A 144,179-nucleotide genomic window follows, 5' to 3' on the forward strand; every position below is an offset into this window, starting at 1 on the left:
ATAGCCATTAGCATAGCCGTTTGATTCAGAAATAGATTTGGGAGTTGTTTTTAGAAGACTGCTGAAGCTCAGTTTTGTAGCACTCCATGCTCTTCTTGCTCTACATTGAGCCTGGTTAGCAATTTGTCTAGATTGTCTCTGTATTTCTGACCTCATGAATTACTAAAGAGCTCTTTTCCCTGACACTTGTTTCCAAAGCAGTCCAAGAAAGTATTATTAGCTGAATTTCCATATGGCTGTTGCTAAATTATTGGTTTCTTTGGCTAAGGCATGTGATTTTGTTGGCTCATGTTTTTCATTAGACCAACACTTCTTGCCCTCTTCCTTGAGAGCTGATGTCACAACTATGCAGAGTATGTTCTGAAGGGGTTGAATAGTTGTCAGTGTCAAAACTGAAGGTTGATCCACAGTAATACATGATAATATTTCAGAAGGGGGAATTATCCAGCATTTTCATCGCTAATCTTCAGCACAGATGCAGCTGTCCATTATTGAACAGATGGCAAGATCTATAATTCAAGTGTTCTGTGCAATTTTCTTCAGGATGCCTGTACAGGAGGTGAAGGTGCCATGAGTTGTGAGTGAAACAAGATAAAATAAATCCAGTTCCCCTGGACAAGATGGTCTGAAGATTATCTTTTTACTTAACCTTATGCATTGAAATAATTAATTTATCTATGTCAAGCCTGCAGATTGAGTTGGTGAAGCCAGCAGCTTCCGAGGAGGTCACTAAACCTGTTTTCTATGAGGTGAGTTGGGTAAAGACAACCAGCCCTGTGCTAAGCCAGCAGCAATGAAGAGCTTGGTCTTGGCTACAGAATAGACCCACGAGGCTGAAGAAATACATGAAGTGCCCAAGCCAATTTTTACAAGCAGTGCTGCACAGAAAATGCTGATTTGCTAAAAAGGGAGAACTACATGGGTCTGAGATGCCTGGATGTGTGCAATGGATCCTTTTGATTGATGATCATCCACTGATGATCAGACTTAATTCCTGCTCTGAATCAGGTGTGCCATTACTCTGAAGTAATAATCATCTTCTTTGCGGTAGCTATTATAATTCATATAAATAACTGCATATTATGGAATAAAGCTCTGAAGACAGAAATTAGGAAAAAAAAAAGACCATGCCATGTAGGAAAAATGTTTATAGTCCTGGCTCTGAACAGGGCAGAGCAGCTGCTTTGTTTATCAAGGGGAAATCTACCTACTGCTTTCTCAGGACGCAGAACAAACTTACATTTTTCATAAACTGATTTTTAACCCCCAACCAGTGAGACCAGTGTGCTGCTGATACTTGAAGAGTACCAACTGCTGCCTGATAGAGCTTTAAAATTTTGCAAAAGGCAGGCAGGACTTCTTCAGTCCTACAGAGAGCAGCCTTACATTCAAAAACTTAGACTAATCTATTAGAGAAGTGCTGTTGTGTCTGTTTCTCCTAGGGTAAAAGTCATGAGCAGCTATGCAGGAGCTCTTGATTTTTTTAAATAACACTTTGTTTTTTCTAAACACACCCTTTTTCTTCCTGTCTCTCCTTATTCATGACTGGATGTCCATCTGCAGAGAGTGGATGAGCTTGGTGTGGAAGTTTAAACTTCTGACTGCAGCTCCTGGCTTGGCTTTTCTTTGTCTTGCTTCTCCTTCACTTTACAAGTGCCCCAGGGCTGCCGTGTCCCCTGCTGTGTGCTGGTGTGTGCCTCCAGCAGTGGTCCCTCACTGCCCACCAAGGACCCTGGCTGGTGCGCTGTGCCAGGCACCTGAGCTGCATCCCCCCCGGCCAAATGCCTTCCCTCAGGAATGACAGGTCCAAAGTGTTCAGAGTCCAGCTGCCAACAGCTGTGTGTGCTTGTAGTTGGTGTTTGTAACCCCATGGGGTGAACACCATCTCTTCCTTTGTGCTTAAAAGGGGCTCCTGGACCAGATCAGCAGTGTCCAACCCCTTTGGACCATCCCACAATAGGATTCACAGGGCTGGATTCCCTACTGCCTATTGCAGTGGGGTGAGAGTTGGCTGGCTTCTTGCAAACCCAAGGTGGGACCATAGCCTGATAGATTACCTTAAGTAATTTGTAATTTATCTTAAGAGAGGTGTCTCCCCTGGTTATGCTTTGCTTTTTTGTGGGCTAACAGTCAGCTAGTATTTTGTGGGAGGAGGGAAGGAGAGAGAGGGAAAGAAATGATGCTTAGTGCAAGGATCTAATTAGGAAAAAAAACCAAGATTTTTTAATGCTCCTAATAGATTTCCTTTTGCTTGAGTAGAGAACAGCTTAGGTATTTCTTAAAATATTTAGATGATAAGTGTAGTTCAATTAAACACTATGTAGTCTGCTGAAGCTTTACCATGATGGAAAAAATCTCCCCTTCTGAGATCAATTAGTCTGTACTGAGATCAATTAGCAGCACTGGCGAGATGATTGAAGAGAAGGAGCCTGACACTGGGGTCTTCCCAGCCTTCCTCTAGGCTCTTAGCAGGAAAGGAAGAGTAGAAATAGGAGGTACAATGCAACTGAGGAGACCCGCCGGAATTTATTGCTGTTGCTGCTGAGTTCTGTGCCAGGGCTGTTGGACCAGCACTGCTTTTGCAGATCTTTCCACTCCATTTCCTCTGTCCCTGCTGTCAAACCCATGACTTGCTCTCTGTTGGTATTCCAGCACGTAACAGCTCTGTGGGAAGGGTTTTTCTCCACGACAGACCTGTGCTGTGTCTGTCAGCTGAGGCTCCTGCCTGTGTCTCACTTCTCACCTCCCCTTCCCACTCATAGGGCCTTTACCGTGCTGGACAGGAAGAGATGGAAAGCAAATGTGTCCCAAACTGCTCCTGAGCATCTCAGGGTCCTGTGGCCTCAGAAAGATCTGTGCAGACACCCATGGTTGGAAGGGACAGCTGGTCACTGGGCAGCTGTGGCTGCTGGGGTGTTTAATAACCAGCAGAGAGGGCTCAAAGATGTGTAGTGTCTCTGTAAGAAGAAATAGTGTCTGCTAAAGGTGTGCACTGAAAACAGAGGCTTTCAGAGCTGCAGAGCTTATGTAGCCATTATTTTTGGAAAGATTGCAAGGATTCTGACAACATCAGTCCTTAAATTTTGTTGTGCACAGAGCAAAGTGTTAGAAGGGGGTTATATGCATGGGGAAAATGCAGCAAGCTTATTTTTAATTCTGTGGGCCCTTTTTAATTGTTGTATTTCCATTTCTGAAATAAATATTTACAATCATAATCACTACAAAGTTTTAATTTTTCTGGAGCAGGGAATTGGGTGGCATCTCAGGAAAAGGGTAATTATTCTTGAAAGAGGAGATGTCATTCTGAAATAGGGTCATTTTTAAGCTGGGTGTCCCCATGGGGTGTTACACTGCTATACCTGAGCGGCTGGTCACTCTACGGGAGCATAGCTTGCCGCTTCCTCTGTCCTCACGTCTTCTTACAGGTTTCAAACACTTACATTTTGCTTTCTCATATTTTATGGTCCCTTAGGTTTAAAAGTGGAGCTAAATTAATAGCAAGCTTCAAACTGCCAATCCAACTTTACATGCCAATGAAAGCAAAAATGACAGAAAATGTTCAAGTGCTTCAAAGTAGTCATCAGATGAGCTTACCTGTCAAGGGTGTTTTTAATCTCAATTTTTATATGTCTGGTAAAAACTGTAGCTATCCTCCAGTGTCACACTTGGCTTAGGAAAAAAAAAAAAAGAGAAGATTTTGCAGAAACAAGCTCTTACCTCCAAACTAGCTTGGACTTTTGCAGATAAACATATAGAAATGTACTGTATGGGACACCTCTTCCTGCCTCCAATCCTGTGTTCCTCAGCAAATGTCTGCCCCAGGGAACTCTGCAGAGGTTGGATGCCCTGCAATTTTCTAACTATGCAAAGCTGCTCCGTGGAGGCCCACCTCTATGCAGAGACTGGCCCAGCTCAGCTGATTTCAACCTGATTTAAGGGATCATTAAGAATGAGGCTTCAGCTTCTGGGCTCACCTGGTTGTGAGTCAAAGCAATCGAGAGCCTGAAGTAGAAAACATCCATAGTTTGGAGGCAATGGCTTCATGGACAGCTTGGCCACTGGGGACTTTTGGGGTTGAGATGTGCGGGGGTTAAGATGTAGCATGTTTGTGTTCCTTCAGTTTTTAAAGCTTTTTCTCTTAAAAAAATGTTTAAAAGAGAAGGGAGCAAATGGTGTATGACACTGAATTAATACTGGATATCCCATTCCACTCGGGAATATTTCCTGGGGATCTTGGCTTTTTGTAGCAGCTCCAGTGAGCCAGTTTGATGATTTCACTTCTCTGACCCCCAACACGTGCATACAGCAGGGATGGAAAGGTGTTTCCTCTTGGGTTTTATTGAATTCCCAGAGGAATTTGTGTATCCCCATTCTAAGTATGGTTTAAATATATTTTTTAAATGTTCACTGTGAGGATATCTATTATCTCTTTGCCATGATCCTGTAACCAGATACCTAATGGTCCCCTGGCTTCAAAACTCTGTCCCAGGAAAGTGTTTTCTTGAATTATCTGGGACTATAAAGCAATTACAGCTTTAGCACATTTTACCTTGACACAATAGTCAAAATTTTCATTTGGGTAATGTGGAATTTTTACCTGTCCTGATGTGGATGACTGGAACTGGTGTTTTATACTGGGGATGTATTAGATTATTTACTGACTTATTGCTCTGCAGAAAAACGAAAATGTCCCCACAGTGGATTTACTTTTTCATGCAGTGGGTAGGGGGAAGCTGTGGTAGTCTCTTTGGAAATATATGCTTAGGAGCCACTATGGAAAATGATCCAAGAATTAATTCCTTGCACTGGGTCATTGAAAAGGCTGTGGAAATGGATGCTTATTATTTTGGGGAGGAAAGATGTCATCACAAAATGTATTTGAATTTCTTTGTCTTGGTCTTTCTAGAAAAGCACTGCAAATGTGGAGGGCTGAGTGGGAAGCAGTGACATCTTTCACAGTCCTCTTTGCTCCCTGCTATGCTCAGAGGTAAAGAACAACAGGTTAAACTGGGCACAGTAGCTCGACTTCTGACATTAGCAGTGCTGCCAGCTCCTGCTGCCCTTTGCAAATTGTTTCTCTGCCTCTTTTTTGTCAGAGAGGTGCGAATGCAGCATCACTGGCCTTGCTGAAGGCTGTGAGGATTTACTGCCATCATCTTTGCAGAAAGTCTCACAGAGGAGATGGGTGCTGTAAGAGCATTTCTGGTGCTGCAAGTGCAGCAGAGGGAGCCTGGTTGAGCTGGTTCTGTGCTTGCTGTCCTGGGGATGCTTCAGCACAGCTGGTCCACAGCTGTGCTGAGCTCCCTTCTGCCAGGGTTAAGCTGCAAGAAAGCCACTAGCTTAATTTGGGCTAGGTCTTTGCTGGGGAAATCACAGGTTCAGTTTCTTTCCACCAGAGGACTGTGGCAAGGCTGGGCTGGAGGTCTTAGCAGCATGCCTGAGCACCCTGACCTATTTAATAATAATAATTTAATACACTTAACACAGAGCTCATCAGGACAAGCTGGAGTTAGAACTTAATTTAGCAACTTTTGTAAAGGATAATAAAAAAATATTTTTACAAATATAGTAACTGCAGAAGGAAAGATAAGACCAACCTTTGTTCTCTACTGGATGCAGGAGGGAACTTAGTAACTGCAGATGAGGAGAAGGCAGAAGTGCTTAACTCCTTCTTTGCCTCAGTCTTTGGTGAGAAGATGACTTGTCCTCAGGACAATGGTCCTCCTGGGTTGGTAGATGGTGCCAGGGAGCAGAACTGCTGAGCTGCTTGGATGTTCATAAATCTGTGGGGCCAGATGGGGTCCATGCCAGGGTGATGAGGGAGCTGGCAGATGAGCTTGCAAAGCTGCTCTCCATCATTTACCATCAGTCCTGGCTCACTGGTGAGGTTCCGGATGACTGGAGGCTGGCCAATGTGACACCCATTCACATAAAGGGTGGGAAGGAGGATCCTGGTAATTCTAGGCCAGTTAGCCTCGCCTCAGTACCCAGTAAGGTAATGGAGCAGTTTACCTTGAGTGTCATCATGCAGCACCTACAGGATGGCCAGGGTATCAGGCCCAGCCAGCACAGGTTTAGGAGGGCTAGGTCATGTTTGCCCAACCTGGTCTCCTTTTATGACCAGGTGACCTGCCTGGTGGATGCAGGAAGGGCTGTGGATGTTGTCTATTTGGACTGCAGCAAGGCCTTTGACTCTGTCTCCCACAGCACACTCCAGGAAAAGCTGGCAGCCCACAGCTTGGACAGGAGCACTCTGTGCTGTGTTAGGAACTGGCTGCATGGCCAGGCCCAGAGAGTGGTGGGGAATGGTGCTGCATCCAGCTGGGGACAGTCACTGGTGTCCTCAGGGGTCTGTGCTGCAGCCTGTTTTGTTCAATATTTTTACTGATGACACGGATGAGGGTATTGAGTCTTTCATTAGTAAATTTGCAGACAACGCTAAGCTGGAAGCGTGTGTTGCTCTGTTGGAAGGTAGGATGGCTCTGCAGAGAGACCTGGAATGGTTGGATGGATGGATAGAGTCAAACAAGATGAAGTTTAATAAGCCCAAGTGCTGAGTCCTGCACTTTGACCACAATAACCCCCTGCAGCACTATAGGCTGGGCACAGTGTGGCTGGACAGTGCCCAGGCAGAAAGGGTACTGGTGACAGCAGCTGGTCATGAGCCAGCAGAGTGCCCAGGTGGCCAAGAAGGCCAATGGCATACTGGCCTGTGTCAGGAATGGTGTGTCCAGCAGGAGCAGGGAGGTCATTCTTCCCCTGAACTTGGCACTGGTGAGGCCACACCTCGAGTGCTGTGTCCAGTTCTGGCCCCTCAGTTTAGGAAGGACATTGAAATGCTTGAGCACGTCCAGAGGAGGCAACAAGGATGGTGAGGGGCTTGGAGCACAAACCCTGTGAGGAACAGCTGAGGGAGCTGGGGTTGTTTAGCCTGGAGAAAAGGAGACTCAGAGGTGACCTTATCACTCTACAACTTCCTGAAAGGTGGTTGTTGTCAGGTGAGAGTTGGTCTCTAAACTGACAGAACGAGAGGACACAGTCTTAAGCTGCACCAAGGGAAATATAGGTTGGATATTAGGAAAAAGTGTTTTACAGAGAGTGATAAAATACTAGAATGGTCTGCCCAGGGAGGTGGTGGAGTTGCCATCTCTAGATGTGTTTAAAAAGAGACTGGATGTGGCAGTTGATGCCATGGTTTAGTTGAGGTATTAGGGCATGGGTTGGACTTGATGATCCTGAAGGTGTCTTCCAGCCTAGTGATTCTGTTAGGAACAGCCAGCCTGTGACTGCGGTGATCTTGCATCTTGTTCCACTGCTCTTGCCTTGCCTGACTGATCAGTCATCTGTTATACCACTGTGGATGCAACAAGCAAGCACGGCCCTTTGCAGGTGCTTTCTCCTTTTTCCTCCCTGAACTGCAGTGCACTGTAATGTATCCCTACACACCCCAGACATGATTGTGGAAGGGAATGCAGAAGTCTTGGTGCTCGAGCTATCGTTCATTACCCTAATTTTCCTGCATCTCTGTCATGTTAACGGTGAGCTACAGTGCCATAAAAGAAAAGAACCAAATAGTTAGTTGGCTTTGGATATTTAGAAATTGGAGGAGTTTGTAAATGTCTGTCCCTGGGATGTCCCCACTTCCAGACATACAAAGCAGGAAGCATGCTCTGGAATTTCATAGCACCGCCTGTAGCTGTCTGTGCCCAGCCCTGATCTAGATGCTAACATTTTTATAGGTAACGAGTACAGTCACCAGGATCCCAGCAGGCTTTTTATCTCCTTCTCCAAACACATCTGAATTCCCATGTAATTATGAAGCCATCATGCTAATTAGAGCCATGGGAAAAGGTTGTCCCTATCTGCGAACAGTTCATTCGCATTGCTGAGGCACAGGTCAGGCTTGGGAAGAATTGATTTCACTGTATATCGTCATGTTAGCAGTTCTAGGCTTCGTTATTATAACAGCACAGACACTCTCTGTTAACTCATTGTACTGGTGTGTCTGTCACTCATGGGCTTGGGGCTTCTCAGGCTGCATTAGGCTGATTGTAATGGGTGATGTGGGGAGCAGGCTCAGGACAGGGAGTGCAGTTTTGAGGGAAGGAAAGAATGCTTAAATCAAATGAAAATGGATGAAGGCCTTCTGTGCTTTGGGATTCTTATTAATATTTAGAAATAGAGCTCCTAGCTCCAGAAGTTACAGAATAATGCTGGGTATCAAGTAATTTTGCTGCAGGCTTGTCTTTGCTCTAAGTGGAACAGAAGACAATGAGTGTGACTGCATCATGCCTTTTTATTTTTAAATAAAAATAGGCCACCAGTGACTTTGCTATAAGCAATATATACCTTCTTACTAATAATTAAAGAAAAAATTATTCACCCATGAGGGTGGCATTTTTAAGGAGTTATAACAAGGTCAGAGAGGTCTTCCAGCTGCAAATGTGATGTTTGCATGGTACCTGCAGAACAGCTCTTTGCAATTATAGAATTGATGGAGACCTTTTCCCCTCAGCTTACACCTTCCCTGGGTTACTGCCAGAGCTCTTGCCTGGGCTGGAGTCAGCAGGAGGTCAGTTGTGGGTCAATGGGGAGAGATGAGTCAGGAGGAGTTCAAGCTTTGCCCTGCCTCTGTGCTGGGCTGTGTCTAAAAAGCACCAAGCCTCAAAGGAATGAATTTGCTGTAGATTTGCAGACATGACTGAACTTTTAACTTAATTGCCCAGAAAACTGCTGGAAGGTTGTTCTGCATCCTGCACGGCAGACACAACCTTGTCTTTGGTGTGAAGAGCTCCCATGTAATGCTGCCTACAGAAACCTAGGAGTCTAATGGATAGTTCAGGAAGATTGGTAGGGAAGCTGTGTGTGTATCTGTGCAGTGTGTGCATACACTGCCATATATGTGTTCCTTTTTTCTATGCCCTCTTTCCCCTCTCTGATGTGTCCCCCTGCCAAGTGCCTGAGGAGGAAATGCTCTCAGGTGAGTCTGTGTGTGAAATGCAGAAAAGCCTCCTACCTTACCACCCTGCCAGAGACCCTCCCAAGGGATTCACATTCACAAACATGTCTGTTTGTCTGATGCTGTGAAAAGAGAGATATCAAGTATATGAATTCACAGCAAAAAAAAAAAAATCATCTTTTTCTCACTTGATAAGCTGATTAAAACTCCTACACTGAAATGCTGAAGAACAAATAAAAAAGAAGTGTTAATGAAAAGGCTGGAGCTAATTAAAATCTAAATCTTGGAACACTGTGAAAAAGTACAACTTTCTGTTCTAGGTTCTGCCTCATTTCAAGGCAGATGATTCTCATGAAGTGACTAAAATTGGCCAAAGTGATCATTGTTCCATGTGCTACCAGACATGCAGCATTTACATGTCCAGCCAGCATGAACCTCTCTAGCCTGAAAAGTTCTAAAATATTAAAAACCCCCTTTTTGTTAAGGGATTTTTATCTTTGACTGTAGAATGGGCAACAAGTAGGTTTTTTAAAACACAAAGATGAGAATCAAGCATAGTTACGTGGCTACAGGAGGAAACACCAAATTTTTTTATATGTGACACACTTTTTTTTTTTTATAGGTGGCATCAATTATGCTGCAAGACAACATTCTGAAATTTTCAGCAATAAAAATGGTTAATTGTATTGCAAATGGCAATGACTATAAAACACCAATTCACAGTCCAGATTCTTCTTTTCTTAACTTCAAAGAATACAAATTAGTTTAAGAAAAGGAAAACTGACTTTTGAAGGTATCCTTTTTTCCCCCCTACATTCCCCAGAGCTTTCTCTCACAAATTCTTTAAATATTTTGCACAGTCACTTAAAATTATTATTATAACAATTTATTATGGTTCAGCAGCAAAATGCACAAGTGGGCATTTTACTGAGTGGGACTGTAATGGCATGAAACATGTGACTGTGCTTGGAAGAAACAAGTGAAAATTTGCAAATATGTCTGTGTGATATTCCTAAAATGGCAGGTCAGGGAGACAGCCACTGAGCTTTTGAATGAATTTGGTTGAACATACTCCGGAAGGTAGCAAGGAGATTATCAAAACTGAGCTGGGGTTGTCCAGGATGAAGAGCTGTGTGAATGCTCAAAGCATGAAGCTGATCTGAAAAGCTTGTCTGAATGTAGGACTGAGGCTACACTGATGAATAGAATTATTTCATTGTATTTTGGAAGTTTACCATAGTGTCTGCAGACTTCAGCTGAGCTTCCTGGCATTTTTCTGTAATATTTACTTTTTTACCTTAATTTTTTAACTTCCTGATTTTGTGAACCAGCTGCCTTGCACTCAACTTGATATTTTCATCAGACTGTCCTGCTGGGACAACTAATGGGAAGTAAAACTTAACACAAATATATGCGAAGCACAGTCATACTATAACAATTTATATCTTTAAAACCTATTAGACTGTTGTAAACAGGGGGTTAGTTTGGCTTGTATGTTTATTTTATGCACAGGAACATTAACTGATATTAGTTGTTTTAGCAGCTCTGGATGGAGTTGCACTTCTGAGAATATAATGCAGAAAGGATTGGAGGGTTTAGTATCTGTCTGCTAAAAGAGTTTTATTTAAGTGACTGTCTTCCCTGGCATTTAATCCCTGCCTAACACCTGCTGCCCTGATGCTGGTGCTGTAGTTCTCTACAAAATATTCAAGATTTGTACAGGGTGCTGGGATTTCTGTAAATGGATTTTAGTTATCTGTTCTGAAGAGGTTGAAAAGTCACTGAATTAGGCACTGGAAGAGCTGTTTTTAGTTTTACAGATCATTTGAGCGTGACACTCACTTTTCCAAAAAGGAAGGTACCTGAGAAGAAAAGTAATAGAATAATGCAGGTTTTATAGTTTGAACAAAGAACATTTAAAATTTATACAGTTTATACAGTTGCAAATAATATTTTTAATTTAGACGCAAACTTTTCAGTCTTTAGGAAGTCACTGATTTGAAATTGCAAGCTGTGCTTTCTTATGTGTTTAAAGCTGATACTCGGTGCTGAAAAGCTAGAAATATGTGAACCTGAGTTGCAATCGATGGTCTGTTGGTGACAGTGACACTTTCAAATTTACTGCCACTGAGTGCTGAGGAGAGAAAGGCCATTTTCAGTACGGAGGTTTTCTGCATATATACATTTAACTACGTGTATGTCATGTCTGGAGTGGTGATGTTGGAACAGAAATCCATCATGATGGTTCTGTTAAAGCTGCTCACCGTGTGAGCTGAGCCGTGGCAGTGCTGTGCTCTGTCACTGAGAGCTCAGCCCTGGGAAACTGGAACTAGAACATCCCCACACTGGGCTGTCAGGCTGATGTAGGATGTTTCAAGCTGTGGTCAGAAAGGAAAGCACTCAGCTTTCCAGATTTCAAGTGCCATCAGCAGTGAGATGTAGGGGATGGAGGGTGTCTGGCAGGATGAGAGAAGGCAGCCAGGAGGCTTTCCTGCTAGGATGGGGATCTTCCTCTTCCCCAGTACAGGCAGGGACTGAGACTGCTCCTCTGTAAGATATAATGTCCTGGTTTGGGTATTCTTCTCAGGGGGATGCCACGTGCTATTTTCTGGCTCTTCGAGCTCAGCTCAGCCTCCACCTGCCACAAACAGCAGCAAATCTTCAGTGAGCCTGGGCTGCTGCCTGCCTTGGGCAAAACCAAGGGGAAATCAACTTCTCTGGTGGCTTTTGGAGCAAAACACACAAATATTTTATTGGCCAAGATGTTTGTGGTCTCTTGCTAGTCTTGTGTTTGATGCCCTTTGGGGTTTTTTAGGGTCCTCAGGGGACAAAGAGCAGTGGACGGGACAGCATCATGGTCTGATCTATGTTTTAACTGTGATTTCTCTCTGCAAAGCTCCCTACCTTGGAATATATGACTGAAAATATTTTAGGAAAAATTCAGTAGGCAGTTTGTGCTTAGGAGTATCAGAAGTTTCATTTCAGTGTGCTGTGAGCCCTGGGAAACAAAAATCACTTGAAGGTCTTCCTGTGATCATATTTTATTTACTCTGAAATTCTGAAAGGTAGAATTTCACTTCTGCAGCCTGTCATATCAGCCTCTGAAGACTGGAATAGTTTTTGCAATTTCCTGGCCAGCTGTTGAGGAAGAGACCCAGCAGCTACCCCCTACATATCTTCTGTTGTGCTGCATACCTCTCACGGGTGTCCTCCACAGGCCTGGCTTTTGGCAGCTCTTCCTTGGGATGAGCACAGACTGTAGGACAAAAAAAAAAAAAATTGTCAGTGTTCTGCTGCTCAAACTTATCTTTTTTTAGATTTCACACTCACTTGATTAAAAAATTTGCAAACCAATCTGCATTTCTGTGCAAGGAATAGGATGGCAGAAAGATTCATGCCTGCATCAAGCTCTAATTTGTTTTTATCACTGGCTTCAAAGAATACAGATAAGTGGTATTTTCTAGAGAAATTGAGTTGATCTTTTCCTGCATCAGGTATAAACCAAAAGTAAACAGAAAATTGATGAAGAATTTTTATCAAAAAAAGAAAAAAAATACTATACTAATACTACACTAATACAATATAAATACACTACAGTAATATAATAAAAATATTACACTAATATCAAAGTATGTATTTACAGAGAGATGTTATGATTTATGATCATTCTGAAAGAATCATTGTAGTTTTTAAAACTTCAGGCTGAAGGGTCACCCCAGTTCTTTCCTTTTGCAAACAACCCAGTTAAAACTGCTGACTTAAAACTCAGTTAAACTGCAGTTTAACTGAGACACTGTTAAAATTACTTTATTTCACTAATAGTGTGCCTGTTGAAAGAAATTCAAATGAAACAGACTTCTTTTGCTGAACTATTTGTAGATTTAATCCAAATGTATACTATTGTGAGGTATTTTCCCTATGTTTAAATTTGGGGGAAAAAACCCCACTCCAAAACCATGCTAAAACAGTTGTTTGATTCAGTTCCAAACTGACCAAGGTTATATTCTCCACCAGCAGGACCAAACTGCTCCTCTCCTTTTGGTCAATGACACAGCAGGAGACAGCTGTGAGGCTGCCATGTGTACCCTGTGGATGGCAAAGTGCTGCAGTGGGGCTGTAACTGAGCCAATAGTTTAATCTGTTAATCTGTTGGAGAGATGTAAAGGACAAAGAGGTGTTAACTCTGTTTAATGCCTCAGTTTTCTTGACTTGCTGAGCAGCAGTGCTGTGTGGCTGATATCTGAAACAACAGTACTTCAGAATAAGAAGTGAAGAGCTGGATAAAAAATAGGACAGAAGTGATGTCCTAATTACAGTGGTCCCCACCAGCCTCTTATGACTGACTCATCAGCTTCACCATCACATCAGTGCTATGGATGGCATTGTGGTGATCAAAAGTTCCTTTTGTTCAGAGGAAAAGAGATCTGTATCATTAAGATGGAGTGAAGTGAAAATCTTGTTTATTTCCTAATTGTGCCAAATACAAGATTGCTGAAACATTCCAAAGCCAGTATGGTTACCACAATAGTGAGTTCACCAGGAGCAACCCACCTAATCTGATCTGTGACAGGAAAAGTGGTGAAGTGTCTGAAGTGTCTTGGCTTTCAATGCACCAGATTAGTTCTGAAAATGCCACACAAATCCCTGCATCGTGTAGTTTCAAATACAGCTGGTTTTGTGTACTTTGGAATGGCTCTTTGGCAGAGAGTATTTCTAAACAGACTTACAAAATGCATAATGTCCCACCTTTCTGGCAAATATGTGGTTAAATTGGATGTTTTTGGGAATGTGCCCTGTACTGCTGTTGTTGACACTAAGGATTTGTCATTGCAAGTTAGAGGACAAAATGATGGAGTGGTTTGAATTCATAGGATCACAAAGTGATTTGAGTTTGTTATAAATGATAAGAAGCCAATTCAAAATAACAGAATTTATTTAGCAAATTAAAAAAAAAAATTAAAAAGCCACAATAAAATTAAACAAATAAAAAGCCACATCGATCGAATGCTGGGTGGGCAGAGTGACAGTAACAATGGTACCATCCAATATCAGCCACACACCACTGGGTCTTGGCGTACAGTTTTTGTACAGTTTATTTGTCCTGAGGCTAAGTCCATTGAAAGTCCAAATATTCATGTATCTCTTTATTTCCAAGCGAGGTCTTGAAAGGGGTTCCCGTAAGTATGAAAAGACGATTCAGGAGTCTTCCCGGATCTTGTCTTTGGGGTGCTGATTTGATCATCCTCTAGATCCCCCACTAAGATTGATATCAGATGTCGAGCAGCTGTGAAGTGGAGGCCCATCCTTGATGAATGGGCCGTCTCCAGTCTGGCCATGTCATTTCTGTTGCAAATGTTGTGGTTTCACAGCTTACACCACAGGTCTCGAAATCTCAGAGATGCCCTGGACTAGCTTTTTAATAGACCAAATCTTTGATACATGAATTTATCCATTACATTTACTACAGGTTGAAAGGGACCTTAAAGAGTATCTGCTCCCAGATTTCTGCCACAGGCTGGGACACTATCCACATATCTGTCCCTAGTGCTGGTTGAAGTAGTTTTATCCCACTGTCAGCCAAAATGAGAATTTTATTTGTGTCGTATACTTGAATTAGGATAAAACTCCCCACAAATATTGTTGAATTTGCTGCTGCAGTCGTTGCAGTATAACCAGGCAGATAACAGAAATACAAGGTCTGGCTTCAGCTCCTCTGACCTGTATCTATAGGGACCTTTGTAGTCTTGAGTTATTCGGGCATCTCCTGCCAAGATTCAAGCCTGAACTTGTCTTATAAATCTGCTGGAGCCTTTAGAACCACAAGAGACCAGGTAATAGAGGCTGAAGAAAATCTGGAAAGAGAACTCGGCAGGCAATGGACCAAGGTTTCCCAAGCCAAGGGTTTGCTTTATGGGAACAGCCTGTAGCCTTAAATACATCTGCAGAATTGTGCTGGTGAAGGGGGACTAGAACTGTGCAGTGGGAAAGCTCCAGCAACCTGGGAGCTGCTGTTAGAGTAAGTAAAGGTGGTTTTATCGTTCTTACAGGCAAACTGCTTTTGAGGGTAGCTGACTTGAAAATAAAACAGGAAGCACTGGCACCACCCCTCCAAGTCTCACATTTGCAGTGTGCTCTGCGGCCATCGCGCCTTGTGCGCTGCCCTGCGGAACCTAGCGCCTGAGGGATGGGCTTGGCATCCAGCGTAATAAGTGATCAGCCAAATTTCATCAATATGCCATTTTATTAAGAAATATTGCGAAATAGAAATTCAAAAAAGCCACAAGCAATGGACAGCATTGAGCCCAGGACCGATGCTGGGTGAAGCCTGGAATCAGCTGCGTGCTGTATCCTCCCCTGTTCACAAAGTCTGCTTTCGCAGGGCTGGCTTATATACAGTTTTTCCGGCCAGAAGGAAGGTTGCCTCATCCTTTTGTCCACTCAGTCGTTGTTCCATGTTCATATTTCTTTTCTCTCCATCTGCTGGTCTGATGAATAGCTTTCCAGACAGGGCTGGATTTACGGAACCAGTAATGGGATGCACACCCAGGCCAATGTAGATAAGATTTTTGTCAGGTGTTGATCACTGAGTCGTTGGCAATCCCATCTTCAGAGTGAAACCCATCTCCTGGTGGAGACACCCTTCTTTCTATTGCAAATGCACTGCTTCCCCTGTTCCAGGCAGAGGCTTGCAGTTTCACAATTTATTTTTATTTGGTGGCTTTAAAATTATTTGATACCATATATTTCTATAAAACACGAAGTAATTCACCAACACTTATAGCACCTGAGATCTCTTTATTTTTTGTTTTGGTCTGTTTGGAGAACATGTTTGTCTGCTGGCTTGGAGTCAGTGCAGCCGAGGGCAGGGAACCTGTGGCTGGAGCAGCTGCAGTTGTACCGAGGTTGCACTGGCCCAAGGAACCCCTCACTGCTGCCACATCATAGAGGACATTCTTTGTATAATGCAGAAGAACAAGGTCAGGAGAGACCAAGACTCACATTTCACATTTACTGTGAGGCACTGGAAAACATTATCCAGAGAAGCTGTGTCTGCCCCATCCCTGGAAGTGTTCAAGGCCAGGCTGGATGGGGCTTTGAGCAAGCTCTTCCAGTGAAAGGTATCACTATCAATGGCAGGGGAGCTGAAACTAGATGATCTCTGAGTTCCGTTCTAACCCAAACAATTCATTGACTAGTAACTGGCTTTATCCAGCCTCTGATAAGTGGATATTTGGCTCCTGAATATATATATGAACAGCTACAGATATGACATTATTTGCAACATGTGGTCAGAGCTCTGTGTGTTCCTGATGCTGCAGCTGAGTTGCTGCAGCTGTGGTGGAAATGGACCTCTGAAAAATGGGATGAGACAGCTTTTGAGGGAAAGGGAGGGAACAGGAGGGCTTTGGGCTCTGCTTGCCAAGGGTTCTTTACTCAGAAAGAGAGAAATTAACTGACTAAGGATTTTGGTTATCCTTTACAAAAAAGCATCAAGCTTTTTTCCCTCCAATTCTGTTCTGCATTTGGGTGAAAACATAATGGCAGTTAGATGAGCTTTGTTAAATCTTTCATAAACCATACTAGCTGTGGAGAAGGCTGAAGAGTTAAAATAAAGTCTAGCATTTTCCCTGCAGACTTTCTTGCAGAGAGTCCTACAGATACTGAGGTCTGAGTGAGGACTCCTAAATGCAGTTGCTCATTTTTGCACTCAGAAATTCCTGCAAGTGGCTCTTTTCAGAGAAATCTCACAGATCCTGAATTTTCCTCTATTCCATCTGCAGTCATTTCATCCAAAACAGTTCCACCCGAAGTTCATTTTTGTTAAATTTTCTCCACCTTTAAAAAAATGTGGATTTTGTTTGTGTGTGTGTGTGTGTGTAGATGTAACAGCATTTTTAGGTGCACAACCATCATGAAGGATCACGAAGTAATTTTAAAAGGAATCACACAACAAGAAGAACAGGCTTTTGGGTGAAGCTATAAATTTCTTAAATATTCCCATTTCTTGGGTATAAGTGGTTTGATAAACTACCCCTAGATATAAAACCCTGTATGAGAGCAATCTGGGTCTGTATTTTACAGAGATTTTACAAAAAAGCAAAGGCTGTATGTGCTGAAATGCAGGTGTAAATTATATGACAGGTGACGCACAGCTGCATTTCCAATTTTCTGGGTTTCACAGTGCTGCTTGGATTTGTTTTGTAGTAGTTAAATTTTAATACATCTGAAAATTCTCTTATCTTCGAATTATATTAATATCTAAATTCATATTGAGAAGTGTGGCTTATCAGCCTACACAGTACCTTTCACAAAACTGAATTAAATGTCTTAAAAAAATATTTAATTTGCATTTATCAAGATGAATGACTAAAGAGCTTATCTCTTCTCTCTCTGCTTTTTCTTATTATGTTCCTAGATGCTTATTTTATCTGGTGTTCAGGTCCTCAGTAACGGATTTTTTATTTTTGAAATAGAGCAATCTCTTTTTGCAGGCAAACAAATGTTTTTCCAATTGAGAAAGATAAGTATTTGGCTTTTGTGCCTTACTCACCAGAGTTGGTGCTGTGAGGAGGTTGGGCTGTTTTTGTGTTGATGCTGGCAGTGTTGCTATGTTCAGTAACTGGGCATTTCTGCTGTGACTTATAGCAGTTCAGAATATCAAATATTATCCCTAACTTCATTTCCTCTGTATAACTGTCACAAAGTGATGCAGCTTTTTGTGTGCCTCCTTGTTTAACCAGAACTATAATTTTTGCAGCATGTGTTTGGTGTGGGGAGACAATTTAATGGAGACATATTTCCTCCCATTACAAATCAACCCTCCCAATAAACAATGAGTCAAATCACAGAGAACTTAGGGAGATGCTTCATCTCTCATATAATTTTCTCTTTGCTAGGTCATGGGTGATTTGAGGCAGTAGCTACATTTTCCTGTCTCTGTTAGTGGAGCTCAGTGGAATGTTGGCTTGAACATCTCATAGAGTGATATAAAATGAACACAGAAGTGGTTTGTAAAAGAAGCATAATATAGTTTTACCTTTGCCTTTCATTTTTACTGTATTTTTAGTATAGTACGAGGCAGTGATCTTAATGAAGATGCCAAACTTGCACCGTGAAATCACTTCATCCTGCAGTCAGACTGTGGACTTGGTATTTGGAGAGGGATGGAACAGTGTATCCATATTCAAGCTCCTTTTAGTGCTTGGTTTAGGTTTAAAACTCTTAATTTAAGTCCTGGGACCAAAAAGTTCTTGTACATTCTTTGAACTCTCAGTGGGGAGAAGATGCTGCCACAAAGAGAACTTGGACCCGCATTTCAGCCAGCTCTGTTCAGGCAATTGAAAATCACTAACTGAGAGAACAAAATCATGCAGGATGTGAATGAACAGGAGTCTGGTAATTACAATTACCCCTATTAAGGCTCAGGGTTCCTTGGGGCAGATTTTGGGTAATGCAAAGCAAAGGGGAAGTCTTTGCCTCACCCTGGTCCACTGTCCATGGATCACAGCCTGGGTTCTCTGGGGCTCAATCTGTACCCACCTCCTGTTTTCTTGAGCTCATTTTTTTCCAGTCAGTTGTTTTGTCGATCAGTTTTGTGTTTGAGTGATACAAAAGTGATATGGAAAGCAAAGTCAATGAAGAGAAGACCATGCCTTAGGGTCTATTTATATGGCAGTGCACTTACTGAAGCAGTCCCTGTTTGCTCAGGTTTTTAAGCTTTTTTGGGGGCAGGAACTATTCTTCCGCATAGGTTTGAACTGGTGTTAAGAGAGCGGCACCCAAATTTTGAGTGGGATCTTTAAGGATTTGTCACTCGTGCTAAAACTGAGACACTCTCAAGCACTTAGCAGTTGCTGAGGCTGTTCAGGGAGATGTAAAATGCATGTGTTTGGCCAACAGCATCTTTCTGAGAAAGAGTTTTGTGTGAACAAGGAAAAAGGTATGAAATATAAACACAGAACCAGGAGGTACCCACGAGGGGCAAGGCTGGTGAGATCCACAATGGTGACTCTTCTGGGTGATGTTTGCCGGCCTCGCTGTCTCCTCTGTGCCTGATAAGGCAAGTGGTCTCTCAGAGTCAGAGAAACCCCCATCCTGGCTTTGCATATTCCATTCTGAATTTGCACCTGAAATCCTGACTGTGTAAATACATGTTGGACAAAAGAAAAATTCTCATAACAGTGGCACTGAAACAATAAGATATTTCTTCAAATTTATGTCCTTGTTCAATATTGACTCGCCTGTGTCACAACACACTGTGTACAGGGCTGTTGACACACCAACCAACTTGGCAGAGTTCCATGTTATAACCCAATTTTATATTTCTACCTGGCCTACCATTTGATACCTACTGTGCCTGAATATTTACAATAATTGTGTCACATTCTCTGATATCTTAGGACTGATTTGCATGACATGTGGGAACATTAAAAACTGCAGACCATCTGGAATGGAGTCCCCCAGCATACAAGATTTGGAGTTATTCCTTGTTTTCTCAGCCTGTAGGTGGTTTTGGTGGTTTGACCATGTGGATGAGTTTTGCTTTGCAGCCAAATCATACTAGAGGTGGAGAGGAGTATTTAAGAGACGGCTGAGATTCTCAGGTGATATTATTCCAACAGCTCAGGCTATTTTAAAAAAACCCCAAATACAATAAAAATGCAAAAGGAGACTACAATACTTTTTTTGACATTGAATGAGAAAATAATTACAAAATCAAGATAAGCCCAGTCATGTAAATACTTGTCAAAATGTGTAGCATTGATCCTGTCCATGTAATAACCTTGTGCCCTACCAGCTAAAAACCCACTTCCAACTTGTTTTTATATCAGAAAATGTTACATTTGTTCTTCATTTTTTTAACTGAATTAAGCTAGTATTGACTGAGTGGTTTTCAAGAGCGGATGAGAGCTGAACACCATCTGGGGTTCCCAAATCAAGGCCAGGTTATCAGATATTCAGAAGTGCCAGTGTGGCTAACTATGAAGGTGTTTGCCATGCCCCAAGGTAACACAATCACTTGGAAAGCTTGTTTGGAGAGATGCTCAAAAAGCAAAGTCAGTGTTTCCTGGCCCAGGACAGTCAGTACCTGGGCAGAGCTCTTCATGGTGGAGCCTTTGCCTCCTTACAAAATCAGATGAGGGGGAGAGTGGCACCGCATATTGATAAGTGAGGCCACATATAAGAAGTCTTAATCAGCAGTATTGGGAAATATTTTGGGGGCTCTGAATTACAGTGTTTGGGAACGTAGTATCTGTACTGGAGGCTTCTCTTCAGACAGACCCCCTGCTGTATTTTGGTTTCTGGAGCTGGTCTGCAGGGATTCAGGAGGAGAGACTGCTACCTATTGCTGCTGTGGTCTCTTGTTTAGGACCTGCATGCAGCTTTCAAGCAGAGCCATATGAAGACATCACTATTCTGGTCTCACCCTGGTTTGAGACATCACAGAAGAAAATTAAATAAGGAGATAATGTGAAAACTGCTTTACAAATTATACTAGTATTTTGAAGGCAAAGCAAAGCAGATGAAATACATGGAGCAATTCCAAATCCATTAGCAGTGGATATGCTTAGAAACCCCATGCCTGTTATAGAAATTTGTGAGCAGGTGTCCATAAATTGATAAAAATGCATTCTCTAAGCAATGCTCACAAAGCTGAGACTGGAACAGTAAAGGGGAAGTTATGCAAGGTGTTGGCAATAAGTATTCTCCAGAGCTATACACAAAGAGAAAAAAATACAAAGCTGGTAAAATCAGAATTAATGGCAATCTAACTTTACAAGGAGAAATGAATGTCTCATGAGTGCCTATAGAACAAATTGAATCTGCTTAATGCAGAAACTGGGAAATAAAAAAAAGTGGGATATAGTCAGAGGCTTGGTCTGAATCACACCCGAGTGAAAAGCATTTCAAAGGTATGGCTGTCTTTGCCTTATCAAGCCTGTGCTATTAAATAAGGTTTAAAAATAAAGAAGCATGTAATGTTATAGATGCAGTAAGCACCTGGTCTCGCAGAAGGGGGGAACATATACAAATAATTCTATGGACAATGGTAGCTTTAAAGCAACTTGCTTGTAGAAAAGTAGGTTCAGGATCAACAGAGGACAGTAACATGATAAATTTTGGAAAGAGGAATGGAAGATTACTGTGGGTAATGCTGTGTGAGGTTTTAAAACACAGAACACATCCTTATGCATATGACCAAGCCATGAAGCTTGGAAGCTTGCCTAGAGGTGGGATTTGAATTATGGACACAACTGGCAAAATTCTATATAACATTGTTTCTGTTGAAATGAAAAAAAACAAACCCAAAAGAGACGTCGGCTGACATATGGGCATGAAAATGTCACCTGCAGGATTTCAGATTTAATTTAAATGAATAAGCTTGTTGTGGATTAAATAAACCAACAGAGTGTATTTCTATGAAATACTAAGAAGTGCACACATCAAAAAAATTTTCTTTGCCTTTTCTAATGCAACCTAGCTGAGGAAGGAAGCAAAAAACTTTACCATGTTTTTAATTACAGTTGTGAACACAACTGTTTGAAAGGTTTATACAGAATTGTTTCCCAGAGGGAACTCAAAACTTCTATTACTGAGCTTCAGGGGAAGATGTAAGTGTATAAAGGAGGAGAATTTAATTTGATTCACTTGGGTGAAATAAATTCCAGTCTCTTCATACTATATTTAAAAGTGAGAAAGAGATGCATACAAAGCAGAGATGTCTCTTTGTATGTTACTTTCAATAAGAAGTGCTCATTTAAAGGATTGGGGAATCCAGGTACATTTGATCTTATTATGTAAGACTTAGTGAAGGACATGGCGGAAGCTTTGCCAGTGGAGCAAATGGATAAGGTGTCAGTGATCACACTGCAGGACAGGTCAGTTTAGTGTGTATTTGTGTGACATCCTTTTTACTTGAAAGCAGAATTAAACATTGCAGAGTTCTTGGGAAGTGCCAGCTGATATGATGTGGGGACCTTGTTGGTAGTACAGCTAGGGTGGCCTGATGTTTTGAGCTTGAGTGGGATATTGAACAGGAGCTACTCCCTTTTTGGTGTTAGTTATTAGCTACGTCTTCTATGCCATTGAGTGTAATTTCAGTACCACATGACTGGGAAGGACTTTCGGGTCCTTTATTCTACTCTCTTTGCTGGGCCATGGCTGCAAATGTTAAGTCTGAATCTGACAGGAGAACTCAAGGGGTTCCCTTGCTGCATGAGCTCTCTAGAATGTGTTAGGTCAGCTAAGTCTCAAAATGTTTCTTTACTTCCACTGACCAAGAGGTTCTAGGTGACTATTTCACACATGAACATTTAGTCTGCAGACATGCGGAGTTAGGAGAAATGAATCTCACCTCTGTCATCCACATCAGGTGGATTATGCCCTAGAAAACTGAGTGACTTCCTGCACAACTCCCTTCTGAGAGGAAAGAGGAGAGGAAACAGCAGAAGTAAGAAATTTGACAGCATGTTCAAGCTCCTCCTTTTATGTTAGAGTTGGATTGTGTCTGACTGTCTTTGCTTTGCAGCTTTTTGATTAGGTTAGTGGGTAAGAGGGGAAATGGATTGTTTTAAGATGGGATAAGCTGATGAATGAAGTAAAACAGAAGAGAGCCTCCTCCCAAATCAGCTGCTACAGACTAAAAAAACAAAACATCTCTGGAGGGAGTTTGGCCCCCTTTTCAGGTTTTCTCAGGAGTGTGCCCTGCCTCCATTTCCCAGCAGATGTTTCTCTTGCTGCTGTCTCTGTTAACTAATTCAGAGAAAAGCAGGAAAGGCTTGGATCTCCAGGAGACCTCATGCCTGAGCAACTTCCACCACAAGATGTTCTAGGAGAGGATGTCACAGGCTTATGCTTTGCCCAGGCTGTGTTGGCCAGGGATGAGCTGCAGCCTCCCTGGTATGCTCCAGGCTTCACACCAGCTTTGGTTAGGCAGCATAAAACTTTATCTGTGTGCCTTGGGGAGTTCCTGTTCTGAAAGCAGAGAGAAAGGGGCCATCAAACTTTTATGGCAGGTTGCAGTTAATTTACATGAGAAGTCTTCTTTCATTTCAGAGCATGGAAAGTGTTTTTATAGTAGCTGTGCATGATGTCTATTCCAATTCTTCTGCATCAATAGCCATCTTTTCAGGACTGAATTTATTCATGAAAACTCAGCAAATTTTTCCAATAAGCATGGACTACTAGAGAAGCCAAAGATGATGATCTATTAATTGTGAATTAAAAAAAAAGTTCTTTAAAAACCGACTGTACTTGAGTACCTTGTACTCTGTGCTCTGAATGGAGTTCCTTTACCCTTAATTTCTTCTGGTATCCCAGTGTTACATGGTCATGTCCAAGTAGCAGCAGCTGAATGGCTTCATCAGTTCCACACTGTAGTGATGTGTCTTATGCAAAACACTTCTTAAGTGACAAATTGTGAACAAGTGTTTCCTGCTCAAGTTTGCCATTCCACTAATGATTTTAGAGGCCCTAATGTATCCCACTCATTTGCCTTTTTCAAGCATCAGTGTCCAAGCTGTAACTTGTCTGGAAGACATCCCATGCCCTTGGTGATCTCAGTCACTCTCCTCTGTCCCTTGACAGGTTCTTTTGGGAAAACAGCACAGAATGTTAGACTGCAGAGTGTAAAATTAAGTATTTAGAGTGGAATAATCCTTTTTGTTACAAATGAAGAAATGATGGATGCTTTATCCACAAAAGGGACTCTTGAGCATGGCCACTGCATAAATAAAATGTCCTTGCAATTAAATCCCTGAGTGAATATTCTCAATGAGCCTCTTAATTTTTCTTTCTTTCCCCTTTCTTTCTGAAGAAACTCTGCCAGCTTTGCATCTGCCTGGGTGGAGCCCTTTTTCCTCATTGCCTGTTTTCCCATTTCTGTCCAGCAATACACTTTACCCAAACTTTAAGCTCCTCAGCATTTTAATGCACTACATTGCATTACCCAAACCCTCCCTTGCAGGTATAATGGCACTGTTCAAACTAATAATGATAACCATATAATGAGAACCAGCCACACCTTGTGGCTGCTCACAGCTAAACTCTCAACCAAATTACCTTGTCAGAGCTTCGAGATATCAGTGGGTAAACATTTATGAGTCACAGTGTTTCTGGTAGACAGCTGCCTGGGAAGTAGGAAAGTTCTCAGGCTTATGCTAATCCCTCAGCCAGGGAGGTCTCTCCAAAGACCAGTGCATTGCTGGAGATGAGTCCTGGGATTGCTGGAGATGGAGACCTGCTTTTCTCTTTTCCCCCACTACTGAAACATAGCAAAAATTTCCATGTTTAATCATTGGGTAGCTGTTGGCGGGAAAAAAAAGTAATGTGTTCTTCTTGAGTTATTCCTGTCAGTTAATTCCAACCCAAATCCCACTGTCTGAGGACAGCACGATGGAAATCCACTGTGGTTTGCCATGGTGTCTGTCAATCATTATTTCTTGTTGCAAAGACTGTGCTACAAGATACCCTGTTATTTCTAAGTTACCAGCAGGCTAAAAGCCTGGTATTGACACTCTTTTTCTCTTCTTTCCTTTCTGCAGACAACAGACATTGACTACAGTCACTGCTTTTCAGTCACAGTCATGTTTTGGAGCCTCCCATGGCATTCAGGAGGATCAGACCTCACTGGACTCCTGTGTGACCTCCTCTAAGGCACTGAAGTGTGCCTCATTTCACTTTCATTTATTTAATTTCCAAACTTAAAGAAACCAAATTAAATTACTGTCACGGTAGTTCTGAGCATGTGTCCCTACATAGACACAAATGCAGCTGAATTTGTCCATCTTAAATATTAGTCCACAGTAACTCTCCCTGTGGCTTCTGTGCTGTAGAGCCATCAGTGGTTTCCCACAGAGGCAAGAGATGGGCATCTTTCAGGGAATTAGAGAAATAAAAATACCTAGGATGAGATTAATGTCACTTAACCTCATAAAGGCCCTCTCCAGTTCATGCTGAACACTGAGGTGCAGCTCTGCTGGCCTCATCTGGACAGACACATGAGAAAGCCCCCTGGAGTGCTGAACTGAGGACAGCTAATACCTGATGGATGTCTGTCTATGTGAGTGATGAGTCTCCCACCATAAGGTAGGTCAGTATCCTAAAAATGCAGGAAACTATATCAATTCTATGAGGTAATGACCAGTGGCAGCTGTAATATCCACTGAATTTACTGTGCCCCAGAAAAACACCCAACATAATTTCTCTGCAGCATGAAAGACAAACTTTCTTGAATGTGGGAGCTGGACTGATTGAAATCATCCAGAATAGCTTTGAATGACTTTCAAAAAATTCGAGCTTCCATCTTTTGTTTTCTTTCATTCAGTTTTCAAAACTGAGTCCTGCAGCATTACCTACCAAAATCTAATGGGTCACACTCAGTCCTCCTAAAGTGCTCTATCACAAGCCAAATTGGAGTTGTATAAACACAGGCACCTTGTGCCATTAGAGAGGCCATGGAGCCCACCTACCCACAAGGGTTGATAAATATAACACAGGATCCATGACAGCTCCTTCTGGAGCAGTGAAGGGAGACCAGACAGGATGTCCTGAAGCACCACAAATGGCACTGATTGCCCCTCATGAGCTGCCCTGCTTCCTCTGCATCCTTTTTTCAGAGTCTGGGCCCTCTCCTGTTTCCAATTGCTGTCCTGATGAGCATTTAACTAAACATACCTATAACTTTCCTGAGAAAGCTGCTAGAACTACTTTGTCAGGATAAACCTTTAATTGGGTAAAGAAATGGAGAAACTCTTCACCTGATACCTTCATAGTCCACACAAGGGAACAAGTGAGTGGGGAAAAACTGCCTAATATTGTGGTTTCATCCAGATCTGAGCCACCCTGATGGCTCATCTTCCCCGCTGTCCTTTCTCCTGTTCCCAACTGCATGATGGCTCTCCCTCCTTTCCTCCTGGCTCTAGACTCTTTGGTTCCTCCTGGAAAACAGTCCTAAATTGTCCACTCCTTTCTGGTGGACAAACTGTCTCAGAAGAGTGTTGCTATTGTTGGTGTAACATATGCATCAGAAAGATGGTTGAGAGCAAAAAGGGGACTGGTAAATAGGAATAATGCCCTCATCCCTTCTCAGCAGCAAAGAGCTGTTAAATTGACTCAGATTGCCATATGAAAACCCATCAATGACAAATGTCTACACTACGGGGTATGAACATGCCCCTGTGAGTTTTCCTTAGCACTCAGAGCATCTGTGAGTAGCCAAGTGCTAAAATACACATAAAGCCCTAAAAGATCAAATAACAAAATACCAACAAATGTTGAAACAATTTACTGTTTCCCTGTATCATAATCCGTTTTTAACTAAGATAGAGAGCAGCTCCTGTTTGGAGAGACCCGAATTAACCTTCATGGTGTAAGATACTCCTCTTGCCAAGTAGTCAGGCTTTTCTTTTCATCCTCATTTACTTCTTAGTGCCACTATTTGGCAACACTTAGATATGAATTGCCAAGCTACTGCACTGAATAGCAAAATAATTGCATATGCAATGGACTTCTCAGTGAGACATGTCCCCTCTTTTTGTCCTAATTTTAATAATTAGACAGTTTCTTTATTAATTGCATGCATTTTTTTAATACATGGAAGATTTACTTTTGCAGAACTGTGGAGCACAGTGTAGAATATATATGTTTTTATATGAGACATGAAATGATGAGCTAGTTAACACTCTGTATTTGGTCAGCAGGCTGATGTTCAGCTAGTTTATCTGGTTAAGGAAGACATTGCCTAGACTATGCCTGTGCTTTGTCCCAAAGTCTACACTTGTATCACTTCAAGGACTGATGGAAATATTCTACCGGTTGTATTGCTGTGAGACTGTAAAACATCATGTGCCATATGAACAATTTTAAAATGTTATAGTATGCCTGCAAATGCCCCAGGGAAATAAGAAACTAGAATGATTCCCACACAGCAGCTGCATAAGCTGTAGTTCAGAGAAGATATATGACCAACATCTCTACAGGGAGAGGATTTTATCCTCAACCCATGCTGTAAATCCTGATATGCCTGCACACACCATACCCAGTGTCTGAATTTGGGATCAGAGGATGGGATCACAGAACCAAGCAAGGGCCCTCAGGTGGGTTCCAGTTCAACCTCCTGCTCAGAGGAGAGTGATCCATGAGCGCAGACCAGCTTGCTCTGGGCTTGGTCCAACCAAGTTTTGAAAATCTACCAGGACAGAGATTTCACAGACTCTCTGAGTAGGTTGTTCTTATGCTGGACTGTCCTCATAATTGAGAATTGCTTTTTTTATATCTGGGACATACAGGGAGCAATAACTCTGAACCCTGGGAGGACCTAAACTAAATAAAATATTTCCATGCGTATCCACTCTACCAGTCTCTCATATCTTGGCCCAACTCCCAAGATTCTGTTGGTTTTGTTGGGATATTTGTACACTGGGGAGAAAACTTGGGGCAGGTAAATCTGGAGAGAGTGTCTATGTATGCAGAGAAGGAGCAGAAGCTGTGTTAATGCAGTAAATAACTGGACCACATGAAGCCCTGTGAAAGGATATATACCTCAAAAAACCCCAGCATACCCCATTCTGGCATCACTGCACCCCGGAACATCAGGATATTTTGCCTCTGGAGCTGTTTTATGAGCCAAAACACTGGCTGAGCCATGAGCTGATCCCACCTGACTGCAGCAGCATGGTAGGAGGAGGAAAAATGTCTCTATAAAGGAGCAGTATGAGCCAAAACCACAGACTTTTGCCAGGCTTCAGTAAGCAGCTAACTGCATTTGTACACTTCAGTGCTTTGGGAAACCTTATCTACCATAACCGTCATGAATATAATGAAGTGTTTAAACAGCCTCACCCTACTGTGGCAGGTCTCTCAGTGGGTTAATCATAAACACAGGCAGAATCCCTATGGGCAGCCAAAGGAAGAACACTGGTGTGTCTGGCATGTGTGGGATGAGTTGGTGAAGGCCAGCTTGCCACCAGACAACAGGAGATGGAGGAAAAAAAAGCCCAGGTAATGTCTCTTTTCTTTTTTATTTTTTTTTTTTTTTGTTAGTGAAAATGTAAGACATCTGCAGTTAATAAAAATGAGTCTTAGGAATACTTAGAGACTAAGAATTTTAACATTATTTGTTTTGGTTTTGTTTGAAAGTCTTCAGGGGAAGATCATGAATTCTACTGAACTACAAATAGGAGAAGATTACTGTCTCAAGCAAGCATGTTTTCTTGTGTCTTTAGGTCTTTTTTTTTCCTGTCCACTGTTTTCTAGAATTATAGTGTCTTCAGGACCACTCTGGTTCACACATGGTGTGTGTTGACCCAGCAGTGCAAGTTAAGAGAACAGAAATCCCTTGGCTCATCCGAGTCCAAGACTGTGGGGTTTGAATGTATAAAAGTGGTTTCTGTGTCTGCATCAGTTGGTTTAACATAACTGGTATCTCTCCCTGTAATTTTGTGATTCTGCCCTGAAGAAGAAACAACATTGCTGTGTTACATAGGTAGATATATAGGTAGATACATACATGCATCATTTTATCCATTGAGAACATCCTTTGATTTCAATAGGCATATAAAGGCAAAATATGACACTTAAATGTTTTAATTTCCAGGTGCAGCAGGTGGAAATAATCTTACTTTCCTGAAATTGATGTGATTAATTATCTGGGGATTAGTTCTAGTTTTTGAAGTGCTTGTTTTTTATGAGGAACGTTTACTGGCTTTTTGAAAGAAAACAGAGGAATATGTGGGTGTTTGTGTCTTTGAGCATATGCATATATATTTTTATATATATATATATATCTAAGTTTAATTTTTGTTTATTGTATGTTTCTGTATTTCTGTTAACAGTAGTATTGCTTAAATAAGATATCCTGTTTGTAGCATATATTCTTGTTTCTTCCTTCTTTTGCAGTAGAGCTGAATGTGGATGTAGAAAACAAATTTTGCCTTGGTTTAGAAAAACAAACCCAGAACTTTTTCATGGATTTTGTAGCATCTCTACAGACTCAGAGATGTGGAACTGAGGCCAAAGCTTGGCCAAAGTTCTTAAAGAATTTGCCTTAGAATTATATGTAGTTAATATAAATAGTAAATAAACGGTAGTGATTAAATAAATTTAACATAGTGACAAAATCTAATCACCATAAATTCTAGTAAAACTGCACAAGGTTTTTTTGTGTGTAAAGAGAAAGTCATGTTTTCCTTAAATGGTTTGCTTCCTTCATTGAAACAATCTAAGAATATCTACCTAAAACTAAATTAGCATTAGCTGTGGTAAGATTTATATAAATTTTTCAATTTCTTCTGCTGAAATGTATTTGTTCTGCTGATATATATGTGTGTGTGTGTGTGTGTGTGTGTGATTTTGGAGTCCAAGTCATTTAATGCTCTCAGGACTGATCAGCAGACAAGGGATATCTCCATCAGAGAGGAAAGAATTTCTAGTTATTATCACATAGATATTTATTCTGTATTACTGTGGAATACCTTTAAAGTTAACAAAAGTAAGTGTTTTCTGAGAAGAGCTTGTTACAGAAGAAAGGCAAGAGGAGGTTGGGTGGGATTATTTGGATTAATTTTAGGTATTATGTTGTATCCAGTCTGCTTGATGTCCTTGAGGGAAGTATTCCTCCTGAAAACAATTCACGTAACACCACATAAGCTTTTGTGGCTAAATACTCTCTGGAGGAGCCTGTCTGTCTCCATTGGTCTTCTAGGAGGATCCTGCCTGCTAATATGCAGTGGGACCAAACCCTGGCTCCCTCTCTCAATCCCAGGAAGGGTGAACAAAGTGGAGGCCTTTATTTCAAGTTTGGAGCTTTATTCCTGTTCACTACACCTGCAGCACAAGGAAAAGCAAAGCAGTTGGACTAGGGATGAAAAGTTTTTGAAATAGTGGATTTGGAAAATTACTTCAGGGATATATTACTTTCCTCTTTGAGTCATACCTTCAGCAAGTTTGCAGAAGACACAAAGCTGCAGCTGATTCACTTGAGGAAAGGGATGTCATCCAGGCTTGAGGAGTGGGTCTATGCAAACTTTCTGAAGTTCAACAAGGCCAAGTGGAAGGTCCTGTACATGGCTTAGGGCAATCCCCAATATCAGAATTGCAGAATGAGTGGGTTGAGAGCAGCCCTGAGGAGAAAGACTTCAGGATCCTGGTTGGTGAAATATTGGACATGAGCTGCAATGTGCACTTGCAGACCAGAAAGCCAAGTATGTCCTGGCCTGCGTCAAAAGAAACATTGGCAGCAGGTGATTCTTTCCCTGTGCTGTGCTCTTGTGAGAGCCCCCTGGAGTTACCTGTCCCCACTCTTTCCAGCTCTGAGGTCTACAACATAAGAAAGACTCTTGGGAGTGTGTCCAGCAGAGGCCATGACAATGAGGGAGGCTGGAGCACCTCTCCTATGAAGAAAAACAGAGAGTTGAGATTATTTAGCCTGGAGAAGAGAAATGTCAAGGCAGACCTTATTGCAGCCTCTCAGTATATAGAGGGTACTTACAGAATAACAGAGAAAGACTTTTTACCAGGGCCTGTAGTGGCAGGACAAAGGGAAATGTTTTTAAACTGAAAGTCAGTAGGTTTAAGTTGGACATAAGGAAGAATTCTTTTGATGAAGGCAGTGAGACACTGGAGCAGGTTGTCCAGATGAGTTGTAGATGCTCCAACCTGGGAAGTGCTCAGGACTAGACTGGATAAGGCTTGGAGCAACCTGGTCTGGTGAAAGGTGTCCCTGTCTGTGGTGGGGGAGTTGGGCTTAATAATTTTCAAAGGTCCTTTTCAACCCAATCTACTGCCATGATAGAAGATTCATTATTCTTCTGTATGTTTATATACAAAGGGGCATATTAGTAATTTCTCCAGCAATATTTCTTCATATAATAATCTGTATCTTCTTTCATGTTTGCTTGCTTTTCTTCTTTATTAAATAGTCCTGGTAAAATATGAATGAAATTTGATGCAGACCTAATTCCTTACAAAAGGACCATTTTTTATATGGAGACAGGATCCTTGCCAGACTGCACAGACATGTATTTTTGACTAGCCATTTCTATCTCTGACACTAACAAGTCCTGTGGCAATTGCAGTTACTTGGCTGCTTCCAAACATCTTGAGAAATACTGCAATAGCCAAAAGAACTTGTTTCAACCAAATGTGCTTATTTTTGATGAAGTGTGAATCATACCCCCAAACAGCAAACTCCTTTGAGTTCCACCCTGTGAAGGGAGGATGCTCTCAAGGACAATCATGACACACAAATATTGAGACATAAAGATGTTTACTGTAGGCATTAGTGGTGTTCTAGACATTTTATACAGCCTTTATTTGAGCAACTTCCCTCTAGCAACAGTAAAACAAAGGAGCAATATGGATAAACAGTGTGATGTTGATGGCTGCTGTAAAAGGTGAGAGAGAAGATATTTGTCCAGAACTTTCAGACCGTCTCCTTTGAAAGATAGTTTTATCTTTTAAAGGGTGATTTTGTGGAAAATCTGGACAGGTCACACACTTTCTTTTTACAAGTTTGGATTTTCTGGTAGCAAATGGAAACTGCAGTACCAAAGGAGACCAATTTCTAGTCCAGTTTAAAGGCATTTTGCAGCATCAATGTGAAACACATATTCCTGGTTTCAGCTGGGATACAGTTAGCAGCTGGTACAGTGCTGCAAGATTAGGATTTCAGGTTGAGAATAATGATGATGTTTTAGTTGTTCTTGAGAAGTACTTACACTCAGTCAAGGACTTTTTAGCATAAATCTTGAGGTGCACAAAAAAGTTGTGAGTGGACACAACTGGGACAGCTGACCCCAGCTGACTCAAGGGATATTCCATGCCATAAGGCATCATACTGAACAATTAACTGGGGAATTGACTGCAGGTGGTGACCTGGTCCTCGGGCACTGGCTGGGCATCAGTCTGTGAGTGATGAGCAAACCGCATTGTGCATAATTCCTCTTGTTGATGTTGTTGTTGTTGTTGTTATTATTATTATTATTATTATTATTATTCCCCCTTCATTTTTGTCCTCTTAAACTTCTTTATCTCAATGAAACAGTTTTCCCTTTTTTTCTTATTCCCTCCCCCACTCCACTGAGGGTGAGTGAGTGAAAGGCTGTGTGGTGTTCAGCTGCCTGTGGGGGTTCCCCAGAACACACGTGTAGTGTGGCACGGATCAGCATTTCCAGAGGGTCACTTGGTGCTGAGTGGCAGCAGCCCTGTGTTCCACTCACAGGACCCTTAGGGGGCTCCCTGGGAATTTGGCTCAGGCAATTATTATCACACTCTATAATTAATTGTTCAAGGTATTTTTTTTCTCTCGCTTATGACTGGTTCAGGACTGGAGAATAAAGAAATTTATTTGATCTGGTAGGGTACAGGCTATCCATAGTGAAAATCAAGTGACCTTTCAATGATTGCTGTCTGGACCAGAACACAATTACTGGAGCAGCTATTCCATAAAATACTTCCTTTAAACTTGATGTCTATAGAAATTGTGAAGGCAACATCTGCTCTTCTGGCTTTCAAAAGATATGTATTTTATGATGATAATTCTCTTAAATCATACTGAAGATGAATTTGAAAGTTTTGCAGAACAGGAGGTTGTTCTGGAATATGTGACTGGTAAGCTCTAGCATTTTACAGCCCCCTGAGCCAGAAATAAGAGTCCTTTGCACTTTAGGATAAGTGAGATATTCTTCCTGTTTCAAGAAATGTCAGAATAACAAGCTGCTTGCCTCTTCATCTAGGAGCATCTTTTACATTGGTCAGTGATGGTCTTTTCACTTATTTGGACTAGAACTGAAGAAGGAAAAAAAAAGAACAGATGTACAATGGAAGAAGAGACCTAAAAAGAGAAGAGATCTAATGTTGGCAGTGTGGAATCACAGGGACATAGGAAGTGAAAAAGTGTAGTCAGTCTGTGGGCAATTCAAAAATCGTAACAGTAATCTCATACATAGGCATTTGCAAATAGAGAACTGTATTATGAGCTCAAGAATTGTCAGTAGCTTTTGGTAAAACTCTGAGAGGACAATGTACGTTCCTCATCCTCCATGTTTGCTCACCAGGACCCCTGCTACTGGATGTCTGCACTTGTCTTGGTAAGGTGAGCTACAACCTTTCTGAGGCTGGAATAAAAAAGCAGCTCTTTGCCAGGTGTAGTGACTTCTGAGCTGCTTTGTGCTCACAGATTTTTGTTTATGGAAACCAGCTTGCTTGTCTTCCTGAGCAATGTTTGAACTTCATGTCTTCTTGGTAGAGAATCTCTCAGTGTGTGTGGAATAAACTGAGATGCAGAGCACTTCCCTCAGCAAACAGTCTGGTTTTGTTCCTGTGTCAGAAGGATTTATTTGGGACTAACACTTCCCTGCCCACCAGTCAATGGTTATGTTCCAGTGTAAACAATCTACTGATAAAACAGAAGCATCTTTGCAAATATCACTGCTTAATTGACATTCACAGTATATTTTACGTCATCACTGGAAGGTGATGACTCAGCCAGCAGTCTTGGGGCTATATTGATGGGCTGTATTTTTTGGCCATGAGTCCTGATAGCTGTACTGGGCAGAAGGCAGAGTCTTGTTTCCCTATCAGAGCATGTGAGAGCTCACAGCACTGCTGTTGGCACTGACAGGGTTTGGTACAAAATAGGACAGCCATGAGTGTGTTTCATATCCATGGCCCAGGCAGCCTTCTATAACCAGGGATGCAAGGAAGAGAGAGGAATTAAACCACTATGATTTAACTCATGCCTTGATAAGAGACCTCTGACTTGGAACTGACAGCCACATCCAAAGCATACATAATATTGTGGGCCAAGTGCCCCCAGATGGGATATATGGTTCCTCTCCTTTTCTAGCTCCACAATAATTTGCTGACAAATCTTGCTAATGGACTTTGGAAAGTCAAAGACTAAATATATTGTGAGTACTGTAAAATAATAAGCCCCTTGGGGAGAGGTAGATTGCACAGCTGAGCTGCAAAGCATGGGCTGAATACTGGGATCTGGCATGGCCTGGGAAGGGTTCAACCACTGCCTGTGAGAAATGGTTCAGCAAGGAATAATTGTCTGCCTGGCTTCACAGAACAAGGCTTGGTCAGGAGCAGTTCCTGCCCCAGGCTCCTTTTAGCACTCACAGGGTACTAAGTCAGGTATCATCAGTGACTAAAGGCAGACTTCAGACCCTCCTGGCTGACCTGGCAATGAGACTGCTCTGTGACTTGACAGCTGAGAAGGTTTCTTTTGCAGACCAGCAATGCCCTAAGTCTGTCACTGATGCTTCATTACTTCGGCAGATACAGTAGTTTTTCTGGCTGCAGAAGTAGAACCAAAGGCATTAGTGGGGTTTGAGTCACTTCGTGCTGGCAGAGGCACACTGCAGCACCAACTGTACAAGCAGGGAGATGGAAGGGGAAGAAGGGGCACTGAGACCTGCCAGCAGGTCCTCCCCTGCCTGGAGCAAAGTTGGGATAAAAATTCAGGGCTCTTGAGTTCCACTCCCTCTGCCTTTTTGAATGTCTTTATTTCCCTGAAATAAAAGGTTTTATAAAGCAAGACCTGAAAGCTTGAGTTAGGAATGGTATCAGAACATTGAGGTATCCCTAGGAAGGACAGGAATTTAATATTTCACTTCCACAAGCACTTATTATACTTCCCAAATTTGAAGTATTTTCCTTTACATCAAAGCATCCATCTGTTCAATATCCAGGAAGAAATACACACACTGAAGATAATCCAAGAGCGTTGTCCCACACCAGCAACGTCTTGCAGAGGTTGGCAGGTTCTGACTCTCCATCCCTGTGTACCCACCTTGCAACCTGCTCCCCAAAGCTGTAGGAAGCATTGGAAAAATATTCCAGCTGTGGCCTTGTACAGCCACTTCCATAGCTGCACTTCTCTTGGCCCTTGGTCAGTTTTGCAGCATCACTTACAAAAGTCAAATTCTGCTCTGTATATTTGGCTCAATAAAACCTCTTTATTTATTTTCATCTGGATCATTACCCAAATACTTCTGCATTGTTTTTGAAATGTGTGTTTTTCTCTGAAAAATTAGAGAAATGCCATTTATAGGCCTACCCAGTCATTGAGAGAATCCACCAGTTTTTACCTGCTGAGTGGACAGCCTTTTTATTGTCTTTTTTAACCAAGTATCACTTTCTCTGAAAAAAGTTTTTCCAATGCTTTGAGGACTCCCTATCAGCAGATGATTTATGCTTCTTGTTCTCTGACTTGCCACAAAATGAAGGCACAACTGTTTATAGCTTCTTGCATTTGGCAGCACCACGCCCAGTTTGTTACCATCTGGAATCATTGAATGGTTTGGGTTGAAAGAGATCTTTAATGGTCATCTGCTCCCTGCCATAAGCTGGGACACCTTCAAGTAGATCTGGTTGCTCAGATGTGGTTGTCCAGTCTGTCCTTGAATGTAGAGATGGGCATCTACTGCCTGTCTCAGAGGAACAAATGGCACCAGGTCCCTTAGGGTCTCAAAGGTGATTGAGAACAGCATTCTGCACCCATTAAAGGAATCAAACACAAAACATGTGGATCACTAAGTGCCCAAGGTAGCTGGGAAGAACCATTTTGTCCTCAGATGCACCAGCCCATCTCTATAAATGTTATGGTTTTGATCAGAGCACTTTTCAAACCACTGAAGTCTGACACTCTTCCCATGAGACAGGTAAATCTTTTAAATCCATTAACTGAAGAGACCACTCAAAGCTACACAACTTTATTGATATGGCAGGAATGAGGCTGGAAATGGACTGTATCTTGACTTTCTTCTCATTCTTGGCCTTCCGTGGAGGCTGGACTTAGCCCATGTCTGGTCTACTTTTTTATGACAGGAGAGGGGCTGACTCACTTTTTAACATATTGACTATTGAAAACCTCCCCTTATGTAAGCTTTCAATTTCTTGACACTCCTAAGTTCCTAAGCATCCTTTAACTTGGTGTTTGGCACAGCCCTCACCCTTGGTTTATCAGGCAGCTCAGAGAAACACCCACTCTGTAAATACAAGGGAGTTTCTGTTCAGCCTCAGATTCATAAAATGAACATGCCAGCACTTTCTGTCCTGTTCCTGTGGCACAGAGTAATCGATCAGGCAGAGGGACTACTGTCCTTGGTGCCTGGCTGGTGGGTTGGGGCTCACAGCTGATTCAGGGTTGTTCTTGCTGGGTGAGAGTGGGAGATGCAAAGCTGAACTTTGAGCATGATGGGGAAAAAAATTATTTTAACAAATACTGCTCAAGTTGTATTTATTATGGGAGGGGAGAAAAGGGGCAAGGCTTGGAAAAGTGTTTCCCCCCAGGCAGGGATCTGTGATGTGTTATGTGATGTAATGGCAGCTGGTGAAGGCAGGGCTCCTGTGGGGCTCGCTGCTGCTGCTGCAGGAACACCAGAGCTGGAAACATCTCCTTTGTTTTCCACCAATTTTAATAGGATGCTGGTAATCTCCTGCTGATGAAGGTGTCACTTTTGACTACCACCTTCCTGAAGCCTGTTCTCCCAACCACAAGGACTGTGCCCCTCACCCAGCACTTACTGTGTGCCACAGCAACTGCACGGATTATTACGGTGACATTTCTCACTGTCTTTGATACAGTGGCAGGTAAAGACCAGGACCCCACTGTGTTTGGGCCAGGGTATGTTCACAGAAAGTCTCAGAGAGTCTCACAAAGTCTCAGAAAGTTTCTGAGAAAGGCTTGAAGAGTTTTTAGTTTCACTAGAAAAGGGTGAGAGGAGTGGAATTGTCAGTACTATGGTCATACAGGTAGGAAGCATCACATGGTCTGATTTCACTAATAGAATGTCTAGCTTCTATATGACACCCATGGCTTTTCTACTGAGTATTAATAAATGGAAAGGGTAGCTCCTGGAAGAAGACTGTCCATTGTACCGTGTGCTCTGCAAACATAGCTTGATATTAGAGTATGTATAGATACACACATGCAGTCTGCTTCTGCCCTACTTGTTGCACAGCAGTTCTGGAAACATAAACTTCAGAAAACATGGGCACCTGGAACGTGGTCCTTCACAGCAACAAGAACAGGAGATACCACCCTCAGTCTTTCCTTGCTGCTACAGCACTTAGTTATAAAACAGTCAGTGGGATTTCTTGCCAGCCTTGCCAGTCTGGAGGCACATGGACTGAGAGAAGTGTACATGTTTACATCCACTTAAAAAAGCCCTGTTGGCAGCTCAAAGCAGGCATCCCATATGGCCTGAAGGCTGATTTACACCTCTTTACACACTGAATCTTAACTGTTAAATTTCTTAAGTCTGAAAACATTTCCTATAGAAAATGAAGCAGTCAAGACAAACTAACTCTCTAGTTTCTCCTTCAACAAAGGCAGGCAGGCAGGCAAGGAAGCAAGGAAGCAAGCAAGCAAGAAAGAAAGAAAGAAAGAAAGAAAGAAAGAAAGAAAGAAAGAAAGAGAAAGAAAGAAAGAGAGAATTAGGTCAGGGCAGCTGCTGAATAGTCACCTCAGCTTTTGCCAGTCAAATGCTAATTAAGTCCTCAATGCAGAGCCACCATGTCCAGCTGAGCAAAGGGGATGTTATTGGATTGTTTCAGGGCTTATGGGAAGCTTTGGCCACTTAGAAAACAAGCTGTTTGAGACCTGGATGGTGCAGGGGGCTTGCAGCTTGACAGAGAAGCTGACAGGATGCTGGTGAACAAAACTGCTCATCCACTGGTGTTGTACTTGGGTGTCCAGGACTCTCTCTCTGTGACAGAGCTGCCGATTCTGCTTACTTGGTTGCAATTTCTAGGACAGAGTAGTGAAACCATTCTGAGCAGGTCATGAATCTTTTCTCAAATCAGCCCTGCAAGAGAGAATATATATTTTTTAAATTTTAGCAGATTGTGAGCAACCCCTCCACTAAAAGGGCTCATTGTCTGCTCCTGGTATTTAGGATTTCATCTAGGAACAGGATGCTTTTAAACCTCACTTTGGTGAAAGTGCTTTGGAATGGCTGTGCTGTTTGGGGTGTCCCAGGGGACCACACCATTCCCTGTCAGCCCAGTCTGCCTGGATTGGGTGTGCTGTTATGTGCTAATATCCATGTTCCAATTCCTTCCTTAGTGTAGCTCGTGCTTCTTAATGAGAAAGTTATTAAGCCTTTTAAGGGAAGTAGATAGGTAAAGCAACAGTAACTGCCTGTGGCATAGGCACATCATGACTCAAAACTGGAAAGACAAGGTAGATAAGAAAAACTAAGAAAAGAAATTGAAGAAGAGTATCCTCTGTAAAAGCCAGCACAAGAAATTTGGGCTAGTTGCAAAATTCAGAAAGATTAATGAAAAAAAACCACATTAATTTTCTGCTTCAGTGGAGAAAAGGGAATTTTGCATATGCTTTTTAAAGATACAGGAGTATATGAAATATCTGATTTAATTACCATTTCTCCTCTGAGCAGAGCTGTGCTCAATCACTCAAGTCAAATGAGAGTGTGATGGATGCTGGTGAAGGGCAGGGCAGCTTTTGGACAGCTAGGCTGGAATCTTCTTGAACAGAGGAAGAGCAAATAAGCCAGACCTGCAGAGGCAGCTATCTCCCTAAATTCCACTGAATGAAACAAAAGGATAGAGAAGTTTGACCCTGGTTGATTTCTTGGGTTAAGCTGCCTATTGCAATTTAATTTCTATGCATTTTTCACTTCAGCAAAATTACTGATACCTCACATGCTACAGGTACTTCATCATTGCAGGGAACTTAATTATGTATTTTGGGAGTAATGAATCCTCCTACTGGGGTTCAAATGTTTAATTTCAAAGGTGTCCTTAATGAGATGTTCATCTCACAGTAATATAGTGTCCTCTTTAAAGGCCAGCTCCCATCAGACAAGGTTAAGAACAATGTGAAAACAGCCTTTGAGAAGTAAGGAACAAAAGTTGTCTTGTGCCTCTGTAATTCATTCTCTGCAAGGACTGAACTAAATCCAAGAGGAAATGTCAAGGAAGTAGCTGTACTTACAGGACTGGAGGCAAGAGCTGTGACTAATATGAGAGTTTATTAACTAAGAATAACAGATACTAAGCCTTTGAACCGGGGAGGTTGGAGGAGTAGAAGGGGGAACCACAATCCAGAGCCTTGTACATTGAGCTGCAATAGAGGGAAGTTAGACAAGCTATGGGTGGAAAAAATATATATAAAAAAGAAATTATGTCCTTACTAAAAAAGAAGTGAGTGTAAATACAAGAATACTTTAGATAGGCCTATTTTTCTAGAGTGGTTGCTAACACTGTCTGAAATCGAAGCTTTTTCAAGGTGTCTTGGTGGGTGTAATAAGCCTCATGGCCTTTTATCTTGGAGCTGTTGTTCAAGAGCAGTGCATGACTTCCACAACAGACTGGCTCCTGCAGATCTCTACAGAGCAAGAGGAGTTAATGTTTGAACTGAGATAAGTCTTTATTCTTGTTCAGTGTTTACCAGATTGACTAACCAGGCACCACATTTGCTACCAGCAAGAAGCAAACTTGAAGGCAAATAGAACAAGAGGACACAGCCTCAAATGTGGCCAGAGGAGGTTTTTAGATTGGATATTTAAAAAAAAAATTCTTCACTGAAAGGGTTATCAAGCAATGAAACAGGCTGCCCAGGAGAGTGGCTGAGTCACCATTCCTGGAGGTATTTAAAAGATGTGTAGATGTGGCACTCAGGGACATGGTTTAGTGGTGGACTTGGCAGTCTCAGGTTAATGGTTGGATTTGATGGTCGTAGAGGTCTTTTCCAACTTAATTGGTTCTATGAGCTCAGAAAGCCTTTTCACAATGTAAAAGGTAGAGACTGACAGGAAAACAGCAGGATGGAGCCCTCAACAGCGGTACCTCAGGCCCACAGGTATGTCTAATACCTTCAGCAAATTCTTCCAAGGTTTAAATTAAATGCAGCTAAATGTATTTAAAGACTTTTTCTTGAAGGAAAAGAAAATCAACAAATCCTTTGATGCTTGCTTTAGCTGCTCCTGGGGGTACGATTATTATTTTGGTGAAATCAAGTCCATTGTGCCTTGTGCTGTCTTTAATAATTTCTAACTGCACAAAGTCATGGGAAGTCCTTAGCAGTTCAGCAGGTGAGGGGTTAAGATCCCTGTAGAGGGAGTAAAGAACTCTAAGAGGTGCAGGAACAAAAGAAAGGACCTCTCTGCATGTAACAATGGCATTATTTATTTTGTCTGCCTCTGTTAGTATTTAGTAGATCTGTCAGCCAGCTCTTGAGTGTGGACATGAGAAAAGTTGAACATGATCACTGATTTGCATCTGTTCAGGATGTGGCTTCCTTGCTGTCATGACTCATGATGCATAAGGATGCTAAATGTGTCAATAAAAAGTCATGGGATTTTTGCAGAAGGGACAAGTTTTGGAAGAAATGAGGCTGTATGTGCCAGGGTTGATGGCCAGTGTTTGCAGAGATACTACGCTGTGGTGCTGCTGTTCCTGAAGCCTTCTCAGAGTTTGGAGTTTTAGATTCATTTGTGGTGGTAGAACTGTGCACAATTCAAAAGTTCAAATTATAGGTTGCTCGGAGTGCATATCAGTATACCTGGTATTACTTCTTCTGCATCTAGGGAAATATTTTTTATTATTATTAAAATGCTGAAAAACATGGGAGCAACTATGTCAAGCCAGTTTCTGTCTCCCAAGAAGAGCCAAAGGTGGATAACTGGAAATGCAGTTTGTGAAACAAGCATGAGCAAGGCCCTCAGCAGTTTCATACACTTAGAAAGTTTATGAGCTGGATGGATATCACACCTCTGTCCACAGACTCCATAAATGTGCCTGAAATCTCTTCGAATTGTCTAACTCAACGAGCTTCTTTGCAATGTGTTATTTACGTGTCTCACTGAAGAACACTTCATTTGTTCACACCCTCATTTGTTTTAACCTGTTGCCTGATAATGTCATTGAGCACTGTGGTTTTGCGGTCTGGGGAGTGAAACTGAGACACTCCTTTTTTATCCATCTTTCCATGTCACTCATTATTTTATAGTTCACTTCCAAAGAACACTTCAGGTGTGGTTAAACAATACAGTAAAGCCAGGTGCCTCTCAAAAACATGGTGATCACATGAGACTGTGATAATTTGGAATGAACTCACCTTCCTGCTCAAGTGTGCTCCAAGAATGGATGTTTTTTCATTATCAGGCTTAATGCTGGATTAGGTATAATTTTGGCAAAAGCTTGTGCTATGTGCTTTGATAATTCAGACAAAAACATGATAATGAACCCATACCTGATTCAAATCCATGTCAGGTGACCCAGCCATGCACAGATTTGGTATTTATGATCAGGGAATGACCAGAACAGGGGAAACATCCTACGAGGTCAGATCCCTTATCCATCTGGCACTATGCTCTTCTCCTGCAGTGGCAAAAGGATGGGATATTCAGGGAAAGCACATGAGCCTGGGCACTTTCTGTGGTCCATTGTCCTTAGCATCCAGATCACTTTTATCATGAGTGTTAATGGATACATCCCCATCCCCTTTTAGTATTTTCAGTCTTGTTTCATCAAGTGAATCCTCATCGTAGTGTTGTGTGTTATGCTGAGTAAGAAGCAGTTTGGCTTTCACCCTATTTGCCAGTTTAAATTTATAAATTTTCATCCTATTCCCACTCAGTCATCTCCTCTCCAAATGAAGAGTTACAGCTGTTTCAGTCTGTCATAAACTGACTTTTCCCACTCTTTTTCTGTACCTTCTCTAACCCTGTTGCCTTATTTGAGACGTGGAGACCAAAGCTGCACACAGAATGTGAGATGTTAAACTGATTTATTCTGTGTAGTGACCTTGTGTAGGTTCCCCAGTGCTTTAGAGGTAAACTGACATTCGCTCCTTTCTTTCTGACATCCATCCTGACAACACCCAGCACGGTGTGGATGTTTTTATCTGATGCTGCACACTCAGCTGCTGATTCAGAGACCACCAGGGATGACTCCAGGACCATCTTCTAGTATTTGGTTGCCAGTTCAGCACTTCTCAGGCATGCTTCATTATTTTTACCTCCCTGCACTACCTGAAAAGACACAAGTTATCCTCTCTTTCTCAGGCTGAACAAACTCTGCCAGGACCCTCTTTTGATCACACTTGACAGTGTTTTCTCTGCATTGCTGGGTTTTACATTCCTTTTGAAATGAGAAGACAAAGCAGCAAGCTGTTGCCAAAATGCAGTAATTTAGTGGCATAAGATTCCCTGTCATATTTCTATTTAACTTCTTATGCTTTCTAAGGCTAATTTCAGGTTTTGACTGCTGCAGTGCATGAAACAGAAGTTTTACACAGAATTATCTGCAAAGACAGCAGAATTTCTCCTGAACAGCTTTTTTAGAGCCTGCTTGTGAATGCACAGAGCCAGTGCATTCTGCAGTGAATTCTGACCACTGTATTGTCAACTTGCAAATTTGTTTTCTTATCGATGAGATATTAATAGTTGAGACAAGACGTGAAGTTACAGTGTCACATAGATATGAAAAACTCCAAGATTCAGAACTGATACCTGTGGGTGTTCCACAGCTGTTTTTTCAATTGCAGCTTGTCATACAGGATTCTGTATTCACCCTCCTGAAGAGCTGAAGCTTTCCTATTGCAAATCCTTGGACCTGTCAAAACAGCAGAACCGGGGGAAATCAGGAAAAGTGAAAACAAGTTAAGGCAGCTTGTAAAAGCTCCAAGCTTTGAAAGAATCACAGCAGAAATAATGGATTTGGGGATAAAGGGAGGTTCTTTGCTGAAGCAGGATGAAGGATCTCACAGTATACTCTGAATGAAGCAAAACACTTCACTTCACTTACCCTGCACTGGGAAACAGAGTAAATTGAATGAATAAATTGGCAAAGTCTTCCCTTAACCTCTACAATCCTGAGAAAAGAAGGCATGAAATGCATACATCAGTAACTGCTCATTAAGATTTTTTTGCTTTCCATATGCCCAAGATCACAGAATTAATTTTATTCTGCCCTCCTTGATAATTAAATGTAGTGCAATAAATTTCTTCTCTGGGACTTCATTTATTACCACAAATGACATACTGTCTTAATAAAAAATGGTTCTGAATTAATCAACTGTGCTTATGTGACTGTTTTAGGTTTATTGGACTTTTCATTTTGAAGCTGCATCTTTGTATTGCAATTATATTTTATTCTTTGGAAAAAGGGATTTAAGTTATGAGATAATTTCCTTGACTAGCACATATTGTGGAAGTGATAAAATGAGCCATGAGTCATTCTTATGTTTTGGATTTTTTTTTCATTTGAAAAGAAAAGAAGAAACATTTTTATAACTTAGAAAACTATGTTCCTTTTGCTTGTGTTTATTTAATGGAAATTAAAGTTACTCATGTAGAGAATTATTCACCTAGTGCAGTATTGTTTGATCTACTGAAAGGCTCTTTTGAAAATGAACTTTCATTGAAAGAAGTGGAATTTTATGGAGCTGAATTAAAACCCACCAAGACATCTTACAAAATGCAAATAACAAAATTGAAATATAAACCCCCACCTATCAAGTTTTATGTTCATGTGTAGTAAGGCAGAAGGTTTTTTTCCTCTTTCTTCGGTTTCTATTTCCTCAGCCAAGACAATCACTGTAGCCATGGCTTACAATCTTGAGGCACTGGAGCTGAGGTGCACAAACCTTTGATCATCCCTGAACTGAATAATTTTGATGGTTCCAAAAGGTTTGCTGAGACTGCACCTTCCAGGGAGGAAGGGAGTTGGAGGGAAAAAGCAGGGCAGCTTCTCCAGTAAGGAGTTTCTGCTGCCAGGAGCATGCTGGCAGCCCACTCAGCCTGTCCATGTGAGAAGTGGATGGTCTTGGGAGATGTGCTGGAAAAAACAGGCTTTGTATTTGTCTGTCCTCTGTGTTTCCAGATCTCACTCTCTGGTTTCAGTCCTCTGTGCCCACCAGGAGTGCAGCTCTCACACCAGCACAAGGGAAGGCATCTCAAGGCCAACAAAATGGAACTTGACAAATATCTTGGTCTAATGTAGCTAAGCCCAAGTCTGGATTTTACTTGACCAAGTTCTGGAAAACTGTATGGAGAGCAGGCTCTGTGAAAGGGGCCAGAATGTCCCTCCTCAAGCTACATATGCCTGTGTTTAGATGGTTCAGTTTATTCTTCCAGCTTTGTAAGAGATGGAGGAGTGTTTTCTGCCATCCTACAGTGAGTGCCTAGAGTGAGGTAGACAATCTGCACCCTAGAAGTGCCAGAAGTTTGTCTCTGGATGGCTTGTAACCATTCCCACAGCAGGAAGCCAGTCTCCTCTTATAAGAGCTCTTCAAGCACACAGACTTCTGAAAGGATTTTTCTGGGAGAAAATACTAAGTTTAAACAATGTGGAGGAAGTCTGAGGTTCAGTATTAGCAGGGTCATTTAGAATCTCATGCTGACAGCTCTGAAGTGGATTTTTTTTTTTGGCCAACTTTCCTTTAAATTAGACTGCAAATTGCAATTATTGAATATCTAAGAAAACATTATGTGGTAAAAGAAGTGATCACAAAGCCTCTGTGATGATGGGACAGCTTGATGAAAAGAAAGAGCATGAAAGCAATTTATTGAAAGCAGGACACTGCAATAGATGAACTCTGACATGAGGAGAAGGAAATGTGTGAATCTTTTTCTAGGTATGAAAATTAATTCAGAGACCCAGTGAACCTGTGGCATGGATAACAGGAAATGAACACTTGTGTTTACAAAGATGCAAATTCAACACGGTCTGTGTATAGTCAAATGCTGTGGTTTAGTTGATGTCCCACTCTTATTTACTATTTATATCAGGGAAACCTCAGCGAATCACAGTCATAAACTAAGGTTCACACTGTACTGTGCATATACAGAAAAGAAAAAGTTCTCATAACTTCAGATTTTTTACAATCCTCATGTGAAAGGAGCTGGGACACTTGGTCCTCTTTGAACTAAGAAATGTTCTTGATTAGCTGATATGGATGATTTTTAATTGCTTCTAATCAAAGCTATTAAAACAGAAAACTTCTTGGTTGCCTGTAAGAATTCTTTCATCTGCCTTCTCTTTGGACATAAAATTGCTTTATTCTATCTCAAATTAACTTGTAAGATGCAGGAAGGAGCAAAACCTCTATTTGTGCATCATGTGGGGGTTAAATCTTCACTGATGTTTGTGAGTAATACCTCAACACTAACAACCTTCAACCTCCCCACAGGTCCATGACAGGTGAGTGAGTTTTTCTGCACCCCAAGTCTCTCCTGATTTACCCCGTTTGTGCCTTGCTGATAGCCAGGAGGTTCCTGTGGGGAACACAGCAGACGTTTCCTCACGATTTCTTTGGGATTTACCTAGAAGTGGCACAGTTTTATGCCTGGCTTAGGGATACAGATGGATATGGATAGCTTTGAGGTCATTATCAGATCTGGTGTAACTGCATAAAAAGTCCAAACTTTCTCTTGTTAAGATTTACACCATGTTGGGGAAGAAGGGGTAGAATGATTTTCAAGTTTTCAGCAGTTGATTGAATTTATGTCAAAACTGCAGTGAAAAACATTTTGTGGAAATTTGAAGAAAGTTCAATTTTTTTAATTCCTTCCATGAGAACAAACAATCTACCATAAAAATCATATCCACAGAACACTTTCAAGAGGCCAAACTGGTTATATTAAGCGACATGGATGTTACCCATGTGCACAGTATTATCATGTGCACACTGACACTGGCTGGCAAGCAGTTTACATATCAAAGTGATGGAGCCTGTTGTGAAGGATTAATTCATTCTGTTCCCTGAAGATTTATGCATTTTCTGCCATTGAACCCTATATTGCTGACATTCCTTTTGGGCTGGCCAGTAAACCTAATTTGCTTGCTTTGAATACAACTTTTAACATTAACAACTTCCCTTTACAGTTTGCTGTATCTTTTCCTCCATAGCTAGAGTTTGCAGATGATTTCAGATGTTTGAGCACTGGTCACTATCAGATTTACTCATCTTGTAGGTGCCTGCTTGTTTTGGCTAGTTGAACTGTGTGCTTCTCTGGGTAAATTTTTAGACCTACAATAATTTAGGCAAAAAAATCTCCTAATGACAGGGGGAAAGAAAACTTGCTGAATGTTTTTCACTGCATTCTTGTGGCCAAAAAAGTACCTGAAAAATGCTATTATATTAAATCCTTTGTGCTTGGCTCTCACCACTTGATTTGTCGGTGCAGGTAATAGCACAAAATTCTCAAGCAGCGTAGATTGTTTCTCCCTCTGAAACATGTGGCATATTTATTTTCTTGGAAGAACTGATGCTAAGCAGAAATGTCTCTCTAACACAGCTTGAGGAATAACCCTTGCTCAGGTTTGTTTGTTGCTTTGCTGCTGAAGGGGAGTGAGAATTACCCAAATTATGTAGTATATGTGCCACTGGTACTGGGGATGTCATGGGTGTCAGTGATGAGGGTATTTACACAGATGACTTTATCTCAATTCAGTGGAAAACTGCTTTTGTTCTGGATCCTCTAATCTGCCTTTCGTCTCTGGTCTTGTCACAGGCAGAAGGAATGAGCTACATGTGTGGCAAGTCAGTAGAGTGGAAATTTATCTTTGATTTCCTTTCTTTGCATCCTGCCATCTTGGTTTGAACAACATTTTTGGCTCTTGTCACATTATGTTTGCCTGCACATAGCTAAATTTTAAGAAGAAACTAAATTAGATGAAGTAAAAAGTCAGAGATCTCTCTTGTTTGCTGTTGAAAAAAGGAAATCCAGAACATAATGCTTGGAAATCAAAACTCCCTCTTAACAACTCCTTGAGTTAAATTCGAGTCCGGGACAGCAAAAGTTTTTTAAGATACTGCAGTGATCAATTTTCTTTACTTTTTCAGAAAAGGGCTGTTTGCTGGCATGAAGCTGAAGAAGAAGAAAAAAGGCGAGAAAGGGCTGACTATTGCAAACAAAGACGCATTGGGTAAGGCTTCATAAATCAATATTGCAACAGGGATGAGCAGGTGGTGGGAGATTATATTAGATCTGATTTCTGGTGAACTCATTTGAATTGTGTATCAAGACTTAGCATTGATAAAACAGGCAGTAAACTTCTTATCACTCCCAAATAAACAGAGAGCTAGTTCTTTTCGCATTAACTGTTTTGTGAAGTTCACATTCAGATTCTGTGACTTCATACTGCTCAATATAGTAAAGTAAACGAAAAATATCAGCCTACCTCTTACCACAGATAGAGAGTACATTTTTGAGGGGTTTTTCCTACTTTACAGGTAGATAATTTACTACAAGTATGTGATTACTCCGGAAGTTCTGCTTCTTCTAGAAACCATAAATACACAACCTGCACAGGCTGTGATGGCTGGATGGGCTGGCCTAATAAAGCTGGCAGCTTTACTCAGTAGTGTGTATGTTCCTGTTATGAGTGCACACTGGCTGAGTAGAGTTGCTGCAGCCACACAGATATGGGAAATGGCTTTGCACAGGAGGGGATCTGCTGCTGTAATCAATGCTGCTTGATACAGACATGAGAGTATCTCTAACTGGGGCACCCAGATAAATAAAATATTCAGTTCATGATGATAAATTCACTGCTCTGCTCCAAGTGAGCTTTTTTGCTAGTAGAAATCAGACATGGGTTTACTTTCTTGTCTGTTTTCCTCATCAGGTCATAATGATGAAACAGCAAATTTTCTCCATGACACTCTTGGAAGACAGGAGGAGGTGGAGGAAGACCTAATGAACAGTGATGCTCTGTCCAGTGCTTTTGGATCCTTAAGCCCAAATAGGAAAAGGTGCTCCTTCATGTATATTACCTAACATCCCCCTAAACACCTTTTCCACCCTTCCCAGGAAAGGCATTACCCTTGAACAAAGCATCTGACAGAAAACCCATTTGCTGACAGCAATGATCTCTTCACTCTCACTCTCCCACATGACAGAGGGGAATGCACTTGTCAGCTCTGTGATTTCACCAGCTGCTATCCAGTGCAGGCAGAGATTGAAATGGATCCTGAGTGTGCCTCAAGTGTGCTAAGGAACTCTGCTAAACAAAACAAGCCAAAGGGAACAATGACCAAAATCAAAAGGGAAAAATGATAGCAAAGAGCTTGTGTAGTTATGTTTTTCATACAGGAGAGGAATGCAGTCTGGGGAGGAATGGAGTCAGGTTTGATGGGGTCAACAAGTGAAATCATTGCTGTGCATGATAAGTGCACTGGTTTGGGTGGATGCAAAACATTTCCCTATCAGAAAGTATATGAGAAAGACAAAGATGGTCCCTGCTGGTGAAATCAAGCCTAACAGTTCACAACAAAGCTGTCTGCCATAAGTAATACTCATTCACTGTTGAGAGGTCTTTCCAATGTGTGTCCGAGTACCAGCTCTTGCCTAGAGATGTCTAATGACTTCTTTTGTCATTTAAACAGGGCAAAGCTGATGACCAGAATTCACGAAGAGGAGATGAAATCCCAGCACTACCAGGTGAGCAGGAGGTGACAGCCCTTACCTGCCCATGAATTCCCCAGGCAGGCTGGCCCTGAGCCCAGGAGTGTCCGTGGTGTCCTTGTGCCCCACAGATTGCCATCACCATCATCGAGGCCAGACAGCTGGTGGGTGAGAACATCGATCCTGTGGTCATCATCGAGATAGGTGATGAGAAGAAGCAAACAACAGTGAAGGAAGGCACAAATGCTCCTTTCTACAATGAAGTAGGTGCTTTCTCTTAAAGAAAATACTTTCTTCAGTGGTTGTGGGTGGACTCTGCCATTTGATAGCTCATTAGGAGATGAATTAAGTTTGCAGCACTTCCATGTCTGAGCAGGGAGGTCTCTCCAGGAGAAAAAGCACCAGAAATAGCTCCCTTGGGTTTTAGATATGTTTGCTCTTTCTCTTCTCAAGGTCTGTCCAACCTGCAGCCCACCCTCTCCCACACATTCTACCTTACCTCTACTGCTGCAGCAGTTTTTAAAATCATCCATTTAAATCATCCAAAGCTCCATTTGGAAGCTTTTTCTATACTGCACCCTCCCCACACCTCCACTCCCTTTTCTACTATTTCATGGTTTCAGCCTGTCCTTGACATATGTTTGTTCCAGTTGGTGACAGACTAGACCAAAACAACTCCCAAAACTAACAAGTCCTTTGGTTTCCTTGTGCCTCCTGTCCCTTTTAACAATATCTTCTGATGCAGACTGAGGCATTTCTGAAGCAAGTCTTGTGCAGCCACACAAGGAATAGAGTAGAAAACAAGTCTGGGCCATGGCAGAAACATATCAGGGGCAAGGAAAGAATTTTGCTTTGTCCACCACTGCCCACCCAGCACTCCCAGAATCTCACCGGGGCTCTGTGCAGTTACACAAATGCTGAACCATGCAGCTGACAGTGCTGGCTACCTGCCCAGGGATGATTCTCATCTGCTGTCCCCTTTTCCCACAGTACTTCGTGTTTGATTTCGTTGGACCGCAGGTGCTGCTCTTTGACAAAATAATCAACATCTCTGTAAGTACCTAGGAAATCTTAGTGCAGTAAGCAAAGGTTCATTGTTGTTTGCATCACTTCAACTCTAAATGATTCTTAATATAGTTAAAAATAAATAATTTTAGGTACCCAGAGTGCTAGAAAGTCAGAATGAAGTATAGGAAAGAGGACAGAGGAGAGGATAAGGAGGAGAATCAGCTGGCAGAGATTTGAAGGAACATACCCATAAAGGAGTATTCAGTCTGCATTTTTAGGGACACTCGTTGCTGGTGTGGCAAACTTTGAGGTAGAATGAGAAAATTCAACTTAATTCCCTCTTCTCACTGTCTTCATCCACCTAATTTTCAAGCTGCCACTTGATTCAAACATCTGGTTTATATCAGTTCCTCAAATATAACTGTTTCTAACTGAACTAACTGAACTAATGCAGACACTTTTCCTAGCAGGGGCTCTCGAGCTGTCTGGGAGTGTCACTGGTTGGTTGCTATTAGCGTGGGAGCAGTCTCCAAGAGTGCAGTGCTGCTTCCACTGCTCACTGCATCTAAAGTCCCAGAAAAACTATCAGGGCTCATTTTTGCTCTCTACAAATACCTGAAACAAGGTTAGAGACAGATATGGATTGGTCTCTTGGCTCAAGTAACAAGTGACAGGACAAGATGAACTGGCCTCAAGTTGCACCAGGAGAGATTTAGATTGGATATTAGGAAAAATTTCTTCCCAGAAAGGGTAGGCAGGCATTGGACTAGATTGCCCAGAGGAGTGGTGGAATCACCATCTCCAGAGGGATTAAAAAGGCATGTAGGTGTAGCTGTTGGGGACATAGTTTAATGGTAGGCTTGTCAGTGCTGTGTTAATGGTTGGGGTCCATCTTAAAGGTCTTTACCAATCGAAATGTTTCTGTGATTCTGTGGCATCTCAGAACTGTCCTGACAGAAGACACAGGACTTGCTCTTGGACTTAGAGCATTAAAAAATGATGTGCAGTTTGGAAGGCCAAGTCTATGGAGCCATGTCATTATCTTGTCTGAAACTCATCACCATATGTAGCAAAGCTCCTAAGGAATTGAAGATCTCATGTGACTCTGGACACTCTGGATTGTGCTGTATTTATATTATTTGGAAATATCACACACAAGTTGTGAACTTCATTTTTTTTTTCCCTAGAAGTCCATCCATTTTATTAGATATTTTTCTGGCAAACAAACAGAGTGCTGTTGCTCCAGAAAAAGTTCTTTTTTTCTGAAATGCTTTGTTGATTTCAATGATGTCCACCAGGAAAAGACTGGTGCTGGTTGAGGTTAACAGAAACAAGCAGTGCTCAGGAGCTATAGAACACATCAGTCACTGCCTACCTCCTTTTCTGAGCTGCTGATAGAGTGACTTTTGCCAGCTACAGAATAAAATCTATTCATTTACAGATGGGCAATGGGACAATTAGGTTGTCAATGCTGGGAGTAAACTGACAGTCAGAAATCCCAAAGTTCCATTAAAATCCACTGTGTCACGCTCAGAGCTCCAATATATGAAGTTCATAACTACGTAAGGTATCTGCAAATCTGATCTCATCTGTGAGGACAGAATTCACTACAGGCTGACAATAGCATGGGAGCAGATATCACCTCACTGCTATCCTATATCACAGCAGGTGGCCCCATAGGTGTTTCAGACATGGTTTGTGTATCAGCACACTGCCAAGGCACCCACTCCTGTGTGCTGCTGATGCTGTTGGGGATGTGCAGTTATTTACCTCTGAGATATGGCCATTCTTTCCAATCTCACGTTCTTGGGATAAAGATTCCATATATCCAGTGGTGGAGGGGAAAGTGCCAGCTTTCTGACTGCTTTGGGGGAGTGGGAAAACGTGTCACCATTACCTGGGTTATATCTGCACAGTTGCATCAGGCTCAGAAAACTTTATTTATTTATAGCTGATGAAGGTGCAACACTATGAAATTAAAGGTCTTCTAGGTAAAAATGACTTTAGGAAAAAGCTCAGTTACAACAATGAACTAACCTTGGGCAGTGCTTGCGGATGCTACTGAAAGCAGATATTCATTACCTTGCAACTGGAGAATGCAATCTGTCAGTGGAATAGAAACACAGAGAGGAAGTATGTGTGCTGGGAGTGAAGGAAACCCTGAAGGATTAAAAGTTTCACAGCACTTGCTTAGCATGGCTGTGAGAGGCTTTTCCACAACCGAGGAATAGATGTCAACCTTTTAAGCTATTCTGAAACCAGGTGAGACACATTTTTTGAGAAATAGAGTTCTAGAGCAAATCTTCCCTTAGAAGAAGCCTCTGCCTTGTCTGTAAAGTGAACCACATGCAAGTATTTGAAAATGAAACACAAAAAGTATTTGAAAATGAAATACATAGGTCTGGGAATCATGGAAATTGAAAATTATTAATTAAATTTGAACTAAATTATGTTGAATTCATCACTTGGCAGGAAGAATACAGAGACAGACTTGCTGGGGCCTGCTTGCCATCTAATTTACATACATATCACTTCTCTGATTTCATTAATATTGTGTGTGTGTGGGGGGGTAGATTAGAGTTGAGTATCTTGGTTTATGTGTACATTAAAATGTTGCCAAGAAACAATTAAATTCTTTCTCCTCCGAGTGTATTCAGTTTTTATGGCAATTCAGCTACTGCACAGAAAGTGATAGGATTTCTGCAGCGCATGTGAAACTAGTTATGTCCCATGTGTTTATATTCATTATGATTTATTTAAAACTGCCAGGATAAGTAATATAACTGCACCTACTCTGAAGGATCATCGATCTAATTCCAGCTCCCTCTATCCTAGGGATCTGGGATGAACCTGTGTGATTCCACTCAGATGCAATTATATTGTTTTCTAAATTGGCCCAATGTTGGGTAAAGAACATATTTCAAATACTTGCTGTATCTGCTGTGGCAATGTGCCCCCAGTTTTGGGTGGTGATGGATGTTGCTTATTGCCTGTGAACCAAATGTAATCTTTGGATGGTCTTTTTTAGGCTGACTGGGAAGAGTGATAGTGACACTAATTAGCTTTGTTCTAACAGGTTATGCACAATAAACTGATTGGGAGTGTGCTGATAGGCTCCTTTAAAGTGGATCTGGGGACAGTGTACATTCAGCCAGGTGAGTGGTGCATTTTCTGCCCTTTTGTCTGTTAAAAGAGATTTGAGGCAGGGAAGGAGAGGAGAGGGAGATGTGCTGCTTTTCCACTTAGATGGTTGTGGTTTACACCAAATTAAAGCTTTTGGGAGAGTTGTTTCCCTGTTTGGATAGCAGAGTACCAGCCAAACTGGTAGCTGGAAAGAAGTTCAACACTGAAAACACCCTGGCAATCTGTCCATTGGTGGGCAGCACTTTTCAAGGATGGAATTTCTTTAAGTGGTCAGAGTGGGCAGCTGAATATTCTACAAAACCCAACTGCACTCGTTTGTTACAGAGCATCCAAAGCTCGGTCACCTGTGTTGGGGTGGAAGAAGTGAAGGGAGGGAGACCATGATGGAAAGTGGAAGGAATAGTGAGAGCACAAATCAAGAGGAGAAGCAGACCATAACAGGAAAGAGAAGATGATGACAAAGAGGTCATCATGGGGCCACTTGACTTGTCATCTTCAGAGCTGTTCAGTGCTTTCTGAAATTTGAAGCTAAGAAAAGATAACCTACCTCTCTTTTGGTGTTTTTTACAACCATCCATGAAACATGCACTTTTTTCTCTTCCACAATTACTCAAGGACCTAGTCGCTTCTTTGTCTTTGGGAAAGAACACATCTAGGCTGCTTGCTGTAGATGTCACACAGTTGTAGCAGGAGTGTAGAGTCATTTGGGCCACCCTCTCTGCAGGGTTCCTGTAAGAGTCAGTAGTGAGGAATGGCCTATCTGAAATGAGCAGTCTATGTCCATGCTCAGGCTGTGTTAGTTTTGAATTCTGTCCCGTATCTCCTGCTCACACTTTAACAGGAGGGTGGTGTCTGAGGGTTGATTTTCATCTCATATCCCTGGTACAGTGTGGTCTCTCCTTCCCACTCCTTCACCCACCCAAGGTGATGTCCAAAGACTTAACATGAGATCTCAGGACCTTTCTTGATGGGGTTGTTGAAACAGGGTTACAGCAAGGGCTGTTGTGGGTGAAATTTCTTGTACATTTTTCCCCTTGAAAGATGGAGCTGAACATGCTTCTGGCTAATTCTTCTTCCTCTGATGGCTGTCCACTCTCCTTCCCTTTCTCAGCTGTCTGCCAGCAGTACAGTGGCCACAGCACCCAGCAAGGGCTTTGCTGCCAGAGTTCTGAGCTCTTCAGACAGTTCTTTCTCATCAAAGAGGTGGCCTTTCCTCATAAAGACTCAGCCTTAGTTCAGTTGCTGAAATCTCACTCAGGCTTCCACTGGTCTTTAGTCATTGATCTCAGTAAACACTGATGAAGATGAGCTTGTTTCTGACAAGCTCTGGATCAATCCTTCTCTTGTCTTTCTGATCACAAAATATTTTGGACCCTCTAGAAGTGTCTGGTAAACAAGTACATTTCAGCACAATCCTCCTGACAGCACAAATATTGTTTGATGTACCTTTTCTGGAAGTGAAGAGGAAAGTACTGGCATGTTTGTAATCCTCTATTTGAGTGTTTAAGCTTGTCTTTCTTACAGGTCATCAGTTTTGTGACAAGTGGGCACTTCTCACAGACCCTGCTGACATCAGGACAGGAGCCAAGGGGTACCTGAAGTGTGACCTCAGTGTGACTGGGAAAGGTGATGCAATACAAGCTACACAGAAAACAGCTGATGCTGAGGAACAGATTGAAAAGTACTGCAATAGTTTGGTTTTGTTTTGGTTTTTTAACTGCTTTCTTCCTTACTAGGTGCCTCAGTAAGTCTGTGCCCTCATTTCTGTCCTTTCCTTGTTAATTTGGGGTTAATAGCAGGATAACACTGTACACCTGGCTGTTCTCACATGATCAAAGAGAGTTTCTACAATCCTCTCATCTAAATTGAAGGGCACATTAGGGTCACTTCTCTGAAGCTGATAGAATTGACCAAGTCCTGTTGGCTAAGTTCCAAATTACCCCTGACAGAACGTTCATTGATCTGAAGCTAATTAATGATTTCTTAAAGCAGTGAAGCAAGAAAAAAAAATATGAGGAAAGCCTATTCTTTCTTCACTCTCAGATGCGAGTGTATATTTCTATATCCTTAGATGAACTCAAGCATATTATAATTCTCCTTGTAAAATACAGACATTTGAGGTTGTAAATATGCTACTAGCATACTTTACATTTTCCTGAAGCCTTGTTTCTGGTTGGTACTGATGTCCTGGATCAAGTCTGTGGAAAGTCACCAGCTGATAGAGCACAGGGTCTATGGGGAAAGGTTGTGGGTGTTGGTTTTTGAGCCTAAAGGGGAGCGCCCAAAAGGGCATCATACATGAAGAGGGTAAAGAAAGGCTCTTTTCAGATGAGTATCTCATTTCAATAGAAGGATGGAGGATGCTTTGGAAGCAAGTAAGAACAATGAAATGTCAAAACAGATTTTTTTACCATGGAGATGGTCAAATGAAACAGGGGTCCAAAGAGAGCTGGAAATCTCTGTCCTTGAAGATATTCAGAATTTACTGAACAAGGTCCTGAGAACCTTATCTGACTGGACCTGATTCTATATCACATAGAAAATGTGAGCAATATTGCTGAGTAATACCATATCATTTTCTTGTGGAAATTTTTTTTTTTTTGGTTCAAATTAAAAAGCAAATTCATACACCTTTTTATGTCTTCTCAGGTGCATGCTAAACCAAGATCAAAATGCTTTTGGAAAAATATCACTTCACTGTCCAAGTTTACAATTTTAAGAAAACAGCTTCTCTTTTCCTTTCAGGAATCTCTTGATTCCCAAAGGCTTTCCATCTGAAAGACCATGGGCCAGATTTTATGTGAGAATTTACAAAGCAGAAGGACTCCCGAAGATGAACTCTAGCATCATGGCCAATGTCACCAAAGCATTCATAGGCGACAGTAAGGACCTTGTGGATCCCTATGTGGTGGTCATGTTTGCAGGTCAAATGGTAATTGGGATCCTCTTGATCACAAAAGTAGGCCTTCTTTCCTATTAGCTGTGCTACAGGCAGGTGATTATGCTGATGTTGTTTAACTTATAGTTACAAAACTTAGGTAAACATGTATCTTGGTCATCAGAAAATGTTCAGTTCTTAAATTAAGCATAAATAAAGTCATGGAGACAATGCCAGCAGATCCAATGTCAGGCTCACAGCAGTAGTTTAGAGGCAGGCAGCAGGAGGGGAAAGAGGATTCTGTAGCACTGTTACTAAAACATCGAGTTACAAGACAGTGATTTACTCAGCAGGGTATTAGGTAAGTGCTATGTTCTGGTCTCCCTTGAGTGAAATAAGGAAGCAGGGCTGAAATCAGTGAATGTGGTTCAATCAGGGTTTTAGGGCTGTGTATTGATTTCTGAATTACTCTGCTGAAATTCAGGACTGTCTCAGCTTTCCCATGTAGAGTACACATTTTAGCAGACTGGCAGTCTGCTGGCTTCATTGCTCCTAGAGCAACTTCAGCATCATACATGATATGGCAGATTATTGCTTAGAGAGGCTTCTGACTCTGGTGGAAAAGGAGTGTAAAGGAGGTCCAGGGCCTGGCTCCCCTGGGGTACACCATGAAACACAGTGTCAGGGAGCCTGTCTTGATTATTGGTGTAAATATAGAAAGGATCAAAATGAAAGCTATTTTAAGCCAGCAATGCTTTCTGTGTGCAAGGAAGCCTTAGGGTCAGCTCCAGTTAGTCCTTTTTAAATGTTTCAGGCATGAGAATGAGGCTCTTGATGCTGATTGCATGTTTTGTCATGAGTCCAAATTGCAAAGTACTACTGTGGGTTAAAACAGGCAAACACATGCAGCACCTTCAGGCTCAATAGAGGGCTGAAGAAGACAAGAATGGGTCACTGATGTGAGTTTGCACACTGGTGTGCAAAACATGGTTTTATATAGAGAGTTGGTGGGTTTTCTGACTCAGTTCTTTCCACTTAAAGAGAAAGTGTAAGACTTGCCAGAGCCAGTGACTGTACGGACTGTGATAGAGTCCTGCCATCTCCTTAGGTTTGGAGGACCTACCCCTCTTGCACACAGGCATATACCCAGAACATGAACCACAATAATCATATTTTATGCTACATAAATTGCCTCATTTAAGGTAATCCCATTGGTACCCATAGCCTGGCATCTGTAATGAATTTAGTCTTTATTGAGAAAAACCGCCCTGCATCACCACCAGATATTTCAAAAGTCATTTGAAGATGTGCAGTTTGTAGCAGAAAGGCCAACGTCTGGCTTTACATGTACATTTTGTGGGTAAGGGTCATGAAGATTAGATTTTATTCCGGGCTCTGCTGTGTGTACATGAGAATTCTTTAGCCATAGTGCGGTCTTTAATTAGATATGGAGGGCAAAATGAACAAGATAATAGAAAAGCCAAAGTGTTTTTGAGATAGGATATTTGTTCTATAAAATGTCCAGAGAGATGCTGCTGAGTGCAATTTTTGCCATACTCATTGCCATTCTCCAGAGTTTGACCCCTCTGGAATTAAATTCGCTGGACTTTCATTTCAGGGCCGCACAACAGTGCAAAAGAACTGTGCAGATCCAGTGTGGCACGAGCAGATTATCTTCAAAGAAATGTTCCCTCCACTCTGTCGAAGAGTCAAAATCCAGGTCTGGGATGAAGGCAGCATGAATGACGTGGCCTTAGCCACCCACTTCATTGATTTGAAGAAAATATCAAATGAACAAGATGGTGACAAAGGTAAAAGGGAAAATGTTTGTTCCAGTGTATACCCTTGCTTGGGATCTTGGCACTGACTAATCCTAATTTAGGGATGTCAAGTGTTGGTTTTGAGACATCTTCTATTGCTTATTTTCACATTATATTACATTGTGCATGGAGGGTCTCACACTGTTGTTCTTGTTAAAAGGCTGCTGCATAACTTGGTACCATCTTTGTGAGTGTGGCAAAGTCTACTCTAATCTATTGAGGATGACAGATGTAAGTTTATAGCTCATGTGAGTTTCTGTTAAGCAATGAAGCCACAAACTGAAAATTACTAAAAATCAAAGGCAGAGTGGGCTTGTGGTTTTGATCTACCCACTGGAAGAAAAGGGTTTAGGTAAGGCTCAGCTGGGTGCTCTCAGAGCCCCAGGGAGACACCATGGACTAGTGTGTTATCCTCTGTTTGAGGAGAGGCTCAGTATCTGGAGTCTTTTCAATAATGTTGAATCTACTTGCATAGCCTTGCTTATGTTGTGTGACCTTCAAGTGGAACATGGTCAGTTACCACTGCTCAGTGTAGGCACAGTAACTCCTTAAACCTGCCAATTCAAATGTATATCTCAGTCCTTAATCAGAAAATAAAAGAAAATTGCGTATAAATTGAGTGACGCAGACGTGGAAACAGTTTGACCTAAAGGAGAAAGCCTCCATTCTCACCTGTCATGTCCCAGTCTTTAGTCTGCAGCAGCAAGCTCTTTTTTCAAGAGATGCAATAGACCTCCTGCCCATCATGTGTGGTACCATCGTCTTCAGAGAAAGAGCTCCAACCCAGCACAGTTGGTTGGGTATTGGCAGAGGCTTATTGGTGTCTAAGATTGCCCTGCAAAGCAGTGTTCTGTGTGAAGTGATTCCCCACTGCCCAGAAATGGGTCCAGGTTTGGCTTTTGGGGCATTAGAGGCAAGATTTGTTGGAGCAGACAGTGAAGACACCATGCTAACACCTAACAGAAAAGCTACAAAAGGTGCTTTATCTCCAGGGTTTCTGCCTACCTTTGGGCCTGCCTGGATCAATCTCTACGGCTCACCCAGGAACCACAGCCTCATTGACGACCACCAGGAGCTTAATGAAGGTTTTGGAGAAGGGGTCTCCTTCAGGGGTCGTCTTTTCCTTGAGATTGCCGTGGAGATACTTTCAGGAGGAGCCCGTGAGTCCAAGTTTTCAAGCATTATCAAGGATATCAAATCAGCTAAAGCTAAAGACTTCAAAGCACTCAAAGGAAAAGACAAAACTGACAAAGCGGGAGAGGACAGGAAATCAGCTTCTCCTTCAGACAAGATGAACTCAACTGAAGTGGAAGTTGAGCCATTTGATGTACCTTTAGAGGTCAGTATGATATTGAAAGATTGGTTGTCATGTGTCTCTAAACCTCCAAGAATGGCACTGGTGTGTGTATTTGGGTTCAGGCCATATAACACTGTTTTTTGTGCTCCCTACAGTTGCTCCGTGCTTTCGCAGTCTTGGGACCTCCCCACAATAATACAGCACAAATGGAGCATTAATGTGTACCTGTAACTCAAAAACCTCTCAAGTAGGATTTGGTGCTCATAAATCTTAGTCTCCTGTCATATTATCCCTTTTGCATTAGCTGCATCCCACTAGAAACTTACCTGACATAATATGTAATAGACAGAGAACCAGTGTGGACAGCTGGGAATTATAAAGCCTGACTTCCTACATTCATTCAAGAAAATCCCTAGTTGTTATTGAAGTCAAAAGAGAATGATGGACGTAGAATCTGTGCAAATGCAGAGACAGATACAGCCTAGCCTGATTTAGTCTCTTCCTTTAATACTGCACTGCCAATGTGGTGTTAGTGTTAGGCTGATAATCCCTTTAGAAGAAGAGATGAAAATTATGTGCTCAGTTTCAACCAGTGTTAACTGATGTTGTTTGCCCAATTACACCTGTTGTATAGGATTACATCTCTGTGTGTTAGCAGAGAACTGGCATGGGTAATTGCAAGCCATTTTTGTGAACTTGTGCTCTGCTGTCACTTTATTTACTCATATAGTTGTAAATTACCTCTGTCTCTCAGTTCTTCTCTGAAGACTAATAGAGGTGACATTCAAAGACATTTATCTCCATATGAATTTTCCTTTATATGCAAGAAATCCATTATTACGAGTAGCTCAGACACTATGGTCTTGGGCCTGGCTAAATACCCGAGGTAGAGAAAAAACCCTATTGTAACACCCACCAACGAACATTAATAGTAATAATATGGATTTATTTCTGGCTGCTGTTTCTCAGTTTCAAATAGAGAATGAATAAAAGGCAACAGCATGTTACATTGATGCTTGGTATTCTTTTGGTTTTGACATTCAGCAACTATTTCGTGCTACAGTAGACAGTAATTGTATTACAACCCTCTGAAAGGAAAAGCAGGAACTGGAGACATTACCAATAATGCAAAAAATGTCTCATAGATCCTCTGAGACAACAGAGGGAAATTATCCATCCCCACAGCACTTATTGACCTATTCCAACAGCAATAAGATATTAAAATTTGGTTTTTTTTATAATGGGAGATAGACGTATATGTCATAGTGTCTGAGCCTTGGCTTTATTAGATACCCTTTTCTCTGGGTATACTTTGAAAAAGCTAAAGTTACTCTGGAGCTGCAATCTGTTTGAGCTGTCGATTTTGATATATGATGTTGTTAATCCTTTCACTGAAGACCTATCATCTTTTACTGTGTACAGTAGAGGATTTTCAAAATGAAGAGATCATGGGCTGTGTCAAAAACTGTTTCTGCTTTGCAGAAGTCAGGGAAACAAATATTAATATATGGCTGATGTTTTTATTCATTTCCTCACTCACACTGCAGAGCTAGTGCTGATCTTTCCTAATGGGCCTCAGTTTGCAGCTGTTGTGAAATGAGAGGAGTTTGGATGAGGAAGATTGTGACAGTTGGGGTGTAAATTTGAGAAGGACTCAAACCATAAAGTGTATCTCCTTTGAGCTTAGTCTTGGCTTGGTGTTAATATGTGTTTTGTTAATGACCCAAGAAGATCAGAAGTGTTAGCTGACCCTCCTTGACTGAGAGTCCATGCCAGGCACAAGCAGATGCTGAGTCTCCAACAGGTGTAAACAGAGCCTAGCAGAGCCTTAAAACTCAACAAAAGACCATTGCACTTTTCCTTTGTGCTGTAAAAAATAGTGGAAAAAATAAATGCCAGTGTTTTCCTCCTTCTTCTCCAATAGATCTATGAAGAGAAATTTGAGGAATTCCTTCTCTTTGGGACATTTTTTGAAGCCACAATGATTGATAGGAAGTTTGGAGACAAGCCAATAACCTTTGAGGTTTCTGTTGGTAAGTGTATTAAGGTCTTACCCAAAGGAGAGAGGGAGCCTCAAGAGCAAGGGAATGATAGGTGTTACTGACTGGGGTGGCTCAGGAATCAGCTTCAGAGTAGAGCTTACATTTGAGTTAAACCCTGATTATAATTTTTCTGGATAACAGTCAAGCTGGGCATATTGATGCCTTTCTTAATCCCCAAATGCCCTGTATTAATACAAATACTCTCCCCTAATATATATACAGCAACTCAGCCAGTATTTACCTTCTTAAGCACTTGGGAGCTCAAGCTCAGATAATTTACTTCAGGCAGAGCTCATTCTATGATGTCCATTGCAATCCCAGTCCCTGGCTGGGAGGGAGCCCTTTGTGGGGTTGATCCTTATCCATTGTCTTGGCCAACCCCATTGAGTAACCTGTGGGCCTGTGAGTGTGGCAGGGGGGGTGATGTACAGCCAAGACTCAAGCTGCAGGCACCACCTTGTTCTAACATCCTCCTGGTAGGTCCTTTCCTCTTCCAGGGGAAAGCAGGACCATACTGCATTAGCTCCTCATTGTGAAGCTAAATTATCACTGGAAGCAGACTAAAGAGAAAATGAAGACATTTTCCTGAACATTGAGTGCATATTTTCAAAGCAGACAAACTTTGTCCTAAGAGAGAAGCTTGAATTGGTTTCATTTCCCTTGCAGGGATTTGGTTATCTCTGTACCAGACCCACCAAGGGTCCAGGTGCACAGTAGCACCTTGGCACTTCCAGTCTTTGTGCTCGTGTCCATGACTGTGCTCAGCTGTAAGGCTTTGTGTGCAGGGAGAGATGCTGTTAAAAATGGGAATCAATGAGTGATACTGTTTCCTGCTGAAACTTAGCAGGAAGCTGAACTGAGGATGACAAGAAACGAATTTAAATAGTTGGACAAGAAATTATAGTGATTCTTGTCAGAATTAATACTAAAGATTAATCTAACTCTGAATTCTGGACCTGAACATCTATTAGCCACCTGTGTAGCTGAAATTTGGACCCAAACTTGGCAAGTTGTCATTATTTACACAAAAGGCTGAACAAAAAATCGAGATCAGGATGTCATATGGGGTGATTCAGCACATTCTTCTCCTGCAGGGCATATTTTCTGTCTGTCTCTTTTAAAATCTGTAATTATCAGTCTGATGGATGTACCTCTTTCCCAGTGCTAATAATTGCCCTTTAAGGCAAAATCCTTTTAGGGAAGATGATTGTATCATTAGCAGAGTTGTCTGGCATTAGGCTTGAAGCTGGGGCCTCAAAGTGTTGTTATTACTAACTCTGCAACCCTAAAAGGAAGAATTTATTTGTCTTAAAAGAGTTTATAATTTCTGAGATCAAACTTTGAAATTATTATCTATATGTTGTGAAGAAGACATACATTTTCTGTGTGAATCAATCCCATATCAGGGCTCCTGAGTACAGAGATATCAACAGTATCAGCAATATTGTTTTGGTTTCTGAATTTCTTTAGTAAAAGCTGAAGGTCCTGGGGACCAGCAGTCAGAGGATCACACCACCAAGTGATGTGATATGCTAGGTATAGGTCATATGAGAGAGGTAAGGAAGCACTGTTTTAGAACCTGACATTCCAGGGAAAAACATAACCTATCACAACTTTTATATGCTCTGGTATGGTTAAAACAGCTAAATGAACAGGAGGGGACAAAGACTTTCCACTGGTATGACTGGCCATTTTCTTCTTTTAAAACCTCATTCATGTTTACCACCTCCAAGTTAGACATCTCCTGTAACCCTGGCTCTCTAGGTAACTTTGGAACTGCTACTGATGGGGTGTCAGTAGGAGCTGGAGGGAAAAAGAAGACACATAATGGAGAATCAGAAGAAAGCCTTCTGCATGAGGGGGAAGATGACATTTCCCATGACCTTGGAATACCCCTGATATCTACCACACCCCCTGAGAAGCCACTGATCACAGGTGGGAATAGGTGAGCATCTGTGTTTCGAAACCTCATCATGTAGGACTCTGGCACTTATTTTATAATCCTGTGGGACTCACTGATGAACCTGGCAGCACTAAAGAGTTTGTGAAAAATGGAGGCTTTCAAGTCTTCAACATCTTTCACAATGGTAAATTTTCTTGTCTTCACTGAAATGAATAGGCCCTGAGCTATTTTATATGCATCTAATCTTAGCCTCATGGGCTCTTGAACCCTTTCTGAAAGTGTTGTGGCTTACACCAGCTGTACATTGGAAAGCTATGGCAAAATGCAACTTCTTCCATCCTTGGTTTAGGGTCCCACACTGTGATCACAAGTAACACCAGCCAGTGTCCAGCTCCAGAAGCACAGTGTGAAATATTGAAATCTGGTGAAGGAAAAGTCACCTTCCCAGAACACTTTCTAGAGCTAATAATTATAGATACAGACTTAAATAGTGAGTAGTAACAGAGGTAGGAGGAAACTGTCATTAAGAAAAGAAATGGAGCAATGGATGAAAACATGCAGAACAGTTCTTCTAAATAACCTTGCTCATAAACAGAATTGTAAAGGTTTAATTAATTTGAAAGAATGATAATAAAAAGAAATATTTTCTTTGTTGTTTTAGTAGGTAGAACAATCCCCGATATTGGTGACTGCCAAGATTGAATGGTACTTCTTTCTTTAGAAGGCCAAGGCCAAGCATTCTACAGATATAAGGACCAGGAGGAAAATATCAGCCTGGATCTGTTTGGTTTCTGGATGTCTCTAAATTTAAAAAACACTTTCACTCTTTTCTGCAATCAATGTCTCACTTAGATCAAATAAGAGCTAGTGAAAGAAAACAAGAATGAAAATATCATGGTAAAAAAACCCTGGTTTTGCAGCAAGTAAAAAAAGAGAGGGGAAAAAACTCAGTGCTTGATGGGAAGACAGTTGCCTTTCCTTGTTAACAGAACTGCAACTTTGGGTACAAGCAGAAGTTATCTTCCCTGAGAGAAGCTGGGATTTTTTAGTTTTCCCTTAACAACAGTTTAGATTTAAAGAAACATTGTAAAAGACTGAATCACTCTTCAAATCAGATATTTGCTTCTTGGCTTGGTCCAGTATTAATAAACTTTTCTCTCAGGAAAGATCTCTTTTCCTCAAATTTATGTAAAATGCTACATCATTTATTCCCTCCTGTGCTATTTAAAACAGTCTGGTCAGCCACAGACACCAATTAATGAATTTTTCAGTCTTCTCATAATGGCATCTTGGTGGCCTCATGACTGGATATTTTTAGTATTAATAAGTACTTAATGGGATATCCAGTAGTTTAGATAAACTGCATTTCTGATTCATAAATGAACCATGGAAAACAAAAAGAAGGGCATATTTTGGAGATTAAAACCACTAAAGGAACTGGCAGAGCAATAAGACTTCTAAAGCAGACACCATGAAACTGCCAGAAATTTTCCACATTTATGTCAAAAACTTAAACTAAGGATGAGCTAAAACTAAAAAAGCGATTTCTGAAAAAGTGAGAATAATAGACATGAATTTTCAGTTTTTCATTTGAATTTTTTCATGGCTATGTACTCTTCTTAGTAAATCCAGTGAAAAGGTTCTTAAGCTCTATGAATTTCAGGTTAAGTTGTTCAGACCCTGGGAGATGGTTGAATTGATTTTCTCTTTTCTGAAAGCACCAAAATTAATGACACCCAAGGCCTGTGTAGCTCTGCTGTGCACCAAATTCAATGGGTAATCATCACCTTGTAGGTTATTGAGGAGAAAGTAAATGGAAAATTCTCTCTATTTTGATATCATATACGGCAGTAAAATGAAATTAGAGAGAAGATATTAAGCTTTAGAAAGATGAAAAATGGAAATGGAAAAAATTCAGACATAAACCTCTTAGGGATGTGTGAAAGTTTGGAGTTACTGATATGACACTCAAGAGAAAATAGTGATTTGGTTTCCACGGTCTTGGCTTGGTGATCGAACACCTGTGGCCAGTTCTATCTGAAATCACTGAGCCTGTCTGAGGCCATTAGAACCATGGACAGAAGAATATAAAGTGGTTTGCAAATGTTCATACACATTAAAAAGGTCTCCACTGCCCCACCATTAGTATAGAAAATGGCTCTCCCATGGCAGTGTGTGGAACCATGGCTTTTGAGGATATGATGAGATATTAATCTTTGTTTCTTTTTCCCTTGTAGTTTCCCACCATTAATAGTATTTCAGAGCTTCTCTGCGTGCCTTTTTTTTTTTTTTTTTTTTTTTTTTTTTTTTTTTTTTTTTTCACCCTGGAAAGCACTGAAATTAGATCTATTGACTTCAAATCTTTTCTCTTCAGGGATCTCATGGGTAGCAAAAGCGATGTTTGTGTTTGCTCTTCCCAGGATTTCTTTGTTAGGCTATGAAAGCACATCCTGTTTTGTCTGTAGTTTGTGTGCTCTGAGAGCACCAAACAACTATTCTTTGCTCTGCTTCTCCTTGAACTGTTCTGTCTCCTCCATGATCTGCTCCCTACCTTGTTTTCACAGGAACTACCAGTACCTGCCATATGATGAGAGGAAGCCCTGTATCTGTGTAAAGAGCTGCTGGGGCAACCAGACCTTTCGGCTGTACTCTTCCAACACTCTTGAGAGAATGGCAGATCACCTGGTGAGTGGCAGCCATCCTCCCATGTATTCAGCAAAGCATAGCAGTGAGAGGCCACGCTTCCCAAATCAGACCTCTGTAATTCCCCCCAGCTGCATTCCTTGTTGTTCATTTTGTGAGAAAGTAGTTTGTATATACTCTTTCCTTTTTCTTTCCCCCTAATTGCTTTGAACTATTAGAGCTGCTCAAATATTCCCAACCACAACTATTTTTTTGGCAGTAGGTCTGCCTTCTTTCCTCAGCAACCTCTGTAAAAACCTTCAAACAATTAAATTATGAGATAAAGAGTAATTTTGTCTCCTATGGCTCTTCCTCTAATATCTTCTTGCCATTCATTTATGCTGGGCACTCCTTAAAGGACAATATTTGCTCTTAGTTTTCCTAAAACATTGACAGAGACAGAATGGCATATCATCTCATGGGCAGTCATTCTGATGTCCTAGTCACAGTGTTTTCCCATAATGATGGGTTTTTTACCTTTGTTTAAAGTTGACTTCAACAGTCTCAAGAAAGCAGGTTTTTTTGTTTGTTTTTTTTTAGTGACTTCTAATGTTGAACATTTTAATGTGGGGCACTCAGATTAAGAGTCTGCTTCATCCCTTATTTATTCACATATATCTCGTGATATACAGTGCAACAATATATACGCAACAACACTGAAGTCATATTTATGCAAGGTTATATCAGGAGAAGAGAGTGACTTATATCCAAATATTTTGAACTTGGGTATTTGACTATTAAATATCTGAATATACATATGTGGGGAGATAATGTTTGTCAGTGCACCCAAACACCCACAGGCCTTGCTGAAAATCCAGATATTTATTTTAGTTTTTAAGAAAAGACTCCATTCCTCATGGATAACAGTAGGTTTTGTGATGGACCTTTCATATGGATCCTAGTGACCACTGAAGTTTAAGATGTTAACTCCAGCAACTTGCTAAAGTTAAGCAGCAGGATTAGAAACAGAACCAAGAAGAAGTTTTTTTTTTTCTCCTACCTAGCAGATGTTTCCCACTGATTGATCTTCTCCAAAGAAGTAAGAACACAAAGTTTCTCCAAGCAGTAATAGCTTGGACAAGTAATTCGAAAGACTGGGAAAAGGTCAAAATATATCATGCTGTTGGAGTCTTTTCTCTGTGCTCTTCTAGTGATATATCAAAGACGTTTTCTGTCAGCCCACAAAATCACCTACCTCATTCTTGCTAGTCATAAATGGTACTGTAACGCCGACAGAATGACAAAATGCCCTCCTGTGCATAATGGCTTTCTCATGTTTTTCATAGGAAGAATCATTAGAGCAAGTAAAGGCCTTGATCAAGGTTTCAGAGACTGCAGCTGAGGAGAAAATGAAGAAGACCCTAAATGGTTTTATCAATCAGAGCAGGTGATAACATTTACTAGATGCATACAGAAAATGAAATTTAATGTTGGCCTCAAATTCAAGGCTAGGCAAGGAAACTGATGATAATTTTAAAAAATTACAGTAAATTTACTGAGATCTATATTTTATTTACCTTGCTATAAAAGCAAAGACATTCCCAAATTACTTTTTCTATTTAGACAGAGAAGATATTTATTGTTATTTACAATATTTGGTATTGGCAATAGATGACTGCCAATCATTGTCATATTATTTTGGCTTTTGGAACTTCAAGAATATGTCGTATATGTGATTAGTATTTAATAAAGTGTGTGATAGATACACTGTAAAAAACCCAACCAAGGTTAATATAAAAACAAAGGATGCCACATATTGGTATAGACCCAGTGGACTCTGTATCAAATGACATGATTTGGCTTGAAATAGATATAACACCTTATTTCTAGATATTATTTATTCATTTTTGTGAAGTGTGGTGCACGGGTTTTGGATTCTATTCCTTGAATCTTATAGGTACCTATCTTTTAGAAATTTTCAGCATTTTTGTCTTCTGGTTCATGTACAGCAGCAGACACAGAACATACCAATGTATTTTAGCCCATTAGTATTCTGACATTGAAAAAATAACAGATTTAAAACCCCTGTTATTCCTGGCTCCTAGGGCGTTCATGGTCATTGCTGAAAAGAAGCCCAAAGGGTCGAACTACACTTCTTTGGACAAAAAGAGGCTCATGTTGTTCAAGCAAGAGCTGGTATGTGCTGTGCTCTTCCTATGTAATTGATACAATGATGATTACTGAAAGCACACTACTTGATTTTTTTTCTATTTTATTTTCTATTTGATTGTACCATATGGGAATGCTTGTAATTCATATGAATATAGTATCTATGAGCACTCAGTTTAATAAATCCCACTAAGTTTAATAAAGTTGTCAGATACACTAAAATTAATCAGAAGATGTTGTTTTTAAATACCGATAAGACATTATAATAATGAGATTATTTTTCTCATCCATGCATCTTAAAATGGAGTGATGCTAAGCTCAGTGGAAAAGTACCCAATTTGCACTGCTGTCAGGTGTCTAACTACTGCGGTGGTGCTGAACTTCAAGACTGTTAAAGTCTGGCCTTTAATATTCCTGGACCTAGTCATCTCCTTTGAGGAACCAGTGGGAAGAAACCAAACTGGGTGGAGCTCATCTGAATATTTATTACCTTTTTTATTGTTTGTAGCACAAAAGATTGTGCCTTCTGTCAGGATCAAGGCTTGCTAATTCCAGGTGGCAATCACATGGTTTTTGTGACTTCCATACATGTAGTACACAGACAAACAAAGACAAAATGGGAGACATTCAATTTTTATGTTGTCCAGCTCCAAAGAATTGATCAGTTTTTGTTGTGACAAAGAAACATTGAACAAAGTGTTTCCCATCTTCTCTTTTCAACTTGAATCAAAGACTGTTTCTCTTCCAGTTCAAACTACTTGATAATAGATGAAAAGTCTATATTGTCTTTCCTCACTGCAGGAAGCAATGTCCAGTGATGCTAAAGGAATCGTTGAACAGCAGAAAAAGAAGATGTCACTGGATGAAGTGATTCGTGAGACTCAGAGCTTTATAGATAAAATTCGATTCTTGGCTGATGAGGTAATCCACACAGAATTCAGAAAAATTTAAAATTCAGGACTTGGCTTTGATTTTCATAATCCCATGTGAAGAATAACTTCTGGCTTGGCTATCTAAAGAGTTCACTTTCAGATATCTGGACTCTCTTCTGCATTAAATGGAGTTATTATCAAACCAGGGTAGGAAACATTGGCTGTGTGGTATGGAGAAGATGCACCACAGATATCTTTTTTCAGTAAGGTCATCCCATACCTGGTGGCTTGGAGAAGCCAACTTTCTGATATGAACTCATGTCTCTGCCTGTATGGACACCTGTATGGATTTGGACTGATACGATCTTGGGGTGCCTGTATTATTTAGCCTGAGAATAACAGAAGAATTGATGTATTTGGTTGGGCCAAAATCCTGCCACTGGAAAGCTGTGCCTCTGAGAGCCTCCTGTGCTAGCAAACCAAAGAGGGCCATGGCTATTCCCTGGCTCAGAGAACAAGTGCACAGAGGCATGGTTTGCATCCTGCACACAAATTGTCTTGCTTCCTAAAACAAAGTGACCCTGCTCACAGTTCCTTTAGGGAACAGCCCCTGGGTGGTCTTTTTTTCAAACCACACTGAAGTTTTTCTTGGGGAAACCTTACCTGGGACAGGGCAAGGCAGTCTCATTGAGCATCATCACCAGCAGGAAAGATGATCATATGTCAGTGTTTGAGCTTGGTCCTGGTCCTTTTTGGTTTTCTGGTACAGATGAAATTGATGGTATTTCCATGGTAGTTACTTATGTGGTCTGTGGTTAAGTTATTTCCTGGGACAGAGCCATACCCAGATACTTAATTTTAGTTTCTCTTGAAATTACTTATGAAGTGGGTACTCCTTAATCACTTTATAAAGCTCTTTACCTTTAGCTGTAATTAGAAATTAGGGACTGCAAAGCCTGAAGTGACAGCCTTGTTTAGTTCAGGGATACATCTGCCACTTAACAGCAGCATGAGGGCATCAGCTCTTAGTAATAGCTTCAACAAAATTTTGATGGTGGTGGCTTATAGAAAGAATTCAGTTTTATTTCAATATGCCTCACTTAACAGCCACAGAATACAGTGCCTGATGTGTTCATCTGGATGATCAGCAACAACAAAAGAGTTGCCTATGCAAGAGTCCCAGCAAAAAATATACTCTACTCCCCAGCGAATGAGCAGAGAGGAAAGGACTGTGGGAAGATTAGAACTCATTTCCTGAAAGTAAGTCTGTGGCACACTGCAAACATAGGTAATGCTTGGGGAGCATTTGGTATTCAGATTTTTTCCAGGGATAGTATTTTACAGATTAATCTTTGTGATGTAAAAATATGCACAGATTTGTATCCACCATTTATTAATATTTGCTTCTTATATTTATGCTTGTCATTCTTTAAGCATATTATTGTCTGGCTTTTGATATATGAGTAATTAATTCCCTCACTATTTGTTATGGCAAGTATAGAACATTGTTTATCAATGGCTGTATACATAAACAAATAGAAAAGGTGCAGCCTCTTTGCGGGCAAAACCATCAGAATGCAGCACATGAAAGTCTGGGAGGACACTGGTGGGAGATCAGCACTCAGCAACTCAGTGAGGAAACCCAGCTATTCAGGGGTAATACAGGAATTATTTAAACTTTCTATTTAAAGCATACTTAAGTTTGTGCAATATATGTCCAAAATACTGTTACGGAATTATTCATGTTGAAGGAAAGCCCTAGTGGAAACATTCCTACAAAGGCAGTGTGACCAGTACTACCTACAGTGGAATATTGCGCAATTAATTGTTGCCGTGACCATCAGGAAAAACCCTAATGCTCCAGAAAACAGTGACTTCATATAATGACTTTTTAGTGGTTTTTTTCACTTTGGACATCTAGGAATACTTTCATAAAACACAGCTAAAGAGCAGATAAAAAACATCTAAGATCCTGAGATACTTGCCATAGATATTTTTTAAGCAAAGTACTATTTGCCTGCAGGAAATAAAATATTCTGCAATTAACTATCCAGCCCCTTCAGTATCCAGATTTACCTTGGGAACAGAAAATACTAAACTCTGAACTTAGCAGATATAGATGAAGTGGGAAGGAAGAAAAAGGAAATAATTGGTCAAGACTAGTAACATGTTATAGTGGAAATGTCTTCTGACCTGCCCAATGGAGTAATATTTTTCATAATACATGGGACTAGCTACTGGAGACCAGCAAAACTGCATGAAATGTCAGACGGGCTGAAGTCTGAGCAAAGTAAGGCATAAGATAGCACTTAGATGTGTGCAGCTATAAGATAGCCTGCAAAACCCTCTGCATATTAGGCAGTATGGAATTTACACAGACGGTTAGTTGAGCAAATTACTAATTCCTTCCCTAAGAATCACAGAAGTTTCTTGTGCTAAATGAGTGTCAGGGCCACTCACTGTGGAGAAATGTCATTTATCAGTATATCAGCTCAGAGAGTGCTTCTTTATTTTACTCTGGCTTGGTAAGACTTAGCACTCAGCCATCTTTCTTGAGCTTGCTGCTGATGTTGAATTTTTGTTTCAGCTCCCAGGCAAGCGCCCTCTGGGCTGGACTGTGCAGGCAAAGGTGGACATCTACCTGTGGCTTGGACCTACCAGCTATGCCCACAGTGCCATGGAGAATTTGCCCGTAGGATATGAGATTGAATTACCATCTAACACCAACTCAGGGCACAGTGTGCTGCCCTCACCTGCTTGCCTGCTGTATAAAAGTAAGGCGCTCTTTCTTCTCCCTATTAACAATTGAGAGAAATGGTCCCAAAATGGTCCCAAAGTTCAGAGCGTGGCACAATCCCTATATAAAGTAACTGTTCTAAGATGATAATGGCTTTTTTCCTTCTCATCAAAAAATACTGGCTTCATTGCCAAGTCATCAATTCTGACACTTTGTAGACATCAGGGAAAGAATGAACTTGTTCACTTGCATTTTTCTCTGTCCCATGGATCTGTTCCCTTGTAGAGGAAGCATCCCTCATTTCTCCTGGTGATGCATAGAACACCTATTAGATAAAAGAATGATGGGAGATAAAAATTGGCGCTTAACAGCCTTTCAGTAGAGACCTACATAACTGATTTTAAATGAATTCAGATGTCTTGCACAGCTTCTGAGTATCTCAGGTGTTTCTTTAATGAGACTGCACTAGCAACAGTTCCCCTTGTCAGATCCTGGTTGGAGAGCAGCTGATGAATCTTCCCCTCCTAGCTGTGTGCTGCACTGTTTCCATGGAGCTGATGTTGCTGTTTTCTCTGCCGTGGTGTAGCCACACACCTGTTCCAGCTGAGAGCCCACATGTACCAGGCGAGGGGGCTCATTGCCGCTGACAGCACCGGCCTCTCCGATCCTTTCGCTAAAGTGACTTTCACATCACGCTGCCAGACCACAAAGGTAAGTTCCAAAGCCTCTTTTGCTGACTGAAAACTCTTGGAGTTTTTAGGGTTTTGTGGGTTTTTTTATAACAATTAAGCAATGAAAAGGGAAAAGCTTGGTTTTGCAAGGAAGTACCTAGGAGGAAAATTAGATGCCTGCTGTTAAAGAGTACATGCTGAGAGTCCACTGCTAACAAACCAAAAGTTTACCTGTTACCCACTACTCCAATAAGAGGTACTAGTTTGGTTTAGCTCAGATATCAGATTCTCTTGGACTACTGGGACTTTGTAGCAAGTGTACCGTTCTTCACATCTTTATTTATGTGTTTTAAATTTGGACTGCTGTCATTGCTAGGTATAAATGGGTACAAGGATGAGCCCTCATAGTTCTCTTTTCCTCTAGCCTATGCATTCAGTCATTGAGCACAGTGAAGATCTTTCTGTGGCTTCTGTAGCCATATGAGGCCAGCACGGCCCTTTGGGATAGAATGTGGCAAAGCACACTGGTGGTTTTAGAGCATTAAAATGGAAGTGAGCTAAAAATAGAGAGGTGGGAGAGTTAAAGGCTGCTAAAGTATGCCCAGTAGTATAAAATATAGTAAGGAGACTATATTGGGGAATAATCTCCCATCTCCCTCAAGAAACTGCAGGGATAAAATGGAATCCTGTGGGGCCTCTAGAGAGAAATGGAAAATTCTACAAAGTTTCAGCAAGAAGGGTTGAAGTACAGCCTGGGCAAGTGAGCAGGAGGGTGATCCCTCAGAACATGGAGACTGACTTTCAAAGGTCCTGAGACCTTTACAATTACCCTGGAGTTAAAATTGGACAGGAATTCTGACAATCATGCCACAAACAGAATTTGCTGAGCCAAAAGTAGTCTTGCTTCACATCAAATAGAGTCTTGCTTCAGAAAAAATATTTAACTCTCCCATCCAGCCCTTCCCCCCAAAGCTTCACAGAAGATTGTTTTAATTTAATTAATTCTAAAATTCCTCTGACATTTTATTCTATTACAAAGCAAGTTCTGTTGCATGTGCCAAAGGGAGCAAAAACAAAAACCTTTCTCTAAATTGTAAATGCCTGCTTGTGCTACTTTTGCCTCAGGGTTATTAATTGATTTTTTCCTGTAATGGGATTTTAACTTCTTATAGAAGATGGTGAATGAATCCAATTAAATGAGTATCTAGATGCACCAGATTCTGGAAAGTAGAATTTGGCCCAGGAAAAAGAGGTGTTTATAGGCACAGAAATGTAAAGTTTATTCACTGCCTGAATAAAATATTGCAGCTGATAACTTGCATGTTTTCTTAAGACTGTCAGCCAAGTGCTAATAGACGGTAGTAAAGAACCTTATTTCCAATCAAAAGAATGATAGCAGGTTATGAGTAAATTTGCAGTTGGCACATCTTCCTCTTTAACTGTTATCTTTGTTAAATATATATTCTGCCTAGACAGCTAAAACATTCTCTAGATGAAATGGTTTAAGCATCCACCTAATTCAAATTACAACAAATCAAAAACTTTTGATTTCTTACGAGTGATTTATGAAAATATCTTCTTTCTTTTTCATAAAGTGTTAAGTGTCATTACACAGCACTAGAAGTAAGATTAAAAAAATGAGCCCTGCAGAAGTGAAAACTGGCCTCGGGGAAAAAGCTTTATTTTAATAGCACTTGGCATGTGCCTGCTTTCCTAAAGCAATAGCTTTCCTCTAACTTTAATACTGAAGTTTGTCTACACAGACTGGTTGTCATGTATTGATCTGCTTGTTAGGGATTTGTGAAGCAAACAGGGAAATGGAGAAATTGGAGGTGCCAGCCTCAAAGTGAAAGATTCCTATTCTCCTGGCTGGGAGGAGCCAGACATATGTGGTGTCAGACATGGCATTGTTCAGGCTGTGGAAAAGGAGGCCGCCAGCAGATGAGCATGTCCTGCTGAAGGACATTCAACCAAACAGCTCATTAAACATTTCCTCTCTTCCATTAGATCATTTCTCAGACATTGTCTCCCACCTGGAACCAGACGCTGCTTTTCAACAGCATTGTGCTTCATGGTGACAAAGAGGAGATCGCCCAGTTCCCACCAGAGATTGTCATCGAGCTGTATGATGATGATGCAGTGGTAAACTCAAACTTCTTCTCACTGAAATCCTGGGCTTTTACATCCTACTGCAAGCATGAAAGGAAAGCTGAGTCACTGAATAGGTCTAAGATGGATCACCTTGCTGAATAGAGCTCAGTGTTACTGTAGTTTGCAGTTTAACATCTGAGACCAGCCCTGAGATTCACTACGTGGCCTTGTATTTTCCTCAGGTGAATCTTGCTCCAAAAGACCAGCTTGCAGAAATCAGAAGCATCTTGCCCCCAAGTCCCATGAACACCCCTGTAAATACTGTATCTAAGTCTGGGTCAAGACCACATAGATTCTGATGCAGTCTCTGGTTAAATATAGATCTCAGAAATTTTGGATACTCTGAAGAGCTAATGAGTACTCAGCTCTTCCTCTTCATAGCTGCCTTGTATCTTACCTTGGCTTTTCCTCCAGAAAGTTTTTTTTTTTGTTTTTTTTTTCATAAATACTAAGCTCTGCATCATCTTGGCTCTATAACCATTGTGAAATACAAGTGCATTTGACCCCTGTATTCTCCTTTATTTAGGGTAAGGCAGAATATATTGGGTCTACAGTGGCTGCCCCTTTAGTGACACTTGCTCATCAAAGTTATGAACCACCAAAACTTTGCTACCACCCAGTGCACTGTGGAAGTCTTTCAGGAGGAGACCTTCTTGCCACATTTGAGCTTCTGGAGGTAAATTTTCTCAAAAATTACACTTTTACATCCTGGGGCTCACAAAAGCTGGCATGGCCTCAGGGTCCATGGCCATCTTGAATTAAAAGGAACTGCAGCTGCAACCATTGGGCCTCATAATCCCCATGCAACTCCTGTCACCCCTTCCACCTTGTCAGGGGCCACTGCTCACACACACACCACTGCCCGCCCTTCACATGCTGTAAGCCTCCTTCTCCTGTCACTTGCCCTGCCCTAAACTGTCTGTGGCCTGAGAAACTGAAAATCCCCCTGCCAATGCAATGACCTGATGTTTGGAGTAGCACATGGCCCTGACTACCAGCCTTGAAGCTCCCAATATTGCTTTCACTCTTAGGAAAATGAAATGGTGAGTAATAAAGACTGGATTAGGGATGTTGAGGTTTTGCATACCCTAACTATGTTAAAAAAACATTACATGATCTGCAGGTACTGTTTCGTTCAGCTGAAGAGTTAGCCTGGTTAAATGAAGCAGAAGACTTCAGCTTCACAGACCCAACTACACAGACAACTGTATCTCACCTGCTTCACTTCTCAGTGGCGACAGCTTAGGAACACAGCTGCACTGCAGAAATTGTGCTGCTTTTCCCTGAAGCTGCTTAGTACCATGTACTTCTTAGGTGTCATGCTTCAGGTGAAAGCTGAGGAGGGCTCTTTCTGTAGGTTGTTCCCTGCTGCCACAACCCGAATTTCTGACAGGAATTATCCTCATGTGCTGGCTTTCGCTGTCTTATGTAGGAATTTTCTAAATCAGGCCAGGCTTCAGATCTCTCCTGTTATGGAATGAGAGGGTCATAAATACACAGTTAAAAATTAGGAAGGTGTTGGGAAATGAAGCCAATGAGCTCTACCAAAGAAGGTGCACCAAGCAGGCAGCAAAGCCTGGAGCACAGCAAGAGGCAGAGATGGTCACACCCCAGAGTCTTCTCTCCTCCCACCCAGCTGGAATAGGGCAGTTGTACAGCCAGATATGCTCCTGAATGTGGAGCAGGTTCATGCGCAATCACAGACAAAGAACAGAAGTGCTGCCTGCCACAAGAATTTAGTAGCTGCACGGAGAAGGCTCAGCCCTAATGTTGGAGAGGTTGTTTGGAAGTTCTCAGATGGTGAGAGCATACAATAATGGAGGAACACTATTCCATAGCAGCTGGAGAATATCATCATGTCTCTCCAGCAAATGTGTGATTTTGCTGATGTGCACTGTCTGCTCACCAACTCTTTTTAACCAGAAAAACATCTAGAATCTTCCTGTGGAAGTCTTCTAAGCAGTTTTGCTCAGGATTTTGTAAAATAAAATTACCATGCTTTCCATTTTTAGTAAGTACAATTACCATGCTTCAGTACATGCATGTCTTTAGGGCAAACTATGTCCTACTAGGTAAGAGGAGCCTTTTTTTCAGAAAGGCACATAAACCAAATTTATTTAATACTTTTTCTGCTGTATGTTTTAACATCACAGCACGAGAGAGAGCATTTCAAGTCACATTCCTTTCACAGTGCAACTGTTCTGCTCTGCCATTTGTCTTATAAAACTATTAAATTGGCGTGTTCTATGTGCCGTTATCAACAGATACTGCTGATAATAGTTTTATTCTTCCAAAAACCAGTCTGAGTAACAAGTGCTTCATTTTTCAGATTCCTGAGTCAGATCCAGACAGACTTCCCCTGCTGGATCCACCAGATATTGGCCAGATTTACCCAGTTCCAGCTAACATACGACCTGTTTTAAGCAAATACAGAGTGGAGGTGAGATACTTTGACTATTTCCTTTTCTTAATCTCCTTTTGTTCTCTTGTTGAACAGTAACAGTAACTGATGATTTTACAATCTTGATCAATAGGGCTCACATGAAAATAGCATTATAAGGGCATGCAAGGCTGTGCTTCCACTAGGGGAACAGTGAGGCTGTGTCTCAATCCTGACCTGCTGGGAAGGGACTTCTCTTGTGGCAGGGTATGGCTGGTGGATGGATTCACACTCTGTGCAGCCAAGGAAATGTCCACAGGAGACGAAGAGCTTCCCCTTGCAAATGACATCACTGGAGCTGAAGTTTGGTATCAGCTATCTCACAGGCTTTTCTGGGTCTCAGACTTCAGCCAAACAATGCCTTCTGCCTGTGTACAAATGTCTACACCTTCCCCACCCTTCCCTCTTATACGATTTGTGTCCAAAGTAGCCTTATATTTGAAACTGGGAAAAGTGTCAGCTTTTCCTATCACTGCAATGCCTGGTGCTGCCCAGCTGCTCTGTTCACTGCCACTCATTCTGCAGCCTTCACATCACCTGCTTACCAGCCCATTTCCCCATGCCAAGCCAGAGTTTCTGCAGGCTAACAGTGTTTCTCTCTGCACACCACAGGTCCTGTTCTGGGGTGTTCGAGAGCTGAAGAAAGTCCAGCTCCTCTCAGTAGATCGGCCCCAGGTTCTCATCGAGTGTGCAGGGAAAGGAGTCAAATCCTCTGTCATACAGAGCTACAAGAAAAATCCCAATTTCACTGGCCTTGCAGACTGGTTTGAAGTGGTGTGTACAGCATGGTACCCTTTTCCTGTCTGTTCTCTGGTCAAACAAAGTGTTAATTACCATTATTCTTCCTTTCTTGTCAAATAATTTCTTCTGTGTCTTGACTAAATGCTAAGGGTTGTCAGTCCTCGTGCAAAAGCTACTGATTTGAAAATGTTTTAAAATACTTCTGCTACAACCATGTCATAAAAGAAGATGATTTCCTTCATGTTAAGTCACAAGAAGATAAGAAAATGTGTTGCAATTAGATTTTTACTGATAGGTTGGAATTTGTGAGCAGCTAACAGAAATATATCTAATATTTTTCCTCCTCCCTTCCCATTTGGCTGAGTAGTGTTTGGCTTCCTTTGTTTTCTTTCCATTTTTGCAACTTACCTTTGTGTGTTACTGGGGTATTAAGGGGATTGATAATTTCTGGCTTATGAGCTCAGGACCTTCTCACATTATCACACCTGCTTTTATGAACTGCAAAGTAATGTATCACCTACTGGCTGGGTTATAAGAGCTGGCATTCTCATAATCAGTCACCATCAGAATAAAACAGTCTGTTCAATTTCCTCTTGAGAAGAGTATATCAAAACAACAACATGAGTACTGAAACACAGAACTTTAACTCCTTTTGTGTTGTTCTAAGAGCTGTTTCCCTCTTGGTAGTTCATCCTATAAGGCATGTAACTACCCAGGTCTACATCTCATTGTTGGGCAAACTGAGGCAGATAGGGTTAATACCCTTCAGCACAGCAGCAGTGGAATTAAGATTCACGATTTCCAACTGCATTCCATGCTTTTGAATGCTCCTGATTCTCCCAGTTTATTCTAACAAGAGATGCTTTAATATGAGAGCATGTGATTCATCTTAGCAGCACAGTCTATACAGTCAACTCTGTATTTTAAACAAAGATTTTTGTGCAGTAAACCAAAATCATATTGTCTATGCTGAATGCATTTTGCATTACAAATATGTTCATAGCTAAGGAGGAGATGGGAGGGAGGGAAGTGTCTCTTATTGCTGTGCAAGAGAAATATTCTATATGTGTTCTATGTTCTTAACAATTCTCTCATGCTGCTGTCTCCTACACTAGGAGCTGCCTGAAAATGAACTTTTGCATCCTCCACTAAGCATCTGTGTGGTTGACTGGAGAGCCTTTGGGAGGAGTACTCTTGTTGGAACACATACCATCAATTGTCTTAAGCAATTCCTGTGTAAAACCCCATTAGGTCCTCAAGCAGCCCCTAACAGAGTAGACACTGCAGAAACTGAGAAAGGTAAGTGTTCAATTCTGACCCCAAATAAAAAAAGACAATGAACCTTCTTAGAGTTTTACATTTAAAAGTGTGCTTTATTGTGCTGAGCATAGGCTCAAACCCTTAATCACATGATTGTTTGATGATCATCAAGTGCTATGACTATTTCTGGCAAATCTTACCTAACTTGCAAAGTTTCAATCTCAGCTTCACCTGAGTCATCCCAGCCTGCTGAATTATCCCAAGAAGAACGATTTTTATCTGATGAAATCTATGCTGAGGTGGAGCAGGGTAAATGGACAGTGGTAGAGCTAGAACCACCCCTCACAGCACTTCCTGCCACTGAACCAGAGCATTCTGCCTCTGAGCCAAGGAAAGAGAAGAAACAGAAGGTGGGTACAGCTGAAACTACCAGCTAACTTGCTCCTGCAGTCTTGCAGACTTCAGCCCTTCCTTATAAATTTGAAATCGGTTGACCCCAGGTTTAGAGATATTGGGTATTGATGTTGACACCCACAATATCTTGCTGGCCCTCAAGAGAACTAGTTAACAATACAGCTTTGACCCCACAGAATTTCACTACTTCCACTAATGGATTCTTAAAATGCTTGCAGACCCAAGTGGGAGAAGATAATTTGTATCTCAATGTTTGTATCCCTTGAAACATTATTATTTATTATCTGTGTAAATTTGCCTATTGCATGGATTGCCCCTGTGGCAACATCTCCAATGTTTAAAGTCATGGCATAGTCAATAGAAAATACAGACATAGCTTTAATAATATGATGATCATGATGAAGTGTCTTGGAATAAAAGAGATGGGAATTCACATTGCATTTTATTTAACTCTTGGAGGCTGACATTTTCTGTGTATACATCTGTTCATGCTTAATGCCATGGGCCAAGTGATGAGTTTTGATTAGTTCTAGTGCTTTTGCCATCATTTGGTAGGATATGAAAAAATCCATCCGACGCTCGACAAAGAGGAAAAAAAGAACCATTGCAGATGAATCAGCTGAAAATGTTATTGACTGGTGGTCAAAATACTATGCCTCTGTGCTGAAAATGCAAAAGGTGAGTCACCCAGCATGCCCAGAAAATTCACAGATGAACAATCTTGTAAACGTAAATTTGCTGCAAAAATGATTCATTTTTGGTATTACACTCATAATGAGGGGTTTGTCCATCTTGTTTGTCTTTTGAAAGGCAAAAGGAATTTTTTCCAGTGAAGGAAAACCTGAAGACAGTAAGTAAATTATTTGAATTTTTCTATTATTTTGCACCAATATTTTCTCTAGTTTCACTTCTCTAATATCTTATTGGCAGAAACTAATATCTAGTAACAGAGTACAGTTGGTGTACTGGGCTCTCTTCTCTGCAGCTGATCAGATGATGGGTAGACTAAAACTTCACAGCCAGTGTTGGGTTAACATGAATTTCCTATCATTCAAGTATCATGCCAGAAGATAGGCAAAGTCCTAAAGGATACAAGATAGACATTATCCTGATCCTAGGCTGCATTTATAACAGGTTCCAGAAAAGAAACTCCTCTCAATTTTGAATCCAGTTCAGGATCAGTGATGCAGGAACAGCTTCTGCTAGGGGACTTGTAGTCATGTGTGTTATTTCCATTGCTGAAAAGCTTTATCTAGCTCAGGTTCTAGGATTTTTTTTTTTTTATAAGAACCTAAAAAAAATGGCCAGAAACAGACTCTGTGCGTACGTATATATGTCTCCATACAGATATATTCCATGGCTCAACAGGTCCTGCCACAATCAAACTGAACTCTGGAAAATTGTATTTGTGGATAAATATGACTGCTTGAGAAGGCTGGGAAAATAAAGAAATATTAGCTGTTTACACAGAGCTGCTATTCAGAATGAAATTAATCACCTTTTTGTGCCAGAGCTGACCATATTCCCCAGTGACTGAGGTGATTTAAAGGTTTAAAGGGAGTGTTGAGGTTGCTCTGAATGAAAGACATGACCTAAATATCGCATGACATCATCTTGGCAATAGCAGATAATGGTGCTTCAATGATCATCAGGGCTGCTGACAGATGAGGAGGAGATCAGTTTCTGAGTGAAGCTCACTTGTCCAAATGGAGGAAATATTTACATAGAAAATGTTCTACGAAAATGTTCTACAAAAATGTGATGTTCATTTACAGTTGTGATATCCACCCACAGGCTCTTCTGGCAGTTGTGACATCAGTCAGAATATTGGTTCTGACTGATGATTTCAGACCTTGTAAATCCTCTTCTGATCATTTCTGTTACAAATTTTCACCTGTGATGATAAGTATTATACATACAGACCATCTCTGACATCAAATATGTATCTCTAAACATTTAGTGCTATTAAACACACAGGAACTACTCAAAAAATTAAAGTGAACTCAAAATCCAGATTTCAGCCAAAGAACTGAACTATTTTAGTGTAATGTTTGAGGGCTCACACTCTTTTTTTGGGGAAATCCCCTCTCAGTGTGTGGAATGTCCCTCTCCCATTTCTTACACTTCTAGGCTTTCACCAGGTGATATTTTGTGATATCTTTAAGCAAAGAAGGACTTGGGTCGTCCTGATATCTGAAGCAGCTGTCAGCCTGAACAACAGCTTTCAGTTTTAAATAAATCTCAAATTTTATGTGAAAGCTGTTAAGATCTGTGTATTTGCATTGGGGAGGAGTCAGAGAGGGAGGAAAAGGGTGGTCTGGGAGGTGGCCATCAGGGAGGGGGTCACACAGGACACCATCACTCTTGGTCCAGCAAGGTCATTATGAAGACTGGTAGCCACAGAGAGCATAAATTGCCACCTCTCTGGCTGGGGGGACCAGTGGTAAAAGAGAGGATCCCTATCTCCAGCAGTAGAGGAATAAGTAGGAAAAGAGCAAGAGGGACTCTTTAAAAAATGTATTTTCCTTCTTTTTCTGAAGCATTTTATGTGCTTTGCTTACTAAAACATACATGATGTCATTAAATTTCTGCAGATAAGCAGACTTCTGACCACATAGCATTGATCATAGAGGATGAGCCAGACAAAAAGAAGAAGGATAAGACATTGAAAAGGGTACAGAAGGAATCTTCAAATCTAGCAACACTACAGGTAAGAGAAAAGTAAGGCTGAGGTAAGGCTGTTGTAATTCACTATCTCTCCTAAGTTTGGCACCAGGAGCTGAGTTTGATAAACCCTCCTTACATACATTTCAGACACTTTAAAATTAATAAAACACACTAAATTATAGTAACAGTCCCCTTCAGCACAAGGGGCATGGAGAAAGCCAAGGTCTCATAGGGTAGATGTGGCCCACTTGGTCTTAGACATCGAACTTATTGGTGCAGACAAACCCAGAGAGACTTCAGTGAAATTCAGTTTTGTTGTTTTCATGTAAAATACTGTAGTTAGAAATCCCAATTTTCATGTTAGAAATATTGAGGCCTATTAAGAATGCCTTAAAAAAAGAGATGGAAAGCATTGATGTGATGGCTAGTGCATCATCCCTGATGGGAAATAATCCTCAGCTCACAATAGATTTGGTTGGGTAATGATGGAAGGAATTCAAAGGAAACTATATGGCTTGTGCAAAATGTCTGGAGAGATGGGAAGTTTTAAAATATTAGGACAGTTTGGATTAAATTGTAGCTGAATAAATGGGAATTTGAAATGGCTGTTTCCATTTTTTAAGTGACGGCAGTAGTATAGGCCCTTCGATTTCATGCTTGAAAAATTACTGTGGGAGAGTATTGAAAAAAACATGAAAAATTATTTGGTCTTTTGTGCTATCCTAAAGCTCTGTCCCCACAGCACTTCATTATTGTCTGCTTTGCTCTCAAGTTTTGACACATTAACACAATAGAATGGGTCAGTTCAACAAAGGCACAGTGCAACAAGGCAAGGAAACAGAAGCAAAGGGTGGTACGTCCAGTTTTTCACTCACACCAGTGCTTACAAATGTTCATTTTGGCCCCTCCAGATTAACTTCCACCTGCTGCATTAATGTGTTATTTCAATAGTTGGGAAAAGACTTTGGTTGAGGATAAAATTGGTCCTGTTTTAAATGGGGAATTGACTTTTTTCCTCAAGGACTTTTGCAAAACCTTGGTTTTTATTAAAGTCTGCATTTTGGGAAAAATGAATTTTTATTCATTCTCTAATAAAAAAATTGCTATAAATATATTCACACTGCACCACAAAATATAAGCATTCTTCTATTTTCAAAGATTTATGAAGGAGACTTGGAGAGTGAATTTAATAACTTTGAGGACTGGGTGAAAACTTTCCAGCTCTTAAGAGGAAAATCTAATGATGAAGTTCATGCTGACGCTGAAGACAGAATAATAGGAAAATTTAAGGTAAGCTTTAATGTTGATTAAATGGGTAATAATTTAGAGACTTTAGGTTTTAATACATATTTCGGGTATACCAGGGATAAATAAGACATTGATAGCCTGTTGTAAATAGAATTAGTTTTATTATATCTAGAGTCAAGTTTTTTTCTTTCCCATTTTCTGATAGAAAAAAGCATCATCCAGCTCCAAGTGATCACTTCTGTTTTGAAATAAGGAATAACACGGAGTTTGAAATTACAGAAGAGGAAGAAGAGATATTATGTAGTCCAGATTTTACTAATGCAACTTGGTTTCTACACTACCAGTTACAGAACATTTTATGTAATTTTGTGCAATTTAAATGTAGACCCTCACAGCTACAGCCTCATCCTGGGCTCTATTGGGCAACCTGAAAAGTGTTCAAAGCCTGAGTAATGTTATTAGGATTTGTTTGTAGTTTAGAGGAACTGATTAAACTCATTGATATCTCATCAGCTTGCAATGCAGATTTCTGTCCAAATGACTTGTTAGTTGCTTTCATACAGTATGGGCTACTCACCAACATAAATTGATATTTATTTACATGAGCTGCAAATGATGCCTCAAGTTCTAGCTTTCATGTTTTTCAGATTCTGTGCTGCCCAGAGGTGTAGTTCTGAGCCTCATATCAAGTGTTAGTAAGCTCTCTTCGCAGAGTAGGTAGACAAAACAAATCCTTTCCCAGCTTGAGACCAAGGACAACAATTACATGTTTTCAGGCCCAAAAGCATAAACAACAGTGGACTGAAGAGGAAAAAAGAAGAAGATGGGACTTCATAAACTGAAGCTGTAATTGGACAATTAACACCAAATACGCAAATGGACCAAAACTTATAAAAGTGTGAAACCTTGTGACTGGGTTGTCCATTTTTTGTGACCATTTTGGGTTCATCTTGGGATCCTTGGCCAGGATTTTGTATTGCCCAAGGTGTACTTTTAAAGGCCTTTTAAAAAAATACCTGATTTATTCTCTTAGTTCTGCCTAGTCTCTGTACCAGGTCAGCCTTCCAAAGGCATCACAAAAATACAGTTGGATTCCTGTCACACTGTTATGAAACTTACTCAGTGGAATTACTAATTTGACAATATACAATTAAGGTCAAAATATTATTTTTAAAATATTAATGATAAGAAAACTAGATTTAGAACACCTACAGGTATTACTTTTAAGTGGCCAATAGGCATGGAGGTACTCCTTGTAAATACCTAAGTATGATAGTACCATATTGTAAAGAAAAGACATTTTAAAAGGTGATGTTTAGTGCAATGCAGGTTGGGTTCCCTGTGAGGGCTACCAGGAAATAAAATGCATGAATGTTTCTTTTTCATTCAAATAGTTGGGTTTTTATTGCACTTGATCTGTTTTCAAGGGAGTTAAAAGTCAATGTATTTCCAGGGCTCTTTCTGCATATATCCAAGTCCTGAGGATGGCACCTTGCTGGATGGAGGGCAGCCACGCATCCTGCAAGGGATACCTCCAAACCACTCTGTCAAAGTGCTCATCAGGGTTTATATTGTGGCAGTAAGTAGACAGATGCTCTTTTAACCATGAAATAATTTGGATTGTTCTTTTCAGTTTACTTTAAGTGTCTTTGCAGTGAAGCTTTTGAAAATCTTCATCCATGGGGTTTGGGGTTTTTTCTGGTCATATTTCAGACAATGCTTCATACCATAAAAATGAGTGTTCAGAGTAAAAAATGTTATATATATTCCTCACAATAAATCTGGAGATTTCTGCAAGACTGGATAATCACTTTACTTGTTCAAACTAAAAACTTTGGATACATAACTAACATAGTATAAACAACCCGTTCCAGCCACCGTATGCAAATGCAGCCAGTTTGAATGAGTAGAGTTGTTCAAAATGACACACATTTAAACAAAACCTCAAGTAAGGGGGAAATGGTATCATATTTTTGAGGGGCTGTGAATATCATACCATGAAAGTTCTACACGTGAATAAATTTTGGGGTCGAAAAAAAGAAATAAAAAGCACAAGATGGGAGAGGATTGTGTGAGAAGTAAAATGAGTAGAAGAAACTCATATTTCAGAGAAGCAAGAGAGTTGCAGGTTATCTAAGACAGAAAGATGGCATGCAGAGAGACTCTGGCAACAAAATATGAAGAGATTGTTTTAGTTCCTGAATTAATATAAAGACTTAGAGGTGTTTTCCAACGTGAACAATTCCTTGATTCTATAAAGAATTGCTTTGCACTGTTCAAGGATCTGGAACAATATTTGTGGGTAAATCTTTCCTGAATTCTACCTACACTTGTGCAGCCAACTTCTTCCTTAGCATTGCCTCTCCTGCTCGGACTTTTCTGTCTTAGTGAGGAGATGACACTTCCAGCTTTGCAAATGATTTTCTTCTCCAGATCATCTTTTTGTAGTAGCCTAGAAAACTACAGGCCAAATTTTACATTGCAACAGACAGGCAAAGCCCCTGAACTTCCAGAACACCCAGGACTGGGCAGGAAAACCATAGTCCTGTGTAGGGACCCTGCTGTATTTGAGGAAACTTCTTGAGGACACAATTTTTCATCTTAACAGGCGTTTAACCTCAGCCCGGCTGATCCAGATGGCAAATCAGATCCCTACATTGTGCTGAGGCTAGGCAACACAGAAATTAAAGACAGGGAAAACTACATCCCCAAGCAGCTAAACCCTATATTTGGAAGGTCAGTGATGACTTATTTTTGTATTCAGTGTAATTTGTGCTTTATCTCTTGCTACCACTGTTGCTGTCACTAAGTGTTTGCAGATTTCTGCCTGTTTGTATGTTTTGAAATTCTGATGGTTAAAGCATTGGAAATTGGTGTCACACTGTATGATAATATTTTATTTTCATACCCATCAAAACATGATAAACAACCAAGCAATGCAATCTGTGAGAGGTTTTGCAAAATGATGTGTGAGAGGAAATGAGGCAACAAATGATAATTGTCTGTGAAAACTAATACAATCATTAAAACAAAATAAATACCAGAACAGTAAAGTGTGATTTCACAATATTTGTTACTGTTTCAGGTTGAGTAGAGTGCTAAATAAGTCTCATAATTCTGGGACATATGACTTTTTTGAACTTGGCCTTCTGAATGGGGGAGGTGTTGTAGTGATCAGGACATCCTGTCTTTCACTAATTGGTTAAATCTCTTTTACAATCAAGTTTATATTTTCAACTTCCCATAACATCTAAACAACACTGTACCTGTACCAAGTGAGAAGGGACTTCTTACCTTTGCTTTTGTGAGATTTGTTTAAAACTTTTGCCTGATCATTTTGTTGGGTGCCCCCAGATCCATATATTCAATATTTAACCTGCAGCTTTTGAAAGAAAACACAAAAGACTCAGATGTCCCAGACTCTTTTGAGGGTTCTGAAAAATGTATGAGAAGCCCTACATACAGCTGTATTAGCCTTACTGGATTCAGGATTGTGGGAACAGTCTTAGGACAGTACACAGGGTGCCAGGGAAGCAGGTGAAAGAATATACTTTTCCACTGTATGTTTCCAGCATGTTCCAATATTAAATTGAAGCAAAAAGTACTACCAAAAAAGCCCACTGCATATTTGGAGAGACACTATTCAAACACTGTTTGTGTGGCATTAATTAGCCTAGCCTTTTAGGCTTCAAAATTGATTTGACTTCATGTAGGTCTCAATTTTTCCGGTAGATCATTTGAAATCCAAGCTACATTCCCCAAGGATTCGTTGCTCACAGTCTTGATCTATGACCATGACTTCATTGGGACAGATGATCTTATTGGAGAAACTAAAATTGATTTGGAAAATCGTTTCTACAGCAGACATCGAGCTACCTGTGGGTTACAGAGTATATATGAAATGTAAGTACTTCAGGCAGCAACAGAGTTCACACTGAGTGACTTGACTTGAAGGAGAAATTACAGATGTGTTCCAGATATTATGTTTTCTCCAGCACAAAAGTGTCACAGGGGGTATTTTAATTAAAACTCACCAAAGAGCTTAGTGGTGGCTCTGGGTAAGTGCCAGCCTCAGTGGCAGCAGGTATTTTTAAATTAACAGCACTGTTGGTTCAAAAACGTATTTTAGATAGTAAACAGCTGATGTTTACAAAATACCTGCTTGATAAACTGCCTTTGGACAGGCATAAACGGCAAATGGGAAAAAATTCTCAGAGAAATTATGCCAGGGTTCTGCTTTGCTGTCTGCTATTCAGCTGCAGCGGGAGTGATTGCAGCCAGGCTGGAGGGACTGGTGTGGCACTGGGGGGGAGCAGGAGCAGAGGCTGCTGACACGACCTCTGCAATGGGTGAATCATGGGGCAGAGAGGTTGAGCTCCTCTGACAGACAGCTGCACTCTCAAGCACCTTGTGCATAAAAATTAATTAACAAAGAGGAAGTCAATCTAAAATAACTCTGCTGCCCTGGGGTGGGACACTAACTTGGAAGATGCGTTTTGGGGCTCTTCTGTGATTTTTTCTCATTTTATCTACAAACCAAGGGTGGACAATGTCAAAAAACAATCCAGGAACACAGATCAAACCCCAAAGCTTCCTTGTCAGCTCATTCTCCAGTGTGAGATATTTCTTCATGTGCTGATTACAGGTCCCAGATTACCTGACCTCATCCTTTTTATTTGGGAGCTGCAGAATAATTCTCCTTGAATGGAGGCAGCACATGTAAACTTGAATCTTTCAGGTACAACAGAGAACAGACTCTGTTCCTTTTCCTCATGGGAAGCATGCCCATGCTATTACTTTATCTAAGCTGTAGGCAAGGTTGCCTCAGCTTCTCCTGTGTTTTAAGAGAAAGGTTGATCTCCACAGAACTGAGCAGACAGAGGGAATGTCTCAAGTAAGAAGTAGCGCTGGACAGAGGAAAATTTGACTGAGCAGATATCAGGGCCACTGACCACAGAGAAAATCTCTGCATGGAAATTCCTGATCTGTCAGTGCCATGTTCTGAAGGAAAACCTCGCCCATTTTTCTTTGCTCTGTTCCCCCCTTGCAGAGAAGGGTACAACGCATGGCGAGACGCAACCAAGCCAAGCGAGATCCTCACCAAGCTGTGCAAGGACTACAGAATAAGTGGGCCCTTCATGCGGCCAGGAGAGATACAAGTAGGAACAAAAGTCTTCAAGGGGCAGACAGTCTTCACAGAAGATGAGAACGGTAACAAAGTAGTTTAGCATCCTTCCTTTGCCTTGTAGCAGTACCAGGAGCCTGCCAAGATGTAGCTGGAGCCCTGTTGTGTTATGTACCCTGAAGATGGATTACTGGAGCCAGTGTCTGCTCTTAAATACTCGTGTAACTCTGGCAATGAAGGCTGTGTCTGCATCAGCTTTTGCTGTAGCTTAATTGCTAAGAATCTGTAGAGTGAAACAGCTGCTGCAGATGATTTGACATTCCCATGGTGTCTGTTGGGGCATACCTTGGACTAGCTCCTACCTGATCCCAAGGACAGGATGTCCAGGATTGGTTGGAGTGTGGGGGACCCTCTTGGAACATGTCTTCTGGCTTAGTGTTGGTCTGTGCATGCACTGAAATCCTTCCCCACAGAATATCAAAGTAGGGGAAGTCAGGAAGAGTCTTTCAAAAAATGTATTCTCTGTCTAAATTAAAATACTGGAATAGGCAGACCCAAGAAGTGGGAAGTAGAGGGAAGGGAAATACTGTTTTGAAGGGAGTTGGTCAAGGTCAGACAAATCTCTGACCATAGTTGTATTCCAGGCCACTTACCAGCCAGTCCTACCTTACCTGCTTGTTTTTCCTCTCTGTTGGCTTTTTCCTCCTTTTGGTTACTGCCACTCTTATTCCCCTTCTGAAGCACTGACATTTTACTCTGTAAATCCAGGTATCTGTGGGGTCCATGAATCCATGGATAATGGATTATGGCAGCGTAGAACTTACAGGTAGTTAGATAGTCAGAGCTCCCAGGTTAAAAAGAGGTCAAGGAAATTGGGACCTTGAGTGTCCATATCACATTGGGGTGGAGTAGGACAGCCACCAGTGAAAGGTGCCCCTGTCCATGGCAGGGGGGATGGACAAGGATTGTCTTTGACTATTCCTTCCAACCCAAACTATTCTATGACTCAGTTTTGTACTTCAAATAAGGGAAGAGATGTGAGGAGGGAGAGTGACAGGAGCTGGTCTTGGTGACAGTAGTGGACACTCTGGCAGTGCAAGGAAACCTCCACTCTATCAGTGTTGGTTTGTCTTTGACCACATTCTTCTTGGCAGCCACAAAATACAGCTCCCACCTTGAGTGGAAGGCTGCCAGGAAAGCACTGTTGAAGGGAGAAGTGTTGAATCATTTTTGATTTCTTGGCCTGAGGGAGATTTTTTACTCCAGTATTGGTGTTTGTTTTCCTCACTAGCAGATGACTGATTGTGACTACCAGCAACAGGATGTCTCAATCAGAATTCTGATTCACTAAAATGAGCTTCAGACATACCAATGTCAGATAAGATGATGGAAATCAGAAGCAAGAAAATATAGAACCAGATGGCAAAGACCAAAGGACTTCCATATGCAAGTTTTTCAATATTGTACAGAAATAGAGTACTGCATACAGTCTTTACATAATTTCTATCCAGACTGCTCTTCTGACAAGTATATCTGGGTCCTTATTTCCTGATGGATTTCTATGGTGGCCGTGATTTGGATCTGTAAAACTAGCAAAGGCCACAGATTTGAGCTCTAGAGGTGTTCTGAAAGGGGAAAGCAGTCCCATTTCCACTGTACGGGTGGAGAAAATTGTAATTATCCATCAGCTTTGACTTGCAAAGAAAGGAAGAATTTAACCTTGCTCTAGGAACAAAGAAGTTAGGATAGGATAGGATAGGATAGGATAGGATAGGATAGGATAGGATAGGATACAAATAATCCAGTTATAACAGACCTATAACAATCATTTAGTCCAATTGCCTGTCCACTACTCCCAGGAATACCTGTAGCCAACAGGAAATGCATCTTCAGAGGTAAAAATAATCTTTAGAAAGGTGTCTTTGAGAGGATACAGGATACTGTAGGATAATCTTTGTCATTGTTACTGGGGCTGCCTGACTGAATAGCAGTTAGAGGCCTTGTTTTTAGCTAGCTAAAATTAGATGTTGGTGCCCAAGAGAGAATCAAGATTCATAACCACAGAATCATCCTTCCACACTCTCTGAGCTGTTAGGGAAGGTTTAATACCTACTGTTTAAATTCTAAATCAGTCTTTTGCCAACAATCAGTAATTCAGACATAGCAACATGCGTAGGAAAATGATAGCAATTTGTTGATGCAAATAAATCTTAACCTTCTTCTCACTTAGGGACTTCTGATCTAGAAGATATCACTTGTCAAAAGTCTGGGCTCCTTTCACATGGAGCCCACACAAAAAGGGAGGAAACAGAAGCTCAAGAGCTCAAAGGGCTTTCTCTGCTTTCTAACATCCACGCTACTTTCAACATTAGCACTGCTCCTTCCTTGAGGTACTGTTCTCTGGGATTCTCTGGGTATCCCTTCCAGTGGCCAAGGTGAGAGGGTCAGGAGGTGAATTGTTCTTGCCCATGGACTCCAACTTTTTGCCTCTGAGATGTGATTCAGTTCTCTAAGGCAGTCTTTGCTGTTGCCATCACAAAAGAAGGTATAGTTAACTCCTAGTGCCTATTTACTGTCAACTTTTTCAAATCCAAGTCTCCTTGTCTTTCATAGGCTTTAAAGTTTGCAATTTTCTGTCAAAAGAATAGCTGACATGTTTCCTCCATCTTCCTGTTAAAAACTGCTGCTGTAATAGTGGAATGATTTGTTGTATTTTGCAGGAAAACTGCTGCCTGAGTGCTAATCTTCTAATTAACCCAGTGGGCCCCCTTATTTATGCAAATTAAAAGCATGTCAAGGCTATTCTTTATGTAGGTGGAATACAGAAATCCTTCCTCTTAACTCAAGCAAAATTTTGATGAGTACCTCTAAAAACTAATGAAACATACTGCCAAGGGGTTCAGTATTATAATTCAGCTGTTATTGTTCTTTCTGTTTTATTTTTTCCTACAGAGGAGCCAGTTGAATCATATGAACACCTCTCCTTAAAGGTTTTACGTGCTTGGGAAGAAATCCCTGGAGCTGGCTACAAACTGGTCCCAGAGCACATTGAGACTCGGCCTCTCTATCACAAGGACAAGCCAGGCATGGAACAGGTGGAGCAGCTCAGAGGTGGTGGTGATGGTAGACCCAGGAGCAGTTTTCATTTCCTCCAGTTATTGTGGTTTCTATTTCTAACTGCAAACCTACAGTCAGCACCACAGTGTTGCACCAAAAAACCAGGAAATTCTCACCCATGTGTGTACACAGCCACTTACCAAATACACAGTAATCACAGAAGGTGTAACTGCAAATTTTCATTCTTTTAAATGCTTTACTTTATTAAGTTAACAGAATCTCTGCTTGCATCTAAACCTTGGTTCTATTTTTTTCTGTTCATCACATACTATTTTTGCATGGATTTTACCTTGAAGCTGACAGTGTTTGAGCTCTATTTCAACTTCACCAAATACCTGAAAGATTGCAAGAATATATGCATGAAAAAGACACTGTATAGAAAGTTTCTAGACTAAATCATAGTTACAGGATATTGATTGGTTGGTACTTGCAGAGGAAGTGGTGCTTTTGGATCTCAGACCTACATTTAAAGCCCTTTAAAGCCTCTGCAAAACTGGATTACAGGGATGTTTGTCTCTTTGTTTTCAAGGGTCGTGTACAGATGTGGGTTGACATGTTTCCTAGTGACATGCCTCTGCCAGGACCCCCTGTGGATATTTCACCAAGAAAACCCAAAGGGTAATACTCTGCTTTCCTGCCACCACAGTGGTAACTACTCTTCAAAGACTGAGTCTTTGAGTTTGGAAATAAATAGAAAATTAACTACTAAAACACTCCTCCAGTTCTGAGGAAACTTTTCTTAGGTTCACATGACTTAAAGAGGAGCATCTAGTTTAGTTTCCTCCATTAAGGAGCTCAAAGAACTGTTGGTTGATTTTTTTCAGCAAGAGCTATCACACATCTCTTACAAAGATATCCTTTTTTTATCCTTTATCCTTTTATCCTTTATAATAAAGAGATTGCAGGTGGCTTAAGGCAAGTAATTCTGATGTTATCATCTACTTGTTGAGCTGCAAGAATTAATTCTGCTTTCACTAGCTTATTTCACTGACATATCTTACTCAACCCTGGTTGAACTCTTTAATCTGCTGCAATAGTATTGCATGTATTGGATTTCCAGCAATTTATTCAAGGATAAGATCAAGAAATGCATAAAGCAGCAACAGATAGAAGAGAACTGTTTGGAATAGCCTTCTCCCATTTCCTTATGCTGCTTTACATGCAATACTGCACATAGCTGTTCAAGCTAATTGAATATTGTAAAGAAAACACAAAAAATGAGAGACAGAATTCTCAGCCTACCCTGTATTTTAGCAAGGCCTTTCCTGAGAATTTCATGTCTGAAACATCATCAGGTACTATTCCTGTATTATTTGATTTGACAAACAAACAAACAAAAAAAATTCCATGTAGTAACTACCTCTTTCAGGCCAGAATTTTCTGTAAAACTCCTTAACAACAAATATTTTCCAATCCAAACAGATTTAAAACTAATCAAGCCCATAAAACCAAATTGTTGCTGCCATTTTCATAGTCTGTTATAGCAGGGGAAAATACTGTCAAACATTAATTACGAGAAAAAAACCCAGTACATGTAGACACAAGTTACAGATCTTGCTGACAAATGCATATTTGCTGCAGCAAAACAGGCTCCAGTCCAGCCTCTATAAAACTTCAAACACTTCGTGAAAACATCTCTTATTTATAATCTTTTATTGAAAAAGAGTCAGGTGGAGCATTGTAGATTCAAGTTTCTCTGGCTATTCAGGACTTGGTTTTCATGGAGCTCCTTAAGAGCTCCATGGTGTAGAGTCTCTGGTAACTTCTGAAGCAAATTGTTCCATACCCTGAGCTTGAGGCTATTTCCAAGACAAAACATGTCATATCAGGAAAATTGTTTGTTGGTGTTATCAAACATAGTTTGTCTTTTTCACTTTGTAGCTCATATGATGACCCAAGGAATACATAAATTTTTCAGTATTAAATTTTATGTCACCTGCAATATCTGCATTTCAGCTCAAGCTTTGAGAGCTTTGGATGACCACCATAAACGTTTGGATATAGGGAGTGGAAAGGATAGAGAAACTTAAATTCCTTTTACTGTTGTTTCTACCTGCTTAAATGCAAATGTCTTCAAGCAGTCCTCTTCCCTTTTAATGCCCTAGATTGCGCAAAATGCAATTTCTTCTAAAAAGCACCTCTCAGGGAGCCCTATTCTTTATTAGCAAGCTGATCATTGTTTTGGAAACTGCTCTGATGAAATCTTTCAAGTCAACTTTGCCTTGTTCCACTGTAGTTTTTTTGTGAAAAGAGTTGAAATGAACAGGAATATAAAAGCAAGGAGTTTTCCATCCCTCCTAGTTTGGCAGTGACTCTGTTGTTGTCCATTATACTCCATGAGCTGAGGGGAACCAACACTCCCACTCCATCACTAGACTCTTGTAAAAAGAAGGGACCTCAGTCTGATGCACAGATACAATATTTCTCACTTTATAAAAGTATGATTTGATAGAGGTTGGCATTAGTGTCTGACATGAGCTTTACACACAATCTTTTTTTCTTTTTCAGATATGAACTGAGGGTAATAATCTGGAATACAGAGGATGTAATTCTAGAAGATGAAAATATCTTTACAGGGCAAAAATCGAGTGATATCTATGTAAAAGGGTAAGTTCTTCATACTTGGCTTCAAAATAACAGAGAATATTTCATTCAAAAAATCAGAGGAAAAAAAAGGTTATGAGAATATTTGATGAGTTATTCAGTGACCCTTGCACTTTGCTCTAAATGCCTGCCAAAATTAGTCACTCATATTGGACACTGCTCCCTTTTTTTTTTCCTGTTTTACCTCCTCTTAAAATCAAGTAACTAAAATGATATTATTAGTTCCTACTCAGGCAGAAATGGCACACAACAAGCACTAAGTTCACAGTTTAGCACAGGGAGATCAAACACTTGCAGAACTCGAACTGTAAGAGCTTACACAGATGCAGAGGGGTTGGACATAATCAAAGAATAGAATACCAGGGAGGACTAGGAGGAAATAATGGGCATAAGTGGTAGCACAAAGTACTGAAAATCTCAGGTGCCAGACTGGTCTTAGCTTTCTTGCTGTTCTTCCATTCCTAGGGAGTAAGTTTAATATGCCAATATAAATTGAGTGTTCAGAGCAGTAGCAGAGGAACTTTTAGAACATGAATTTGAAGAATTAAAAAGGACCCAGATTTTGTGCTGAGCTGTGTGATAAGAACATCACCATTAGTGCCAGAGTGGTCTGACACAGAAGCCAGGAGTGGAAAACTTTTTGCCTCTGTGCCTTAACGATGAAGACACAAATCCCATTATGTTCAAACACTGCATGTGGCACTGTATCTGTCTCCAGGCATGGATTTGCACTTGGGGCAGTGTCATGTTCCAGATTGCTACTGTTTTTCACAATTCATTTTTAAAACTCCTTTGGGGTTGCAGGGGGAAAGCTGCTCTTAGGATACAGCACAAAAACACTAATCATTTTTCAAGGTGTGATAAATCATATACAGAACTAAAACATACCTAGCTGGGTCATTACCTCTCATCAGATGAGAAAACTGTTTTTAAGAAAGAGTTGTCCTTTGTATCACAGCACATCTAATATTGTGCACACTGTAGCAGAAACCAAGAGGAAATCACAAAAAACACGAGAGACTTTGTATAAACTACCATGTTTATACCTGCAAACAGCACCTGCTAAAAATTTAGGCTCTAATACTGAGCACTGATATCAGTCTTAAGACAGTGATACAGAATTTCTTAGTATGGCAAAACATCAATACAGGATGATTAGTGCTGGATAAAAGACTGATGCTGTCACCATTGCCTATCCCAAAAAAGAGAGGTGTCATGACCAATGGCAAACTGGTACTGGCCAATGGTACTTCAGGGTCTGATTGAAACAAAAACCATGTTGTCATTCTCAGCTTTTGATCACCACTGGTCATTACAGCAGCCTGTGTCCCAAGATACCCAAGCCAGGGCTGTTGTTGCCTGTCACAGTCCCAAACACCCTGTTGCCTCTTGCTGGTTAGGGAGGAATTAGTAAATGGTCAGGCCTGTAACCAAATAACAATTAAATTCAAGATTCCCTGGTGACAGTGATGCTTTCCACTTTGTGTTTGCTGTAGGTGGATAAAGGGCCTGGAAGAGGACAAACAGGAGACAGATGTACATTACAATTCTTTGACAGGAGAGGGCAACTTCAACTGGCGCTTTGTGTTCCCATTTCACTATCTCCCAGCAGAGAAACAAATGGTGGTTACTAAAAGAGAAAACATATTTTCCTTAGAAAAGACAGAACGCAAAATACCTGCTGAGCTGGTGCTTCAGGTGTGGGATTTTGAAAGACTCTCTTCAGATGATTTCTTGGGTAAGTATGCAATGAAACTGCCTGAGCTTCATCTGAGGTCTCACCAGATCTGTTTTGCAGAGGTATGCACAAAGTGGTGTCTGAGCCCCAACTTTTGCTTTTCCCTTTCTGAAGCACCACATTGCAGACTTACACATTTCTTGTAAAGTCACTGATCAGGAATCAGAGGAGAATGCCAGGGCAATACAAAGGAATGGCTGAGAGCACAGAAAGCTCCTCCATGGATCTCATCTGGAAGCTGCTATTTGAACATCTTTGTGTCTGTCTAGTCCCTGAGTGTTGTCACCTTATTTCTTTCTCCAGGCACTCTTGAATTGGACCTGAATGGGTTCCCTCGAGCAGCAAAGGCAGCCAAGAGCTGTGACCTAGGCACAGTTGTGGCAGCAAGTGAAGAAAACAAGATCTCCATATTCCAACAGAAGCGCATCAGAGGCTGGTGGCCTTTCATCAAGGCTGGGGAGCTCACAGTAAGCAGCTCACTACAGATGAACAGCTTTTCTCTGGGACTAATATGCTAATTTTGGATTTTGAACAACCACCACTGGCAATCTGTAAGATTCCTCCAAATGCTTTAGTGGTTCTCCATATATTTGGTTCAGAAGAACCCAGGTAACTGAGCACTAAAGTGCCTTTTCAGTCACGTTCAGTTCCCTAGGGGCACACAGACCAAGAGCTACCAGCTACTCATTTCCAGTAGTATAGCCCTCTAAAAATTCACCTGCTTTGACTCTTTTTTAGGGGTTTTTGTCTCCTGTCTCCAGACTTTAATTGTTTCTTCAATAGTGCTCCTAAAGCTTACCATTCCTTCACATTTCTGTCTATTCCCGCAAAAAGAATTTTTTAATGAAAAGTGCCATCTTCAAGTTCATTGCCTTATAGCTGACTGTGTAATTTCCATAGATTTACTGAATGGACTCCACTTCCAAATCCCAGATTTACTTCCCTATTCTCAACTCTAGTACAATTGATTCCTTTTCTCCCAGTCCACTTTGATTTCTCCCTTGCTGCCACATTTATGACTTTTATTGGCATCCTTCTTTCAGTTCTGTTCTGTGCTGAATCACAGCCAGTGGGCATAGATCACCCCTTCAGATTAATACCATCCACAAAGGTGTAGGATACAGGGAAAATTGCGAATATATGTAAAGTCATTTGACTGATTTTCATCCATCACAGATTGTGCAAAGCTGATTTGATTTATCCACTCTGAATTGTAACTGGAATCTTTAAATCCTATCTTCCTTTTGTGAGCTGAGACCTCACAGCTCCATGGCTCCAGCGCTTGTGACTGGCTGAATTTCCCCCTGCTGATGGATTACATCTGGTCCACGCCAGCAACACAGCTTCCAGCTCAGACATTCAGCTCTGTCAGGATGTGTGATAAATAGAAGGCATGTCTTCTCAGATGAATTGCATTATAATTTATGAAGCAGAAAATATATTTATGGGTCTGGAAGAAAGTATCTGACCTCTCTTTCCTACATGTGTCCTTGAGCATAGGACAGCAATTTGTGCCTGGGTTTTCCTTTGTGCTTGCTCTTCAGCTGCAAAGACTATCTTATTTTCCTTAATCAATTTCCTTTGCCCTCAATTGGTTCCATCATTTCTCCAAATCTTACTGTGAACTAGTGAAAATAACCCAGAAATGGATGTTTATGCATTCTCTCTCTGATCCAGGGCAAGGTGGAAGCTGAGTTTCACTTGGTCACAGCAGAAGAAGCTGAGAAGAATCCAGTAGGCAAAGCTCGAAAGGAGCCTGAGCCCTTGGAAAAACCCAAGTGAGTAGGAGCACACTCATTAAACATGCTAGGGCAGGATCACTCAGGAGGAGATGGGAAGGGCAACAACCTGACCTCCTTGCAGGACACCTCATTGGTGTGTTTCACACTTTTCTTCTCTTTCCTGTTGCAACCTTCAGCAAGTAATTTGTAAAGCTGGTGCATGGCCTAGTGGCTGGCACTGCTGCTGGCAGCACCTTCCAGGTTTGCTGAAATGTCTTCCTCTGGAAGCCCAAATAAATGACATTACTGAGCATTTGTCCTCAGCTGGAATTCACACATGAGCTCATTCTATAGCTGACCTGGCCCGTAATAACATCTTAAATCATCATAGCTTATACATACAGTCAACATCTCAGTTTGGTCACCTATAAAGATCAGATGGATTATATTTATTATATTAGTAATAGAATAATTTAGGTTGGAAATGATCTTTAAAGTCATTGAGTCCAGCCATTAATCCAGCCATTTCCAAGTCCATTGCTAGCTCATGTTTCTAAACGTGACATCTATACGTCTTTTAAATACCTCCAGGAATGGTGACTTCACTACTTCCCTGGGAAGCCTGTTCCAATGCTTGACAGCCCCTTTGGTCAGTAAGTCTTTCACCAATACACAGTCTAAATTCCCCTTGAAGCAACTCGAGGTTATTTCCTCTCACCCTGTCATTTGTTACTTGGGAGAAGAGACCAATTCCCACCTGGCTACAGCCTCCTTTCAGGTGGTTGTAAAGAGCAATAAGGTCTCCTCTGAAGCCTTCTTTTCTCCAGGATGAACAGCTCTAGTTCCCTCAGCTGCTTCTCACAAGACTCGTGTTCCAAACCTTTCACCAGCATCATTGCCCCTCTTTAGACATGCAAAGGATGTGACATCCATCCCTAATTTTATTGTACTTCATACCCAAAGAATGAAGATGATGATTTTTCATCATAAGACTTTTTAATGAGGCCATTTTAAGTGTTTTAACAGAGGCAAATTATCCAGAAGGAGCAGTTTATCTTTCAGTACTTGTCACATTAAAACAGTATCAGCTGGATTTTTTGCATTCAGAAAAAAGTACTTTTAATCTATTTTGGCTCAAGTGCTTTGTTTTGCTGAAACACATGAGCAGGTTTTTTATGAGCTAGATAAAAAAGAGTGAGAGAAATTGATGTTGTATTTTCTGCTACCAAAGCTTCTAAAAGTCAATTGCTAGTCATAATGGTAATCATTGCACATTCTGTTTAAATTTGCTGGTTTGTGATACATCTCAGGATAAACGTGAGGAAGAAGGAAGAGGCATAAAGGAATTATCAGATCAGAGGTATCAGAGCATTGTTTAACTTGGTAGACTTTAATCAATCACTTCACCCAACACCTTTACCCAAAGGCAGGATGAGCTTTGCCTGACAAGTGTTTGCTTGAAAGATTCCCAGTAATGGAAACTAAAGTACCTCTTTCAGAGGAGAGAGGACTGGGATAGCTCTGAAATACAAGTGGTGGAAAGCAATTAGCCTAGGAAGTTTTAAAAGGGAGTGTCAAGTGTAATAGAAGGATTACATGTCCAGAAGGTTGTCAACACGATGCACAAGGCACTGTCTCATTTTCCTCTCAGTTTTTGAGACCCAGCCCATGCACCCATGGCTGCCTAGGGCTCCCTGAGTTTTCAAATCAAGGGCATTTTATCTGCAAATGTACTGCTGGGCCAAAATGTTGTCACCAGACTGGTGGCCTTTTTTCTGCTGCACAGCCTGGAGGTGTTTTAGCCCAGAAGCCACAAAACCAGAGTCTTCTTCCAGATCTTGCTCTGAGTAATCAGCAGGTTTTGTGGTGTGAAGACACAGCTAACATATGGCTTAACATAATTCTAATTTTGATTGAGAAATATGCTTCAATTAAATCAAAAGTAGGGTGGGAATAGTGTCATTTGACACTACTCATCTCAGAAGCAAAACATTCAGGCTCCTTTTGCAGCTGCTCATGGTACAGGTGGGAGAGTCATCCCATTTACCTAGCACACATATCCTAAGCTGGGGAAAGAGATGACTTGGCCTTCTGAAGGTCCTTCCTCTCCCCATGCAGACAGCCCATGAAGGACCAGACTCAGCACCTAGGCTTTAAAGTTAGGCAGAATAAATCCTAAGGTTACTAAAGCAATACCAACATGTGAATAGTAAAAATTATTTTAGCTAGATACTCACTCACTGGAAAGAAAATAAACTAACTGCTGAAGACATAGCATGCCTCAGTTTCATAAAGTTTAAAGAGATTAAAGTTTCCAGCTCAGTGCCCCCAGGTGATGCAATATGTAGTTCATACATGCAGAGTAGTCACAGTCAGTTGAGAGATAAAAAATAATTGATTCTACCCTTCAAATGAGTTCTCTTCAGGAAGGAGGGGATCTCAAGGACCTCTTTTTGCAGGACCTCCAGATCTCTATGCCAGTACTGTAGATTCACTCTATTTTTATTTTGCTTATCACGTAGGAACATCCAGAGAGGCAGAGAAATTTTCAGATTGTTTTGCGAAACTATTCTTTTTAATTAAGAAACAAAATAATTTCAAAACAAGAACTTATTTTCTAGGAGCTATAGACTGTAGCAGACTCTTTAATGTACCAGAGCAAAGGTGGACAAAGATTAAATGTCTGTGAACTAGAGAGAGAAACATGCAAACAAAGAATAAGGTTCAATGAGTGTAATTTCCTGCTGGCCAAAGCACTATGAGGTTATCCATCTCTTTAATTCTGCTAATGAAGACATGATGCCTTTCCGGATGCAGTCTATTGTAATAAATGCACTGCTATAACTGATAATGAGTTCTATTGCCTACGTTGCAAAGGAAACAAATTAAATAAGCAACAGTCTGGCTTCCCTGCCCCCCTCCCCCCCCAAGCATTTATGAAAAGTCCTCAAGCAGTTGGTACATGCAGACTATATCTTGTTACTCAAGCAGTTTTAATCTCCAGGGTATCCAGTTTTTTAATAATTCCTTTCAACCTGAAGGGCAAATTTGATGATTTTATTTCTGAATTATTTCCACCTCAATAAAAAGCCCAGTCTTTCATTGAAAGATATTCAGTTAGCCTTTTACATTAACAGACTTGCTGTCACATTGACATTTACTTCCACTGGCTGAATGCTGAGTTCACTAGATAACTAAAACTTTGCCTAAATTCCTGGAAAACCTTTCTGGAGTGAGGCACGGACACAGATTTTTGTGACCCTCAGTTAATTTCATTCTCCTTATTGCTGCACCATCTGCACAATTAAAGTGCCATTGGATAAGAAAGACAACCTGTCCCAGTTTTGCAGGTGTTAATGTTGCCCAACACCACAGCATTCATCAGGCCATCCCATGGAAAAAGCTGGCAGCTGCTGCCTTGGGTAGGGCTGTTGGAGCAGCATCACAGTGGTCCCCCAGTCAGGTGTCATGCCAGAGGCCAGGCCAACATTTGTTCCAAAACAGAACATTGTTTTCCTCTTTGTATGCAGTCAGATTTGTTGTACAGTGTGAAGAAACTTCTGGGTATGGATAAGAACACAACATGGGGCAACATTTGGGAAAATCTTGGATTGTGGAATGCAGATATTCTCCATCTGGGTTTGATTTCATCATTCCCTGTTTTCATAAGGCCTGTTTTAAACTTGCTTCTGAAAATACACTATTTTGGGCCACATGCCTGACCTGAGCTGGCTCTGATTATTATGGCACCATTGCTATCACTGTGCAATCAGATTTTTTGTAGTAGCTCATTACCACTTGTGTGGTGCTAAATTCCTTGAAATTACTAGACAGCTTTTGTACTCAATTTCATGATGCCTGTATTTCTTCTTTAGGGTTTGTCATCATCTTGTTTTCAATTTTGAACCCTATACCATGGCATAAATTGAAGTGTTTATGATGTGTGAGCTGGAATTTCATTACAAGTTGCATGTGGAGCTTGGTTCAGGAATGGGTGGAAGAAAAGTGACCCAAGAGCTTGTGAAACTCATGTTCATTCCCTCTGATCCCTGTAGTATGTTCCAAGGAGTTAAAAGTCCTTTTTAGTGTCAAATAGATATTTTGCAGTGGGATAATTTTGGAAAGAGATGGATCTGCCTTAATAAGAGATTTTCTTTTTGTTTCTTCCCCTTTAGCCGACCAGAGACATCCTTCTCTTGGTTTGTAAATCCTTTCAAGTGCCTGTATCACCTGATCTGGAGGAATTACAAGAAGTACATCATCATTGGCATAATTCTGCTTATTCTCGTTATCTTCCTGGTTCTCTTTATCTACACACTGCCAGGTGCAATTAGTGAAAGGATAGTTATAGGAAGAGGGTAGACCATTGTGGTCAATCAAATAAGACTTCCACTAAAACTAAGGCAGTCAAAAAGGATTAACCTGAAACAAATCTCATTCCTTGTAAAAAGAAAAGTAACTATTCACATGAGAAACTGGAGCTCTCAGAATATTGGAATGTCTTCTCTGAATGCTCATTCAGACCCATCCCTAATGTACATTATCATTCATGTACATTAATGTACATTAATGATGTATATTAATGATGTACATCATTACTGCTGCAATTTTCTTGACATTATTATTGAAATTGTCATTATGCACCTAAAGCTGAAATTAAAAGCAAATTCTTCAACGCTATACAAAAATTAATTTCTCAGTCATCTATTTATTATTACAGAAGAATGATTAAATACTAAGGTCAAAATCTTTACATGAAGAAATGTATAATACAGTCTTTGCATAGTTTTGTAATTAATTCTTTTAACTGTTTTATAATGTCATGATTATTTTTAGCTAAAAGATATTATTAAAAGAACTCTAAGGCTAAACTGTCTCATTTGGTGTCATGTAGAATTTATCCTGCACCTCTCAGTAAAAATGCTGTGCTCTACAAAAACATCTCACACACTCATAAATGAGATAAGTGCTGCTGACAGGGATGTAGTAGCAGAGATTGAAAGAACTTGTTCCAGCTGCAATTTGAAAGTGCTGGTGGTCTCTGGAGGAGAGGGATCAGGAAAATGAAGACTCATCCGTGGGCATTGTGGTAACAAAGGATCCTTGCAGGAAACAGGAAAAATCCTGCTGCTTGAGAAGCAAAGGCAAAGAGCAATGGAAAAGAAAAGGGCTGCAGAATGGAAGAAACCATGGAGTATTAAAGTAAACAAGGAATAAAACCTGATGCAGTTGTCAGTGTGAAAATCCTCATCCTACTTTGGAATACATAAAATGTTGCCACCTGTGTCATGCACAAGGCAAGGCTTGATAACTCAGTGATTCCACTTGGCCTTCAGATGAGTGGTTATGAATTTGAAATAGCCATCCAAATCTCCTCCAGTGTCACCCATAGTTAGACCTGTTGTAAAGATGACCTTTGTGAAAATGTTTTCCACCATGCACCCTTCACACAAAGTGTGAGCACTCTTTGCAAAGCAAAGACAAAGAGATCCTATAAATGCTGATAATTCTACCAAGCTCAGGGTGCAGGAAGAGAAAAGCAGGCACCTTGATAATTCTCATAAGCCACTTACAAGGGAAGCTTGTTTGGTACTGCTCATACCTGGCCTGCTAAGGCTGTGCAATGAGCCTCTGTGTTCTCCTCTGGCCTACAACACAGGTAATTGCATTAGTCTGGAAAATGGATATCAGTGAAACTTCCATAGACAGGACATCTCACTTTTGAAAAGCATTTTAGAGGCTTATTTTGGATGGGACAACTTGCTCTGAAAGTGTCTCTTCCCATTCCATTGATGACAGAGGCAGATGGCTAAAGGCAAGCTGAAAGCATCCCATCCCCACTCCATCCAGCAGATCATGACTCAGTTTTTCTTCTAAATTTCATCTTTTAAGTATATAACAAATATAACTAAATTATCCACATATGTGAGTATATTACAACTAGATATGTGGCAAAGGATCACAGTGGGTCGTTTTTCTCTTCTATTTTCCCTTAGAAGTCATTATTTTATCCAAGAAATTAAAACATAATTACATGGTTAAATCTGTCCCAGTTGAATGTAGTAAGATAGTGATGTGAAAAGGTGCTGATGACCCTTAAGCCCCTCTTCATCTCATATCCCTCTGCACCAGGCCATTGTCTGGTGCAGTCTCTGCTCACACACAGTGTGTGACATATTCCTCTGAAAGCATGTTTTTTAGTTTTGTGCTATTTTGCAACTGAGCTTCTATGAAATAGAATAGAAAATGTTGTTTCTCCTAATATGTTTCATAATACCATGAATTTTGGAAATGCAATTTAAAAGCTCCAGTGAGAGCAAATAAAACTATTCTGGTGCAAAGAATGAGAGAGAAATATTAATGACTGGAGTATGCTGTGACAGCCAAAAAGGCAATGAATCTGAATTTTTTCCATTGTGTTGGGTCAGAGGTCCTGATGCTGCATAGCAGCTGTTGTGTTCATCTGTCCTTATTCTGCTTGTTTATTCTGTCTGCCTTGGACTATGTGAAGCACTGGACTGTTATCTGCTCTGTCCTGATTTTTGCAGAATATTCTGTAATATTACTCCCAGTCTGCAAACTGCACTGGACCCAGCAGATAGTCATTAGTCACTATGAGACCAATGTTAAAATGACTTGTATATTTGGAAGAAAGAAAGCTCTTGTCAAGGTGATATAAGAATTTGCTTTCTTCACGTATTAGTCACAGAAAGGTTTTTGGTTGTCAGGCAGAGCTTCTCATTGCTCTGTGTGCCAGGTGCCAGCTCCAAAGGGGTTTTTGTCATCTTGGCTGAATAGCCTGCTTGCCATCAGCTCCAAAGTGCAGAGCACTGTCTCATTCCAGACTAATTTATACTTTTTTTATCAGCTATTTGTGACTGGGGAAGATCTGGTTGCAGCCTCCCAGACATTTGGTATACGACAGCCACCTCTTCTTTCCATTTTCTAATTAATCTCCATCTCAATAGCAAACAAATGTATTTTCATGTATTTTTGATGGAGAAAGAATAATTTATAAAACTCTCCCAGACAGCCTCTCTTTTAAGCACTTCTGTAAGCAGCTATGAAGACTAATCAGAGCTGCACTGATTAGCAGAAATTCTGTGTCTGCTTCCTGGATGCCTCTGCCGTGGCTCCAAGACTCCACATCAGGAACAGAGGCTGCCTTCATTAGGAACAAGCCAGAAAGATTTATGGAAGTTCCTTCCCTCCCTCTGACTGGAGAGTGGCCCTGGCAGAACCCTCTGTGATGATGCTGACAGTTCATTGACTGGCTAACTCCAACATGCTGTTCTTTCAGAGTGATCTGCCCATCACTTTCTCATGTGGCAGCTCCTCAAAAGGGCTGTGCTTGACCCAGCAGCACAAGAGAGCACTGCTCCCAGCAGTGCCTCCTCCTTTTGCTGCAGGAGTGGCTGGAGCTCTTTTCCAAGCAGCTGGCTCCTGCCAGGGAGCAACTGGAAAGCTGCAAGTGCACTGCAGGCAACTGCTGTCTCAGAAGTTGGAGTGGAGACTGAAAGAGGGGAGGGAAATCACCTCCATTTTACATGTCCATGTGCAGCCTCCATTTTCCCTCACCATTCAGATACTGAAAACAGAACAGACCTGTAGGTGATACCAAGGTGATACCTGTAGGTGCCATAAGACTTCCTTCCCAAATGTCTTTTAAGACAGGCACATACAGAAAATTAGTATCCACTAGTGGGCAAAATTGAGGATCACTGGAGATTGGGAAATATTGTAAGATATATATAATAATATATAAAAAATACACGCCAGAACTCTGTTGCATGTCTACACTTCTAGGTGGGATGGTCACAACAATATAGTTGTACTGTCATCACCTTCTTCCAGTGGATTCCTTTTCCTTTAGCTTTTGTAATTCTCTGAAGTAATCATCCATTGAGGGTCCTTGTGTGTCCTCAGTCCCTGAACCAGAGCAGTCAGCTACCCTGGGACATCATATCTCAGAGGCATCCTTCACCCCTCTTTTCTACCTCCAGCCAAAGTGGCTACAGCTGCTCCTGCAGCCTCCTTTGGAAGCCCTTCCTCTCCACTCTTTATCCTGGATCAAGGCATCTTGCACCCATGAGCAGTGGTCACAGCTGCAAGCCCCTGCTGGGCCAAAGGACATATTTCAGGCACAAGAAAATCCAGATAGGTTTGTCCTGCCCAAAGCATGCTGGCACACAGCTTAGCTTTTCACTGCTACTTAAATGCCAGATTTTAGAAAAATATTAGGAAAAGAGACAAATGCAAAGGCTGATATAACATAAGAGACAAGGATTTATTTGTTTGTTTACCTATTTGTTAGTGATGTTTCTTTTTCCTGACAGATAAGCAATAGTTAATCCTCTCCAGAAATCAGCACACAGTTCTAATATCCTGACATAGCCCTGACCTGTCAATATGACTGTACAGCATATAAATATTGGCTGCATTTAGTGCTTGTGATGAACTTTTAATTAGCCACAGCAATAAAACCTCACCAAAGCACTTAACAAAACACTTTTCAAAAGCCTCTTGACACTATCATTATGCTCTTGGCTCTTGGTGTGTGAACAGTTTCACCCAGGAGAGCAGTTTTGCATTTGGCCAACAGCTCTCTGGAGCTGGTACCCACCATGCAGAAGGATGCACAGAACTTGTGCAAAAGTGCTGCACTACAGCAGCCTCAAAGGTTGTTTTAGTGTATGGAACACAAATGTGGTGAATACAGTACAGAAAGTCAATATATTAAGAAAAGAGTGATAATAGGAGCAACCCTTTAGGAGGATTTGTTCTGCTCAGTTAGTGCATTTCTTCCCCTTCATTATCTTTATTTGGAAATGGTTTGCAAGTCCCAACCTCTGCTTTGACTGGATGCTGATGGTATGCAGCTCACACAGATACTCTATCAGCATCTATGACCATAAAATGGATTTGCTCATGGCTCTGGAAACTGGATTGTGATGTACCATGGCCAGGTCTTCCTGTTCTTGGCACAAGGAGCTGCAGGAGCTATTTTTGAGGAACATTTATGGACTGGGTATTTAAAAATACAACAATATGGAGGATGAGTTTCAAAGCCAGGCATTCTGATTTTCCCTCCCAGGGCCATGATAGAACCTTAAGAGAGTTGAATATCTGCCTTAACCAGTGCTATCCTTGTGATCCTGGGTCAGCATCTATCACTGGTGATGGATGTGCCCTTGAAGGACATGCCCACCACAGACCTTTGCAGTGTGGAGTCAACACATGTGCTGTAAAAATAGTTGTTGGAGTTTTGGACAGGAAAGACTTTTCAGCCTGGAAAGTGAAGCTGGGCTGCTTTGTCAGCATATTTGTTTCATTTTCTGTAACATCTGTGATGGGGAGAGGAAAGATGGGAAGCCTTGATGCTTTCTACTTTCTCCACAGGTTTTGGTCAGGGCCTTTTTAAAAGCATATTTTTAAATTTGGTTTAAAACCAAAGACTGTGCAGGCAGATAAACAGGGAAAGTTTGGAAAGACCTATATTTGTAGTTCAAATCCTATTACAATCCTCTAAAATTCAAGTGACAGTAGAGCACCTACAGACCCTCAGGTCAAGAGCCAAAGCATCTTTATTTCCAAAAACCTTACCTTCCCACACAATAGCTCTAGTTTGGGAGCTGAAAATTTATAGATCAACTTTAGTGGTTCCATTTCCATTTAGCGGTTTGAGAAGTCAGCTGGATTTATGGAAAGGGAAGCAGAGACAGATGAGAACTTGGTTTTAGTGTTTCTGGCTGGACTGTGAGCCATCAAAGTCAACTGCGAGCCATCAAAGTCAACTGCCCACCCAGCAGCAGCTGAGTTCTTCCATCAGCCTTCGGAGTGTGTTTATGATACAGGCCCCCAGAGTGTGAGATCTTCTGTAGCTGAACTCTGCCTTGCCAAAGCCTTTTGTTACTATGTTGGGCAAATTATTTCTTACCAGGTGTTAGGTTGTCTAAGGTGGTCTTCCCATTGGAGCCAAAGAGGAAAGTTGCACCTATAGCTCTCCTGCCCCTGTGGTCACTGGGATGCTGACTTAATTCCCTGTGGCATCATAGTCTGTGTCAGATCCCAGGTAGTCCATTGCTTATGCCACACACAAAACCTTTTTTAGGCACAGAATGAAAGAGGTCTCATAAATGCCTGAAAGGTTGTTCCACTTGGTTATTATTCAGATATGCTAATTTATTCATGGGGAGAAAAAGATCTTGCTGCATACAAAACCAAGCCCTGGTTGCTGCAATCACTTACATTTCATTAGCTTCACAAAAAAGTGACAGGTTTGATTTTGAATTTACTCCCATTCATTTTGCTACCTTGCAAGGAAGTTCCTCATGAGTCCCCATGAGCATCCTGAGGACTGCCAGAGAAGTTGAAGGACTGATACCTTATGAGAGAAATATCAGTTTGTGTCCAGTCCTGTAATGGCTGCAGTATTTAACAAGCCCTGCTGATCACACCTTGCTTTGTTAATTGAATTCATCCAATGGGGCTGAAGGACAAGCAGAGCAAGTGATATGAATCCTACCTGTTAACTACCTTGGGGTGGCTCCTTGTCTTCAGACCTCTCCTCTGCATCCTTCAAGGGCACAAAGTTTTTCCTGCAGTCTCTGATCACAAGGCAAGGTTTCCAAATCAGCTCTTACTCACTACTAAAATTAAACACTCACCATTGCCAAGTGGCCTTCTAAAACTCCTGTTTCTTCTCCCCTGTGCCACCTGTTCCCACTACTGCAAGAGCAGAAAAGTCATTCCCTCTTTGGAAGAAAGCAACCTCTTGAGTTCTTCTTTCATTTTAGATTCTGATGGAACGAGCTCTTCTTTTCCAAGCAATGAAAAGCAGACACATACACCTGGTATATCTGCGCTCATCATTGCTTCCTGTGAGGCCAAGTACCCACAGCATGTTAATTACTGAGCATAATTATTGACTTTCTTCAGGTATTGGCTGTAAATTAAAATATAAAATCAGGTGGTTCACATCTCTGCAGTCCTTGGGACTGGGAAACTTGCCTGTTTGGGAAAAAGTGAAATTTAGCTTCAGAAAATGCATTTGATGAGCAGGTTTGGCAGCACAAATCAGACCCAGGCCTGGAACCCAGCTCCTGTGCATTCTAACCCAAGTAGAAGCATAAAGGAGGAACCAGCTCCCAATTTCACAGCCGATCCTGCTACCTCCAGGTTTCAGAGCAGCTTGATCCTGACAGGAGCAGGCTTATCAAGTGGAGCAAGCTGCCCTGTGGGATGTGTGGTTGGAGACGGGTTCTGATGATGCTGAGGCTCCTCAGCACTGCTCAGGGCCAGTGTCTGACAGTGATAGCTCAATCCTGCATGACCTGGTCTCATCTCAGCTCGATGGGTCTTGTAGGCAGTTCAGTATATTTTACAAGTTTTTCAAAGGTTGATTCAAAAGCACTGGGAGTTTCTCTTGTAACTGAATTAAATAAATGATGATCCCTGTATCAGGAAAACACACAATGTGGGGGCTTTTGAGTGCTTTTGAGAGAGTAAGGCAAATTTGTCAACAAAAAATGCTCTTTTAACCTGGGGCAGCTGGCAAATACTTCATATGGGATAGCTCTTTGCACTGCTTATAATTACATTAACTCAGAGCTTTTACCAGGCTCTTGATCTATGAATGTGTATGACTGTGATCTCCTATTTTTTAATCCATCAAAATGCTTGTCATTGCAGGGCAATAAGGTCTTTTATTCAAGAATCCTCGTGAGCTGGTTTTACTTTATTTACATACTTCACTGAAAAGGAAGCAAATGAGGAGGGGCATGTGTGCATTTGCAAGGCATCTGTTGAGCTGTGTGCAGTTGGAATGCATCCTGCTCACATCATGCAAAGCCCTGGTGATGAGACACACCATCAGGGAAGAGCCCCTGAAACATTGGGATGCCACAGCATCCATGCCCAATTAACTAATTAACAGACAATATGGTTTGTGTGGTCAATCATCCCTGGCACAGCTTAAACATTAAACTGGAGTGACTCTGTGCCAAAGCATCACACAGGAAAGCAGTACTGCTCTTGCTGAACACAGTGAGAGTTGTGTTTGTGGTGTGTGTGGGTCTTGAGATTGCTTGACTTCAAAGAGTCAGGAGACTGAGAGTAAGTAACTTTACTGCTGAAGGCTTTGGAAAAAAACACCTCTGCTGGTTCTTATCAAATATATGTGCTTCTCAAAGTTTTGTATGCTGGAGGACACAGAACACACAGTAAAGAGGGAGCCACTGTGATCAAATGCTCCACTATCAAAAAGCTGTAATACCTTCAATACTTACATATTTTCAGTTCATATTTTCAGACTTTTGTAGTGCAGGGCTGAGAGGAAAAACCTCAACATGAGGGCTGGGAGAAAAAAAAAAATCCACAAGAAACCTCTCTGGAAAAAAAATCCTTCTCTAAACTCCTGCAGTGTGACTGCAGGCCTGGAGATCAGTCTTTCCCACCAGGCTCTCAGGGTGCAGTTCTGAACAGTGGGTGGCATGGAGAGCCATCACCTTGGGGACATGAGGGCAGGGCTCCTGTGAGATGCCCTGTTTGCACAGGTAACCTGGGGCAGGCACTGTGGGCAGAGCAGAGTCAGCTGCCTGTGCTCACCCCACCACTCCTCCTGCAGCACCTGATGCAAGGACCTCACCAAGAGATCTGCAGATGATTATCCAAGCCTGGATATGAGCTCTGGCTGCAGATAACACCTTATGGGACATACTGAGATGGGGCAGGAGATGCCACAAAGCATTCTTAGCAGTCAGTGGCAGCAGAATTGAACCCTCCTGGTCAAGAGCATTTCAATGCTAGAAGAAGGACCAAACAGTACACAGCAGAGTGATTCTGAGTGACAGTGGAGAGAGAGCCCCTGAGTTCAGATTTTGCAGCAGCCCTGATCCAGGACAAGCTGTTGCAGTAAACCTACCAATCAAACCTTCATGGTTATGAAATAGGGATGTAGGTGCAGCTGGATCCTGGTCCCAGACTCAGTCAACCATTTATATCTAGAAGGTTATATAGGCACAATCAATTCTTTATATCCCTTAGGTAAGATTTCAAAGTTTAGCATGCAAGCATGTGTCAGCCTTGAGGAGTAACCTTGAGAGGCATCCCTACACAAGGGGAGATGGTGTCATGCAGCCTGCTGCCCTGCAGGAGAATCCAGTGGACCCTGGGCTGCCTGCTATTTATGGAGTAGGGTGATTGACCTGGTCATATATTACACACCTGCTCTATTTTGGGTTGGCACACTCTCAGCTAATCCTCAGCTGTTGAACAAGATTTACGGCCCTTAATTATTTTGTTGTTCTCTCTGAGCTGAACATGGCCTTCATGACCACCACCAGTGGCTATTGCATAAGCAGGAAAAGGGGGAAGCACACTGTCACAGTCAGGGAGGTGGTAAAACCCTTCAAAGAGTTTGAAGCTCTCAGAAAGTGTGCCCTCATATTTAAACCAAGGAGAAAGTTTGGTCTCTGGCAGTGGCTAAGGTAATGAAAAACATTTCAGCTGCTTCCTCTGTACTCCACAGCACAATAAATAAATAGATATTGACTTCCCAGCAGGTCCTCTCTGAGTGCTGTGTGGGCAGGTGTGGGAATGAGCAGTTTGGACGACTCCAGCCTCTGCATTAATGATGTAGCCCTCGGTCTCTGTAGAAAGATAAAGCTCAGCAGCCGTGGGTTTCCCATGGTGTCAGTACAAAAAAATGCAACTTACAAAGTGTGAGTCACAAGAATTCAAAAGGAAAGCCTCAGCCTAAGAAGACTCTAGAACTGAGGGGCTGCCTAGGAGGACAAGAGAGCTCCTGATACCTTTGCACATTATCCCTCCAAGACTGTCTTTTGGAGCCTGTCTTTTGTTAGAGCAGATGGTCCATTATAACAACAATCCGAGCCACCAATGCTGCCTTCCTGCCACAGGGAAGGACCAGCAAGCAGAATTCAAATGCAGCTGGAAAGGAGGCCCATCACAGATAAAAAAAAGGAAGAGAGAGTTCAGTCACAGCCACCACAGGAGGGATGGAAGGTGTTTGGTCAGGGCTAACACCTCAGAGTTCAAACCTCTTTAGGGTTCAACACTGAATAGCAGCACTCAGGAGGAGGAGTGTCAATGCCTGAACTCCTTTCCCCTCTGAGAGCCTCAGGGCATCTCAGCAACTACCAGCGAGGAATGTTCCTGCACAGGTAGGATCTGAGGTTGGGTTCATTTAGCTGAATTTGGGTTCGTTTATTCTGCCTTCCTCTTCTGTAATCTTTTCCCCTACTTAAAGCCCAGCTATCTTCATTTGGCTTGGCTGAACTAAACCTGTCATGTTCCCATCCCTGCCTTGCCTTGTGAGAAGTCTTGGGAAAGCGAGAAACCTGTGCATGAGGGGAGTTAGAGATGGGCACAGGTCCACTGTGACCTGCCACCCAGGAGAAGTGACACTGTGCCACCTGCAGAGCTCCAAAGGCAGCTCACTGGGCAGTTTTCCCCAGTGCCAGCTCCTAGAGAGAAGTCCCTCTCCAGCAGCTGGGGGACAGCTTCCAGCTCCAGCACCCTTCTCTCACCCTTCTGCTCTTGGCACATGCCTCCTTTCTCTGAAGGAATGAAAGGACTTATGCAAGGCAGTCCTCAAAACACTTGTGTCTTTCCTCCTACAGAAGTTATTTTCTGTGTTTTGATCCTCTGTTCTCACTGTCCAGGCCCAGCAAAACTGCTCCAGCAGGTATCTCTCACATGGGCTGCTCTGCCTCATCTCAGCCAATGCTTGGGCATGACCTATCTGAGATAACATGAAGAAAGTAGGAATTCTCTCACCTCTCTGTTTGACCTAGGAAAAACACCATTATCCTGCTATCATCACAGCACTTTTCCATCAATCAGATATCTGTTTATTTCTTTTCAAATGGTGGTATCATTGCCACATTTTCACAGCTGTTTTGATACAGATATTTCTTGCATTCCTGTTGGGGGTTCAGGGCATTGCTGCTCCTCAAAAGCAGGAATTTCATTGCAGACTTCAGGAGTCGAGTAGGCTGTTCCAGTCTGCTAATTACTCTTATTAAAGCTAACTAGCTGAAGAATTAAACTGTGTGGCAAATAGGTGCTTGATTGAAAAAAAAGCCCATTTCATCATGAAACCAACCCAGAAGCTGGATGCTGGTTCCATGAATAGCAGCAGGGAGCTGATCCTGTTCAGAAAGGCTCTCCCCTAAGGCAGGTGAAGGTACAGAAGTTTTTTACAGCTGATTTAGTGATCCTGGAAGACTGACATCAAATAGATGGCAAATAGATGTGCTTCATCTCAGTTTCCAAATTCAAGAAGAGTGAAGTAAGCATAGTTAAGGGCCTGAGATAGGTTCTATACCAACTATTGGAGATGTAGCCACACTTGCATCACTTTTTTACTTAGTTTGCAGGGGGAAAAAATCCACATGTGAGTCATTAAAGACCTTGTGAGCCTTTAACATACTGTTAAAAGTATCAATAGAAGGAACATCTTCAGCACCTGCTCAAACATCACTTATTTGAAGTGCTCTTATGGGCTGAGCTTGATTCCCTGAATGCAGTGTCTTTTGTTTGATAACGACAAAATACCAGTTCTGTTGGGTATGTACTGAAGTTTGGGGTTTTTTTAAAGTAGCTCCTCCAGTTTGGATTGGATGACTGGGAAGAGCAAAGACTGCAGATTTCCCAAACCAAATCCCTCCAGTCCAACTTAGCAATGGAGCCAAGAGAACATAGAATGGTAGAACATAAAATTTTGTACAACTTGGGCTGAAAGTTTCACTAAAGCTCAGGCCCAGGAAGATTTCCCAGGATGGAAAGTTTTATCTCAAACAGTTACAAATGAGCAAACTCACAAGTGCTTATAAAGCAAATTTGGAGATTAGAAGGATCCCGTCTTCAAAGCAGGTGAGTAAGTAGTAGAACATCTATTGTTCTCACAGAAAGTGTTTTTTGCTTTCCAATATGTAATTTCTTTCACGTTTTCTTGATTGCTTCTTATTCTATCCACCCTGGGATGGAAGTGGATATTACTTCTTTCTCCTTTGTAGAAACCTGACATATTTCTAGACCTTTTAATTGTTTCTGAGTCATCGACTCTGAATATATCCAAATGCATTGGCTGAGGCCTCATTCCTGCTGAACAGGGCAGCAGGGTAACCTCAGGGGCTGTACAGTCTAACTGCAAAAGTCACCTTAATAATTATTCTGGTGTGACCTGCTGAGCTGTATTGCTTGAGGAAAGGTGGGGGAGCCAGGCAGATCCAGTCACCTGCTCTGTTGTCCCTGTTTCTTAGCCATGTATGGAGCCAAACAATGGAACAAAATGGCCAAAGAAATCAGTTTATTTCTCCGTTGTTAATCCCAGTGGATCTATAGGGCTGTTCTTAAAGCTTTCCATTTGAAAGGTACTTTGGGAGTTCATAGTACACTGAAGAATGAAGGATATCTTATTGTATCAGGAGTCTTCTACATCTTTTTTACTCCAATGTATCAATATATGCAGAGTGACATTATGGACTGTTATATGCAGAATATGAGCAGAGGAGAGAGTAAGAAAAAAAACAACTCCACTCAGAGAGAACTTCAAAGACCAAGAAAGGGGCAGATGTGATTTATTTGCACATCATCTAAATTCTATGTCTTATCCTGACCTCAGGTCAGATAGCAATTATTAAGTGAACTTTGTAGATCAGACAAAAAATGTACCACATTACAGTATCCCCCAAAGGCTGTCTGCAGTGCAAACTCAGCCTCCCACTTCTATTGGTAGTGGATTACTTGTGACAGGCTGGGCAGAAGATTGATTGTTGTTATAAATTATTTCGTGATCCCTCATCTGGTGCAAGAAAAGGCAGTAATTCAGCTTACCAGGGAGTGATGAATAAAAAGAAATTAAGGAATTAATTAAGTGCAATTCTGAAGAAGTTTATTGGTGAAAGATTTTTGAATCCATGTAAAATTTCACTCAGTTCTTTTTATTCCGGTTGAAGTCAGTAAGATGATACCAGAATTCCACTGTGAGATTTTGCATCTTGACTAACCATAGCTAGTGAAGATTTTTTTAACTATTTCTGTTTTAATGTATTCTTTGATTTAATAAATTTAGTATTTTCCCACATTTTCTACAGAGTGCTACAAGCTTTTTATCTGTATCAATGCATCATGAAAATATTCCAAGGCTGGAACAGAGGAAATGTGTAAGAGAAACTGGTTTCTACCAGTGGAAGAAATTAATATACTGGTTGTGAAATTGATATTAGGTTTTCTAGAGGGAAATTGTAAGTGGATAATAAAAGGATATAGCTACATATTAATTCACATTAAAAGGGTTAGACACAAAGGATTTTTAAGAAAAAAGTGTGATATTCCATTAAGCACTCATGATGGGAGTGACCCACCCTGGAAAAGTCTTAATAGATGACTGAGTGAAGCCACGAGGGAACTGGTGGCACACACTATCCCAGAACCAGGACTCGAGCACTGGCCCCATCTCCACAGCCCCAGTCCTGAGCTCAACATCTCATCTCTCAGTGTGAATCGTGAATCATATTCCACAAATGCCACAAGTGTAAATAAAAATGGTGCCCTTGTATTTTCTCAGGCACTACTTGGAGAAATGCTCAACTCTAGAGCTAACCTTTTCTTTCCTTCATCTTCCTCCGTGCTCCTCTCACAGCCCATTTTATGGAGTTTCAGTGCTGACTTTGTCCTTTGAGTGGTGGGGAAAGAGGAGGCTGTGGTCCTGCCCTGCAGGTGTGCACTGAGGGGCCATCCCTCCAAGGCAGGCAGTGAGCCCACAGCTCAGCCAAATCGTGCTGCAGTCTGAGTGCTACAACACTCACTGTCCACAGCATTATAAAGTAGCAGGAAAGACCAAGTTAATCCCTCCTGTACCACCATGCACCAAAGAGCTCAAAATTTTCCAGCCCTGAAGATTCAGGAGGGACAGAAAGGCAATAAAGCCTCCTTCACAGCACCAAGTTTCTTATATCTAATCCTTTCAGTGAGCAATATCTGGCATTCCTTGAGATGCCACAATTTGGGACATTTACTTTTTACTCTGAGTTTGCATCATTGCAGTCTCTTGCCAGAAAATTCAGCTAGTAAAAATGTCAACCTCTTCTTTTTTGTCTTTTTTTTTTTCCTTCTTCTTTTTCTTTTCTTTTAAGGATAGGAGGAAGGAAATCAGTAAAAGTAAAAGTTCAAAAGTTTAGGTGAAAGGCAATGAAATGTTTAAGAAGGGAGCAGAGAAAAAAAGGTAGATTATCCTAGGAAAAAGAGAAAGTTGTACGTCTGGAAAATGTGGATTGTGGAAGCAAGACTGCACAAGAGCTTTGCTTCCTTGTGCAGGGCCACAATACACATATTATCTCAGCATAGCTCACACCTGATTCTGAAGGGACATGGCAGACAAAAAATGCTCCAGAAATTGATAACCAGATAAAATGTTTTTGATCCAGGAAAAAGAACTGATGAAGGAGAGCCACATTGGAGCCAGAATAAGTGCGTTTGGGAGGTTCACGGTCCAGTCCCAGCTGTGTCACTGGTCTTCTGGTGATTTGGGTCAGCTGCCACTCTACCCAAGTTAATTCCATTTGGAGGTTTGTGACTTTTTCTTCCTTGCTTTTAATTTTTCAAGTGGAAAATAAATCTATATAACAATTTTTCCACTTGAAAATCCAACATAATTCCTATTTTTTTCTGTCCTCTCTGGGCAGATTTGAACCATTTTTCACATTTGACTAGGGTAGAAAATGTGTCCTTACTAGAGTTTCCATCTATCTCCTCTGCACAGAAGTCTTGGAATTTGATGGAAATAATCTGATTCTTGCTCCCATCTGATTTTGGTTTTCTTTTTACTTCCCCCAGTATCCTGGCTGAAATAATGTCTTTATTTCACAGTCAGAAAATTAAATGTGTATATATATATATATATATATATATATATATATATATATATCCATTTTAAAAAAAATCAGTGTGTAATGAAACCTGTTTTCCTGTTCTCTGGTTGTGTTTGGAGAGCAGCTCATGAGAAGTGCGGCACAGAAGGAGCCATTTGCAGGACACAGACTTCTTGGCCACCCTGGGCCCCCCCTGTGCACTTCTGAGTGTCTTCTGCTGGCACCTCCACCATGGAGATCTGATGCACATCTCTGAGCACCCTGCTGCCCCTATGGACATGCTGCAGCCTGGTCACTCCACTAACAGAACAGAGGCAGTCCAGCTGGAGGGTGTAATATCACCAAATCTTTAAAGACTTAAATGTGTTCGTGCTCAGTTTTGCCCTTCTGACCATCTTCTAGAAAGTTTCAGTCTTAAACCTGTACCTTTCCTAAAAAGGATGGGTATTTATGAATGATGGTGGGTCATGAGCCACAGACAGGTTCTGGACAGGACTTTATCCTCTATTTCCCTCCAAGTCACCTACTTAGGTGTCCTGCCTCTTTTCTGTGCAACACTCTCGGTGTCCCACTCCCCCTTTCTGCTGATATTCCTCCATCCCACAACATTTGTTTGACTATATGTAATACTTTTTGGAGAGAGAAATTTTACGTCTTTTGTCTGGTTGGTCCAACAGCAAGCAGAAGGTGCCAGTGGGATTTTATGAAGCCTGCTCAAGGCAAACACAGTGTGAGGCTCTTACCTGCAGCTTTGTCTACGTAGGCACTGTAGGGCCCCGTCAGTGGATTTGTAAAACCTCAGTGGAAGGGAACTGTAACTTCTGAGAGGCTGGGGCGATGGGCTGAGCTCTGGAAGATCTGACACTTACATGACAGCCTGCCTTGCCTAAAGGAGTAGGAAGGTACCAAATACCCTCAGGAATTTGGGCTGGATTATATAGGAAGGTGTCACTCTGTGAAGATGTTGCACTAAGAATTCACAAAACTCAGAGAGTGCAGAGTATGGAAATAGATGCAACTTCTTGCAGTTTTTTCCTGCAGTAGTGAACAGATACTACAAAGATGTATAAGGATGGGACACAAGAGCAAACCAAGAAACTGTAGAGCTGCAAAAAGGAAAATTTGTTCTCTACTGTAGCAGTAGGGTTTTCTTCTTACAGAATGAGAGGAAAAGATGACTGATTTCAATTTTTATTGTGGTCAACTGAACAATTTGAAAGAAGGATGACAGGTTTGTAGTTTTGTGTTTTTAACTTTCCACTCTGTTTCTTTTCAGAACATCAGGTAGGTTTCTTCTGTTCTTATTGCATTTTCAAACTTATCAACTGTTTTATACAGTCTCCTGATTTGGGTACTTTTATCTTGGAAGTGTCCTCTGGAAGTCATCTAGTCCAGTTTCCTCCTCAAAGCATGGCTATCTTCAAAGTTATATCAGCACCTTCCTGAGTTTTGGAAATCTCCAAGGACAGAGAATTTTCATCTTTGTGGGCACCTATTCCAGTGCTGACTGACCAAAATGCCCATACACACTGGTCTGTCTAGGCAATCTCCCCTCTGTACAGGGACACAGGAAGTAAATATGACAGTTCAGGGCGTCCCCATTTGCCTTCATATTCTCATCATGTCCATTTTTAAATGATTACAGATGTATATATATAAACGAGACAGCAGTTAATTTGGATACTTCATCATAATTCACTGGGAAAATTTGGCACTATTCAGCTCCTACTGAAGTCATGTCTCCTCAAAGACTCTTCATGGGATTCAACTCAGTACTCAGAACTTTAAGGCTTGTCCATCTTTTCAGAAATCTGTTTCTGAAAATAGCCAATAGAGTTGTTTCAGTTATTTCCAGGCTCACACTCGGTCTTTCCTTCCACATGTAGCCAGTAGGTAAGGTCTGGAGAAGTCATGTCTCTGGATAGCAAAGGAATCCATTTAGTCAATCAGCTAGCTGACCTCTAGACAGCAAGCAAAGCCTGAACTCTAAAACTGCTTATTCTGCTTGTGTTTTTATGAAGAGGAAGCATGATCCTGCAATACAGCTGAGTCAGTTCATGAGCACTGTGGGATGAGAGAGCAGCTCAATCAGACCTGAGCTACTCCTGCTAAGAGAGGCTTATGTGCCTTGTGTCTAAGGTTGCAATGCAAGATGTAACCAAAAGTGTGTAAAAATCCTTCTTCACACATCAGTTTCCAGTTTTAGTGGGTTTTTTTGACCTGGCCTGAAAAGCTGGCATCTCTCTAAGACTTGACAAGATGAAAACTGAATTGATGATTAAGAAGCCATCTGTCCCTTATCTTCCTCTCATGGCATATATGCAAATAAGTGTCTTGATTTCCAAATACAGTATTTGCTTCCGAGTATGATTTCACCTTTACTGCTTGATTATGTCAGAGCTTTTAATCTCAATAATTAATTTAGTAAATGGATATTTAAACACACCCCTCCTCCCACTCCATTTAAAATTAAATCTGAGATTTGGAGTTTCTTTAATCAGGAATAAAAAATTATCTCCCTGTTTCCTCTAGTTAAATCAAAATGTCCCTTAAAGGCATTGATAAATGGTTTCTGTGGTACCATGACTATCACAAGGGACTCAAAATGGGCTTTGAGAGTAACTGTTTCAAGAAGATGTATATCCCAGTGGCTGTACAGGCAAAGAGGGAATGATTGTAATTTCTTCCGGCCAAAGACAGCTGGCTGTGCTTAGACAAGGTGTCTCACAATTTTATGAGACTCTTTTTACACTGTTTACCCTCGAGATATGGCTTGAGTCTTTACTGGAAGATTAATGAGTGAGAAGTGGTTTGGTTTATGTTTATCATGCAAGATTGTAAAACTGAAAATGTGAAAAGGAACATGATATTTTCTTACTACCTAGAGATCTTGGCTCTGCAAAATTCCAGTCCTACAAGTTCTGTTTTCCAAAAGATTCTGGTAAAGCAGCTAACAATTAGTAAATTTGATAATCTGTGGTAATTCAGAACAGGGCATTTTTTACCTTGGATTGGCAATGGCCCACACTTGGAAAAACTGTCTCTTGAGAGACGTACACTAGAATGTGATGGGTAGGAAGGACTGAGCTTTCAGAAGTTACAACACTCTACAAAGTATTTTCCTGTTCATTTGTTCTGTTTTCCTGTTTATCCACCTTAATCAAGGCTAACTAGTCCTAAAGCTCTCTAATGCTGAGTGATATCAAGACCAAAAAATAGTTCTTTCATATTGTTTTCTCACTCTTTTACACAAGTTATGGCTAGCAAATGTCCTTCGTAGTCAACTACCTTGGGGAACTTTTCAATCAGAAAGTTTGCCAAAGACATCAGATAAGACCTAGAAGTTACACCCCAGACCAAACAACATCAGTCTCATCAGTACCTTGGAGCTGAGTCTGAACATGGCAACTATCATAGGGCAGCAGGTAGTCTTGATAGTGTATCAAAAGTAATGCCAGAGAATGCTGGCATTTATCACAATGAAGAAAATGTAACTCACTGCACATCAGTTTCTAAAATGTTGACATCTGCTGCCAAGCTTGTCATCACTGCATTGCCTTTGTGATCAATAAGGAGGAACGGGTGTTGTTCATCTCATCTACCACAGGCACAATGAATCAGTCTACTTCTGCCTGCAAACTGGAAAGGGAAGCTAAGGTGTCTAGTTCAAATGGAGATGTCTAAAGCAATGATTATCCCACTGTGGAGGGGTTGCCTCACCCTGAGCACTGTGCAGTTCTCAGCCCCAACAAATAAGAAGGAAGTGAAAGTCCTTGAGCGTGTTCAGAGCAAGACAACAAAGCTGGTAAAAAGGCTGGAAGGCACGTCCTGTGCCATGGCCTTTGAGGAGTGGTGACAGACTCTGGTTTGTCTAGTTTGGAGAAGAGGCAGCTGAGCACCAATCTCATTGCTACAGCTTCCTGAGGAGGGCAAGGGGAGAGGGCTGAGCTCTTCACCCTGAAATCCACTGATAGGATGTGGGAGTAGTTCAAAGATGCACCAGGAGAGGTTTAGAGTGGATAATGGAAATAATTTCTGTACCAAGAGGGTGGCCAAACCCTGGAACAGGCTTCCTGGAGAGCTGGTAAATGCCCCAAGCCTGTCAGTGTTTAAGAGGCATTTGGACAATGCCCTTAACAAAATGCTTTAACTTGGTCAGCCCTGGGATTGATTAGGCAGTTGGACTAGATGATCCTTGTAGGTCCCTTCTAATCAAAATACTATGTTCTGTTCTGTTCTGTTCTATTCTATTCTATTCTATTCTATTCTATTCTATTCTGCTCTGCTCTGCTCTGTTCTGTTCTGTTCTGTCCTGTCCTGTCCTGTTCCATTCCATTCCATTCCATTCCATTCCATTCCATTCCATTCCATTCCATTCCATTCCATTCCATTCCATTCCATTCCATTCCTAGCCAGTGTCTGCAGACTGGCACAGATACTGCCCTACAGTCCTTCTTTTGCCCTTCTGCCTCAGAGGCCTCTGTCAAAAAAAATGAGGTGCCAACTTACAGACTTTGCTGAAGTGTTTTGAGAAGCACAGAGATCTCAGATAAAAGGAGTTACCGTTATTCATTTCACTTACAGCTGTCACAATGACATTTTTTCTCTCCTGAGGACTGAATTTAGAGTAAGCAGACTGATAAAGGGGAGAGGAGCAGAGTCAAAGGTCTTTTGCCAGTGAAATACCTTGGCAGGATGGAGCTTACTCTGATATGCAGCTCACAGAGGAAATATTAGAAGGCCAGGACAGAGGTGAAGTGAGGCGATGGCTCACTTCATGATGGGATGAACAGTCCCCATGGGACTGGGTTGCTTGGCAGAGTCTGCTAGCTTTAGGTAGCACCCACAAGATACTGAAGAAGTTCTTGTTCTAGTGCTCTCAATATAAAACCCCTGTGAGAGAATGAAATGTTATGGTAATTGGCTTAAACATTGCTAAAGAAGCTGTGACCACCAAAGCCCACTCCCCACTCAGATACATCTCTTGATAGGAACTGGACTGTGAGTGAAGCCTCCCCAGGTCTAAGGAGAAGAATGTATTCACAAGGAAGGCCAAACCCAGCAGCTGTCCTGACAATCAGCCCTGGCTGTGTTCCCTGTTAGAGGGGCCCATAGACTTATTTGCTGGTGCTGGGTTTGCACATACTACCACCAAGCACAGACGGAGAAGGAAAGTTTTTTGGTGTATGGTGTAACCTCTGGTCAGAGGGAGTGAACACCCATCCTGTCTTACACAAACTGTCTCCATTGTAAAATCCCCCACCATGGGAAGGCCACATGCACACAGGACATTTCTGTGAGAGGCAGCTGAGGTGGTGTCATAAACCATCAAAGACACCCAAAGCACCCCCAGGCTCATCCCTGAGGCCTCGCACCAGAGGGCTGCATGTGATGCCAAATGATACAACAGATTCAGAGTCTGTTACAAGAGAGAGTTCCAAACTTCCCCCTAACAAGGTGAGGTACCTGGGTATTCCCACCCAGCCTGAACATATATTCATCCACTGAACTCTGTGCTTAGCAGGACATCCAGCACTGAGAAGATCAGAAGAGGATCAACATGACACTGTTGTGATTGAAGGAGTGGTGATATTTTCTACTTAATCTGACTCTCCGTCACCCTCTTTCTCTTTCCCCCCACTCCCTTTTTCTATTTCTTTCTCACTTTCTCTCTCTCGTATTTACTGTTAAATACAATCCATACTATTGACTCTGGCATATGGTCTCATTTGCACCTTAATCAGGGCAGAGGCATGTCTCTAACAATGTTAATAACTGGATCTTAACAACTCCTCCCTTCTGCATCCTGAGTATGGAGATACATACACACATATTGATTTCTCTAACAGATGCTCTGAGCAAAATCCCTTTGTATCCCATCTTGCATTTTTGAGGCTTCATAGCTGTATTTTCTATCAGTTGGAGAAAACATCTTCACTTAATCAAATCTGTCTCTTTATAAAGTGCAGTGGTTTACACCAGAGATGTATCTAACCTTTCCTGCCTTTGCCACAGAAAAGGCAGTAACAAGAACAAAGACATTTCTTTACCATAAGAGGAAACACAGGGGAAGTGTTCACCCCTCCTGAATGTGCACACAAGGTCGTTCTGGCATTACAATGTGACATTTTTAAGATTGATCATCTCTTTTTAATTGCACAAACACAGAAGGTAGCATCATAGATTATGACCAGAAGTCATTTGCCACATAGACACTGCAAGAGCAAATGAATTTGAACTTCCTTTGAAATTGGAAAGGTAGTCACAATATATATGCTGCTGTTTATACCACCTACCCATGGGCTATCTGGGGAAAAGCTATTTGAGCAAAATTGGAAAATGCTGCAGAACAGCATACTGGCAAAATAATCTCTCTTAAGCTAGTATCCTGCCAAGCGAATTTAGTGAAGAAATTTAGATCTGAATAAAGAGATAAACTTCATTTAGCTGTGGCTGAAAATATCACGACTAACATTTTTCCTTTGAAAAATATTTGTTTTCCAGAATTCAAACTTCTCTCTTAATTACTTATCACACAGCCACAGTGAAAATGCCTCTCTTGGCACAAGATTTTCAGATTTTCTCGTTGGTTTGGTTTTTTTCAGTTTGGAATGCAAGGTCAGAAATGCTAGAATTTCCCAATGGTAGAAACTGCCATTTCTGAGGGACTCAAAGGATGGAAATTAATTGGAAATGTCCTACCCAGACTCTGATTTCAGGCCTGCTGCATGCCTTTCATAATCCCCTTGAAAAGATAAATTTGCAAAATGAACACATTTTATGGAAAAATAAATAACAGAAATGGCAAGAAGCTTCTTTCTCTTTCAAAAGAAAGACAAAGAGAGCAGGGTAGAGCTATAGAAGAAACCAAGTGGAAATTAGTTACCTACATACCAGAGTATATCAGGGTGTGCAGCTGAAAACCAAAGGATTTGGAGGGAATTTATTTATGTCTCAGAACTTTGTAGTCTCATATACTGCTGTCAATATCTTTTTCAGTGGAACAGAAAAAGGAACAGGAAAAGGATCAGGAAAGCCTAGATTGCTTGTCCTCCTGGTGATACACTGCAAAGTACAGCTCTAGAAGTCCCTATTGCTCTTTGGGGAGTGAAACGTGGAGTGTTCAGACATCCCTGAAAATACAAAGATACAACAACAGTCCAGAAAAGAGACCTGGCTCAGGCAGTGCTGTCCCAAAGGCACAGGTCCCAATCCTCCCATTGCTAGCTCAAACAGACCATTGAGATTGCCCCAGATGACTGTAAAACATTGCAGGTTAAATAAACCAGCTTTAATATCCACATGGGGCAGGAGGTTATAATCACTGGCTAGTGCTGGTCTACACAGGCCAAGGTCTCTTGGATTAAACTATTCCTTTCCATGTGACCAGATGTGGAGAGCAGTATGTCAGAGACCTTCACCTGGCTTTTCTTAACAGTGGTTACAACTGTCCATTATGTCACTCTGAAGTCAATATCTAAAACACACTATATAAATCCTATTTAAAACTGTCTACTTTTTCTTTCCATTGCAGTGTCAGGAGCTCAAATAGAGAAACAAGCACTATAGTCATTAAAACTTAGGAATGGCATATCTTTCCCTGTACAGCAGAGGTACTTTTAACACAAAAACCTGTGTTCACTCTTTTTAGAAAGAATTATCTACAAAAGCATGTACTTTGACATGTTTATTGGTTTACATGTAGCATCTAATCAACGAAAATGCTTTGTACTTCTTGCAGTGCATGGAGCTTTATTTGGTTACACTGATGGTAAATTCCTGCACAGAGTGTGTCAAGGCTGTTTGCTAAGAGCCCCTGGGAATCACTGATTGATTCCTCTGGCTGTTGTGTGTCTGCTTCTGCCTGTTCCCATTTCTGACATAATCTGGTTACTTTAGGAATAGATCCCCTCCTTCCTTGCCAGAGGCAACTGTCTCCAAGTGCTAGCAGGGATGAGGATGAGTGTTTCAGAGCCCTGGAGAAACTAAAAAAAACCTTTGACACAAGCAGTAAATTATATTTTACATTTGGAAGAGCATCTGGTCTTTAAGTGACCTTGCAAACTGTGGGACCAAAGAGAACATCCATACACTAACTGGAGAAGAGGCAATAATTCACACTGCACATTATCTTCATTTTTCCATGAAAAGGGGTGTTCAGTGGGAAGGCAAGAGATTTCCATGAGCTTTCCTGGCTTCTTCTCAATCTCAAGACACAGAAAGGTTGGATGAAGATGGTAATTTTCCTCCACCTTATAATTTCAAACAAAAATCTGCTGCAGCCACCTGCTTGTCTCCAGGACTTTCTGTTTTGCCTGACAACTTCTATTTTTAAACTGGCTGAATTCCTCTCTGTAAGGAATTGCCACAGCCACTGACACCGCTCCCAGTCACACCTCCCAGTTCTACCCTGCTCTGGACTGTGGATTACATTTCCACATATGTTGTGCTCTTGTTGCTATTTTATGTCTGTTTCTCTGGTTCCTGCACAGCACATGCTGTGTGGAACTGACTGACATAAAGGAACAAAATCCAGAAATATGCCCAAATTCCTTTTGCCTTCCTCCAGGCTACAGAGCAGACTGGATTTTTCTGCTTCCTATTTGCTTTCCACTTCCTACCGCTGTTCTTATTTTAAACATTATCTTCATATTTGATTACCGTAGTTTGTAATTGTGCTTGACTTAACAGTGGAAAAAACCACAGCAGTTCAGTCTGTTATCTTGCAGACACTGGTAGCTTTCAAAGTGATTTATACCTCCAGCCACACTCCCCTAATACACTGGAAAAAGGTCATTTGAGTTTTATTGCTCACTCATTCACATGACCCTAGGCCCTGTGTGGCACATGCATGATCCAAGATCTCATGGTCCTATGCATTAACCATGAAAGTATTTTTAGCATAAGTCAACAACTGATTCATTTCTTGTCTGAAATTCTTTAATAATTTGATTTTTCTCAATTATTATGCAAGTTTCCTCTGAGTGAGTGAGGGTTCAGTCACTCAGGATCAGACTGAGCATTCATCGAGGACAGGACACCATGCTCCGCTGCAGATCTCCTCATACAGCACACGAAATGTGGAGTGTAATGAGATTATAAGTGCTGTGTATAATTGCAGTGTTCATATCCCTTATGAAACACTACGGCCTTTTTATTTTTTTAAGACACTTTAAACCTGGTTTTAATGTCATTCCTTTCTAATGTATCCATATAATCACACATTTGTGGCCCACTTTTCAGAATCAAGAACTCCTGCCACTGAATTCTATGATTCTACAAATGTGGTGAGAAACAAGAGCTTTGGGAAAACAGGTGAAAATCCGAGACTAGCTAGGTCAGGACCAAAATCTCAGCTCTGAACACAGGCATGAGAGAGCCTGCATGTGGTCTGTGCACAGTGTCATTTGTATCCAGATGGTAAATTTTGTTTAGTTTTGTGTTGTTGGACTTGGGTTTTTCCCCTCAGTGTTTAGCACAACCTAATCCCAGTATTCAAGACAATAATAAATGTTGAAAGGAAGTTTGTCACATGAGTTCAGGTCAAGCCAAGCCCTAATCCTCCATTTCCCCAAAGTCTATGATTTCTGTATCTTTAATCATCTATCTGGCTACATGCTTATCTATAATCTAAAAAAAGAACAGAAGAAGGAACTTAATGTTCACTGCAGCATTCAAATTCTTTTCAGTCTCTCATTACTGCTGTCTCTGCTTAAAGGAAAATTTGCTCTACCCTACTGAAAGTTTACTCTTTTAGGCAATTATAAGACAAAAGAGATCTTTTATCATAAAATGTGTCCTGCACAATTCTATACCATTAGATACAGAAGTATGTCACCCTGTGAAAAAGCAAGAACACACCTGAAGACAGGAATTTGATTGCTAATAGTATTTTCTGTCCTGATTCAACATTGAGACTACAGAATTATTTAAGTTGGAAAACACCTTTAAGATCATCAGATCCAAACATTAGCCTAACACTGCCATGCTCACCACTAAAACACATCCCCAAATGCTACATCCACATGCTTTTTGACCAATTCAAGGGATGGTGACTCAGCTATTTCCCTGGGCAGCCTGTTCTAATCCTTGGCAATCCTTTCAGTGAAGAAATTTTTCCCAATATCCAACATAAAACTCCCCTGGCACAACTTGTTGCCATTTCCTCTAGTCTTATCATCTCTCACCTGGAAGAAGAGACCAACCTCCACTTCACTACAGCCTTCTTTGAGATAGTTGAAGAGGCTGGTAAGGTCTCCCCTGAACCTCCTTTTCTCCAGGCCCAGATCCCTTAGCTATTCTTCATCAGACTTCCCCTGACCCTTTCTCAGCTTTGTTGCCATGTTTGGACATCCTTCAGCACCTCAATGTCCTCCTTATAGTGAGCTGCTCAGAACTGAATGCAGAATTTGAGGTGTCACTTCACCAGTGCCAAGGACAGGAGACAATCACAATCACCCTGTAACTCCAGTAATTTTAGTACCAAATCACTCTGACTTTGCAACAGTAAAATGAGACACCAAGTCTCCAGTGTTCAGTACATGGGCACTGCTCAGAGTCCAGGAGCATGGCCCAGAGAGACAAAAATTGTAGAAGAATTAGTCAGCAGTTTGACAGGGGATGAGCTTTTGTTAGCCTTTCCTCAATGGCCTTTATGTCTCTAAATGTTCCTGCTTTAGGAGTCCTCAAGAGAGGACTTTCTTACCAGCTGCTCAACCCATTTCATCATCTGAGACAAGGTTTATGTTTTGCATATTGAAGACCTAATACAGCTTGGGAAAAGCTCTAATGCCTCCAATTTGTGTATGTACAAGGGTTTGGGCTTCATAAAAGCATTGGACATCTTGTCTTCATGGCAAGCCAAACCCAGCCCCAGAGCCCACACGACTCCATCTGGAAGATGACATGTATTTACTGTATAATTGTTTAATTTGGGTTTTCTTAGAGGCCCAGCCTCTGTGATTGGACTTCCTCATCCTCAAAGGATTTTCTGAAGGCTGTGACACATCAGCTGTGTGGTTCCCTTGGGTCTGCACCAAGGTGGGTGGAGAAGAACATCCCCCTTGGCTCTCCACCTCACCCCCACTGCTCCCAGGAAGGTCAAAGTACTCTTTGATCACAATCTGGCAGCACTTCTATGCCAGTGAGGGTGTGTGGACAGTATCAAATGTTCTCCAAGACATGTGGAGGTCACGTACCTCCCAGCTCACAGGGACACAAGGATTGTGCAATGTACTGGGAAATGTTCAAGGACATGTTCTGCATACACAAGGACACTACTTTGTGCTTGCACAGCACAGAGAGAAATGCACAGGCCAAATCCAATGGGAGCAGCAGGAGGGGCACAAATAGAGTCAGGCAAGTTCTGTGGTATTCCATCCTCCACTGATATCAGTTGCTCAAGTCCTTTTTTCCCATATCAGATGGAAGTGGCTGAAACCTGCAAACATCAAGAACCTCTCTGAAAGATGCTGCCTGGGCAAGGCAGGGGCTGGTGTTTGCTAGCTCTCAGTCCCAGAGACAGGAGGAACAGCATGGGGCAAAGAGGATGGGGAAATCCTCCCTATTCAATCATTTGATTATAAGTTTCCTCAAATCTTTTAATTACCTGTTTCTTCTGTACACAGGTTGTGAGGGGAAGGCAACGATGATTTATAGTGGTGTGTCCAGACTGTGAACTCTCCTGACATAATTCAAAAACCTAACCCACAGTGTGTAGTTTATTTTCTTGCCACATTATTCCATTGATGAAAGGGATGTCTTTCACACCAATTGGCTGGAACTTGTGTAGTTATGGAGAAAAATTGGTGTAGTTATGTCCTGTAAGTCTTAGAAACTGAGTGATAGTGGTAGGGAAAAATCTAAAGTCATGTTCACAGGTACCCATGATCACGGTCCTGCACACCAGAGTTTATAGATAGTTTTATTCACATTGAGTGGCTACAAGATCAGACCCCACTTGCACAAGAAAATATACAGCCCATGCACTTGACTGTATTGGCTGTGGATTTAAGTCAGGGTTACGTTGTTCTACACATTTCCAAAAGGAAAACTAATGTGCATAATCTGGAAGAAGAGTTCAACTTGAAGAAAAGCTTTAAAGTTCTCAAGTAACTTAATTCCTTCTCAGAGCATGATTACTAAGAAATTACTTTTATCCTGTAAGTACTTTCCAACATAAGTGGTGCTGATGAAAATTAGCATGAATTTGTGGTAATAGTTTTACAGACTTAACTCTAGAATTTTGAGGATGTGGCTTTTCTGGTGCACACCTGTGTTCATATCTCCAGTGTTTGGACAGGTATTTGAAAAATCACTCAATCTTTTCTTATTTTTTTGGATTGGATGATCTGAAATGATTCTAAGCAATTCATGGTCCAGGTACACAGTGTGTTAAGGAGCTTTAACTGAGAGATTAACAGCCAGAATTCTTCTGACTAAATACTGGCTTCTGTGTATCCATGTCTCCACCTGGACTGCATCATCCAAACACCCATAGAAGTCTGCAAAATAGACTAGAAAGATTTAATATTCAGTTTGTTTCTCTTTGCAATAGTGTTTAAACACACAGAATTACTCCCCACAGGTCTGTCTTCATCGACTAACAGATCAATATTCAAGAATGCTCTGTGGGCATCCAAAGTGATTTTACAAACCTTAGCCAACCTGGCTAATTATTGATAACTGCCTTATCAGTCAGAAATTAATGGGACAAGCTTTTTTATTTGGTGCCTAAAGTTGGTCTGTATTGTCTTCCACTGAATTTTGACCTACTAGCTCCCATTTGGGGCTTTACTTTGTAGCGTAGTAACTTGGACCATTCAACAGACCAGAGGTGACGTGTTCCGTCTCCTCTGGTTACTATCTGAGCCAGAGAGTCATTCTGAAAAATCCAGCCTTCACCTACAACCATCATTTGCATACGTGACAATTCTTTTCTGTATCTACAGACAAAAACAATTTACTACGCATTCAGAAAATTAGGCAAAGTCTGTAAAAAAATAGATTCCTAAACAGGCTTACATTTATTTTCCTTCTTTTTCCGTCTCATCACTATATTATCAATTATACAGCTTAACATAGAAGACTCATTTAAAAATCCACTTCTAGCACAGGTTATGATTGATTGCAGGGCCATGTGGATCCTCAATGGATGGCTTTGCCAGGGACAAATACATGTATTTGAAAAGAAAGAGCCATTCTTGTCCTTGCAGGATTTGGAGGAAGCACAGGACTGTGATCTTGAAAATCTACTTGAACAATGAGGTGAGAATTCATTTACCAATGAGAATAGTTCTTCAACTTGTTCTTCCACACTATAAATCAGCTGAAGGAAGTTGGGGGGAAATTTTGTGGCATTGGCAAACCAAAGATCAATCAGCAGCAACAGCCATGTGTCATAACACACTTTGTAATCTGTGTGTGGTCTAGATCAGACCACTAAATAAGAAAATAACAGAAAATGTGGTTTCAGCAGCAGCTGAAGTGATTTCCTCACACAGGTTTGTTTGCAGTCTGCAGCACTGATCACAAAGAGCAAAAAAAGACAGTAATAACAATGTCCTCTCCATCCAGTGCTGTCTTTTCATTCTGTTTGCATGGGATCTAATATCTGTCATGTGTCATTCTGGTCCATGCCCAAAATCTGACACCAAAATCATGCAGTCATCCAATCCAGAGGGAGAAAATGTGCAGCTAATTCCTGCTTTCTCCACTCTCGAGTGCTGAAGTAGGGCCTGCCATGCAGTAGCTCAAAAAGATGTCCTGCTCACACAGCTATCTCCAACCATCTGCAGTAAACCATAAAGTGATGATTTGATACCTCTGTAAAATAGACCAGAGTTGAGAATTAGAAACAGGAGTCATAACCTTGCCTCCAAATCAGGGGACCTTTGATTTAAAGGGAGTCTTTTTGTGGCAAAGCACTTTTTGCAAGCTAGATGGTCCCACTGCCCTTACACTGGAGCTGTACTAGGGATGGGAATGAGGCAGAAGACTCCTGGCCCATTACCTTTTTTATCTGTACCAAAATGTCACAAGTTAGAAAATTTATGGGTGCATTTTTAATTTCTCTTAGGATGTATCCCTCATGTAGTCTCAAATCCTGTTTTATTCATCTGTCACACACATCCCTTGTTGAAGACAATTATTTTCATAAAACAGGGAAAAAATAAAACCATCCTGCTTTGACACAGGGCTAGAAATTGGCAGGGGATGAATGCTTGGTATTACTCCAAGCAAAATGTCTGGGTTGTACACTCCCTGTCAGAGAGAGCATTTGTGTGGATGGTCAGGAGCAAAAGTGGAAAGTTTTCATGAAACCAGAGGTGCAAACACCTGCTTAATAGTTCCCAAGCAACACAGAAGTGAGCATCAGTTGTTTAAAATTCCTCTAGCTACAAACTCTAGTGGCTTCACAATGTATTTTTTGAAAGTCCCTGATGCTGAGGAGGGTCATGTTTGGCAATGAAAGAAATCTCACATTTACCTGTAAGTTGTTCCCATTCTAAACCTTAGTGTGAAGCTAAGACTCTTCTGCCTCTCCAGAAATCTCCACAGAACCAGATGTATTTGTGGAAGGCTTGTTTTACTCAAACACATGCTGTTAGGTTTCATCCAAGAGTCCAGAGGAGGAATTCTAAGCTCCTTCCATTCAGACTGCCGTAACAAATTATTGAACAGTCTTTGCTGGCTTTAATATTTATGTATTTAAAGAATAAAAAACAGATGGTAAGTGAAAATAATCCTGTTAGCTTTTGTTATTGTTTTTTAAAATAATCTTTTGGGGATTTATCACTTTCTTGTTCATTAAATGGCTGGAAAAACAGATAATGGCTTTATTTTTCCATTTATTTTTGAACACCTACAATGCAAAGAGATCAGATAAAACAACCAGTGGGATAAATCTAGTGGGGAGTATAGCATAGCATTATCAAAGGCAGTGGCCCTAGACTGTATCCTTTGATGAGAGCCAGAAGTTCATTTAGCCTCACAACATCTGCTGTTAGGCTTAGTATTAATTATTTTGGTTTACAGATGGGAAAAAAAAGGTGCTAAGAAGGTACTACAATCATTATGGTCATTCAGTCTTACATACAGCTGGGAAACTATGTGGTTTCAAAAATAAAGACATTTGAGGCCATTTCATGGCCCATGTTACCAACAACTGCAGTAACAAGCAATTTGGAAGATCCGATTTTTTTTGGTGCTGAGTTGTTTCTCTCTGTGCTGTGTGGTGGCAGCAGAAGGGGTGCAACACTGATGAGTTTCCACCTGGTCCCCTGGACCCCAGTCTCTACTGGTTGTGTTATCCCAGGTTCTCCAAGTAGACCTCTTCCACAAACCTTTGTCCTTCCACAGGCTCTAAAAAGAGCTGCACTGAGCTGATGTGTGCCATGGCAGTGTCAGCAGCAAATCACCTCCTTAGTGTCACCTTTCATGGGGGCTTTGCAGTCCCTCATGTTGCTGGTGCCCTGCCTTATTTCATGAAGAGGCTGCCATTTATACAAAAATGTCCCATACCGCCTTTGGACAAACAGGTGGTTTCATCCTTCTGAAGGTGTTAGATTTCACTTTGGAAACAAACCAGGCAGTAAACTGACACGAAGCTCTTTCTCTGCCATAAACTTAGCTAAGAAAAAAGAAACAAGTGTTTCCCCAGGCCCTGATATATCCCTACTGTCTGCCTATTTATGAGCCTTCCTCAGCTGGGCTGCAGCAGGGTGTGTGATCACGACCAGGAACGCAGAACAGCTTCAGTGACAGTCTCACCCCATGGGCTGTCTGCAGGAGCACTCCAGAGCTGCCCCAAGACTGGGAGGATTGGCACTACCAGCAGTGCACTCTGTGGTCTTTTCTAGGCAGCAAGATTAATTCTCCCTAGAATGAAAAATCAGTCAGAGCTTATAAGCACCGCATACATTGGTCTCTGGATAAAGAGATCTCATTTGAACAGTTTCCATATTAACGCTTTGAGACCATCCCAAAGTCAAAAAACCCAAACAAAACAAGACCAAAAAACCCAAGAACCATATACACAAACAGCGTCTTTAAGTTATGACATCTAAGAAAAAAGTATCCTTTTAATTTGCATTCTGTCTGATTATTTGAGTCATGACATTTATTTTTTAAGTTTTACTGCAAGCACAAGGAATCAGGAACCTGGTCTATGTCAAATATGACCATCCAAGTCAGGAACTAGAGCTATGTGAAAACAGCCACCAGAAGATGGGAGGTAGAACTAGTCAGTCATTTCAGACATCATTCTGAATAATAACTGAAAACAAACTGAAAATATTGCACTTACTTTTGATACATAGTTCTCCTTTGGCTGTTTCTAATGTCTTCAGCCACTTTTTTATCACTTGTCTATTCAGGATTCAAATCAACACAGTGAGAGTGCTGTTTTGGACCATTAGATACCATAAAAATATGAGTGGAAACAAAAGGTGAATGAATTTCAATATGCTAATATTACATCTCCTTCTTCCTGCATTTTGCCCACATTACATAAATCATGGCAACATCCAGCACTAGACTATCAGGAAATGAAAGGTTTATAGCAATGCACAACCCATCAACAACAGGGATTAGAGTTTTATCAACCTAGGATGTGATGATATACATTTCCCAAGAAATGTGAAACTCTAACCAGAGTTTTATACCTTAGCACTATGTTTTGTAGCCGCTATGAGATGCCATAAGAAATTATGATTTTTAAAATGTTATTGCTTTATTTAAAAAAAAAAAAAAAAGGTGTATTGGTTTCTGTTCAGGAGAAACTTATTAAATTAATGATCTGTTGTGGGTATACTACATTCCCAGCTATCTTGTACTACCAGGAATGAGAGACTTATAGGTATTAAGGTTCCCAAAAAACTCTGACTGAGACAGATAAAACTCTTCCATCAATCCTCATGGTCAATCCTTGTTGTGTTTTAGAAACAGATACATAGAAATGTTTCACAGAGCTCAAAAGTATGCCTATGCTTCAAGTTGGAGGTGCTGGGTGCAGGATGTTGGATTCACTGGCAGAGGCACTAAGTGTGGTTTTACATGGATGAATTACATACACTGGATTTTGAATGATGGGGCTGCCTCCTTTTTGCTGGTTTTTACAGTCACTTTTTCAGCATGGAGGAAGTTCATCTCATACGGATGTTCGAAAAACTTTGAGGTTGTCGACAACAATTAAGTCTTTGTTTACAGTCTGCCTGACGAGTTACACTGCAGTAACTGTGGGAGTAGATGCTCAATATCTCAGAATCCTTTAATCATGGGAAAATTATTCCCCTCAGCTTCTTCTTAAAAAGGCTGAATATCCTGCAGAGGATATATTTATTCAGACAATCAATTACAATACCATGCTGACAGTTTAGAAAAAGGACTTTCTCCTACATAAAGGCAAAATGGTAGAAAGACAGCGTGTCACCTCTGTTTGGGCAAATTCTGTGTATTTGTAGGGCTGAATGTACTCAGAAGACAAAAGAATCAAATTACCAAGAGCTGGAGCAGTCCCTCTGATCAGACATTAAGTGATGGAAATTTTGGATTATTCTTAATATAAAACTCATTCACATCTTCCTTTCAAACATATGTACCAACAGGGGACATGCAGCTCCTTTATTATTTTCTCTTTGCTGTCTCTCTTTTGGGGATTTCAATTCTCAGGTTGACTGATTCTTCAGTAATTAATCGTTTGAAGTTTTTATACATCTCAGCAGCCATCATGACTCAGAAAACAACCAGTTCTTCTGAATGGATTGTTTAGGCAAAATAGTTCTATCAATCACCCATGAAAACATGTCCTGTTTTTCCTAACCATATTTCTTGTTTGGACATCTGAACATGCTTAGAGGAGGAGAATGGAGGATGGATGAGCAGCTAAGGGGGAGCACAGAGGCCAGATATGTCAGGCTGGATTCCTCTCTCCATCTCTGCAGTGGTAGAATCAATCTACCTCACTTAGACATCACACTTCACAATCAAAAAGGCAATAAAAGGTGTGTATGTGTCTTGCACAGATGGGAAAACAGACAAAGAAAGGGATGGATATAATTAGATGTGTCTTCCTAACTTAATTCAACTAAAACTATAGATTCTAGCTGCAAAAAGCCAGGACCCACATTTTCAAGGATCTAAGGCATGCAACTTTCTCTGATTTCTGCAAGAACACCAAGAACACTGAAACTCCTGCAAGGCTGGGCTATTACCCATGGCCTTTCCCATCCAGCACTACTACCAAAAGGTACAGAAAAGGGCTTGCAAAAATATTTGCTGTTGTTCCATCAGTGACCTACCAGGCACACTGAAAAGAGCATTACTGTTGTGACCAGTTGCTGAATTTATCTGAAGAATTATTTCCAACATTAATAGGCTGCTGAACAATTTTGCCTTAGTTTCATTACATATAATGATACATCCTTGCAAGATAGATATTCTGGTGAAGAGTTCCAAAGAGGTTACTGCTTGAGTCAGGATCAAAGGAAACCCAATTGAATTACATTCGCCACAGTCTCCAATGTAAGAAAAAGGAGCAGGGATCTGCTGAAAGAGTGACTGGATTGTGTCTGACTCCTTCCTCTACCTATGGCACTGCCACCCACCCACAAAATAGAAGTGAGAATAGTTGTTTCCCCAGTAGTGCTCATAAAACAAATTAATAAGAACCTCTAGAAGTACCTGGTGCTTTGGAGGCGCTATTACAGAATTCAGCTGGGATATGTGCTAAGCTTTGAATTGATCTGTGTCTGTGAAAAAGCTGAAAAAACTAAATAGATTTCCTGACTCACTGAGACTGAAGTGAACTGACGTGACCTGTGGATCTAAATAGCTCTGTCCCCGTGAAATTAATGCTGATGCTCTCCCTCCTTCGTGGCTACAATAACATTTGTGATTAGTTTTGACAAGAGTACACAACAGAAATAATTTTGGCAAACCAGTGATTCTTCCGAATACTGCTTCTCATCAGCAATCTTTAATACGCTTTTTTGACTGATTGATCACTAAGAAGCAGACTGGAGTCTTGCAAGTCTGCCTTGTGGTCTGTTCTCATTTGATTTTATTTACCATTTTATCATACCAAGCTGGGTGCTTAAATTATAATTCTGAAGCTTAAGATGGTTTTCTTTGATTATTTTTAATCTAGCTGTTCGTATGTTGTGCCCACTTCCTAACATTTCTATAGAAACATTATCAATTTTATGTAAAATAATGCATAGTAATCAACTGAATAATGTTAGCTTGCTACTTGCATATCATTTTCACGTCAACTGATCAGCAAATTAAGAGCAAATCCAGTGAGACTCCTGTAAGGATTCATGTTTCTCAGAAATGCATGTTGCCAAGAACATTCCCAGGTGAGGTGGAAGTGAATGGCTGCATTAAAAAAGTCTTTGTTCCAGCCAGAAAAAAAAAAAAATAAAATCAGCCCCTGATATAATCCTTTCAAGACTTCAAATAAATATTTTAACATCTCTTTGCTTGCTTTCTCCTGCTTGAGCCTGTACATTTTGTTCTGGCTGTATTTTCAATTTCTCCTATCATAGAGTAGAGACTTTTAAAGGAAAAAAGGGTGAAGTTATTACAAATATGCAAGAAATACAATTTCTTAAATAACACCAACTGTTATTAGGATCAACACCATAATATTCAACATCAGAAGAATCAACAGATTCTTGGTATCTCAGACTATGAGATTTACCCTCGCTAGAAAAAGAGTGATGCTTGAAGAGAAATAACTGCTCATCAACTAATAGATGTCACTGCAACCCACTAAAAACTCAGAAAAACAGAACAGGCAAGGCAGGAAAAATGTCTAGTGTTTTTCCTACACTGTCACTGTGGCATTAGGAGCCAATCAACTGAGGGAAACATGTTTTCCTATATATATTCTGAATTTTAAAATTAAAACACTTTTTTATATGCTCCAAGAACATGTGGGGTAGACTAACTGTGAACAGCAGCAATATTTTCATATCAAATAGGATCAAATTTCAGAATTTCAACATTCCTTTTTCTTTCTCCCGTTCTGGTGTATCAAAGCAAAGAAGCTTTGATGTGCTGCATTGTTTTAAAAGAAGGGAATTTCTAAGCCTGGATCTAATACTCAGTCAACTGTTAATTGTATATTACCTTCCAAATTTCTGCTGTTGGAGAAGGAAGAGAGCGAGACATATGCCATGAAAACAGGTCCCTGAAGGTACAAAATTTGAAACTTTGGTGACAGCCTCAAAAGCCAAACCCATTTTTCACCTGTAAGAGTGAAAATAATTTTTCAATCAAAGGCCATTTTCCACATGGTCATTATGAGCACCTCTATGGCTGCTCCACAGTGTTACTTCATGTTTAGGCCATTTCCTATATTTAGGTGCACTTAGTGCACTTCATGCATTTATGCCATCTGAATACTAATGTGGGGAGATAACTTTTCTTCCACCCTCCCCTTCCAAAGAAAGTGAATCTACTGAAGTCATGCTGTAACATGTCCATAACTGTATAATGGTGAGCCTTCTCATGTATTGCAGTTCACATCTAAGCACTCCAGAAAGGAATTTCTTGATTGCCCTATTTTGCTTCAGTTTGTGTTCCCAAGTGTTGCTGGACAGGATATGAGCTTTTTTCAGTTGAAATAAAATATGAGTTGTGCTCCTGGAGCACCCCAAATGCTCCCACTGCTGGTGGGTGTTCAGTCTTCAGAGCCATGGTGGAGCAAGTCCAAATTAACCATCCTGAAATAATAATAAGGTTTTTAAACAGAGCTTTGATGATGTCTTAGACAGCAGCTTCACCCAGATAACCATGCCTAATATCTGCTCACAGCTCATTACTGTGGCAGTTCATTTATTCTTCTTTCAGAGCCTGTTTTTACTTTTGACTGCCTTTAAGAAGTCCAAATGTGAAGTTGCACTTCCATTAACCAGTGTGTTCTCTTCTTTGTTATAAACCTATGACCTAGTAAATGTAGCTGGGTTCTACCTGTGGCTCGGGTTGTGAGAAGGAATGAATCATTTCCCCTTTTGTCACATCCATTCTCCTTTTCATTCCAGACTAAAGTCCCTTTTAAAGCCTTTCTTTTCCCCTCCTAAAGCAGTGTGATTGTCCTTGTTGCCTTTCTCGGTTTTGTTTCAAGTTGTACTCTGTTCTTTGGGAAGACAGGGTGACCTGGTCTATGCACACTATTCTACACTACTATATTGTTTTATTAGAGATAAACATGTTTAATCAGTTTATTGCTGGAGAAAACCTCACTTGGTGTTTATTTGTTGCACTGGTAACTCTGGCAGCACCACAGCACTTTGACATCAGATTTCAAGAGAATACTGGGAAAAAAATCTCAAAGCCTGAAATAAGAAAAAAGCAGAGGCACAAGCAGAAGAGGGCTGTTTGCATAACCTGATGATTAAAAGACCTAGGGAAAGCCAGAGAAGAGTTGGAAGGCAAAGTGGTGAATTTGTAGTCCGAGGATCATCTCAATTTGTGCGACAACTAATCGCCAAAGTTGCAAGTGATTCAATTAATTTATCTATTAAAAACAAATCTGGTGAACAAGCTTTCTATGCCACATAATAATTTTTAATTAGAGGAAATCTAAGCACTGAAACCCCAAATTATGTGTTTGAGAAAGAGACAAGCAGTGAACCCGACATTCAAACTTACTGAAATGCTTTACAACAAGATGCTGCAGCAAAAATATTATGGAACTGACTGGAGGAGAGAAATTACCTTTTTCTAAACTCATGTATCTTCATTAAGTGCATGATTGTGCCCTTTTATAGAACACAGGACCTTTGTCATTAGCATTCAAGACACATCAGTTAAAAATGTCTTCTCAGGAACATTTTAAAATCCAAACTTCTTATGGAAAAGATGTTCATAATTCAGCTATATGAGAAGTTCAAAATGCTTTTATGTGCTTTCTCCTGCTTTATCATAAGTAACTCACCCTTCTTGTTCTGCAGTGAAGACTAGTGTATTTTTAAACATTATCAAGACCTCTCTGAAGCTGCTTCAGAAGTTGCTACTTGATGCTGGCTATAAGCAAACGTTTATGTGCATCTTTTAAAGCTACACATTAAGATTAAAATTGCAGCCATTACAGCTCCAATTCTGAAGTGTCATTTCACAGCTAAGAATAATAACCTTTCACCTAAACTTTCTGAGAGATTATGTACTATTTCCCAGATTCTGTAAACTTTCAAAACCCCTTCAAGTGGGCCTTTTTTCAAATTCTCATCTTCATTTGCAATTCTTGTGTATGAAAAGGTGTACATGGATGATAATGACATAAGAGGGATAACAACAGAAACTAGGACAATAGTTAAAGATGAACATGTGCTCGGAGATTATTTTCTATGTCCAGTTCTGGTTCCTATGAGTCAAAAAATACATGAAGAGACTGTCTGAAAAGAGGGCCACAGAGATGTTCAAAGGGCTGGAGAACCTGCCCTGTGAAGGAAAGTAGAAGGAGATAGTTCCTTTCACCCTGAAGAAAAGAAGGCTCAGTCTTCCGAGGGAGATGCATCAGACAATTTGTATAGTTAAAGGAAAGCTACAAAGAGGATGGGAGTTTCTTCACAAAGATACCACAAGGAGAGGAGGTCAGCAGGTACAAGTTGTACTAGAAGAGGTTTCATGTCCATATAACAAAGACATTTTTTACAGTGAGAATGATCAGTCACTGTAACAACCCCTGCAGGGCTGTGGTGGAGCACCATCACTGAGGGGTTTCATAATTGCATCCAGGCTCCCTGGCTGGACCAGGTGACCTTTCAAGGTCACCAGCCAGGGCTTGCTGGGTAACTAGAGAAGGACCAGAAGCTGGTGTGTCCCTGCTCATGTTTAATATGGTCATCAGATCCCTGGAGAGTTCAGAGATCCAAAAAGGGGCCACCCAAGGCCAACCAAGGCTCCTTGTACCGAGATGCGTGATACTTAACAAAGGTCTCTTGCTTTCCCAGTGGTCTCTCTGGCAGAACAGAGAGATAGACAACAGCATTATAAAGATGTATTTTCTCTTCAAGACTGGCTGAATTTTTTCTGTTGTTTTTCTATGTGGAAATGAGGTTTTTGAGAGAACTCATTAAACCTGCTTTCTCCAGCTGTGTGCAGGGTTAGCTCAGCACTAACTCAGCATGGAAACTGCCTCTCTTTTTATTTCCATACTGCAGCTCTGGGAGAAGCCTGCTGTCCCTGCTCTATCAAGCCAAGACCCACATTAGGATGATGCATTTGTGAGTAAGCATCTGAAATCTGTCAGGTCACAGCTCAGTCCCAAATGCCCTCAGGCTTCTCTCAACTCTCCAGCTGCTTTCTTGTGTAAGTGGCTGAATAATCAACACCAGCTGAAATATCAAACTTTCATGAATCTTCACATATAGGAACACTACATCTGATTGGGGTAGGGTGTGAGAAATTGGTAAGGGTCATAAATGGGCAGCAAACCTTCAGAGGTAGAGAAATCTGATCATCTCCAATACAGAGAAATCACCTCCTTCCTGAAGCTCAGCTCTTTATAATTTTAGATGCATTAAAATGAAATTAGTGATCTATTTTTGTGTAGCTGTCTTACAGAGGATACAGCTGCATCTGTCTTTCAGGCTGGCTAGTTAGGGAAGCAGTGATGCACTGTTTTGTTGTTGCAATGGAATGTCAGGTGACCCAGGAGCATCAAATCCGTTATTATGTTTAGCAGCACACTTTGGTTTAGCTGCACATCTTGCTCTTCCTACTCTGAAAGCAATTTCATGTAATGCACCATTGTGTTCTCCTTCTGAAATTGTTTGAAAGGACTGCTGTGGCACAAGAAACACTGTCTACTTGCATACTCTGCCACTGGGATTTGATAAGAAATGGCAGCAAATGTGCTTTCCTCTCTGGTCCAGGTAGTTAGTAGGACTACCGACTTCTATTATAGTTTAAAGGATACAAGTCTATTTAGGATAACAAAAGCAGAAATGTGAATTGAAGAAAAGTATTTGCACTTGCCATGTTGTAAACTCAAAAATTTGTAAGGTTTTTATTATTTTCTCCTACTTTTGCATTTTAGAAACCTGTAAAGAAGCATGCACACAGCGGCATATACACACAGGCAGGTATACTGCTTAAAACTATTTCCTTGTTAATCTAGTTAATCTTACCCTTGAATTTTGCAAACATAGACATTCAAAAGCATGCAACTGTCAGTAACAGGTCTGTTCTCATGTGCTACCATTTTTTTCTGCTTGTAACAGCCTTTTGAAAAGAAGACTGGTATCTTACACTGCTTTTAGGGTGTCATTTCTCGTCACTTCCCTATGAATAACAATTTCAATCTGACTGTCAGATTGAAACAAGTCAAGGGGAGACCATAACCCTTTGTTCAGAGGAGTGGATGCTTTGAGAGGATGAGTGCTGCTGAAGTTTGAGTGACCCACATCCAGCACATCCTGGAGCCTTGACATGGAGGTTCATTGAGTGGAGGCAGCCACCACAGAGCTGCCAGTGAGAAGCAGGATAAAGCCCTACAGACTGTTACAGCCCATTCACAGCAAAGCACCTCTGCTGGCCTGTATAATTTGCAGCCTTGACAGATATGGGCCTGCAGATGCAGAGGCTAAAGAAGCCATAAGGGGCTCCCAGGCAGCTTCCTGTGAGGCCAAAAGGGACCATCTCTCATCTTCAATGTTCTGTCTTCTTTATAATGCTTTGAAAACTCTTTTTCTACGTAGACCAACATACTTGCACACACTTGTACCTTCAGCAAACTCTTTGGCTCCTAATTTCTGAAGGAAAATTAACTTTTCTACAAGGATAATTTCCCCATTTCTGTTCTGAGGATTTTATGGGAAATTATATCCTAGGCACAGGGAAGGACAGAACTCCTCTGCATCTCAGCTTAACATCAACTGGGGAAAAGGAGGAAGGAGACGTTTATCTGGGTATGTTGCTATTCCTGCAGCTGTAGCTGCTAATACAAGCTGCTCAGAGCTCCTGGTAAGGGCAGATGTGATTCCTGATGAATGGAGTGTAGGAAACAGGCAGCCCTGAGGGTCACCACGCTGCTCATCCCCCTTTCTTATGGGCATCTGCATAATTATCCTCCAGGCTCCAAATGCCCTGTGGGAGGAGGGAATGTCCAGCCTGGGTTGGCTGAACTCTCTCCTTGCCTTCCAGCCTGAGTTACCACCAGCTCAGAGACAGCCACTGAGCTGAGCTGCTACAAGGAAGGAGCTGTTGTGCCTCTGCATTAAAAACTATCTCAGTACAGCACACACATGCTTCCTTATTAATGTTTGCCTGCCATAAAGCCCAGGGGATGGATCCCAGCTGGCAGCATGGCAGCATGGCAATATCTCAAGAAAAATCCTGTTCTGTTAATGCCTGAGCAGTGTATATTATTATTATCAACTTGATTGTTACATATTATAACCAATTACAGTTATAACCCCCAACCAATTTAAATTAGACAATTTAGAGGACACTTAACATATTATCATTAAGAAAAAAACTTTAAATAACAACTTTGGCATTAATTTACCTACTTTTAAAAAAATGGGACCTAAAAGATGTTATCATTTTTTTTGTTTTCTCCTATAGCACAATCTCAAACTACCTCTCAGAAGGTTACACAATGGTGGGCAAAATGGGAGCAAAAGTAATTGTAGACCCAGGGCAAAGACAATCTAACTCCAGGCTGAGAAGGGCTGGGTTTTGTGGTGGTGCTGATGCATTCAGGCATCTCTGAGCACTTCACCTCTCCTGTGTTTCATTTTTCACTATTTAAGAGATCAGGAGTTATATTTCTCTTAACTTTATGCTTTTCCTAGGGCAAGCGAGTTAAGACCAGACCCTACCTGTAAGAAAAAATCTGGGGACAGATTTTAAGAGTAACACCTCTCCATTCTCCTCCCCACCCCCCTCCCCCTCAGTAATTCAGTGATGATGGTTTCGTACAGAATGGCTTGCACACTATTTTTCTTGTCTTTTAAAATTCAGAGCAATCCCAAGACTTCCTCCTCTACTAGCAGTGATGTATTCCCAATATCCTCATTAGCAAGCTTTGGGAGAAACAAAGCAAAAAAAACCCTTCAGGAGAGATAAGATGGAGAAGAAGGGAGAACACAGCAGAAGCTCCAGTCAAAAATCTAAGAATAGCAATGATTCAACTCAGGCTAAAAATATCTTCATTTCTAGTGACAGGATCCAGATGTGGAACAAACACCAGTTCATGTCACTGAGCTCTGACCCAACACATGCAGTGAAGAGTGCAAGCAAAGAAATGGCAATTAAGCAGAGTTATAAAACTGATTCATGGGTTCAGAAAGCAGCAGCCTTTCAGTTCCCACGGCAAAGAAACCCATCTAGCTGGGCTCACCCTTAATAAAACAGGCCAGCGCTTTTTATATCCAAAAGCTTTAATAGCTCATGAATGTCAGACAGCCTTTGCCAGAAATTAATCTCTGCTTTGCAAAGTCCTTTCAGCTCTCCATGTCATCTCTGAGCTCCTGAACTCACTGCAGGTTTCCTGATTTGTTTTTGGCAGAGAGCAGAGCTGCAGAGCTGACAGCATTCCTGGCTGGCTGCCCCAGGGCTCTGCCACCCCACTTGAAGGAGCTCTGGGGAGGATAATTTGAGGGCAGAAAAGCAAGGGGAAATTTCTTTTCCTGGAAATAGCTTTGCTGACTTGCAGCTTCCCCATGCTGGTATTATTTGCAGCACATCCGTGGACTGATGCATATGTGTCACAATTATGGTGGGTCCTAATTGCAGGTTGCACATACATCCCATTAGGAAAGGCAGGAAAGGAATACAGCCTTGTGAAACTCACCCTTAGAAAGGCATTATAAGTGAAATTAAAATGCTTCAGCTTCATAACACTCCTGCAGATCTCCCCCACCTGAACTGTGTGCCCCGCCAAGACCCAACACAATCATTTTAATAGAGCTTTGCTTTAGCAACTGTGTCATGATTCTGAGACAGAAAATTTTGAAGAGCAACTGACTCAGACTACAGCAAAAGAGAGAGAGCGCAGTGTCATGAAAGAGCTGTTTGATCATCCTCTATTCTCCTAGGGAAAAAGCATAAGCTTTTTCTGTGAACTTATGCTCTGTCTCTGAACACATAAGGCTGAGACAAGAAGACTGCCCTTTTCCAATGCAGATCTGGGAAATAGAGGACTTTTTTCCGACTTCCCTTAGTTCTGGGAGAAAAACCTCTGGGGCTGGAGGATGATCAAAGGAGCAAGGGAACACAGAGCTCCTTATCTACAAGTCAGGTTGGGACTTGACCTCTGATACCCTAATGCAGTAACCAGATTCAGCTGAATTACATGATGACAACTGCAGCTGTGGCACCCAAATTCCTTTGCATGGAGAGATTTGAGAGACCTGACAGCCTGCAAACTTTAGGGACAAAACAACAAGACAAAAGAGATATTAAACCACTTTGGAGATACTTAAACGCCATTTCTTGGTCCTTTTGGTGACTTTTCTTTTTGCTTGTGACCTTTTTGGGGATAACAGCATCCTGGGGTAAAGGGGGGCCCTTGTGCTTATGGAAGAAAGGCTTAGAATGGGGAGAAAGCAGAGTGCTCAGTGCAGTCCAGTATCTCACAGACTAAGGGTGATGACCACATTTGTTATCAGGGAGGCAGGGCTGTCACAGGTATGTCCATGAGCCCAGATCATTCGTTTTGCTGTTCAAATCATAATAAATTGTCAGTCTTTATGCAGAATGATGCCAATAAAAGCTTGGGATAACCAACAAGATCAACCTGTGCTACCAGGGAATTATTCTGGCACATCCCTTTTTGCTTGTTGGACAAGTTACCTCTTAGTTGGGTACTTAGTTGGGTTCTGCTTTAACAGAACCTTCCATGCACAAGGAACTTGTCTGAAGCTGGCCCTGCCCATCCAGAATACAAGATAGAAACGCATTTTTCGGTTTGCTCCAGGGGTGAAGAAAACCAAAACTACCTGAAGAGAAGGCCTAGGCAGCACACTCCTGCTGCCCTGTGTCCTCACTCTTGCAGAAAGCTGGTGAGTCAAGCCAAGCACGTAACCAAGGAGCTTCACAGACAACTTTATTGCTGAGGTGACTGAGGTGAGACTGACTGATTTCTCTCTTCTCTACCTCTCTGAAACTTACTGGCACTTACTAAATTTCAGGCTCCTTATCTTTGTCAAAGCTGATGAAAAAGGTGGACTTTAGAAGTATTGGGAGGGAATAACTCACTAACAAACTGATAGAAATGCAGTTCCACAGACTTACCATATTTGACATTAGGCTTAAAAAATCCCGTCTCCAAAATTGTTATTACCAAGGTCACTCCAAAACAAGAGTAAAAAAAAGATAAAGCAAAAGTGTCTGAAGAAGTTATGCTAGGTGCTTCCCTTTGTATTTCAAGTCACCAAAATCTGCCCAGTTTACAAGAAAACGTATTTATTAGTATTTTTAGGCTGCACTCCCAAAAGCCTACAAAGCATGGCTCTGTCTGGTGATGAAAACTTTGAGTAACGTTGGAAAATCCATCAATTCTCCATCCAGATTGTGCAAATTTAGCTGCCCT

The 144,179-nt window shown here is 41.1% G+C and overlaps 1 protein-coding gene across 1 annotated transcript; it reads left to right on the top strand.

The window, feature by feature from the left end:
* Window positions 1-39,687: 39,687 nt before the first annotated feature.
* FER1L6 (fer-1 like family member 6) lies at window positions 39,688-101,099 on the top strand. Its single transcript, XM_066316822.1, has 41 exons — window positions 39,688-39,794; window positions 46,785-46,867; window positions 47,570-47,696; window positions 48,330-48,384; window positions 48,480-48,611; window positions 49,339-49,401; window positions 52,433-52,511; window positions 54,025-54,181; window positions 55,246-55,432; window positions 56,997-57,189; window positions 58,191-58,537; window positions 60,420-60,528; window positions 62,302-62,482; window positions 65,005-65,125; window positions 66,409-66,509; window positions 67,168-67,258; window positions 68,033-68,152; window positions 69,211-69,363; window positions 70,691-70,877; window positions 71,427-71,551; window positions 73,519-73,653; window positions 74,189-74,338; window positions 75,992-76,102; window positions 76,715-76,876; window positions 77,959-78,142; window positions 78,329-78,513; window positions 79,073-79,195; window positions 79,328-79,367; window positions 81,112-81,227; window positions 82,343-82,474; window positions 83,886-84,011; window positions 85,041-85,168; window positions 86,165-86,335; window positions 87,483-87,643; window positions 90,510-90,652; window positions 91,204-91,292; window positions 93,183-93,281; window positions 94,775-95,016; window positions 95,320-95,483; window positions 96,694-96,794; window positions 100,913-101,099. The coding sequence occupies exons 1-41, from the start codon at window positions 39,760-39,762 to the stop codon at window positions 101,097-101,099; spliced, it is 5,595 nt and encodes a 1,864-aa protein (XP_066172919.1). The 5' UTR covers window positions 39,688-39,759.
* The last annotated feature ends 43,080 nt before the right edge of the window (window positions 101,100-144,179 follow it).

The sequence above is a fragment of the Sylvia atricapilla genome, chromosome 1, assembly GCF_009819655.1.
Source record: "Sylvia atricapilla isolate bSylAtr1 chromosome 1, bSylAtr1.pri, whole genome shotgun sequence".
NCBI lineage: Eukaryota > Metazoa > Chordata > Aves > Passeriformes > Sylviidae > Sylvia > Sylvia atricapilla.

Bases quoted from the DNA above. Each gene is read 5' to 3' on its own strand.
- FER1L6 (XM_066316822.1), top strand. From the start codon at position 39,760: ATGGAGCCCTCAACAGCGGTACCTCAGGCCCACAG. The intron at 76,877-77,958 runs GTGTGTACAGCA...CTCCTACACTAG, and splicing joins TTGCAGACTGGTTTGAAGTG to GAGCTGCCTGAAAATGAACT. The intron at 91,293-93,182 runs GTAATACTCTGC...TTTCTTTTTCAG, and splicing joins TCACCAAGAAAACCCAAAGG to ATATGAACTGAGGGTAATAA.